The sequence below is a fragment of the Amblyomma maculatum genome, chromosome 7 (genome assembly GCF_055883805.1).
Source record: "Amblyomma maculatum isolate TAMU_Amacu chromosome 7, ASM5588380v1, whole genome shotgun sequence".
NCBI classification, from domain to species: Eukaryota; Metazoa; Arthropoda; class Arachnida; order Ixodida; family Ixodidae; genus Amblyomma; species Amblyomma maculatum.
Window position 1 is genome coordinate 77,287,501 of NC_139350.1, and position 144,179 is coordinate 77,431,679.

The following is a 144,179-nucleotide window of genomic DNA, read 5'->3' on the forward strand; positions in this document are numbered from 1 at the left end:
GAAGGAACTTGTTAGGACCCGTCTCACGTACTGGTTATGATTGAAGGCGTACGGAAAGATAGCAGAGATTGTCTCTGCGAGCGCAATTTCGGCAGTGTCATCGCATGCTCACCATCACCAACAAATATTAACGTATTTCCCTCGTTTTTCATGCATTTCCAACAAGGTTCTTTTTTTGGAAAGCCCTCGGGCCTTAATTCAAAGAGGTGGGACAGCTAACGTTCGGAGAGTATATTCAGCTGTGTGTGCGGCTGCTGTCCAGCTTTTCATAACAATCACATCCCTAATATATCGTACAATCTTGTTAAAACAGTGAGCTATCAGGCGTACATGACATGTTTACGACACGCATGGTTACGACACTGCTAGCCATCTAAAAACAAGATACTTTTCATCACCTTGAGAACCCTACTCTATCGTCTAATGTCTCAGTCAGTCCTTTGAGAAAATAGACAAAGAAATAGGCTAGTGTAGATGGCAATATGCCTTCAGCTTTGGCAAAGCTATAGGTATCTGTGGTACACTTCAAGTTTTAATACTGCAAATAATGGATTCTTATTATATTAATTGATGCAAGCTTGTTCTTCACTGAAAAAAGAGGAATATCTGGCTAATGCTGCACCAGGAGCCAAACATATAACATCCATTCAAAGCAATCAGTTTGAACGATGGCGCCAAATGGAGAATTATGAGCGATGCGGGTCGCTTATGGGAAGTAACGCCATTAAGTATTCGCCGCGAGATCGACCTAGAGGTGGCGCCACCGTCACTCCGGTAGTGTGGATCGGCAGTCGGTGGCGCTCGCAGAAACGCACGCTGCGTAGGTCTGCTTCCGAGTTTACGGCGGGTATGTTGGCGATGAAAACGTGCCTTCTGCAGTATTTTTGCAATATTGCAGAAAAAATTCCGAGGATTTCGCCAATGCAGCAGACGAAGAGCGGATTTTAGGAAAACAGAGCACGCAACCACCAGTCTTCTAGATTTACTTTGCACGTTTCTTTCGCTGTACCGCGCTCACGCGCCTAATGCTTGAGCCTGCCTAATGACAGCTTTGTTTTTCTTATCGACTTTTAAATAGCTTGCACGTGTCTCATGCGAGTGAGACCGGCGAATTTAGTGTCAAGCCCACGCAGATACAAGGTTCGTGCTCTGACCTTCAGTAATTTAGATTGAATCGAGGCAGCCTGGTTCACTATATCGTACTTGACTCGAGGATTAAGCAGGTTAAATGTAGCATTGGCAGCGCACTGCATGGTGAGTTGCTTTAGACGGAATGCACATCAATTTTGGCCCAGACAACCACGCACAAGTATTCCCCAAAAATGAGATCACGCCGACACTATACAGGAAACCTCGCCGCACAGGAAATCTGATTGTTCACGAGTACTGTGCTGAGTGGATTGAGTTTGCCGAGATGCTTTTTGGGGCCACTGTCATAGAATGTGATAGTGTATTAATGCATGCGCCACTAACCGTAAATGATTTCCTGAAACCGAGGAAAGTATAAGGGATTTCTGATGTGTGTGATGTTATTATATAACGGTAAATTAGTACTGTAATTATTTTGTTTTGCAATGGGAATAAATTTCACCCTGTGAGAGAACTTTTACACACTTGACAGAATTTACAATAATCAGCGATTAATTTTCAGTAACGTTAAAGTGCAAGCTACGAATTACTCGCTGCGAATACATCGTTATAAACTGCGCATGTGCACTGTCATGTTCTAGGAAGCAATTTTACAGGCTGAAAATTTCTTTATCACTAATTATTTATCAGTGACTAAATCTTATGCGAAGTAAAATATTAGGGTTGCTTCCAAAACAGTTGCCGGATATAAAACTATTCCGAAAGAAATGGAGGTCATCTTATCATGAGTCTATAAAAATGTATTTATTCCCGAACTAAACACTGATACTTAAGCCCGCATGAAGCTGTTTTACTCCCCTTGTCAGAAATGACGAGGTTTGTCGGAAGACAGCACTTGGACAAAAAGGGATTATAATGATTATAATAGGCTACCAGTAAAGTACATTGATCTAGGTGTATTATGTAATATTCAGGGTAACAGTTCGGTGCAGGGAATATGTTTCCCAAACATTCGAGCATTTCTCTAAAGCAAAATGTGCTCACTAAAACTTTTACGGATGCACAGAAGCCTTCAACAACAAAATAAAAGAAAAGGAATGCATATTGGCCCGGGTTTAACGCATGAAAGCGGCATCGGCTATGACGGATTATTGCAGAGGCTGGTTTCGGTTTGGTGTCGTTTTTTTTTTCATTATTAACACCACATTTACCACGTGGGATTGTTTATTGTGCAGTCAAATCCCACAGCAGAGGAACGCCTTTCGAAATGGTTGTAATTGAATCCCCGTTCTCGAAATCAGCAGTCGAGCGCCCTTACCATTGAGACACCGCGACAGAGGTTTAAAAGCAAAAAAAAAAAAGTAATCACATAATTCTGTCGTGCATACAGACGGTATAGCAGGCATTGAGTGGTCTGTTGTTCAAACTGACTTCTGCTATATGAAGCAGTCTGCGGTGATATGTTTTAGTAGCTGCAGTATTCCAAACAGAAACGGGAATATGCGATTTCTGAGCTTTTGCATTAACTTTGATTGACGGCGGCGACCTGTTTTGCTTTGACACGGCGGTAACAACAGTACCACTTCGTTTGAGACATTGCATGTCAAAGGATCTCAAGCGCCGAAGACCGCGATGGATGATGTCCTTATCCAAGCATGACGTGCTCGATACGGACAAGTATATATTTTTTTAATGAAGCGTGGGGTAATAGACTGTTCATAATTATTTTGCAAGAGGCATATAGGTAAGCAAAAGCACACAGGAACTGCGAAACAAAAAAAAAAAAAAAAACACGCCGCATGCGCGTGCGTAAATCACTGCGGGCTGGCACGCGACGCGAAAACGCATTCACACTGAGTAGGTTTCGCCGCTGAGCCGCAAGGTGGCGACTCTGCTCGATCTCGAGGCCAATATGCTCACGAAAGACTGCACTTCAATTTTCGTGTTGTTTGCGTTTTTGTCAGCCACTTGAGAGAAGGTTCTATATTTCTCATAAGCCTTTTAACACAGAGTAATGGCGGAAAGCATGGCACCCATGATAGCGTCTTCGTCTCGAACTGGCCATGTTCATTAACAACGGCATTCTCATGACTTCGCAGCTTCGACAAACATTTGCCGTGAAGACATATTTTTTATTTCCGTTTGGAGAACGATTATTTCTTCCCCTAACTCCGACTATCGACAGGTGGTAGTGACTTTAGACGTCGCTGAGGCGACCCACTGCTCTCCGAATAGGTTCTGAAGAATTTCCTTCCCCAAATGTGCAGCAAAGACAGTTTTCTCTAAGACGGTCCTACTTAGACCTGTGTGCAGCACAGCCCAGAAGATTAATCAGTGGCGGTTGGGCAATAAATTGCTTTTGAAGCGAAAGCTTCACTGGAGTAGCTGTGGCGCGTTTCGCGTACGCTGCAGTTTGACCTTCATCCGCGTGACTAGCGGCTCGCAGACTGCACGCCGCCCGCTTCTTCTTGTTCTTCGCATTCCTCTTTTCCTGCTGCTCTTGCTGCTGCTTTGCTTCTTCTACATAGCCCACCTGCTTCTTCTTCGCACGTGTGGTGCACAGCGTGGGAAGCACTCAATTCTTCTTCTGCTACTGCTTCGCTTCTTCTTCTCCATAGCATACCTGTTTCTTCTCTTTCACGCACCTGGCAAACTTCACTTGTACCCGTACATATCTCCACAAATATGCAACATTGCGTGACACAATGCTACGCAACCTTCCAGTCCCCTACCTACAATTCCTCTCGACCGCTGTCTTTGCCTGTCTCACTCGCCTCCTGGGACCTCTCCCTTCAAAATGCCCTCGACAACTTTGTGTCGTCTAGACCCGGCTGTGGCGTCCTCGAGGTCCGGAGACATCCATGAAGAGTCGCGCGCTTTCGCTTTGTCTACTTAGGTTTAGCCGTGTTATGCCTTTACTTAAAATACTATTTTTTTTGCTCACTAGCAAATTCAACATGTTGAAATTTATAACTGTCGAATGTTAATTTCCAAGGCAGTAATGCGGGAAATGCATATTACAGAGTTTTTACTTTCTCAGAGTGTATATTTAATATTCCTTTAGAGTTCTAAAATGTTGCCTTTCACAGATTTTTGTTCTTTTTAAGCAATACATTTTTCCGAACTAATAAAAAGAGGATTGAATTAGCTATGCTGTGATGTAGTGGAGCGGAAAAACTTAAACTTGTGGCGAAATATATGTTCACAGCAGCTCTCTTATGTTTAAAAGTTTGAGCCTATTCAGACTTCTACTCGCAAAAGAACACTGTGATGCTTCCCGCTGTATCTGCTGCTAAATAACTGAACTCAGATATTTCCTTGCATGTAACTTTGATGCGGTCCATTCACGGGATAGCATCCATGCCAGACAGGTTTAATGTAATGCAAGAGAGATGCTTTTTCGGCATTGCTGCAACCGAATAATGTTTATTCGGTTAAAACGGTGAAGAGGGAATCAGGCAAAGGCAAAAGTCAGATGTATGCTCTAAGCGATAAGGCGGGCAATATGATCATGAAATATGGACATAATAGTCAGAGTAGCCGAGGAGTTTTATAGTGATCTGTACAGTAGCTGAAGTAGTAAGGACAATAATGAGATTGGCAGTGGTGGAAAGCAGTCAGAAGTTCCGCCTATGCCGAAGTAGGACGTTGAGAAAACTTTTCTAAACTATGAAAAGACGGAAGGTAGCAGGAGAGGATCAGGTAACTGCAGATTTGTGGAAGGAAAGGAGGGCGAAGGGCCCCCCCCCCCCTTCGGGGGCGGGGGGGGGGGGGCGGGTATAGTGCTAGGAACATTGGCTACCCTGTGCACGCAATGCCTGATGACATCGATGGCACCGTGTCACTGAAGAACGCTAACATTATCTTAATTCATAAGAAAGGGGACGCTAAGAACTTCAAAAGTTACAGACCAATTAACCTACTGTCGTTTACGTATAAGGTGTTTACTAAGGTAATTGTTAACAGAATTAGAACACTCTTAGAATTTAATAAACAAAAAGAACAAGGAGCTTTTTGGAAAGACTATTTCACTATCGCTCATATCCATACCATCAACCAGGTGATAAAAAAAAAAAATTTCCGAAATATAACCAGACATTATACATAGCATTAATTGATTACGAAAAAGCATTTGCCTAAGGCGAAATGTTGGCAGTCGTGCTGTCATTGCGAAATCAGGGAGTTGACGAGCTGTATGGGAAAGTACTGGAAGATATCTATAGTGGCTGCACAGCCGCCATAGTTTTGCATAAGTAAAGTGACAAAATTCTCATAAAGAAAGGTGTTAGGCAATGAGACACGATCTCCCCAGTACTGCTCACAGCTTGCTTAAAGAAGTATTCAGAGACTTCAAATGGGAACAGTTAAGGATAAGGGTAAATGAAGTATACCTCAGTAATCTGCTATTCATTTATGACATTGCCTTGCAAAGTAACTCAGGGGCTAAACTACAAAAAATAATTGGTGACCTAAGCAGGAAAAGTAGAAAGGTAGGCTTGAAAATCAATATGCAGAACACAAAGGTAATGTTCAATAGCGTTGCAGGAACAGCAGTTCACAATACATAGCGAAGCACTGGAAGTGGTAGACGAATATGTCTACTTAGGACCAATAGCAACAGCAGATCCAGACCATGAAAGGGAAATAACTAGGAGAATAAGATTGCGATGGAGCGCATTTGGCAAGTATTCGCAGATTATGGCTAGGAGCTTACCTGTATCGCTCAAGACGAAAGTATACAACAGTTGCATTTTACCTGTATTCACCTATGGGGCTGAAACGTGGAGGCTAACGAAAAGGGTTCCACTTAATTTAAGGACAACGCAGAGGGCTGTGGAACGAAAGTGGTAGGTGTAACGTTAAGAGATAGAAAGCGTGCAAAGTGTATTAGAGAAATACCTCGAGTTAATGGCATTCTAGTGGAAATCAAGAAGGAGAAATGGGCATGTACAGCTCATGTAGTGCGAAGAAAGGGTAACCGATGGTCGCTTAGGGTAACAAATTGGATTCCAAGGAAAAAGAAGCGTAGCAGGGGGCGGCAGAAAGTTAGGTGGGCGGATGAGGTTAAGAAGTTTGCAGGGGTTTAGTGGATGCAGCTAGCACAGGACAGTGTTAGTTGGAGCAATATAGGAGAGGCCTTCGCCCTGCAGTGGGTTTAATGCGGTTGCTGCTGCTGTTTCTGCTGCTGATGATGAATGTTTATGCTGATCCTTAGGCAGTTTTGAAACGTTTAGTACGTAAAACTGGATTGTATGTGTATTGATTCCTTACTGTAAACTGCCCACTGCGGCGTTTAAGCGTTTACAGCTTTTGGCTGCTGATCCCGAGGACGCGGAATCGATGTCGGCCGTCGAGGCTGAGTTTCGATGGATGTTAAATAGAAGGGATCGGTATACTCTGCGAAGTAAGAGCCAGTTAAAGAACCCTAGATGGTCAAAATTTCCGGAGTCCTTCACACGCTGTCCTCTCTAGCCGACGTCGCTTTGGGACTTAAATCTCTAAATTACTGAATTTATACAGACTTCTCAACCACTCTGGCTTGAAGGAAGGTTCTTGGATTTCGTGGCATCAGTGCTGTGAATTTCATTTCATTTAGTCTGTCTTGCTGCCACATAGTTTAGTCTGCACAACGGGTGTAACGAGGCATTCTATCTAGGCTGTCTGTACGATTACATTTTGAAATAGATTCCTAGTAGCAACATTATTATGGCTTGTGATATCAATATTCCAGATATAGACTGGAACACTCTGAGTCCGGAAACAGTTGAAAATAACCGCATTTGTGATTCGTTTTTCCCCTTCATTCTTGATCAGCTCCTAACTACACCTAGCCTACCCAATGTGCTACCAGTTCCGTAGTCTTTCCAAGTAATGATTCCAAACAAGCAGTATACCTTTATAGAGGTACCCAATGACCTGCTATTACCCCTAATTCGTCGTATATTCTTTTCCACCCACCGCCTCGCATTCAACATTTACGGCTCGTAAAATGCGTCGTTGCCTTTAACGGAGCAGATGCTGTTATGAGGACTTGTATAACAACTTTTTCAATGTTTGTACCAAAGCAAAATCACACATTAAGAACAGATGGTTGTAATGTAAGTACTTTCGAGAGGTACGGAGATCGATACTCCACCACTTGTGAAAGAAGGCCAGGTCGAGACGGCAAGGCAAGGGATGCCGTGTTTGAATCACCAGGGGTGTCCCAAAACTATCACGGGTAACGAGGAAACACAATGCATGGATTACTCTTGATTGGTATATTTAAAACGCAAAATCAAAAGGCTTCCAAAACAAATATCCAAACTTCTCGGGTATAACTCACGTTGGAATACTGGAAGGAAATCAATATGTTTGAAATACAATGAGCTAAACAGCATTTAAATAACACCACGTTGCGTGACTTCACTAGGAACGCTTGTCAGAAATTTTGGGAAAACATCAGAAACCAGCACTGCTACCACGTATCGTCTGAAACGAAGAGCGAGGGCACGGCAGATACATTTAATAGCCATGTTCCAACATCTACACTTCATGTGAACATTCCGGAGCACTCGTTTATGTCTTTTAACTGAGGCAAAAAGTATTAGGCCTCCCTACAGTTAGTCTTGCTTACTGTCTACCTATTGGTTTCCTAAAATGGTATGCTCAATCAGTCCCAAATATTTACACCTAATTTTTTTGAAATTAGTACATGACAGCCGCCTTCCAAATGAGTGGAAACTAGAGAAAGTTATCTCCGTTCCAAACGCTGGCGACAGCTGGCGACAAAACGTGGCAAACTACCGACCTAGCTCGTGAATCGGTAGCTGCTGCAAAGTATTAGCGCCCATAATTTTAAAGATCATTGCAGGATTTATTTACACGAACCATGCACGTCTCCCAAATCAGGATGGCTTCCACCGCCAGCTTTCGACCATCAAAAAGCTAGTGGAAATTATGCATGACCAAGCTCAGGCTCTCAAAAACCATTCGAAATTGATGTAATCTTTCTTGATCTATCAAAATTATATGATCGGGTGTTTCATGCAAAAGGTATTTCAAAATACCTCACATTTTCAGAAAATAGGCTGATTATGAGCCAGATAAGCTATTATAGAGACAGTCTGAGGCAGTTTGTATAGCTTGGTACCAATACTTCTGATAAAATTGAAGTTCTAGGTGTACGACAGGGCACCGTCTTAGCTACACTTAGCTACACTTTTTTGCTCCTTGTAAACGGCGTAGCAAATTAGGTTAGCATTAAATTCAGCTTTCTGCGGACCAAGATCTGTGTGCTGTAGCAAAATGTCAAGAATATAATGCCATATTAAGCTAAATAGTGACCTGACAGAAAATGTGCACTGGTGTGACACATGGATTACGTGTATTTAAGAAAAAGAAACATTTTTACCTGTGTTACAGAGAGAAAACATTGGTGAGGTCGAACTTTGTATGAACCAGGTCAGGTTATGTTATGTTATGTTAGGATAGGTTGGCCTAGGTGTAATCTAGGTGCTGTAAGCTTCTCTCAGTTGTCCTGGACAGTGCATAAACAAAATCTGCGCAAAACAGCTACGAAAACATTTTTCTTTACAAATAAAGCTCTGAGACAATCCACTTCCGAGATAAACGCCTTGCTTATGTCCGGCTTGTAAGACCTACCTTAGAGTATGAAAGTATTGTATGGTTTCCACACACAAACACAAAACGCAATCTACACACTGGTAGTTTTCAGGGAAAGCTCTACATGTGCGGACATGAGTAAACGAAGCACGCTTATTTGTTCAAATTAAAATCACTCCTTCTGTGCTGGAAAGAAGAAAACAACATTTGTCCAAGTAAAAGAACTTTGATGTCTACTATCGGTTCGCACATACCACGGCCACCGTTTCAATTATGCAACGCGTGGAAAAGTTTGGAAGTAAATAGCGTGCTCCATTTACTTTTGTCCGCACCGGTACATATTTTCTTAAACCGTCACAACCGTTCGGACTCGCCCGCAGAATCTTCAAAGTGGGCAGGTCTTCATACTCTGCATATTAGAGGAGAAATGCAGTGCTTGAAATTTATTTGTTTACTTCTTCAGAACTCATTCTAGGTAAAATTTCAAAAATTATTTAGGTAGAAGAAACACGTGCTAAACCAGAAACATGCACGCAAATATGATAAAGGAATTTTGCTGCAATGATAACTGGTTTTGGCATTCTTATTTTCCGGAGTCAGTGCGCGAGTAGAGGTGGTTACAACACGTATTACCACGCCCAGCCTACATTAAAAAAAAATATTGCGCTCGCTGAAAAAGCAGCTCCCTTTATATGCATTGTTGACACTCTCTCTGCATACGCATTTGTTTGTCCTATTGTAAAAATTTGTCAAACCATACACTTCTTGTCAATACAGGAGTGTATTGACAAAGAGTCAGTACATTCCTGGCAGAATTCAAAATAAAATAAATAAATGCACTTACCAGGAGTGTCAGATGTACTGCAGATATATCGAAATTATTGAGGATGGGTACATTGCAGGGAGCGCAAAGATGCCAAAGTATACAATGTACACAAGCTCGTTGCCCAAGCTGAGAGCTAGCACGAAGGCCTAGGGCAAAAGAATAGGAAGCTCATGTATCAGCGATGTGCTATCAAAGCAATGTATGTTGGATGACGGAAAGGACAGAGGCGAACACTGCATCGGCAGGCGCTTTTCTCGGCCACGTGACAAGGAAATATTATCGCATGGTGTTTACTGAGGCAGGGACATTCTTGACTCAAGCCATGAAAACAGCAATCGTGAAGTTGGCTGTGTCTCGCTGACACGCGGAGAGAATACGAATTGCATTTGCGGCGCTGCGTCGGATGTTGCCGAGATTGCTGATGACGCACGTGACTGGCGAAATACGAGCGCATTGCCCAAAGCAACTACGCGTCCTGCATCAGAGAAAGTAGCCGCGCTATGGGCTTCCCTGGTGCTTTTGAAGTGATTAAAAAATAATCATTTTATTTGCTGAAAGCAAGCGGGGACATAAAAAAGCAGGTCTTGAACCTCTAACTAGAGGAAAAAAAATGAACGCTTTTTTCAAGCATATTGACTCGTAACCTGACTTCTAATAAAATTGTATGACCCAAAACAGAGGTAGTGTTCTGAACTTGTGCGCCTTCGGTTTCTATAATGTGAGAGCGCATTGCGTCCCTATTTTCGGTATAACGTTTCTTTGGTAGCTCACGCGTGAGAGATTCTATATTTTCGCGCTAGCTGTTTTTACTGAAATGCACTAACGTAAAGCAACGCATTTGCCTACACTACACACGTTTTGAGAACGTTCAGTTCCTATCAAATTTAACCAGATGCTTAGCTCACCTGCAAAACTTGAGTTATGTTCTGTAAACGCATTGTGCGAGCCATAAAGTTTTTTTTTTTTTTGCCGAAGTCACTCAAAGATGTGCCAGTTCGATGCTTTTTATACTCCCGCATCGCTTTATTTCCACGATAATTTTGCCATATATTTGGGCTTTGCGTTCAGTTCGAGGCTTCTTTTTTTGTTTTGTTTTTGGTTTCTATGATATGCCTATTCTCTGAAAATCTATTTGGGTCAAAAACTTTTCAATGCCGTCTTTACTCTACCCTATCAGAACATTTCCTATGTGAGTTGAACTCAGGCGAAATGGGAGAAAATATACTTTATTGCATCGTTATTGTGAACCTCCAACTGCGGCATTATTTTTGTTAGAATCTTTTCAATTTCTGTGATGATGCTAGGTTCCTTCTCACCCAGGGAGGTAGAAGTATATAGATAGTTATTCCTTTCCATTAGGAGCAACTAAAGATGAAAAAAATAAAAAGGAATTCATATATGTACAGGACTACGTAGGAATACGAAAACAACTCTCAAGGCAGCACAAGAAAGCCCATCTACAGAACCTCCAAGGTCCGAGGAAATTAATGCTGGCGTTCGGTGCCTCTTCCATTGCAGTGGTCAATTCTCCACGGAGGCTTCCCTGTAGTTTCTGAAAATAATCAAACAAACGAAGGGGTTGTTTCGCAATAAATGCCCCTCAACAAAGATGCAGGTAACTTCGCACGAGAATACGGTGCCATCCTGAAAGCACTTTTCGTCTAATACCCATATTTACGACTGCTTATTACTTCTTTGATATTTTGACTGGAACACATTTAGTGCCTTAAACATCTAACTTTATTTAATCATCGTGCAGGATGTTTTTAAACCTTAGGTTTCTTGTTATATACCTGTAGCTGCATGTATTATTTTATTATAGAGTGGTGTCAGTCTCAAGCATGCAAAATAAATTAGTACCTTATGTAACAAACAGCAGAGAGAATGGCGCATATAATAGTTCCGAAAATGTCGACGTAGACCTCGCTCTGTCCGCAAACATCGTGATCTCGTGTAGGGTTGTGTGGTAGAACAGAAAGCATACATTAATGATCTGGCGATCGTTTTTGCCTTCATTTTCGAAATCGCAGCGGTTCCTGCACGCGCCACTGCTGCCGCTCGGCGTTCTCAACAGAAAACGTCCTTTTTCCATTTCATATATCTATCTATTGTAACTAAGCAGTTGTGATCTTTGTTTCCTTTTGTATCTTTAATGTACATTTTTTACATTTTTATGTCCATGTTTTTTTGTTCATCTAAATTATTTTTTTTTTATTTTGGGCGTTTAGCTCCTTTTCTTTTATCTTAAATTGGATTAAGCCTGGCAAAGCTTTGCTGGTCCGGGCTCCCTCTCTCTTTCTTTTACATTTTTTTTTCGTCATATTCTGAGAGGAATAATAAAAGGGAGCGTACAAACGTCGCCTACCGCGACTTAGATTGGAGGAGTTCTTATTCAGTTTGGTGTACTGATTCTGCGTACTGATGGCGCAATTCATGAAAGATAATACTTGACGAGGTGCTTATTCACGGGCGCAGTTATGTGCCTGACAACGTAGACAAGAAAAACGATTTATTTTAGGAACGCCATTAGACGTTTATTATTTTACACGGCAGCACCTCCTGTTTTGTGCTCCTTATCCAACAGAAACACTCTCCCAATTTTCTAATTACAGACTGGTATTACTTAACGCGTCATTAACTGCGGTAATCCCGCTTAAGTAAAGCACTTCACATTACCACCTTGCGCAGCATCAATTTAAGAAGATGTTCAAGATTAAAAAAAAAAGGAGAAAAAGAGAAGGAATGGGCGGCTTTGTTACTGCGATAAAAGCAGAAACCCCATTTTCCAGAACTCCGTATTCTGATGTAGAAACCATCTATCCACCGCTTATCTCCATCGACCACCACACTTCAAAGAGCTTTCGGCTACCAGCCTCATTGAGCGAAATTGCCACTTTGCGGCGCATCCACTCTGCAGCCGTCTTCAGCCTCCAGAAAGCTCTCACCGACTCACCCCATTCCCAATGCCTTCGCCCACTCACAACCAGCGATCGAACAAAAGGCAATAGCGAAATCAAGTTGACAGTCACAATGAGGTGGTGATCTTAGTAAACGCGGAATTTTAAGAGAAAAATATAAACCAATACACTTCGTGATTTGTCGAATCACACTGGGTGATATCCCGCCAATTTCTTTTTTTATATTTTATTTATTAATTTTATTTATGCCAGTTGCGCCAAATTTCGCAGCTGCTTCTAAAGGCTAGTGAACTGTTACCTGCTTCTTTTCCTCGAGCGTCCACTCAGTTATGGCGAGGACAAAGCTTAGCTTTGTTAGTGCAGCTTCCGGGGTCATATCGGCACCAGGAATCGCGCCTGCCTGAAGCAGCTCCTGAAAATTTGCCACATATAAATTTACTGCATTATGAAGTTCACGAAAACTGCTATTGATGTATTATTATTAGACAGTACTTCTTCGCTCTTGGAAAGAAAATTTTGCTTCATTCAAGACGAGCATGCAGGAAAACCTATATAGGCATCAACAGTATACTAAAAAAAGCCGCAAAATATGTGCTAACTCTGGCTTAGTGATTCTTTGGGTGCGGTGTATCGAGGATAAAACTGTACACAGAGCGGCTGACACAAGTACACATTCTCTGCTGAGTTACTTCAAAAGCATTATTTCGCAATCGCGTCTTAAATGAGCACCGCCATGAAGACAGTCAATGAATTTAGTAGGTGGTTATTTCTCCTCCCTTTTAAAATACTTTCTGGGATGCGTTTTAGTGCTTGTTGCTTGTTGTTTGTTGTCATTAGTACTCTAGACTGTTGCGGATGACCAGAGTCGTGAAATCGTATTTTGTCTGCCGGATATATAACTGTCGCCGGTATTAGAAGGATACTGAATCGCCTTCTATTTCTTTACTATCGTGTCAGGAAAAAGGTACGAACGTGATGGTCATGTCATTGTGAATGTCCGCACTGATTGTGATTGCCTTTCTGAATAGTTGCGGATGGAGCACAGCGGGCTGAGTTTGAAAGTAGTTACGGCCGCGGAGCCTCAAATGTTCCCCTTTTTCCCCCTGCAACAAGCTACAAGCTTACAACAAGCACGCCCACTAACTTTTCAGAAACTTCTAAAACAAAATTCTGGGGGACATGAATGATATATACCCCTTCATTAGAAACTGTGAATGCACTCAGTTATTTTACAAGAAGAGATAGCTTTGTGTCCTGGTGTTGCCGTCTCATTTATTAGGGTTTTAACGTCTCAAAGTGGCTCAATCTATGAAGGACGCCAGGAGAAGTTTCGAACTCCTGGTGTTTTTTTTTTTTTTTTTTTTTTTTTTTTTTAACGTGAACTGACATTGCGCAGAACACGTGCGCCTTGCATGCCGCCTCTATCAATGACTAGCAGCGACGGCCGGGATCGAACTCACTTGCTTGTGGTCAGTAGTTGAACGCCTTTCGCTCGTTCAAATGCGGAAACTTATATTTCGTTGCGACTGCTAGCGTGATGAAAGTGCTGCTTGGGACAGGAACCCACGCTTCCGGTCTCGTACGATGCATTGACGGAGCCATTGGGGCACTGGGAACAACTGAGGATCAAGACGCCGCGAGCACTAGCTCGGCGGATGGCGTTCATGATGTCTTTGCGCGCCAAAGGTGCATTGCCCGCTCCATATGACTGCAGCAAGACGCCTTCAACTGGAGGCGCCCAAGGAAGCGCTGACCTGGACAGCAGTTGCGAAATGTTCATTATTGCACCTGATCTGCGTATGTTCATACCAAACTTGTTGGCATGCAGTGTTTGGTGGGCATATTTACAATAGCCTTTATGTTACCGGCGTGCGGTTTTCTGAGCTAGCTTAAAGAGCCCGTGAATAGGTAGTTGAGATAATATTCTAATGAATGAAATCTATAGAACAGGCCTTTGTGAGTATTCGAGTCAAATTTAAAAGGTTTGAAATGAGTCTATACCTCATAAATAATTTTTAAAAAGTGGTCCTTGAGACCGCTCACAACCAATTATGGCAACGCCTCACCGCGAGCTCCCTCCCCGATGACGTCATCGGGACCTGTTGGGTGCGCCCACTCCCTGGACGCTCCCAAGCGACACGGCCGCTCCGGGGCGTGGTGGGATGCCATCGCGACTTAATTTTTTTCCTTGCGAGTTGGCGCGCGCTGAATTTCAGAGGGACAGCAAAAGCATCATTTTCGATCGCCGATATGTTAGGTGCTAATGAATATGGCTTAAATGTTTTGAGTTGCCGAGAGAACTGATTGAATAGCTATTGCTCGTACGCGTTTTCTAGTTTTAGAAAGCAGTTTTTCATGCGCCACTTATGTGTAATGGGTCTACGAAAGCAGATCACTGATTGTTCTTAATATAGCGCCACGGACGCGGACGATAGAAGGGGACACAAACAAAACACGCACGGGCGCTGACTTGGAACTGACATGTCGAGCGCAGAAGCCCATATTTTTCTAGGCGAGCTACGCATCAACCAAAAACAACAATAGAAACATGAAAAGGAATAGGTGTTAAAAACACCTTATCGTCATTAACGTTTCCCCTGTAGCAGAAAGAAACTTGATTTCTTTGTTGGATAAAAGAGCCGATGGTGTGCTCACGAATGAATCTTTGCTAGACAGAATGCTGAAAGTCTCAATCACCTCTCTTGCCAGCTTATCTGTGTGATGACAGATGACTTCACATTCATCAAATCCCGGATGACAATGGGAAACTTTTCTGCGAAGAGCCGCTAAGTAGTCTTTGACACCATTTGTTTACGTCATTCGTGTGTTCACGCAACCGGTCATTTAGACACCTGCCCGTTTGCCCAATGTAGATTTTGCAACACTTAAAAGGAATTGAATAAACCAGTTTCTTATCACATGGAACGAAACAGTTTCTATGATTCTTATTACAGATAGCTGTTGTTTCTTGCCAAGGATTCCTACAGATAGCTTCAGAGGAGGTATCAAATATTTGCAATCACGTTAACCCTCGGCAAGATACAGCAGCTATTTCTAATAAGAATAATAGAAACCGTTTTATTGAATGTGATATGAAATTGTACTATTCAATTCCTTTAAAGTCAGAATAACAGTGATAGACCGCATGCCGGCGGCTGCCGAAAAAATAACAAATATTTAAAGGTTTTGCGGTACTGTGGCTATTTCCAACTATTTAAGCAGGGGTCTTCATGAACACAGATGTCGTGCACATTGCACACAACCGCTTTGGAATTATTTAGTGACAAGATATTTGACTACAGAAACATGTCACCATGCATCTGTGGGTAATTCATTATATTAATCCACTATCATCTTGATGTTATTTTATTTTCAACGTGTACTTCCGATGCGGCCTAACCACTGTGGAGAATTATAATGATACGTTACTAACAATCTTCCCATCGGCGATGTAAGGCATTGTATGAACAGCACGCAAGGAACGGTTTCACGAAGAAGGGAGTCATAAAGACGGGAAAGGATCTGCTCGTCGATAGTCATCTTACTCGTATGAACACCAGGCAGACGCCCGCAGCGTGGCAAGGCTGGATGTTAATGAAGCTGCAGTAAAGAACCGATGTGCATGAATGCTCAAATCATCAAGGTCTTCAACGTGCCATCAGCAGCTCTTCAAAGCACGAAGGCTTATTCAAGGTACTCTTATGATTTGGTAGTATTTTATATTGCGGGCCTAAATTGTACGAGAAGGTTCAAATCTTTCTGTAGGAGAAGGAATGCACAGAGTTTCTTCTTGACACTAGAAAAATATTCGTGTTGTACAACTACTCTTCAACTGAGGCCAGATTTTATATATAGTTATAGTGGCATAGAAAACAAAAGATGAAGTTGGCTCTGTTCATCGCAGCGCTAAAGTGCACAGCATAGTGGGGGGAGAAAGCACAGTATGGTCGCTCCCGTAGTGCTGTTCTACGCAACTTCGTGCGCTTGCAGGCCGGTACGTGAGATATACGCGCATTTTGCAGCGTTATTGGAATCACATTTTAAATTAGTAGACTTAAGAGGCCTCAGATGCTTGCTCCTACAAATTAATAAAAACTTCATACTTACCACATCGAGCGTGATGCTGGGGAAAAAGCGGAGCAGTCCTAGATTTATACTCAGAGCCGTATGAGGGTAGCATTCTGTTCTTTCGGGATGAGGCAAGACAAGATTCCACTTGACTGAAAAGAATATAATAGTTTACTGCCGCTATACTGCTTCTTACAGCTACGCGTGCACTTAAAATATACCAAGCCAGCAGTGAATAAACATACACGGACGTTCGGCATTTTGAAATACGACTGCCTAAGTTGCCTTATTTTCCTTACTGCACAGAGACTCTGCATTTAAAATGTACTAATTGAAAGCTGCATGTATTATAAAGGCTGTTATGTTTTTAGTAAAATTGTGAAAGTACGGATTTCATTCTCGGGAAAATGGGCACGAAGTGTTTTGTAAAGGTACAAAAACTGCGGGGTATCCCGTTACCTATCTTTCTAATGACGCGAAATGAAAATTCAAGTAAGAAATGTCAGTTCTTAATCCGAAACCAAGCCACCAACGTGAAACTTGTACGAGTCGGACCTTCCTTCATATACAGCATATGCTCAGTCTACATTCCCTTGGTGTGCGTCAACATGCGCAGCGCACGTGCTAATGGTAATTCAGCAGTAAATATTTTTCGCGGTGCTTCAACATCTTTTATTTACGCAGTTCGTAATCATTCCGGGTTAAAGTAATGCCGCTATGTGCTCAAGCAGAAAACTTCAATACTTATCCCGTTTTTCTGATCAAGTACTTCACGGCACCGAAAATAACGGGTGAAATTGTTCTCCTATGCTTCCTCTGAACAGCTTTGCAGCAAAGTGGTCGTTGCTGTATTAGCAGCGATTCCCGGGGCATTGTTTGACGGGATTAGGGCTCATGCAGATAACGAAAAAAAAAAGAGAAAAGGTTACCTAATTTCATGCTTGAAAACGCGGATGCGGAAGGGCCTAATTGCACTCATCCCATGTATGCGCTAAATTGTACAACAGCGTCGCTTGTGCCTTCTAAAACGGAATAAAATGCTAATCGTTATGTTGTACAAACCTGCGGCAGAATAGCTGCACATAAGTTTGCCTACAACACCCGCATGCTCTTGCGTCTGCCACAGTGCGAGTTGTTATGAACGTAAACATAAAAAGATCTCACCTCCAACGTTGATGCCGATGGTCACAAGCGGAGGCATATTGAACGACGCGAAGGCGTTTAGATGTGATATGCTGATTTTTTGCTTACATGGTTGCCTCGAAGTAGCTGGTTGCGAAACATGAGCGTTACCTGAAGAGAAAAAAAAAGAGGCACACTTTTCGCCTTCCTAAGGATGTTAGCACCTGCAAGGAGGGCACTACGACGGCATGGATATGAGAAGATTGGATAGAAATGCAAAAGTCATACAATGAGAAATTATACGTTCGCACATAATGCCTATATGTCTCCAACCTCATATAAATGCAATAATTTTATTGTTAATTTTTATAGATGTGCTACAGGCTTCATTTATAACGGCCTTTGTCCCCCCCCCCCCCCCCCTTGTAACACAGCCGCATATTTGTGAACCACAGTGCACATCATGCTCTTTAACGTTGTTCATTTTGAAAATACTAGTATCCGCTTGTATTCCTGGATTTGTATGCTGTCTCAAAGTTTCACGGCTGGCACTTACTGGGGCAGAAATCAAGAAATGTCTCCTGACTCGCGTTAGCTCTGCATGCTTTAAAAATGCTCATACAATCTGAGTTTTATGGCGGTTCGGGTTTATAATTCGATGACCACCCTGTGGCGATTAAGAGTGCTTCACACCGATTTTGTTTATCATAAGTTCGTTTCTAGCGCAGCAGTTCAAGGCTTTGCTTGTTTATTTTTTTTAACCTTTTAGATCACTTGCATTACCATTATTCTATGAATAAACATGTTCACGGAAACTGCATCAGCAAATTAAAAACCGAAAATACGTGACTCGTGGTAAAAAAGGTCTCAATGATGGTTTACCTGTAGCATTCTGGTAGAAACGCAACAAAAATATTGAACAAGCCTTTTGCTACGTATTGTAAACTCCACATGTCTTCTAACAAGAATAAAGGAATAAATATACATTGAAGATAATTTTCATGAGGTATAATCATGAGAATTTTAATAGTAACTACAATTTTCTTCTCATTGAGAATAATAACTTTAGTGTAGATTGAAAAAGGAAATAATGCGGCAAAAGCCACGTTCCCAATTGAGCTTGCTAACGCAGATGTCCCCCATCCCCGCTCCCCTTTTAAATGATACTCACGAATTCCTACCCGATATTTGGTTAATGCTCTGTGACGCGCCAACTTCAGCCCAATACAAAGAAAGAAAACGTCGGGCGTTAAAATGAGGGCATGGGTCACTAATATGGCACAACAAGCTGCACCAAAATATCATTCGAATCCTTAATAAGTGAAAGCGTGTTGTGTACCTTATGCCTAAAAGCCCCCACCGTAGCCGGGTACCGCAGAATTAATGTGGATTGGATTGGAGAACGTTTTCGCTAAAATACAGATGTGGACGGTCCATTTCAGATGGTAGCGACTTTGGAGGCCCACTCCGTGGCCAAAGCTTGAATTCCCGAGTCGGAGCTAACCAGGACGCTCTCTCATCGCTCCAGAGATGGAATTTGTGCTATATCCTCCTGTGGGGTTCTTCTATATATTGCCACAATATGTGATCATACGTGGCTGTTTCGCCACAGAACCTGCCCTCGTGGTTAAATAAAACCATCCGGATACATTTTTTATAGGAGAGAAATGCTAAGGACGGCCCTCGTTTAAAGTCTCCTCAAGGCGGTCTCCTGTGCTTTATACAACGTTTTGTCAGTTGGTGGAATTATGTGCCTCACCAATTTGTAATGACTTCTGATATCGTGGAAGGATCCCGGGCAAATGCTGGCACCGTTCCAAACGGGCCGTAAAAATACGCACGTGATTTTGTATTAAAATTATGACGCCACCGTTTTTTGTGCAGCGTTCAGGGTGGTGTCATAACATATATATCACTTTCCCCTTAGCGTTCAACCCCGCCGGGGTGGCGCAGTGGTTACGGCGCTCGACTACTGCGCCCAAGGACGCGGGATCGAATCCCGGCCTCGGTGGCCGCTTTTCGGTGGAGACGAAAAGCAAGGCGTCCGTGTGCTGTGCGATGTCAGTGCACGTTAAAGAACCCCAGGTGGTCGAAATTTCCGGAGTCCTCCACTACGGCGTCTCTCATAGTCTGAGTCGCTTTGGGACGTTAAACCCCACAAACCAACCAAACCAACCAACCTTAGCGTTCACCTGTTAATCATAGGCCGGAGTTAGTTTACGATAGGGATTCCTACCGTACACATATGTACCACCAATTGTATGCCATTATTTGTAAGTGCAGGTATCCAGATAGAAGTGAAGCAGATACTGCGCCTTCAATTCACAAAAAATACTTTAAAAAGGGGAATAAAAAAGCATTGTTAAAAGCGCTTTCGCATCTACTTTTAAGGGAAAGCTTGAGAGCCCCGTAATCTTTTATCTCCGTCTATTTTGGCCCACACTGACTGCTCTTTCACAAAGTGAATTACAACTCAGGATACTTACCGCTGGTATATTGTAATTTCCAGCTATTGTCAAAGCGTTGATCAAGTTTTTCCTTCCGTCACTGCGCGGCTCAAAGACGGGTATCTGAATACAGAGACTGAGCAAAGAAAGAGAAGAATTAATACGATATGTGAGTTCTCAACGGAACTCCTACTGTACAGTGGCGAATTGGTGCTAATTGTCCCGGCAGTGGTAAGAAAAGTAGGATCCTCGCGCAAGGACATATTGAATCATATCATATCGCGGTATCTTTTTTGGAATTACGCTTGTCATAGCTGGAGCTTGTAGAAGCTCACTTTATGAGTACACAGCATATTAATGTCATTTGCGTTCAGAGATTTGAATTTACTATAGTTAAGAGCTGCATGGCGCAGTAGCAGGCGGATTTATGCGCTTGTCGTCTAGGTGCAACGTTCAGCTTGGGGCGGAGGGAAATGGTGCTGCTCGCTGGGGAGAAGTGTTGCCACGCGTTCTTCGATAACTCTTAAGAATCACTTCAGGGCTAAATCTTACAGTATGCACTCATACATATTTTAACAAGCTGCCTCACTAATTACATGTTCTAAATAAACAAATTCTCAGACTTTCCGACATTGACGGTAAGAGTTTTTTTAAATGCACCCCGATAAACGTTCTACACAGCTATGATTGCAAAAAAAAGGAAGCCTTCATCAAGAAAACGTGCATTTTTTTGATAATATATGCATTATAGGATATTATCATATATATAGGATAAATATTTGAGCAAGCTGAAAGCTCATAGGATTCCGATTCAAGGTGAGTGATGCTGACAAGGCTTCTTTCTTGTTGTAATTTCTTTTTGTACAAAATCTTCTGCTACAAAACGCGCTGTAACATTCAGTAGTAAATGCTTGCTTGGAGATTCACTGAACTTAACACATAAAAAGCAAACTAAGTGAATGCTGTTGAAAAATCGAGCCGTAAGCCGTCGACTGATTTGCCCTGTAATGCCGCAAACCGCCCCAAGAGAGTTCATAAACAGGGTCTGGCGGCGTTATTGCGAGGATCAATAAGCGTGAATCTAGACTACACGCCAGCAAGCGCATAATGAGGTTCCGCTTAAGATCGTGCCTCATTAACAGAGCGCTGCTTACAAAATAAGCATTCTTGATAGTACTGTCTTTGCCAAAAGCAACCGGACAGCCGAGCCAGCGCGGCCGGCGGAGCAGGCGATGGCCTCTACTCTCGGACTGCTAGCGTAAAGTGACTGACATTAGAGTGTAAGAAAATATGATCGGTTAGCATATGCGACATCCAATTTCGAGCCTTTGGAGCGCTGTGGTACTGAACGAGGGCGCTGTGCATAGCAAAACTCGCTAAAGGCTCCTTGGATGCGCCGTGAATCTGCGCTCTTCGATATAATACCTTTCGCGTTCAACATCAGTATACAGGTTCCGTAGATGCAATGACTTGAAAGATGCTTGATGTTTTCTCATTTGGACTTTTGCCAATCAAATATGGAGTAAGGATCTCGAAACCTCGGTGTCATTTTTCCTGCGATTTCTAGTTTTCGATTGTGATAGTTCACTAAGCTGTAGGAGAGAAAAAACGACGTTGTATTCTACAATGTTTCAAGCGCTCTTATTGGTACATATTGAATAAGTCAAGACCCCCAGTGTTGCATCTGCCATCAGTTACTAAGGCACAGAAGCGCGTAATGGTTTTAACGATTGTAACGTCAAAGTATATGCAAAAAAATTTGGTAAGCAGTGCAACTGCCTCAAAATATTCCGCAATAGTGAATGCGAGGTATAAATCCTCCATAATATTTAATTCCTCAAGAAAGCCTCCCTATTAGGACGGTTGGCTATTAAGAAATTGATTTAGAGCACTAGCTGTGCTGTGTTCATTTGCTGGTTTAGCGTTAATCTTGGGACAAGTACCTGATGCGTTTCACAGATTGCGCCACGTATTCGCGCGCTATAGAGTTATTAGGGCTTATATAGTAACTCTAGGGCGCCATATGTTGTTTCGTCGCGCCCTATGAAGTAAACATCGCCGTGCTCATCATCGTGCACAGGCATGAGAGCACTAAAGGCGATCACACTTTGTGTAAAACTGCAAAGTACTGTCGCGGTGCGCAGTAAGCATCATCGTCTCCATCAAATTCCAACTGTTACAGTGTTCTGAAGCCCTTCTGGAACACCATGTAACTGGAAACCCTCTCGTGGTGTGCATTGAACATTGTGATCTTCACGAATCTCCATCTGCGTCTCTCCTTCCTTTATCCTACCAGGTTAATACGCCATCAATACGCCATCTCGTTAAAGACAGCGACCTTCGCTGTACCACACAAGCTGCCGGGACTACTCAACTACGCGAAGCAAGACAAGCTCGTTGCCGAGATTACCCAAGTCTGGAAGCTAGCCAAGGTCGAAGCGGCGACTGGGGCGGCGGCCGATGGCCACCGCTCGTGAGACTGGGTTGAAGGATAGTTTAACATCTACAATTTTTTCTAGTTGAATCTCCCGCTGAAATTCCACTTTTTCTGCCAGGAATTAAGAAAGAGATCAAAACCTCGAGCCCCGAATGTGCTCTTGCACTGGACTTGAAGGTTGCATTGAACATTTTATTTATCGAATTACAGCTGACACCATTCTGTAAACTTGAACTAAGCTACCAATCAAGTCGGTAGGTATTAGGGAGTGAATACAAAACAAACAACAACCGCAGTTCACGGCCTTCATGCCGCATGTATGTCTTTGAGTTCAATTTGAGAACATATTGCTATCAAGTTCGGAACATGCTGTTTCCGTAAAGAAACGGCAGGAGTTATTGCGAAAACCGGGGACGCGAGTTCGAGGTTTTAGTGTGACATTGTTTCCTTTAGTTCACTCATAAAACAAAAATATAGCCTGCAGGGGGTCATCACAAGAAGATAGTTACAAACGCGAAAAACATTACGAAATTTCTTGCGTTACCAAAATGGCGCGACACAGAGTATGTATCAACAAGGTCACTTGAAAGAGATGGCTATCCGCTTAATTTTTTTTCTCCTCTAGCTTAGCGAAGCGTCGCATCAAACCCAGTCGTGGTCACAATAGAAGAATAGGTACCGTGCAATAAAGCGGAGATTTGGAGACCCTTTTCTACCCCACTTTCCCGACATTACAAACCAGCATAAAAGCCAGCATTTTGTAATTGTTGCAGCCGCGGAAGCTATGTACTGACATAAGACGTGCAAGGTATTCTAACAGAGAGCGCAGCTTCACAGTCCCAGCCAGACAGAAGTGTTAATCAGTTGTGCTATGTGCAGAGCTTTTTCTCTTCTGTAACCCAGCGTTCCGAAGACGCCAAATCGGACGCCGCTCATGATACTTACTAATGGTTTGTCATACCCCGACAGAGAGCGGGGGAGCATGCTTACGTCAGCCAGCTTACATTCTCCTCCGGAAAGCAGGGGCTTGCGACGGCGATCGTAGCGCCGCCGCTCGGCCCCTTGCCTGCACCACCAGCCGGGGAGGGCGGGGGAGTCACTCCGTTACTTTTGACTAAGACAGTATGACAGGAATTCCAAAGTCAGTAAAGAATGTGCAGCCGATGATAGCGCGCCTCCTGAAATATCTATAACTACCCTTCTGAGTGTCCCAGGAGCCTCTCAAGATGCTCTTTTCTACCTGTGACCACATGCTTAGCACCTTAACGCCAGTGGGGAACTCAGCTTAGTGAGGGCATTATATTATACCCGCGTCTCCGTTTTTGAAAATATGTCAGTGGAAGCTAACATAAACAAAGAAAAAAAAAACAAGCATAGAAGCAAACAATAAATTTCCAAAAACAACAAACCAATAAAAAAATACGCGGGAAAATTTGTAGGTACTGAACCTATGCAGGTAATAAAAACTTAATTCTTGAGAAAACACAATCGATACACAAATACTGGCCCGAGCATTGTGCATCACTAGGCATATGCTTCAGATTCAAAGTTACACCTGTGACCCGGTGATGACAACAGACTTTCCCAGGCAATCGAGCAGGAAGGACAGCGCCGACGACGTGTACACCATTGTGTCCGTGCCGTGGAGCACGACGAGGCCGTTGTAAGTTGCGTAATAGGCCTTCAGAAAACCAAGGACATGAATTACTAGGCGCACCGGTTAAAACAAAATATAAAGAACTGCTGACATTAAGAGGGTTAATGGCGTGCAAACAGTACTCCGAAAACATCCTCTTTCATATTTCGCAGCTTTATGGGTAGGCCGAGGGGAAGGCGCGAGAGCTCGGTACGCAATGCATACCGACTGATAGGAAAAAGCCCTTTCAATAAGGCAGTATTCACGCGTGCGGCGCAACTTCTCCTTAAAGGCCTACTTTACCCAAATTTTCAAGGCATCAAAAAAGCTACGTTTGTATAGTATACATGTAGAGCATGCTACCATAAAAATATAACCTTTCAGGCCCTAGAAGTTGCGGCGCAAGCGGGACGCAAAAATCAGCATTTTTAGAACCGAAACTGGAAAAACAGGCGCTATTACCACTCACCGGAAGTGACGCTTGTTTGAGACAGGAAAAGTGTGCGTCGTCTGCTGGGGCAGCTGTTGCAAAGCGCTGACTGCAAAGCGCTGACAGCGGTTTCGCGTGATACTTTTTGCTTTTATACGACTATAATATGTAAACGAACACGCGATGCCGCCTGTGAACACCTACATTCGGGTAAAATACCTGTGGTCTATGTACGACAGGTTTGAAAGCATTTCACAGTGGCCAAAGTGCTCGCACTACACGTGTCACGCAGCTATATTCGCCTTAAAGTATTTAATTGGAGCTTATGCGGAATTCGGATCACATTTAATGAATCAAGCATAATCCAGTATAACCCAAGAGCAAATAGCCGATTGCTTCAAGTCATTTCTACAGACAGACACGGGTATTGCATGGCAAATCCGAGCAGGGGTAAAAAACGCGAGGTGATTGAGTGACAGTACGGTGCATCCAGGCCGATTACATAAGAGGAATAGATGTCCTTTGTAAAGTGAACGAAGATAGCAGGAAAGTTTTACGTCTTTCAAAATCAGAATCTCCTCTTTGTTCCATGAGCATGAAATGACGCTGGTGCCGTTGATGGGAAGGTATCGTACTTCGGAGCATCATGCCGCTGTATAGAAATAACGTAGTTTAGTAGGTACGGTACACAAAAACGTGTCATATATGAAGCGCGTTTATTAACACACTTACCAGGACCACTTGAAGCCCGTGTACTCAACCGATGGGAATGTTTTCCTTAACAGTGTTACGACACAGCTGGGCCTAGCCGACCATACGCCCACCACGCAAACTGTCGGTACGCAGTGTACCTGTATCGACTGAGAAATAACGCATAGTCAAAATTACATTGTGTGCATTTGGAAATAATCACTGAAATAGCTAACGCATTCACTTCAACGACGTCGTGAAAGCGCGGGTGGTAATGTTGTAGTTTCTTGTACTCGACCTCGAGAATGAATGGCGTGAGGCAGTATGTCACGAATTCGGCGTTTTCTGTGACGCAAGTCTGGCCATTCATTATCTTTAACAGGACCTGCTGATCTTCGCGGCAACACACACATTCCGCGCAGGTTGGCATTACTATGCATCGGACGCAGCTGCACCTGCGATAAGAGCGTGCACGTGCATTTCCAACGAAGCAGTCCAACACACGCATGCGTGAATACGTACCACGCCGTGCTCATAATCCTGTCTAAATTAGGGGGGCTTGGAGCCGAAGGCGGGTGCTGTGAACTGCTGTTGCGCTCGGCGGAATCGCTTCTCGGCTCGAATTGATAGGGAACGACCCCATATCTGGTCTCTTCATCCGAAGCACTTCGCCAGATTCGCGATCGGAGCTAATATCCGACATGTTTGCTTGTACAATGAAGCATATGTCACGTATGTGGTAGGTTGTCATTGTTATGTACCCCAAAAGCAGAAAGGGAAAACATGCGTTTCAGTTTCGTTTTCGCTGATAAAACTAATTGCCTAGCTTTGTCATGGCAAAAGTAATATCTAGTGCCATGAATCTTCGCCAAACAAGTTAAGATTTTTTCTCATCATTCGCGGAACGAACCGCCCGACGAGGCACTAAACACGGCTGGCCGGTGGGCAGATGAACTGATCTAAATTCTTCCTTGTATAAGCTACTATGCTTTATTAAAAAAAATACCAGTGACCCTGAAACAGTGGCTATCCAAACAAAATGAACAATATGTAATATTGAAAAATAAAATCTGTCATAGGGTACAATAGCAGACGCGCCAATGTAGAGAAGTGCAACATCAGGTGCTAATGAGAAACTAGAGATGCCATTTTCCAGAACGTGGAAACAACTACAGATAACAGCCTTTATTAGAACAAACAATGGACACACAAGACGTATAAATCGGTAGAAGAAACAATTGAGTTTGTACAGCTAACAAAAGTGGTGTAGCAGTAAGACCAACATAATAAAATGTGAACAAAACTACAAGCTCAGATAGGTGCTGGAAATCGAGGGGTCGAGATGCACTGTGACAAACAATGGACACACAAGACGTATAAATCGGTAGAAGAAACAATTGAGTTTGTACAGCTAACAAAAGTAGTGTAGCAGTAAGACCAACATAATAAAATGTGAACAAAACTACAAGCTCAGATAGGTGCTGGAAATCGAGGGGTCGAGATGCACTGTGACACTAAAGTGACCAGGAATGTGTCAGTAAACAATTTTTTTTAAATTATTTTTTTCCATGTGTCACTTGATGATACATCACTAAATGTGTCATGGCCATTGTGGCCATTTCATGGACAGTGGCAGAAAAGCTATTCCTTGTAAAGAACTATACAAGTTTTAGCGAGGTTTCTGTCAAGCACCAAACGTCAGTCAGTGCTTTCACGCGCCGCGGCCACATATACAGCTACAGTGTCCTATCCATATCGCACTAAATCGTCTTTTTTGAAGTAAGTTCATACAACTTACCATCACATGTTGACACTGCAGGGTTACTGCAAACATCGAAACAGATATCTGGGTTCCTTTCAGGCGCTGCAATGATTGCCGAAGACGAGCCCACGCTCGCAGTAGCAGACGCCGCTAAGGCGTTATTCACGATCCACAAAAATTAATACAAAACGATAAAGGCTGCTGTGGTGCAACACTGTAATATCAACTGTAAAGAAGCATAATCACCTCCATACGACGGCGCTTCTCGAAGGCTGGCCGAAGGTTCTCGCTGCGTTTGCAGTGTGCGAAAACTGAAGGCAACGCATCGGGCTTCAAAAGTCGTTTCAGCTGATTGCACGGCAAACTTGCGGCGATGTCGGCGTCATGCACAAAGTCCTCTGCTTTGAAGTGCGCCGAACAAAGAACGCTTGTCTTTCTCGGCTCCCATCGGTCCAACACCACCTAGACTACACATTCTCAATATTTGCCACGCGGGAGGATGGACGCGTCCGCGGGCAAAGTTAAGTATGACTGTTTTGGAGTCGCTAAGTATGTAAGCCGCATCTGTTTGGGCGATTGCTAAGGCTATAGCCACTTCCTCTGCTTCTTCCGAGTTATAGGGAGGGTCTATGAAGTGAGTGAGTGGGGGGGGGGGGGGGGCGAAACAGACGAAGGCTGATTTCCGGAACCGAGTGCGTGTTGGAGCAACCAACACCGACGCATTTTGTTGGCATGGCGCCAAAAATTCAGATATTGACGCCACAGTAGCCAAGTCAGCATTCGCAGCGAGACTACCGAGACGCAGCAGCGCAAAAGCAAATAGCACGCGAAGATAGCAAAGCGGAAGGGCCGCTCGCGCACGGCTAGCGGCAGTTGTAGCGGAGCCGCGGAGCGGCGGAGCGTCTCAAATGTACGCAATTTCTGGTTTGATGCTTAGTTGCTTAGCACGCCGTTAGATGGCTGCGTCGTCTGCTACCAAACCTTTTAACCGCGTGTAACTATAGGACCAAACGCTTTACAGCCTTAAAAACGCAGATTAATAATGTTGGTTACATTGCCCATGCATTGGGAGCATAGTTAACCGGCGAGGATTTTCGGTCAAGGCCTAGCACACGTCAGAGGCCCCTCAACGAAGCAGCTTCCGGTTTCGCTTCGCCGGCCGCTTTCCCTGCTGGCCAGGGTGACGACTCAACCGGCAGGCAATGGGCAGGCATGAACACTCCCCGTTTCGGCGCCCGCCGTTGCTTGGGTGCAGCGCGCCTCTCGGCGAGCTATTCGAATTCGCAAGAGTTGCCATGCTCGGTGTTCTGGCCTGTGCGTATGAGAATAAAACAAACAAACAAAAACAATTCTTCGCAGGGAGAGAGCAGGTAACAATGCCTAGCCACGACCTTCGCACATGACCCTACCTGGTTTCCTTGCGGTTGACGTTCATTCCCCGTCCCCCTCATTTTTTGCGCGCTCTTTCACGGAACTTGATGTGTTCTTTACATTGTATCCCTGAGTGGAAAAGAAACCTTAGCTGTCAGAAAACACTTGCACTGCAAACTTCACCTTTCCTTTCGAGCTGCGGCAGGAAACAGTGACGCCTCTCTTGGCGACCGTCCGCTCTTACTGCTGTTCTTGTGAACTGAGAGTGTGGAAGCAGAGGACACGTTTGGTCATCTGGAGACCTTTTCCGCCCCCTCTACACATTCATCCGCGCCACAATCACCCGTGCGACTACATCTTTATGCGCGGTTCTTAGAGAAAAAAAAAAAGGAAAATTGGGGGAAACTCAAGCTCTGACTTTAAGGCTATCGTCACGTTGACGGTGACAGTGCCGTAGCAACAAATGAGTAGACGGGCGTAGCACTGAAATGAACTATTTACAAGGCTTACTTGCGCCAACAAAATAATTAATCAAGTCGGTCGCGACAACAGCAACTATCGGGCTCCACAGTCCGCGAACTATACGAATGCCCCTACGCACTGTAGCGCTCATTTTAAAATCAACGAAGAAATCTGGACACATTGACCAAAGGAAACTAGAACAATCTCGAACAATGTAGACGTAGTCGGTCTTGGCTGTAGCACTTGAATACAAATTTCTACGCATCTAGCTTGACAAAGCCGCCTCACGGCGGCGATAAATGTGAACCAACGAAGGACACAAACTCTTCACGGCATTTTAGATCGTTCGATGCGCTACGAGCAAAGTGAAAAGGCCGCATGCCAGAATCTTTTAGCAGCAACAATTAAAAATTACAACGCATGGTTCGCGGCAGTATAACGCCTCAGCGTTAATATGGCTCCTGTCGCTTCATTTGGGCATCCTCAATCCCGTATATGTACTTTGCTACTCACTCAATTACTACTCCCTTAATAGGGAACTAAAGCATCGCAGCATGGCGCTGCGGACGCCAGTGCACTGCGCCCTCTCTGAGTGGCTGCACATAACTGACTGAGCAGGTCGAGCAGCTCTCATTGTGACTGATGTGGTCTGCACCATCTGCACGCGAAAGAAATTTCCTTTGCATGCATGCGCGTGGTTTTTCGCTCGTCCTGTGACGATGTTGTGAAAGAAACTTCCTTATTGCGCTCTCGTGCTTTAGAGGGCTTTAGAGAACGGAGCTTGTACGCCCCCTTTTAGCCGTTTAAACTGCGCGGACACAGTGCAACTGCACATGTGCAAAGTTTATCGCGGCTAGTGACATGTGCTAGACGCGGCAGTGAGACTTGTAAGAGCGGCAAGATGGAAGAAGCAAGAGATTTCTGCTGTACCTAATGAGGCCCGGTCACGCTGTCCGTGAGTGCCGCGAGGCATCCCGATGTACATGGATGGCGGATCGGATAAAGACGGAAGCGGTGCCTCCAGAGCTGGCTTCTATGCGTGAGTTGTGCCCACGCAGGAAGCAGCCTTTTATTGTAATAGCAATACTACTCCAGGTTTCGCCTCGTCGAGTAGCACCGGCCGTAGCTACCGTAGAATAATAATAATAATAATAATAATAATAATAATAATAATAATAATAATAATAATAATAATAATAATAAGAAGAAGAAGAAGAAGAAGAAGAAGAAGAAGAAGAAGAAGAAGAAGAAGAAGAAGAAGAAGAAGAAGAAGAAGAAGAAGAAGAAGAAGATGAACAAAAAGAGGCCTCCGCCGTTGCTATAGCAATTCAACTAGGGTTAACCAGGGTTAAACCCCAACTAATTTTTTCTATAGCTCACAGCCCTTTTGTCGTTTTACATCGCGTTATCCGCACCCGCTATGTTTTGTACACTGTGCTAAAGCATTGACCCCCTATTTGGCTCCTTTTAGAATGAAAGCACTGTCCTGTCGTTAGCCTCAGCCGCATCATTAGGGTCGCAGCCGCTGTACTGTTGTACTGTTGCCAATCGAATTTAAGGCGAAAACCTTTCTAGGCTCGTGATGACTTTCATGTCCGTCCGATGGATGTGTCCTCCGGGTGTGTCCGCAGCATTATATTAAAGAAGAAATCTGTACCCGTCGGGAATCGGACCACTATCCTTCCGACTTCCAGCCGAGTGCGCTAACCACTACTCTACTCCAGGTTCGAGAGAAACCGATCGTAATTCTCTTTGTCTACCGTGGGGATTATACTGGCGACGACAATGGCGATGCAGTTCGTAATAATGATAGGGAGGGTAATGGCGACGATAACGACGACTGCAGTTAGTGATTGTAATACAATGATTTTAGTAGTAATGACAATGACGCTGCAATTAGATCAAGGTGATAGTATCAGCAGTGATCATAATAGTAAGGATGAAAATAACGACGGAGTTAGTGAAAATAGTCTCATCAAGTGGTTACTCCATTTCCACTCTGAAACAGACATAAGCGCGGTTTTGTAATTATTTTTGTTGACACAGAATAAATCCGAATTTTTACACGAACTGCGGAGTTGTGACTCGTCGGGCGAGACCATGGAATGCGGACCCGTGTTTTCTAGAATGCGGGCTCTTAAAGAAATCGATATTTATTTATTTATTTGTTTCAGAAATACTGCCAGCCTACATAGAAGGCCTTAAGCAGGAGTGGGATTACATGCATTGATAAAGAATAAAAAACGCAGCAGAAAAGAAAAACCAGCTTAACAAGAAGAAAACCTAAAAAATGAAAAAATCATCTCGGTGTCGACCTGCCACCAAAAAACGGATTAAAATACTCACACATCAATAGGCTGTTCGTAAAGTGAAATTGACCACCAGAAAAAAAAAAGTTAAAAGAAAAAAAAAAAGATACATTAAATGCAGACATATGAAACCACATGCGCAAGGAAATGGTGAGAGCAATACAGGAGCAAAATACCCGAACAGATAAACAACGGCAAATCACAGGTACGAGAAACGCCAACAGTAATAAAGAAGCACTACACGTGAACATATCAAGAACAATTTTTCAATTTTTATAACAGAGACTCGACGGTCGGGCATTCTGCAATATCAGCAGGAAGTGCGTTCCACTCGCTGACTGTTCTAGGGAAGAAAGAATTTTTAAACACGTTGGTTTTGCAGGTGTATTCTTTCAATAGTTTTAGAATGATTTGCACGCGTATTGCGCCGAATAACAGGTCGCGATCATCGCCTCACGATGAGCGCGCTCAGTGGCGGCACCAGGCGGAGCGAACAATGCCGTTGCGGCATTAATATCCGGTCAGCGTTCCTTTTACATCGTACGATTTAGGGGAAAGTAGAACGATACTGCAGACGCATTGTGACCCGTGCGTAGGTCGCAAATATCACTGTATGTTGCTAATTTATTTATCTACAGGTTTAGGCACCAAGGTTTTCCCCACTCTTCCCCACCCTTTCCCGTCATCACCCTCCCTCACTTTTTTACTTTTCTGCCTCTCTGCACTACCCCACTACTAAAGCTCGGACGCCGAATGTTTCTGCACAGGCATTCGAAGGTGTTGATTGATAGTGTAGCTAAAAGTGCTTTCGTTACCAGCGCAGCGCGTAACCCGAACGGTCCCATCCCCCGAAGCGGCGGCAGCGGGCGACGCGCTTGCCAACGGGAGAAGGCTTGCGCCGTTGAGTCCGTGCTGCCGATCTGTGTTACCTGAAAGAACTCTATCTGATCACTACTATGGTGTCAACAATACTATGCCCGATGCTCTGAACCAGTTGAGGAATACGCGCTTCATCTGAAAAAGAGGCCGCGTTATATATAGAATGCGTCTTGGCTTCCGTTGCGCGCATATATGCTTCCATTCAACTTCAAATTTAGTTGCTATCAAAACGCACCCACTAGAGTAGAAGTAACGAAATATCCGCAAGCGGGGCGTTACATACTCGATTAAATCGAAAAATGATCATTCAGTTCAGCTGAATTTTTATGTAACAGTTATTTCTGCGTTTCATCTACCTACCTGCAGCCTCCTTTACCGCTTCCCTTTCCACGTTTTGATGCATATGAAACGGTTCGCTTTGTAATTATTGTTTACTTGTTTTGATGCTGGCTTGTTTTTCATTTTAATGTATAACACAAGAGCAACGTGCACGGCGCCAGAGCAGGTAATACGTGCAACAGACAGCAATCGTTCTGGCTGCAGCATTTTTGTCTGGCAAATACATTATTCATTTCGCAATAAAACCGAAAACAAACTGCATGCATGAGAAACTGCGGTAGCCTTCACCGTTCCTGACGTAATTCCGTCATTTTTTTCTTCTTCAGCGGGTGACATGGCGGCTAGTGCGCAGTTTCTGTAGCGTTTACGCCAAGTGAATTTTCGGCAGTTCACTGTTAGAAGTGGCCGTCGAAGGTTCCACCGCGGGCTTTGCGTTCTTTTTCTCAGCAAGGCGATGCTCGACGTCCCTCGAAAGGTGAGATACCTTATGTATTGACACCAGTTGTGTGGCAAATTTTAGACCACGTGCTCTGCAGAAAGCATGCATGTCATTGTGCTGATTTTGAGGTTCAGGTAATTAGAAGCGTTACAGACTGCCGGGGCTCGCCGTTGAGGGCGGCTGCAACACGAACGTAGAGGGAGGGGGCCAGCACTCAAGAAAAAAACATGGACAAATGTTTTTATTTATGGCGTTATTGTTATGAATAAATAAATGTTACAGATTACTAGTGCGTACTGTTTAGGACCTGAGTGTTGTTCTACCAAATTTAAAATTTGCGAAGTTAGATGTAAAAGGGAATGCGTTTGGTAGACTTGGCAATGTAGTCTAATTAGGTGTGATAGACATTTCGTAAGGCTAACGTTTGAAAACAGTGGTTCATCTGGCTTCTGTGCATTTTTTAACGCGGTCCAGATTTGACCTATAGCTTATACAATATGCTACTTCCGTCAGAAAGCTGTTAGCATAGCAGCTGGCACCACGTGTGGAAACTAATTCATGGCTCCGTAAAAAAATCGTATCATGGTAATTCTTGGTTCTGGCCATTGATGTTGATTTGTTTGATTCGTGATAATGGTTGAATGAAATATAATTGCGTTTAATAGATTCTATGACGATTCGAATAAATACAAAAATTAGTAAGAGCGGGTTCAAATGTGTAAAATGTTTGAAATGAAAAGTCAGTGCTTGATGATGCTAATTAAGAAAGTATAGAGTGTGTATTTGAGAACTTAATTGTTTTAAATAATTGAAAAAGCAAACAATGCGAGTGTCGCTGCTCTGAATTGAAGGGCAATGTTTTCTAACTGGAAGTATTGGTGTATAAAAAGAGAAAACATAACAATCAAAATTAAGAAGTGAAAAATATTGGCATTGTGAGAAACTCTGTCATACCTTTAACGGTAGAGATAAGGTGTCCCCCTAATTCTTTTTCTTAGTTGCGCTTCACAATGACTACTAACACTTATTCTCTCCATAGGTAATCTCATGCTGCTTAGGCTTCAAAAATTTACCTTCCCTTCTCAAGTGTTTCGGGACTTTCGTTTTTGGCCCCATTGACGTCTGTGTTTATGATGGCATATTATATGGATGCCTGCAGCGCGAACAATCCCATGGGAACTTGCAGCATTGACCTTGTAGCAACTGGATAATATTCGGGAGCTTTATAGAATCAAGCGTGCTTGTTCTGGCTGCAGTTTGTTTATGTTGAAGTTTTCTTTTTCTTCATCTTGCATAAACCAGGGCAACACATATGAGAACTATGCCCTAAATAACCTTGTCATTTTTGCTAGTTGGCTATCAGCCTAGACTAATTGCAAACCACTTTGAGTAGTATGTTAAGCATTGCTGTTCTTCAAAATCCTGCATTAAATGAATGACATCAACTGGCCGCTCCCCTCCCCACCGCGCCCTCCAGGGAAAAAACCTTTCAACTTGTAGAGGGCTGCTGAGTTGCCTAATAAAAGTGCCGCCTGTCCTCGAGCATGGCCGATACCACCGCAGTTAAAGCTCTGAGTGAGTAGACACGGAAAGGCGGAAGAAAAAATTGCGTGCGATGTTCAGAAACAGCGTGAAATCCGGATGGCGTTATAAGGTACACGCATTACACGTTTAAATATTTGGCGGGGGCCCAGTGGATTCAGCCTAAGCACAGTAGTGATTTAAGTGGAGGGATATGAGACAGCCCTTTTTCTTGCAGTCGGTATAGTTCGGCTGACGGAAATTATGATGTTGACAATTACACACCTCCTTTTTGAGCACCACTGGCGTTAAGTGAAACGTCGAACATGATGATTTAATCGCTGCGGCGAACATAGAGAAATATTAGCTCGAAAAGAAGAGACACAGACGCTATTCATTAACAATCACAGGCGGCGACTGCGGCGCTCTCGAAGAGAAAATCACCTCATGCTGCTTCTCGCGTTTAGTCTGAAACTCAGGGTACGTGTTTTGCTGCACGCGTTCTGTGCTTGCCTCATCTATGCCGTGACTCGTAAAACTGCTTGGTGAGCCAAGGCTGCCTTGTGAAATCTGCGGGACTTTTGTAACGTTTGTGGATTTGGGTTTTCAATAATTTGGTAGATAAGGCTATATGGCCTGTGCAGGTGAAATTTACAGCAAGCGGACATCACACGCGGATAGAATTTCAGGGTTGAATCATTCGCTAAAATTAACTAATTGATCTCATTTTTGAGCGTGTTGTAGGCAATATACTACCACGTAATTGAACCTCATCAGCGTGAACATTGAGCACAGTTTGATAATTTTATTATTCGGCAATGTGAGCCTTCGACATGTCGAACGTCAAACATACGCATTCGAAACTCTGATGAAAATTATTTTCTTCTCGCATTGAAGCGTGAAAATGGCGTCGCTTGCATTTTATACTTCTTGAATAGATACGAGATGTATTTATTTCTTTCAGTAGGAGAAGTTTTTCTATTTTCTTTCATTTAATACCACTTTTTCATTTTATTTTTTTTCCATATTTGTTTATCTCCTGAGGCAATAACAACGTTACTAAAAAAAGAAAAGTTACCATTTGTTCGGCGTTGATAACGCGCAGGAACACCATTTTAGAAATTTTAGGTGTCCGAAAGCCATGTCAAAGAGTCTTGAAATGCGTTCTGGAGGTTCGATTTTTATGATCGTCCGCACTTTCGATAAAAAATATTGAAAACTGTTCTCATCTTCGATGTTGACAAGTTTCAATATCAAAATAAATATTGCATCACCTCTTAAGATTTAATGCAAAGAGTTGATCAGTGATATTAGGTATGAATTACCGCCTAATCATTATTCGGTATATCGAAAATATACCCACCCATCATGGCATCCAAGTGGTTAGAGCTCTCGGCAGCTTAACCCAAAGACGTGGATTCAATCTGGGCCTCATTGGCCGCTTTTGGATGAAGGAGGCCGTATACTGTGCGTCGTCACTGAACGTTGAGTAACCCCAGGTGGTCTAAGTTTCTGGAGCCTCCACTACTACGGCGTCAGTCATATCCCCATTCGCTTTGAGGCGTCGAACCTTATACAGAAAAGCTAACATATTGTCGTCCTCGATCCATTTGCTACCTGCATAGGCTACACCCAGAATTTCTATCTGGTTTTAAAAGGACATTTGTAAACGTTGAAAATTTTCATCCGGCATACTCCTCGAGAGGTGCCGGAGGCTTCAGAATTTAGCATTATATCAATATTTCATTGAAATACCAATATAAGGATGTAAATTTCGGATTTTGCAACACTTTTAGGGATCACGATCCTGGGGACAGGCATATATATTTCTGAGTTGCTTAATGCTATTAAAAACGAATGGGTAATGGGGAGTATATCTGGGGGTATATATCAGCCCTGATAACGCAACCCGAAGGCCAAGACCACCACCCTCGGCCACATTTCGGCCATAATGCCAATGATCGACATGCATAGATGACCGCACTTCGACGACATCTTATTGAGGTATACTGTAGGGAGTAGCTTCCTGTATGTGTGGGGAGTAGCTTCCTGAGTGCAGTATGTTCTTGTGTGCTGAACATAGTTGGCGTTCGACGCAAATATACGATCTTCGCCACTTTCCCGCTACAACCTCCTCCCCGCGCAGTGCCCTGTGGCGGCCCGAATACCACAAGTAAAACTGTGTAAAATGTAATTTTCCGATGTACATGAAGGGATGGTCTCCGAGTAAACACTGCCACGCTGCTTACGTCAGAGGGGAGATCACTTTGTTTCTTTTTACAACTGCAGCCTTGACTCTGCGAGTTACTGCGTCGCCACTGAATCACCGCTGTTTCGCATAGGTAATCTGTTTTTACGAATATTCCCAGAAGTAGCGAATAATAATGCATTCAATTCGCTTTTTTGTTATTCAAGTCCTGTTCGAGTCTGTTTATAGCAAAACTATACGTGGTCGATTTGTGGGCCTTCATTATCATGGTTTGTTCTTCAGAAGCATGATAGGTCCTGTGAGAGAAAGGTGAAATATATGAGGAGGCTGTTAAGGAGTCCAGGCACTTTCATTTACGAGATACAAATAACGCGAATAGATGTGGCAAGAAAACAAGTTTCAGAATCACCTTTCTAATGTACCGCATTTCTGGACGGTCTGATAAGACTTCATCATATTTCACTGCTTTGAGAATAGCCACAACAGCCTACCTTTTGGTAAACTCGGAACGTTGTGGTTGTTCGTAAAATGTTACCAGTTCCTTGTTACTGCGCTGATAGTAGAGGGCACGACTCAATACCTATTCCATGGGAATTGGTGTAGTCGCTCCTTCTACAGAAAAAAGGAAACATTTTTACCATTTTAAAGAATCCGAAGAGAGAAGCTTTTTACAGACTGAGATTCTAATCGACTAACCTGGGAGGCACTTGCGAAAATTTCAAATGTGACAAGATTAGGCACGAAGAACTTTTCAGTCAAATATAGGTAAATGAAATACGCTGGCGTTCCTGAGTTTTTGTATCGTGTTTGAGTCTAGTCGGCTAATGCATAGGCCTATGCTATACTGCCGTCAGTGTACTCAATGAGAGAGAGAGAAAAAAGAATGTTGTTCAAGTCGTCTGCCCTTACGGAGTGTTTGAAGTGCGGACTCTGAAGGGAGCATTTAGGCTAACTACAGAAATGCTCTTCGTTACTCATCGCCCCGCATTATTTACAGCGAGCGCACTTCTATAGCCTAGCATAATAGACTCCGTCCTCCTAACCCGACGTTGTTATGGCAAGAACCAAGCTTAGCTGTAGACAGCCATGCCTCCAGCAGGTTGGCATGGGACGTGACAAGTTCGTGCGCTGTCTGGTCGTCGGGTTGCATCACTTCCAGAGAACGCATGGCATGGCCGAGCTGGCATGTGCTATCAACTCGGTCTTCGATTTTAATATACGAGAGTGAGATAGGAATTCAGCTTTTCAATTCACTTCAATCACGAGTTAGATACACAGCCGCTAAGCCACGCAGACACTTTAATACAGCCTGAGTGAAGTGGGACCTATGTGTCATTCATAAAATACGGTATCGCGCGGCTGTTTACTAATGTGTATGTGTAGATCACGGTGCTGAAGATTAAAAGGCGCTCAAACGAAAAGATTAGTGATCAAGCGAAGTAAGAAATTGCATGTACTTGAACGGGTATCAGCAACGGGAACGGAAAGCGGGAGCCACTAATGCTGTTGCGTATTTCACGCTCTTAAAGGCAGAGCTAAAGTGTCCATCAAAGCTGAGCGCCAGTGCACTTCTGACATAGCACAATGAATTTCGCCAAGTTCTCGCAATTGATGAACATAATCGAGTGGTGCTGTGACAACAATCAATACTATACCCCCGCTATAAGAGCTTTATACTATCATTTCTTATGTGTGACAATGACTGTCATTTATAAAGCTCCCAGTCAAAGTAAATTTGGCCTGATTGACAATAATTAATTGAGTAAGAATAACAGATTGAAAATGTAGTGTCAGAATGTACCTGAACGCACAATCGCGTAATTCATCGTCATCATCATCATTATCATCATCAGCCTGACTATACCCACTGCCGGGCGAAGACCTCTCCCCTTTTCTTCCAATTAACCTGCTCATGTGCTAGCTGCATCCACTTGACACCTGCGAACTTCTTAACCTCATCCACCCACCTAATTTTATGTCGCCCCCTGCTACGCTTACCTTCACTTGGAATCCAATTGGTCACTCTTAAAGACCATTGTTTATACTCTATTCGAACTACATGTCCTGCCCATGCCCATTTCTTATTCTCAATTTAGACTAGAATATCCATAACTTCAGTTATTTCTCTGACCCACTCTGCACGCTTCCTATCTCTTAGCGTTGCCCCTACCATTATCCGTTCCATGGCACTCTGCGTTGTCCTCAAGGTAAGTAGAACCCTCTTCGTTAACCTTCATGTTTCAGCCCCATAGGTCAGTACCGGTAAGATGCAACTGGTATACACTTTCCTCTTGAGTAATACCGGTAAGCTGCTAGTCATAATCTGCGAGTGCTTGCCAAATGCGCTCCATCCCAATCTTATTCTCCTAGTTATTTCTCTTTCGTGGTCCGAATCTGCGGCCACTTCCTGTCTTAAGTAGGAATATTCGTCTACCCCTTCCAACGCTTCGCTGCCTATTTTAAACTGTTATTCAATTTTACCAGCATTACTTTAGTCTTCTGCATATTAATCTTTAGGCCTACCGTTCTGCTTCTCCTGTCTAGATCAGTTATCATTAGTTGCAGTTGCAACCCTGAGTTCTTAAATAGGCAATGTCATCAGTGAATCGCAGATTACTGAGATATTCTTCATCGACCCTGATGCCTAACTGCTCCCATTCCACGCCTTTGAATTGACTCTCTAAGCAAGCTGTAAATAGCCCTGGGGAGATCGTGTCTCCTTGCCTATCACCTTTCTTAATTGGAATTTTGTTACTTTCTTTATGCAGAACTATGGTTGCTATGCAGCCACTGTAGATATCTTCCAGTACTTTCACATATGGCTCACCTACACCCTGAGCTCACAATGCCTTCCTGACCGCTGAGGTTTCAATCGAATCAAACGCTTTCTTGTAGTCAATGAATGCTATGTATAGGGCCTGGCTATATCCCGAGCACTTTTCTATTACCTTGTTTACAGCGTGGATATTATCGATGGTAGAGTACCCTTTCCGAAATCCTGCTTGATCGTTTGGTTGATTAAAGTCTAAGGTTGCCGATTCTAGTAGCGATTACCTCAGTAAACACATTATCCCTAACAGACAGAAAGCTGATTGGTCTGTAATTTTTCAAGCGTTCTTCCATGATTATGGTACTTTCGATGTCATCAGGCATTGCGTATAGAGGGTGGCCAGTTTTTCTAGCCCGATCTCCCCGTCCTTCAACAAATCTATAATTACATGATCCTCTTCAGCTGCTTTCCCCCTTTTCAGAGCTTCTAGGTCTTTCTTAACCTCGCCCTTCGTTTGGTGGAACGTCTTACTGCTCTTCATCACAGCTAATTTCATACTTGCATTAGCGAGGCGCGTCTCAAAACGCAATTATCCGTCATGTTGTTGGCATGCCTCCCAAGATATCGACCACCGTTTCCCTCTCGTAACTACATCTGTGCTGCGAATCACGCTGCAAAAAGCTATCCGATATGCTCATCACGTATACGTTCGCCGACGGCACGACGCTGACGGCAAACTCCTGCGCCAGTAGCGCTTTTCTGATTTTGTTTCGTACAGCGCTAGCCACAAGGCACTGTATCTTGTCACTCGCAAACCGCACAGGGTTAAAATAAAGAAATACATGCGCATGAAGAGGTCCGTGAAGTTTGTGCGCGTTCAGGTAATTACAGTGTGTACTGAAATAAAAACATCAGCAGAAGAGCATAATACAAAATAACTCGATATGCATTCGACGTTTTCTTTTTTTCCTACCCGCGGACTTGCGCAGTTGCTTAAGTTTGAGTTCACGTTTTCGTTCAGACACGGCAGCTGCGCGGGAAGACATCTTCGTCTCTGCCTTGCAGGTTCGTCATGCTTTCGCCTTTGAAATACGTTCTTTATTTCTGCACAGAAGGTGCGATGAAGATAGTGACGCAGATTTTGTAGGTGGTTGGCGCGATCGTTATGGATTGTGATATTGATGTGTGCTTAAGAGTTCGCTGCTTTGACAATTATAATGCCTGTCCTATTATACTAGAGCCAGCCCGCAGAGCATGCAACCTCAATCTTTTCTTGAAAAGGGGGAAAAGCACGCATTGGCGTTAGGTCGTCTTAGACATGACCGAAAAATGCGTATTTCTGTCATCAAATGTTTGCCAGACCTTGAGGCGATTGTCTAGAGTGGCAAGAGCCGGGTTGGCGTCTTGCGTTGCCCAAGGTGCGCCGCGGAAACGATACTGAAAAATGCCCGCTAGGTGCCTACGGGTTAGTAAAAATTCCCGCTTGTGCATCCGAATCCATACTGTCGTGTGGACCCCAACTTTCAGTTGTATTACGGCACGGATTACAACAAATGTAAGGCGCTGAAAATGCTTTAAGCGTTCTCAGATGTAAAAAACGATATAAATAACCCAATGTCAGGCATTATGCGACGTGCAGCAATGAGAGGCGAAGTCTCAGTGTGCTGCCAACCGACAGGTGTGTGTTGCGAAGTGGAGCTCTATGAAAGCTTTATATGCGACTAGGCTGAGGCGCGCAACACACGAGGCGGCATCAAGCATATAGGAAGCGTAATTGACAACTATGCGGTGTAGTCCTACCGATAGGCATCTTGCATGGGGCGTGTTCCCTGCATGCATGCCTCTGAACTTTTAAGTTGCTGCTACGCTGGGTTTTCTTTCCGCGCCCCGTTGAGCTGATCAGTCATGCTAGTAATTTTGGAAAATATAGAGTCCACAAACTGCAAAAATCACACAGTAGTAGTTGAGACTCTAGCAACTACAACAAGGTTGGAATTACGTTGGAATATATATATAAATAAATATATATATATATATATATATATATATATATATATATATATATATATATATATATATATATATATATATATATATATATATATAGACATGGATTGCTTGTTACTAATGGGCCAGAGTTAAATTCAAACAGGGTGTCACACAACTTTCCCGATTATCTATTTTATTCCTGTTTTATTTTATTTTATTATATATATATTATATATATATATATATATATATATATATATATATATATATATATATATATATATATATATATATATATTATTATTATATATATATATATATTATATATATATATTGTATTATATATATATTATATATATTATATTTATTATATATATTATATATATATATTATATTATATTATTTTATTATTCTATTTTATTATATATATAGAACGCAGTGACAGCTCCAAAGCACGATGCATTTCATGACTGAATCGCCTTTGGCAGCTGCTTAGTAGTTAGAATTATGCACCAACTGCCGTCTATTGCTGTTTCCTTTTGAAAGTGAATTGCTCCTTTGAATGCTCGAGACGGAAAAAGTTTTCAGTGAACTCAATAGTTTGTTGTCCCCACCTATAGTTGCTTGACGCGCAAATTTTTCTCGCGCATACCGAAAATACTTGCATATAAGAGACAGTTTCCCTCGTAATCACGGATAAACACTCGTACGTAGCTGTCTGTATTCTACATATTTCGGCTACGGGATGACAGAGTAGCCAGCATAGCGCGAACGGCGTTCCTCTCGAATCAGCGCACCAATATTTCCCGTGCTAATCACAATGTAGTCGGTTTTCGTGCGGGCATGAAATACAACAATATAGTTGAACAATGGAATGATTAACTTGTTCGTGGCACCCCACGAGTAAAAGCGGCAGTAGCGAAGGTGACGATATTTCGTGTCGGAGAGGTACACGACAAGATCAAGATCGCATGCTTTAAACATTGTGTCAGAAAGCACGCGCAGCGCTTCGTTTTTCGAAGTTAAGCTGCTTCCGGCTCTCAATAATGTCTGTAATTCACGACGAGTCTTTTAGCGCTCAGGAAGACGCAGAAAAAAGTGCGAGTCGGCGTAGAAAGCCTGCAAGACAAGCCCTGCAGCTTAGGCAGATCAGCAGTTGCTCTACCTGGTCAGCTTTATGGGCCGCCACGTGGCGGAGCTAGCGCGTTCGAAACTGCAGCGTAGGACTCTTATATAACTCAGCTTGCCATTTGCTTAAACAACAACAAAATAGGCAGGGTCTTTGTGCGGAGCTCCAGACGTGGTTTCTCTCGTATACGTGGAAGTCCGCTTCAACCCGCATTTTAGTGAACAAAGGCGATTCCTCATTTCGCTCGCTAAACATCCTACTCCGAATATTGGCATTCGACGTTCTGAAGTCCATCCCAATTATCCCCTGAAAATACAATATTTTCGCGTTTCTAAGAACTGCCCTCCCCTTCTCATTTTCACTCACAAAAATACCTCATTTACTATTTTTTATCTAACTATCCCTTGCCTTGCCCATAAGAATGACTATACAGAATTGCTAGGAATATTTTAAATATCTGTCGCTGCAACTGCGTTTAAGCGAACGTGGTATGCAAATGCCCTGTACTGCGGCAAAAGGTGCCTTTTTTTCTGCATTTTCTGCATTAGCATTGACGATTACATATCTTTAATGTAAACGGAAATTTCAGTGTGCCGCCTTCTGATTAAGAATTCTTGACAATGAGTGCGCAGTCATCTTTTTGTAAGTCGCGTTCTTATCATAAATGTATAACTTCAAAAAATCGCGTATCATGAATGTGTAACTTCAAAAATGTGCAGAGAAGAATGCGAATATCCTTCGTGCGATTACAGTACTGCTTACTCTCACGAGTTTTCATCTCCTTTTGTGATGCACAGTTCTCAGAGCGTAAATTTGAATCCATGTGTGCCTTACGGCAAGAAGATCTCTATTAGACGTGTTTAATAAAAATATCGGCAAGGACTTGCGAAATTCTTAGAGCGTATTGCTTGCTTTTACGATATATTAATATGACACCCTTTCAAAACTCTTCTACGAGTTTGACATATTGATAATATGACACCCGTTCACAACTCTTGTACCAGTTCTGGGGTTCTGGCCCTACAGTCAACGCAACGTGCATAACTGGTAATAAATAAATAAATAAATAAATATATATATATATATATATATATATATATATATATATATATATATATATATATATATATATATATATATATATATATATATATATCTGCTAGGCTCTCGATTGAGAGCGGCAGTATTGTTAAATAAAAAATATATATCCCCGCCGGGGTGGCGCAGTGGTTACGGCGCTCGACTACTGTTCCCAAGGACGCGGGATCGAATCCCGGCCTCGGCGGCAGCTTTTCGACGGAGGCGAAAAGCAAGGCGCCCGTGTGCTGTGCGATGTCAGTGCACGTTAAAGAACCCCAGGTGGTCGAAATTTCCGGAGTCCTTCACTACGGCGTCTCTCAAAGCCTGAGTTGCTTTGGGACGTTAAACCCCACAAAGCAACCAACCAACCATATATATATATATATATATATATATATATATATATATAAGTGACAGACTTTAATGCTTTGATTTATTTATTCCTTATTATTTATTAATTACCTCCGTCATCATTACTTGTATTACAAGTGGAGGAATGAATTCACTGAGTTTTGAGGGTGCATATGAAAATTAACCAAAGAAGGTGCAGTTTGGGTGACACTTTATCGGAGGGTATGACGCGATACCGTTAGTCTCCATTCTGCGGGTTCACTTGTGGATCCTATTTCGCATACATTAAGTTTGGCACTCGCTTAACCATAAACCTCTTCATTTGTGCACCTATTATCTCGCACGTACTAATACGCAGTCGTAAGCTATATAAATATGTAAAGGACCACACGGCATGGATGCCTATACTCGAGCCAAGCTGCACGAACGTTCCGGGGTGAATAGGAGGGGTGTGCCTTATCCTCAGCCCCGAGTTATCCATGTTTTGATTACCATCGCACCTCTCATCTCAAAGAAGACCGAGTTGGCAGCTCCTGCCTCTTTATGTGGTCTCATGACGTCGCAAAACCTGCCGAGCAATCAGTACCTGGCTATATCGCCTGCCAACTGTCACCTTTACGCACGGGATTTTTCTCTCATAATCACGACAAACTCGGGCTTTGTGCAGAACTGGGCATGAAAAACGCCATCGGTACACGTGTTGCTAAAATAAGTACTCTAAAAAAGGAAAAATGCGCGGCTTGACATAATTCAAACAAAGCCGTGCAATATAGCATGACACTGCTGGATTGATACAAGGGGAATTTGAAAACAGCCCCTTTAAAATGCAAGACCCCTGACTTTTAAACCGTGGCTCGTTCTCTATAATACGTGTGTGGATAGCCCCGTTTACTCGTCGCGACTTATATACCTGTTTTTCAATGAGAAATATCGTGGAAGCACTTGAGGCAAATGCGTATTTGATGATCCTCCAGTAGAGTCAACCAAGTACTGGTTTACTACTGGGCATGCGATATACGCACGTTTCTGTGGTAATTACTGAACGAGCTGGCTTGCGTTACAGTTTTTCCGGAATACTTATGTTTTTTTTTTGAGTACCGATGCCGAGAGGCTCGTTTACTTATTGCACATATGTCAACTGTAATTTCATTTCCAGGTAAATTCGGAAACAGAGAATTAATGGTTATTTATTTTAAAATTTTAAGTACCTTGAGCAAGAAAATTTGGCCATCACTCTCAATCAAACTCAGTTGCTTCAAGTTCGTATACTAATTGGTAGAATCCGCCCTGTCCTTTACAAAACTGTAGCTTCCAAGTGCTATACACTCCATCATTTCATCGTGCTGAAATTGTTTAGTTACTTAGTCACAGAAGCAACCGTTAGTGTAAGGTTTTAGTCCAACGAAGCACAATTTCATGATGTTTAACCGGGTCTTCAAATAGTGTGTTCCTCAACGTTTGACCTTTGAGTGCCTGCTCATTTGGAAGGCGCTGCCAACCCGGCGTTCGCAATGAGTTAGGGGTGAGATCGGAATGAAGTGTGTTGTCGGGTTATTTGGTTCTGCATATTTAAGAAGAAAGTAGCGCGTGTGGTGTCATGTGTGTTTGCTTTCGTCCTCGTCTAAGGGTTAGCGCTAATTTCTTCTTAAATATCGGAATGAAGCTTTACAGCCTTACACAGCTGCACATGCTGCCCCTTGGTTAGGAAGGCGTGTTTGTATGGCTCGGGTATATACCCCTATGTCGCTCCTAGTATCTTGTGGAGCATACATCATGGTTAGCAGGCCTCTGGTCGGTTGTTTCTCGGATGTCACGAAACCACATGTAATGGCCGTATTGGCAGATGAGGTCAGCTAGGGCATTACGTTTGGGATGGGAGGGATACGCAAGCACATTTGTGCGACTTGGTCCTAGCGGGGAATACTCACAAGAAACATTGCGCACAAGGGAAGCAAATGGAAGACTGATACCGCACAGCACAATATATTCTCACTGCCTTTCTAACCATCCAATTGTAAATTATTTTCTGATTTTTTGCGCAATCCATATTTTTAACTAGGATTTCTATTTTACTTTTCCTAAAATCAAAGTCAAAGGAATCAAATAAAGCATTTGGGCGACGCTTATGCACCGCCGTTAAGGGTATGACGCTACAGCGTTGATGACTCCAGCCCTCGCGGATCCAGGTCGCTGGCGTACGGGCTCTTTGCGATGCTTTAATTATGAATACCTCCCTCGATTTTAATGCGATAAAGGCCCCGTTCACCGAAAATTCGCCGTTCGGTGGCTTTGTGAGCAAAAAAGCACGCGCATGGCAAACGGTAGCAGCTAACATGGCCGAGCACTAACTTGACGTAGGAGCTGCCAACTCGGGCGTCTACTTTCGTATGGCAGCACAATGAGCCTGCAAGGATCGTTGCATTCACATTAACCCTAGGCCACGCAGACCCGTTCATACGGCTTGGTTAGAGTGGGATTTTATACGTGTGCTGTAGCCTACGCTCTCGCGTCAGAAAGGCAGACCTTAAGCGTACCCCATAATAGTAAAAATGAGAGCGCATATCATGTTCCGCAGTGTACATGCGGTTCATCAGTACGGGATGCGCCCGCGATCTCGCTTGCGCTCGATTCAGGATCGTCTGTTGATGCCTAATGAGTTTAGGGTGCGGTTATGGCAGTCTGCACCTTTCCTCTCGGTACATCCGGGTAAACTCCCGAAAGCTGATGACCGGGTGCGGTAGCTCTTCCGGCTCGTGCTCAACCCGGATGGACATTTCTCGGGTATGGTAGTCGGCAATGGTGTCCCTGCTACTTGCAAGGGAGGCAGGACCCACACGAGCTCAATGGCTCTTCTAGGAGGTTTTTACTTGAATAGAATGGCTCTGGCCGCGTAGGAAATTACCCCCCTACGGAAGCTTCCGTAAGCTGTCGGTGACCATAGCGTCCGCGCTCGGCTGTGTGAGTGTGAGGGCCACGGCTGCTTCTTCGGCAACTACGTGGTCTGTTGTCTTCATGAACGCACTGACGATCAGCCTGAATTTTGACGTAACCACCACCACTGCACGGTCACTGTGTTTTCGGAGCAAGGCGTCCGCGTAGAGGACCCTGGAGTTCTCTTCCAGCTTCCGGGATATGTTTTAGGCCCGCGCGGTGCGCCTCTCGTCGTTCTTGCCCGGCGTCATATTCCAGGGAAGGGGTCTAGTCTGAATGGTCATCTTCCAGTCTTCCGAAAGGGCCGCCTTGATGGGTACTGGCTCGATCTGCCATCCCATTTTGCGTAGGATGGCTCGTCCGTGTTCCGTGTGGTCTAGCCGGATTCTCTGATTAGAGGAGTGGGCTTCAGTCAGTTTCTCCAACCTGTTGTGGGCGCCCATGTTTAGCAGTCTTTGCGTGGACGAGTATATGGGCATGACCAGTGCTTGCTTCGTTGCCTTACGAAGCATCGTGTTTAGGGTGTCCCTATTAGCCTTCGTCAGCCGGAGATACGGGGCAGAATAGGTAACCCGCTATTCACGACGGACGTGCGTACCATGCGCATGGCATCGTCCTCTTTAAGACCTCGGTTTCTGTTAGATACTCTCCGAATATCACAAAGTATCTGTTCGGTTGTACTCTTGATCTTTGTGACGGTGGCATGGGCCTTCCCGTCGTTCTGAAGTAGTAGACCGAAAATCCTAATCTGCTTGATGGTTGTTCAGTCGATGGTGACGATCATGTTCGGCGCCAGCTCTTTCTTGGATTTTCCCGGTTGGATCATAAGCAGCTCTGATTTCTGGGGAGCGGAGCTCAGTCCGCACGACTTTGCGTACTCGTGCACGGTTGTTGCCGCCCTTTGCAAGGCTTCGTCCATCCAGGCATCACACCCGGCTTGAGCCGTCTACACCGTAATATCGTCGCTGTAGAACACGTGGTCCATGCCTTCGATTTGCGTGAGTAGATCGGGCAGGGGCAGGATTGCCAGATTGAAGAGCAGGGGCGACAAGACCGATCCCTGTGGAGTTTCTTTATCCCCGAGCTCGACAGGGTTCGACTTCTCTCTTACCCTGATGGTCGCTGGTCGGTTTGATCGAAAATTGTTCATGCAGCTGAATGTCCTTCGGCCACACCTGGCCATATTCAGATTCTGCAACACGCACGCCTGGGACACGCTATAAAACGTTCCCTTCAGGTCGAAGGCGAGTATCCCGCGCGGCGCGTGCCTTGTAGCTGGCTTGACAACCATTTCGTGAAGTTGGATCATTCCGTCCTGGGTGCTGAGATGCTGCCTGAGGCCGTACATCGTCCCCGGCATCTGATCCGTTTTATCGAGGTGCTTCTGCAGCCGGCAAAGGATCATGCGCTCCATCACCTTTCTCACGCAAGAGGTGAGGGAGATGGGCGCATGCTGTCTATCGTGAGGGTCTTGCCGGGCTTTTGGAATGAAACAGACCTCGGCGTCCTTCCATCCCTTCAGCAGCTGAGCTCTCCCAGGCTTCGTTCATGTCGCGGGCCGCTTTACTTCTCATGTTATCGAGTTGTTTGTAAGTTATGGCGTTCTTGTACTTCTCTTGTTACTTTCATTTATCGCTGTCCACAGTTCTATCATGGTAAACAGCCGGACCAATTCTTCGTTGTCCGGTCCTTCGTACCTCTCGGGCACCGAGTACTGGCCCTTCTCTGTGTTTAGGTACCTCGCCCTCAGGTCTTCCAGGAGCTTGCGGCCGTCTCCCTAGTACGTGTTTAATACCTTGGAGAGGTTGCGATTGGTACCAGTTTTGCTGCTCGCAGGTTGATCAGATGCCTCAAGAGACACCACGTTTTCCGCGTCGAGAACTTGCCCTGCAGGTCGTCGCAGGCCTTCAGCCAATATCCCTACATAGTTTGGCCGCGTGCTAGGACGCTAGACTGCTATGCGCCTTTCGAGCTTTCTAATGTGTCTCTGACGTTTCCACCGCCGCTTTAATGGGTACCGGGCCGTCCGCATGTGGGTCAGTCTGGCGTCCGCGTACGGTGTCTGCGACGTCGCTGCGATTTTTTGGCTAAATTTTTGGAGGGCCTTCTGGTCCTTGGCCCATTAGCTGTAGACCTGTTGTGTTTCAGCTTGTCCCGAGTCTTTCTGGGATGCCTTTTCTTGTTCTTGGGTGAACTTTCTCATCTTGTCCCAATCTGTGATCCGCGCCGTCCCTAGCACAGCAAGATATCAGGTGCCTCGGATCGTGATGCCAATCACGCTGTGGTCCGACCCCCAGGTCCACTTCTTCGCTTCTCGAGGAGATGTCTAGCGTGCCCGATAACTACGAGTGGTCTGACATGGTGTCCCTCGGGGCATTGTTGCCTCTCTCGGTGGTTACGTCCCGCTCGTTCAGGAGGGTCATCTCGTAATCCTGCGTTGTTTTGGCCAATGCTTTTTCTCTCTTGGACTGGAACTTATAGCCCCACGTTGCGTGAGGGGCGTTAAAGTCGCCGAGGATCAGAAGCGGCCTGGTCCCCGCCAACCATTTCGCCTGGCTCACGATATGGTCAAATTCGTGCTGCCGTTGTGACGTCCTGCAGTACGCACTCATTGCCCGAGTTCAAAAGTATAAAAGAAGCCACAAACCAAGACACAAGTATCGCTGTGCTTCCTACTTAAAAGAACAACCTCCGAAAATATAGGTATGCTTTTTTAAGCACATTTCGAACAGCTTTTCGCGCCCGCACCACTACATTTTCTTCATCATTCTTTCCCCGGACTGCCAACGACTGGAACGGCCTTCCCCGAGAACTTGCTGCTATCACATGTCCACCTTTATTTCTTGAACGAATCACACGTGTACTTGCGCAGTGAAAATCTTGTATTTGTATAACTTACTTACACATGTATGTTACCTATTCTGTTCTTCATTTCTGTGCTCCCCACCCTTTATGTAATACCCTCTAATGAGGGTCTTTAAGGTATTAAAGTGAAGTGAAGTGAAGCTACTTCCGCCTGGTTTTCCTGATATAACTTCCAAACGCTTTCGCAATAAATCACCAATAATTAGGGGTGGGGGGACGCAAGAGTAGATGCGAAGCGCCTTTAACACCATCCTTTTATTGTATGAATGCTTTTACACGTTTTATAATTATAATTGGTTCACAGGAAGGAAAGGTGCAGTATTTCACACTTTTTCTGTGAACACCCCACCCCCGCCCTAAGGGAGGAGAGGAAGGTGGGAGTGAAAAAGGAAAGAAAAACGTGCCGCAATGCAGGGGCTTCGGAGTAATTTCGAACGCCTGGGATCTTTAACGTGCACCGATATCGAACATCACACGGACTCCTCTCCGTTTCACCTCCATCGAAACGCAGGTGCTGGCGGTCGGGTTGGATTCTGGGTACTTCGACACAGTATTTGGAAACCTTAACCACCGCGGCGGGGCCTATACTTCTTGTATAAGTTGGGTTTTGGAGAAATGAAAGCCCAGTCTCACTTCTCAGTGGACACCTACACTTGTCAGAGGGGCTAATGGCGTCAGTTGGAATCCCTTTCCCAATGTATCCATAAAACTTTAGAAAATCGATGCTAAAAGGGAAGCGAAATGGTGTGAAACCCCCCTGAACACTACACAAAGTATGGTTACATCATACTTTTGATATGAAATGACGTGCGAATCTCCTTCGACATCGTTTTCTCAATTTAAATGACTGTGACGGTGATGATGATGGCTTTTTGGCCGAACGACCTGTATATGCTTTGTGTAAAGACGTCTTCTTCGTTAGTGCCATTTCCGGCATCTAGCAGTGCGGGGCGTTCAGTGGCAATGCTCAGCACTTCTTCACACGGTTAGCAAGAAGCCGCTTTCTTTCAAGCGACTAAATCTAGTTAAGGGCCGAAGAAAAGTACTGGAGTGTAGTTACAGTGAGAGCTATTAGCAAAAAATGACCGACGGCATCCTGTGACTTTGGAAACATACCGATGATGTGACGATCAACGAGAGGCACCGACATTTGGATTGGTAAAACGTTTATTCGGGGCCTGCAGTAGAACGCGCGCTCGCGCGCGCGCGCTCCGGGCGGGGTCTACGTCGTCCTCTGGGCACCGGCCGCGCGGCCTGGGTCCCCGCTCGCCGTGGCCGGCTCGCTGGTTCCCTGCCGGGCCAGCGCCTTGATGACCTGCTGGACGGCCCAGAGTTGCTCCTCTTGATTGTCGCTCCCTGCGGCTGCTTCCAGTCGCGGCGGGATCCTCCTAGACTTAGCTTGTTCCTGGTACTGGGTACAATTCCACAGCATGTGTGCGAAGCCGGCAGTCTCCTTTCGGCAGACACTGCATTTGTCTGTCGGGTGCGTCTCGGGATACATTCTATGCATCAGCAACGGACTGGGGAGTGAGCCCGTCTGTAGCTGTCTGAATAAAACGGCTTGCTCTCGACTGAGCCCCGAGCAAGGGGGTGGAAGAGTTCTGCGAGCTAGGCGGAACACCTTCGTTATTTCGTTGTAGTCCGTCATTCTGTCTTTGGTGCTGAACCACAGCGGCCAGTCGACCGAGGCGCGGTCCGCTAGCGCGCGCGCCTCGGCGTGTGCCGTCTCGTTGTGGTTGGCGTTGCGGTCTGACGCCCCGCCCGCGTGCGCCGGGAACCACTTGATTCTCACTTGTCTGCTGCCATTGTCGTTTTTGGTTGTCTGCAGTATGCGCACAGCTTCTTTCGCTATCCTGCCTTTGGCGTAATTTCTCACCGCCTGCCTCGAGTCGCATAGCACTGTGTGGCAGTCGCGGTCGGCGATGGCCAGGGCGATGGCCACCTCCTCCGCTTGCTCTGCCTTGGTGCATCTCGTGCTGGCGGTCTTGCGAACGGTGCCGGTCGCGTCGACGACGACCGTCGTGAACCCGTGTATCTTGGCATACTCAGCCGCGTCAACGTAGCGTGCGTGTGTGTCGGCCGCGTGCTGGTCTATCAGCGCCTTGACTCTCGCTGCTCTCCTCCCTTTGTTATACTCCGGGTGCATGTTCTTCGGTACCGAGTCCACTCTGATGTTGCGCCTGATCTCATCGGGGACGGAGAGCTGCGTCTGCTCCCTGCCTTGATATCCAATTCCCAGGTTGTCCAGGATTTTCTGGCCGGCCTTGGTCGTAGACAGTCTTTCGAGCTGTGCGGCACGTTGGGCCCCCGCTATCTCCTCCAGTGTGTTGTGCACCCCTAGCTGCAGGAGTCGTTTGGTGCTCGTTGTTTCGAACAGTCCCAGTGCCGTCTTGTAGGCTCTGCGGATGAGTATATCTATCTTGTTTCTCTCGCTGCTGTGGATTTGAAATCCGTTTTGAGTCGCCGGACGATGTTCTAAGTTGAGTCTAAATCTTTCCGTGCTCTTAGTTGTGCGACAAGCCGACTATCAGAAGGGTGCATGAAGTTTACTCTCGTAATTTTGTGACAGACGCACGTGGAAAGATTTCAGAGTTCTTGTTGCGCTGACAGGCGGCTGCCGAAGACTGTCGAAACTAACGCCTTTGTTTGGTCTTTTCATAAGGTATAGGTCCCAAAGCGACTCAGGCAAAGCGGAATACTCTGTTGGAGGGCTGTGGAAATAGTACTTTAAACGAGGTCAGATTGCTCTCATTTCGCTTCTGCTATGACCTCAAGGGAAGGGCTGTCTTCGTGGGACTTCTATGCTGAAGTTCGGGCTTCTTTGTCCAAAGCTTCCACGTAAATCTTATTTGCCTCCGTAGTTGTCTCAATCACAGGACAAAGGTCCACTGTTGTCTTTTTAGCTGCTAGGATGGCCTTGTATTTGTGCCCTAGTGGCCTCAGGGTACTATCCAAAAATATAAGGATGACGGTCAATTTATCAGAATAGAGTTTTTTCCTTTATTTTTTTATTTCTACAGAAAGGGGCAGCCGAGGCGAAAGGTTGAAAAACCTGACGAGGCCTCGGCACTCAAGCAAAGTTTGACAGACCAGTGAAATAATACATTATCAATCTAGGCATATAAACCTAACACAAATAAAAAACGCATATGCCGCAAAAAGATTGTGACACACGTGAAACCACAGCAGCAAAAGAAGTACACAATAAAAACAAAATAAACAGTATTACAGACATATAAAATAGAATAATAATTTGCCATCCAGTCATAAGCTGCTAACATAGGCGATTGATTTATTTGCTCCAACCAAGAAAATTCAACCAAAGTGTTAAGATCAACATACAAAAATCTGAAATGTTAGATTGGAGAAAATTCAATATTGTTTGCAATTAGGTATGCTTTAATGTTACCTTTGAACGTGTTACTTCTAACAGAGAAGTCAACAATAAGATTGAGCCTGTTAAGAACAGTGGGAACTTGGTAGGTTAGTGTTTGTTCGAACATCAGGGGTACGTTTCTTGTGGGTTCGAAGTTCATATCTCACTAGGCTATGATCTGGTATTGATGCATGTAGCCTGTGCTCATGGATGTGTTTTAACAAGTGTAAATAATAAATAGGTTGGCTTTTAGCATATCGTGCTTGATGAATAACGGTACAGTAGGCAAATGTTGTGGCCTACCATAATACCCTTCAATCGCTCTTAAAACCCTCTTTTGAACGACCATTAATCTCTTAAGGTTTCTGTAGGTTGTGGTACCTCAAATGAGGATGCAATATGTGAGCCGCGAATAGAACAACGCATAGTATATTGAACGCTTGACACAAACCGGTACTAAACTAGGGATCTTGTACAGGCAACCGGCAACTTTGCTGATGTCATCAACCAGTTTGGAAACATGAGCGTTCCATGAAAGATTTTTATTAAACCAAACACCGAGGAATTTATGGTTATTGACTAGTTTAAGTTGTGTTTGTTCATATCTTACATTTAAGAGGTAGTTATCGACAGTATTTATTTGTCGGAATATAGTATAATTCGTTTTAGAAAGATTTAGGCTAAGTCAATTAGCCTGTAGCCAGATATGCAGATTTTCAAGGTAAGAATTTACCATATCTTCTAGAGCAGGCAAGGAACGGGCTGTAAAGAATGCATTAGTGTCGTCTGCATACATGACTATGTCAGGTGATTCAAGTATCCGAGAGATGTCATTAATGTAGATTATGAACATAAGTGGTCCTAATATAGATCCCTGAGGGACACCCTGTTTAATAACTTGTTTGTCAGAACAGATACCATTCACTACCACGTACTGCGATCTATTACTTAAAGGGCCACTGTCCAGGGAAGGCCCTTTTAAGCAAAGGAGCCCAGTGTTTCGATCAGGTACCGGAGATAGTCTGTGCAAAATTCTACAGTGACACGCTCGCCGCAAAGCATCGAAAATATAATTCAAAGCTCTCTCATGCTCTCCTCTGGGAAGCCAGCTTCCCCGTTTCCTGCGCTGGCCCGACGGGCCACAGCAGTGACGTACATACCGCGAACGATGTCCATTGGTCCGTCTCGCTGACTGACGGGAGAAGGATGGGTGCCTACCGCTCGCAGCGCGCTTTTCCCTCGCCACGACCAGACTGAATCCAGGGGCGCGCGCCCCCTCGACCGTTGTTTTTTTCGCGCTCGCGGAGAGCCACGCCCCACCTCCCGCCAAACGCGGAGGAGGAAGGGGAATTTGTATTGCGGAGGCTAGACGACCTCGGGCAGGAGAGTGAAAAGCCTTTGCGAGGGAACGGAAGGAGAGAGGCATGATAGAATCGGGTGATTGCGGTGCCTGTAACTGCGTTATTAGTTACTCTTTTCAAAAACATTTTGCGGCCTTGCGTTCTAGGGGCGAAGTCTCACATTCACCGGGGAAGAAAATATTTTCGACCGGAGGGTGGACAGTGGGCCTTTAAATACCACCTCAGCAAACTAGAAGCTATGCCTCTTACGCCCTAGTCAGACAGCTTTCGCAAGAGAATATCATGCTGAACGCAATCAAACGCTTTGCGAAAGTCTAAGAACAGCCCAAGAGTGTATCTACGGTGCTCAATGTTTTCAATGATCCTATCTTTTACGGTTAATAATGCTTGTTCTGCACATTTACCTTTTATAAACATATATTGAGAGAGGTATATAACGTTGTGCTTAGAAAAAAAAATGCTTCTAGCCTACTGTTAATTGCTCTTTCAAATACTTTAGATATTACCGGAAGAACAGAGATTGGTCGATAGTTGGAAATTTCACTTTTATTTCCACCTTTATACACCGGGCATAGACGGGCTACCTTAAGGCCATTTGGGAATACACCACTCTGTAATATTAGAGTAATGATATACACTAAAATATCACACACTGCGGTCGACACATGTTTTAATGGAATGGGTTTTATTTCATCATACCCAGCAGACACGTTATTTTTTTTGCTTTTAATCATGCTGTCGACTTCATGTGCGGTGACAGGCTTTAGTAAAATAGAGTTAGGTAAAGGGCAGACTGGATCACTCTAGACATGACTACTCCCCAGCGCATTGTTTCGTGGGTTTCCGACATTAATAAAGAAATTATTCATTGCATTTATCATTTCAAAGCCAGATAGCGTACCACTGGCGGTTAAGATTTCATTTATTTCAACAGCATTCCTGTTATGCATTACCTGGTTGATCTCTCGCCATAACTTTGTTCCATCACTATATATCTGGAAAAATTTGTTTATATAATACTCACTTTTCGCATGCCTCATTTTAGCATTCAGACTATTTCTAAACTTCCTAAATTCTTTGAAGAGGAGAACATCGCGTGTTTGCAGAAAAATTTTGGTACATCTTGTTTTTGCGTTGGATGTCTTTATAAAGCGTTTTGTTCATCCAGGGTTTCCTATACTTTTTTGGGTTGCGAGTCGAAACTCGAATGGGGAAAGCCTCGTTATAACACTGCAAGAACTTGTTAGAAATGCGGAGTATGCCACATTAGCGTCGTCTATCTCATAAATGCTATCCCAATTAGTACTTTCAATAAAGGACCTGTATGTGCATAGCTTTTCATCATTAATATTTCGGAACTCATATTTAGGTCTGTTATAGGCTTTTTTCTTGCGTCCAATAGAAATGAAATAAAAAAAATGGGTAAATGGTCACATATATCGGCAGAGAGTACGCCAGATGCAGTGTCAGGAGATTTCTCATTTGTAACATAGATATCCAGTAGTGTAGACGTAGTAGGTGTTATCCTAGTGGGGAGAGTTATGTTATTGAAACAAGCATGTGAGGAGATTAGACTAAAAAATTCACGAGAGTGTAGATCGTCAGACACTAAGTCTATGTTGATGTCGCCCATCAAGACAAGTGGGAGATTTGTGGAACTGACCTATAAAAGAAAGCTCTCAAGGAAATGTAAGAACTGCATCCTATTGCCCGCAGGAGGCCTATATATACCAGCAATGATAACGTGTGGTAAGGCAACGGTCAAACATTCAACACTCGGTGCCAGAGTGGTAAATTCATCAACAACAGAGTGGGGATAAACATCCCTTACATACACAGCAAGGTCATCTCCTCTGTGATTTGGCCTAAAAAGGCCGTTATACTTATGATCAACCAAACGTAAATGATCTTCATGCGACGTAGCCCAAGTTTCAGTCAAAATAACAGCATCAAAATTCCCATTTAAAGAGGAGAAAAATGTTCAAGTTGGTCGCCCTTATTATTCACGCTACGTACATTTAGGTGAATAGTAGAGAATCTTTTCTCCGCTGCAGTGAAATTGGCATTGAAACATGCGGTATTGTAGTAGGCGCAAAGTTGTAAAACTAAATAAGATTCACTAACTATGCTAAAACCATCTAGGTAAATGCTTTTTCAAGCTAGTACCATGACTTCAGTAATTTCAGCATACAGATGCAAAGATCATTCATGAGCGAGTCACCGATCTTTGTTTGGGTAAACAAGTTTCAGGTCAACTCGAGGGCAGCTTCAATTTTTCGAGGACATAAAGGTGTTTAGGGCCCTTATTTAGGTTAGAGTAGAGCGATGAGATCAGATTAAGAGTTCTTTTGAGCTCCTTCCATGACACTGCAGCACGAATCTAAAAAGCTGGAGAACGTGACCGCTGAAGTGGCTTTAATTTATTACACCCACTGCAACGGCTGCGTTTCTGCTTCGATGAAGCCTGTATCCCTCATGCCGATGAGTTGGGTTCACAGCCCTATAGAATGAACAAAGATCCATATTGGCTTAGCCGATTCTAGTTGTACTCACATCACGTTCGAGATATACCGGGTCAAAGGAGAAATTGATGCTTGAAAGATAACTTCGACAGTGAAGAACGCGTTCGTTGTTTGGCCATTGACATCAAGATGGCAGATGCAGTGAGTAGGAATTTCTCATCCATTGAAGTTGGTGCACTCGTCATCCATATAAAGGTTTTGAACCTTTAGAAGAGGTGATTTTTACAACGTCATCTCATATGCTCTCGACCAGTCAGATGAACTCCGCAAAAAAAAAGAGCATTTGCGGGTCTTTCCCTGAACCACCGCTATATTTTATTCACAATGGAAAACGCAATAAACAAAGATATCCAGTCTACAGTACTGGCTACAGATACACTTCCATCTTAAAAATAAACTATGATGTTGCAGTCATGTTCTTCTTCGTTAAGTTAGCTTGATTGTCACCAGTTTCTGAACCTCATTCATGATCTTTTAAATGGTCTGTGGGTAGCTGAAAGAAAGGCGTCGAGCTTCGCGGCCTTTTCACCAAGCTCACAAGCATAAGACTTACTGACCGGCTGGATGATTCATGTACCACTTGTTTTTTCATCATCAAGGAGCTTCCGTTATTATATGCTGTTTTGTCGATTTCGCATCAGCAGCCGTTTCAGCAACCACGGTGAATGAGAATCTCGTGACGGTGCATGCCATTTCGAGTAACTGGGCTCTTCGTTCGTCGGGTTCGGGTTTTCTGGGGGAAACCAAGGCCCTCAGAAACCGAAGTGCAAGCTTCCCAGAGTTTTTCACTTCGATCTTGCATCTATGCTTTCAGAAGAAGATCTGGATAGGTTGCGGGGCCTTATTTCTAGCATAATCATTGGCAATATAATATTTAGGGCGCTTGACTATTGAATGTTCATCTTTTCGTTACCGTTGACCTAAAGATTTTTCTTAACGTGCCTACTTCATGGGATCACCTATTTCACATTCTCTTGTTGCCTTATCCAGAACTGGTTTTCTGTGTATTTAATTTTTTTCTATGTACTGAAATGTTACAGAGAATAAATAAATAGAAAATGTGTTACCTAAAGTTTCTAATAATATAAATAAATGCTTCAATAAGCGTATCTTAGATAGGATAGGATAGGATAGGAAATACGTTAGTTTCTCTAGGAGGGTCTTGTGCTAGTAGCAGAAGAGGTCCATCTTCCGTCTTCTCATAGGGTCGGTGCCCCTATTCCAGGGCTCCGCTGAGCTTCGCTGCTCGCTGGGCGTGCTGGATTAGACCTAGTTGACAACCCAAATCGCCGCTGGAGAGACGGCTCTCCCACTGTTCCGCACTCGGGTCTTTACAAAAGCTATCGTTATTTCTACATTGCCACGTGATGTGGTGTAAGGAAGGTTTGCTACCACACCATGGGCAGGTCTTCCGATATTGTGACGGGTAAATTTTGCTTAGGATATGCAGGTTAGGGAATGTTCCTGTCTGCAGTCTTCGCCAGTAAACTGCCTCTTGTTGTTTTAGATCCCGATGAGGCGGCGGATAGCGGATTCGTACCCCCTTATAGTAGTTCAGAATGTCTGAGTACGTAGGGCCGACTCGCTCGGGTAGATCGTCCGACTGGGAGGAAGCTCGGCTTGTGTACCCTCGAGCTACCTGATCGGCGCGTTCGTTCCCCGCTATGTCGGTGTGTCCTGGCACCCAGTAGATGTTGTGTTTGACTTTTGATGGGGTCGCGCTCTGGAGGAGCCTGAGCGCGGCACGACCTATGCGGCCGTTCATGTAATTACTGCACGCTTCTCTCGAATCTGTAAGAATGGTAAGGACGTCTTGCTTCGATACCCGGCTATCACCGCAAGAGAAACGGCCAGCTCCTCCCCTTCGGTTACCGCGCATTCCCTGACTGAGGCGCTAGCTAGTTCCTTTAGGTTAGAATACATAGCTACCGCCACTGCGCTATTATGTGAGCTTCCTGTATACGGAGCCGCGTCCGTGTATACCGTTGTGGATCTTGTAGCTAAATTTAGTGGTACATACTTCGCCCGGGCTGCTCTACGGGCTGCTCCGGAGTCCTCCACTACGGCGTCTCTCATAACCTGAGTCGCTTTGGGACGTTAAACCCCACAAACCAACCAACCAGCAATAAGCTCATACTAATCTCATACAAATCTCATATAATCTCTTACTAGACTCATTCATCATATGATAAATATATGAGAATTAAGGAGATTTGTATGAGTTTAGTATGAGAAATCTGTACGAGGTTATTGTGACTCATATGGTGTTTTTCACTAGGGATGCCAGCATATTTTTGGTAGAAGTGATTGAGCAGTTTATTGCCTAACAAGCGGCGTACAGGTAGTTTTTTTTCTTGGCAGCAACAAACTTATGAGTGGTTCGGCACTAAAATGCAGCCACAATCGCAGTTGCTCACTGAAAACACTGGTGTTTCTCAGGCTGCGACAGACGCTTTCACTTTGACTGGGGGATGTCAAGGGGCATACACGAAGATTTTTTTTTTCTGTTCTGTAGAGGCAGCTAATATCAGCGTCGCGCTGCGGTGATGCAACGGTTAATATGCTCAACTGCTATACCCAAGGCTGCAGAATTGAATACTGGAAGCGGTGGCCGCTTTTCGCTGGAGGCGAAAAGCAAGGCGTCCGTGGGCTGTGCAACGTCAGCGCACATTAAAAACCTCAGGTTGTTTAATTTTCCGGTATCCTTCACTGCGGCATTGCTCATAAGCGGAGTTTTTTGGGAGGTTAAATCCCATAAGCCATATGCTAAACGAGTCTATGGAACAGAACAACGGGACCGGATAAGCGAACGACACTTGGCTCATTGCGCCCTTAGTGTAGACGATGGCTAACCTCTTAAATCTTCAAAGAGCTCGGCCGTCAAGAAAACTATCTTTTTTGCCCATAGTGCCCCTATAGTCTCCCCGCGGAAGGAAAAACAAAAAAGAGCGCTGAAAACCGTTGAGCAAAAGGCAGTCAAGCTTTTGAAAAAGCGTGACGAATTCTGATCTGCTGCAATGAGTTACAGCATGCGATGAGATTTGACACAGCCAAGCTGCATTTAATGATACCCGGCGCTCAGCCAGTTGATGGGAGAGGACGCAAAATGCATGACCGGCTGAAAAGGTGCTTCAGTCGAGCGATAGTGTACGATGCATGGCTGCCCGCATGAGACACTGCCTGAAGGTTCAGAGTTGTCAAGGGGGCCGACAAATGGACCGCGAAGGTAATGCGAAGCGCATCAACACCCAATATTGTTGGCACAACGTCGGCGTCAAGCTGCGTAAACAACTCCGAAGGTCTGCGAAAAATGTATGAAGCATAGGTGTGTCTGGAAAGAACAAGCAGCAAAGCTGGGAAGGGAGTGCAAATCAAAATGATTGGACCGGTGACTTTGAGGAGGAAACACCGAGTGGGTTTTTTATTGGCTCTATGGTGCAGGTGGGCGAGGGCACTCAAAGCTATATATCTGGCTGGGAAATCGTTCTGCACGGACCTCTCCTTGTAATACGGAGAAACATAAGCAGTCTGTGAGATCCCGAAAGGTGAAGGCAGCGAGAGCGGCTCGCCCCGTGAGTTCCTTGTTTAGCAAGAAAATAACCGGAAAATAGGGTAGTCATTCGAAGGTTGGTAGAACTTTGTGTTCGGGTAATCGTTAAGTAACTCAACCCGCGAGACGGATGTCTTTTTTTGGACTCGGAGACGCTGAGCTCGCTCAAGCTTCAGAGCTGACGACAATTTCGTCGCTCCGGCCTTCAGCATTCGTAACGCCAACAATTGAGCGACTTCCCGGAGCCACGAGGGAGCGTCAACGCTCCCAAGATGGTGAGCAAATCATCGCTTCCTTTCTTGGAGAGAGTTAGGAATAATATTCTTGTTCATATGGTCATTTGTGGTGTCGAGTCATAATTTGTTCAACTGACCTGAGTGCCAGCTTAAGTCCCAAGATTTTTTATACAGTTTTACTCGAGGGGAAAACGTTTTGTCCTAGTCAGCGCTGGAGGCGGGAGTATGAAGCTAGCTAATCACATCAGGCAGCATGTTGTGGTTGGATGCGTCGATCTCCAACCCGTCTTGATGGCTCACGGCCAGGGATAGTAGGAGCGTTGGGTGAGTGATTGTGTGGATTTCGGTGTGCAGTGGTTTTTGGTTTTACCAAAACAGCTCGTAAGACCATATTTTTCAGTTGCACGGCCCGGACGAGGTGATTGCGTGACTGATTATAAAGGGAAAACAGCAGATCAAGAAAGGAGACAGGAGGAAGGCGGTGTGCTAATTGGTCCGAACTCAGTGACATCACGACTGAGGTCTCCTTTTACCGTACTATTTCATTATATAGATGGACAGATGGCAGACCGCGCAAGGCTACGCAACATAAGAATGAAAGAGAAAACATGGCCTCGGGTAGGCTACGCCTACCCGTTGCCCACACCCACCCCACAGCCCTGTCTACACGTCGACTTAATATGAGCATCTCGCCTCACAAGAGCTGCCACTAAAATCTGCATTACCTAAAAGACAGTCCTGCAGTATGTGCCCAATTTATATTTTAGCGATGACGCTATTTCTGTGAAGCGTACGGGTACTTACCAACTCATTACTGGTTGTTGAGGTCGGTGGTCCAAGGATTCCGATACGGCATTCCAACAAACCAAGGATGCAATTCTAATGTTGCCAACAAGCAATTACAGTGGCGGTAAAAGCACCCGGAAGGCCGATGCAGCTAGACAAGGTGAATGCGGCTAAGTATTGCTGCCGCCGAATCGCTGTGTATTAAGACGGAGTGTGGGAGAATGAGAGAGGCGTCCAGTGCTGTGATGCGTTTGTTGCCATTACTTCTCGGCTGTCCGCTCCTGCGAAGCTCCTAACCAAGGCCAAGATTGTTGTACCACTGACGGTGAATTTATCATACCTTTTTATTTACCATTTTTATAAAACATAAAATTAAAAAAAAATAAATGGCGATAGCTGCGAGTTTCCGTACTCGTTTCCCACGAGAAATTTCTATGTTTGAATACGGTCCGCTCCAACGGTTTTTCATTTCGATTGCTCTATTGCTTTGCTAGTGCTAAGGCTCTCAGACGCACAAGGGTTAAACGATTTTTCTAGGTTCGGAATCTTCGTATTAGTGCTTTTGCAGTAATAGCTCTGTCTGGTACAAGGATGAATGAGAGGACGCCAGAAACGCTATTTCAGTTTATTAAAGGCGACAAGATTGCGAAATAGACGAGGTCTTTCTGAGTCCCAAAAGAGTGCGCGATTGAGCGTATTTAAGAAATTAAACGGTACAGAGCCCCGCTGTTCCGGGTTGTTTGGAGGCTTATCAGTCGGCGATTTTTAGTACAATGTCCCCCAGCCTAAACAAAAGGAACACCACGTGAGATGTTTTGAATCGACTGCTACATACTACTTGTCCAAAAAGAAAGACGAAAATGCAAGAAAACCACTTAAGAGCGCATAAAAAGGTACAAGAAAGCAAACATATGCCGATATATATATATATATATATATATATATATATATATATATATATATATATATATTGTAATGGTACCGGGCTGATCTAGGTGGAGGCGCATGCAACAAAATTAACCTGTCTTTAAATGGTGTAGTCACATCGACTTTTGTGGATACTGGTGCAACTGTTTCAGTAATGAATTTAGGATTTAAACAGTTGATAATGCGCAAAGTTATGTTTCAGTGTGTCCCTACATTAACATTCTGTGGAGTTAGCGGTTAATCGTTGCAGCTTTTGGGAGTGTGTAGTGAAGAAGTCGAACTGGGCGGACCAGTTTTTCAAGCGGAATTTATTGTTATTGCCCGTTCCACCGATGATGTGATTTTAGGCTTGGACCTGCAGTTTACTGTCGAAGTGGGCGGTTTATTTTCAACAGAATCTTGTGCCTAATCTCCTAAAAAGTTCGTGCGATGCGGAAGCTGTATTCAGCGTCTCCGAAGACACAGTCGTATCATCGTGAACTTCAGTGTGCGTCCCAGTTCGCCCATCGCCTCATAATGATGACACCTTTGAAGCCCCAGTACCGCCTATTTCTTTGGCGTGTGTTAAGACGAATGTGCTTCTACCTCATTGTTTGATATCTGTGGTAAACGGCCGTGCGTGATTGTGGACAATCAACTGCTCCCCTGAGATTGCGGTTCTACTAGCTGGATTAAAGTTTGCCTTCTGTGGTCATGATATGCCCACCGCTGTGGCATCGTTCGGAGTCACTTCAACCGAACATCTTCCGTCTTCGTCACCAGAATCGACAATTGCTAGCAGGGTGAATGCCAGTCTGAGTAGTACTGAACGCTAAGCCCTGGTGGACCTCCTACTGCAATACTCACCTGTTTTTACTTCACCCAGCACTCTGGGCCTGCTTCTATTCCTGATTCTTGAATTCGTCACATGATCGACACCGGTGTTTACCACCCGCTCCTCCAGAAACCTTATAGAGTATCAGCATCCGAGTGCAAGGGCACAGGATCCTCAATGAACAAGTCCGAGAAATGCTCCACAAGGGGTTATTCAGGAATCTTGCAGTCCATGGGCGGCTCCTGAAAATCTGGTGCGCAAGAAGGGTCGTACGTGGTGGTTCTGCGTGCATTATCGACGTCTAAACGCCATCAATAAGAAAGACGTGTATCCCCTCCCTCGCATAGACGACGCCCTAGATTGTCTTTCTGCTGCATCGGACTTTTCTTGCGGTGATTTTAAGATACATTTACTGGCAGATTCCTGTGCACACTGATGATAAGAAAACAAACGGCATTTGTCACGCGAAAAACCTTTTTTTAAATTCAATGTTGTGCCCTTCCGACTTTTCAACGCGCCTGCAACTTTTGAATGATTTATGTACACGCTGCTTCGGTGTTTAAAATTGGATATTTGTATGTGTTACCTAGATGATGTAGTTATTTTTGGAAAGGCTTTCAGCGAACACAACGAACGCCTAGCTGTTGTCCTAGACTGTTTGCGTCACGCCGGCCTTATTTTTAATTCCAAGAAGTGCCGGTTTGGAGAGCGACAGGCAGTGGTGCTCGGGCATCTTCTTGACGAACATGGTGTGAGATTTGATTCCCAGAAAATGAAGGCTGTCGAATCGTTTAAGCCACCCCAGATTGTCAGAATGTTCGCAGTTTCCCAGGGTTATGTTCTTATTTTCGTTGTTTTGTACACCAATTTGCTGATATTGTCTCCCCGCTGACGAGTCTGTTAAGAAAAAGTGCTTCTTTCGAATGGAACTCCGAATGTGAAGCCTCCTTTCGTCAGCTGAAGTTTCTGTTGACATCGCATCCTGTTCTACGCCACTTCGATCCTGCAGCGCCGACAGACATTCTCAGAGATGTGAGTGGCGTTGACGTTGGGGCTATTTTGATTCAGCGCTGCAATGAGCAAGAACATGTTATTTCATAAGCACACTGTACTTTAAGCAAGTGCAAGCGGAACTGCACGATTACTGAGGAGGAATATCTAGCAGTGGTCTTCGGCATCCGGCGGTATCGGTCGTACTTACACAGCCACCCATTCAGAATTGTAACCGATCATCACTATTTCTACTGGCTTGTCAACCTTCGGGATCCCAATGGTCGTCTCGCGCTATGGGCCCTTCGCCTCCAGGAGTGTGCCTTCAAGATGGTGTATAAGAGCGACCGATGCCACGCCGATGCAGACTGTCTATTACGTCTTCCCCTAGACCCCTCTGAGTGCAACACCGACAAAATCGATGATTGCATTTCGGTTGTGGTTGCAGAGTTTCCGGACCTTCAAGTATTTAAATCGGAACAGCAAAAGATCCGGACATCACGCCTCTCTGCAACGCCCCGTAGACCGGTCCAGGTACCGGCCGTTTTTCTATGCGCTGGTATCCTGTGGGAGAAAAATATTCTTCAGTGGGCCCGCGTTGACTACTTGTAGTTACCCAAAGCTTCTGTTCATCTGTTTTCCGTGTATCGCAAGACGATCCCACGTCCGGTCATCTCGGATCGGCTGGGACGCTCCGCCGCGCCCAACTTTTATTAGCCTAAAATTCGATCGACCAATGAGAGATATATGTGGCCAGTTGCACACCAATGTCAGCACCACAAACACCTTACAGTTGCTCTCGCTGGGCTGTTGCGCTCTGTGCCACTTCCCAGTGGGCCATTTGAGCAAGTCGGCATCGATCTACTGGATTCATTTCCAAAGTCTTGCTTTGGCAACCGCTGGATTGTCGCTTGCGCCAATTATCTTACTCGTTTCTGCGAAACGGCGTCTATCCCATCAGCTGCAGCCCACCAAGTCTCGCTCTTTCTGCTCCGCTCAGTTATTTTACGCCATGGACCACCGCTAGTTCTAATAAGTGACCGTGGGCGTCAGTTCATGGCGTGTTGTCGAGGCGCTGTACGTCTATGTGCAACGAAGTTTCGCCGCTCCACACCCTATCACACGTAAACGAACGACTTGATGGAGTGCATAAACAGGACGTTGACAAATAAGGTTTCAATGTACGTGGCTCCGGATCACAGTAACTGGTACACCTTTCTGCTTTTTGTCACGTATGCCTTTAATACAGCGACTCATGATACTATGGGCTATGATCCTTTATTTCATCATAAAGCATCGCGAAACACAGGACAGAAAAAAACAGGAGACGACACAAGCGCTTCCTAACAACCGAATTTTTATTCATAGAAAGGTGTAGTTATATAGGAACCAAACACAGAACCAAATAGGAACGAAACCAAACCAAAATATGTGTTTAGTTCCTATATAACTATACCTTTCTATGAATAAAAATTCAGTTGTTAGAAAGCGCTTGTGTCGTCCCCTGTTCTTTCGTCCTGTGTTTCGCGCTGCTTTAAGATGAATCGAATCCAACTCGCCCAGTTTTCTCTACTTGTGTCCTTTAATTCTTCTCTACGCCCGGCCACCACGCTACACCCTGGGCACCATACTGCCGTTTTCCCTAACCAAAGAACCCTGCATCGCTGATACCCTGTGTGCCTCGCAGAAGAAGCTCGGCGACTGGCGCGCCTGCGGACCATTGCTTCACAAGAGCGCTTCAAAGAACGCTGCGATAAGCGCCGTGGGGCATGTTACCTACGCTCCGGGCGATGCTGTCTGGATTTGATGATCGCTATGAAGGCGTGGCCTTCACCAGAAACTGTTGGCTCACTTCGATGGATCTCACGTAATTATTAACCGCATCAGTGATGTGACCTACAAGATTGCACGCCGCACTGCGACAGGTCCTCGTTCGCCAAAAAAAAAAAAAAACAGAACTTTCCTACGTTGCGCGCTTGAAACCCTGCCATACTCATGAGACCTCGTAACTCCCCCGGCGCAATTAGGCTGCGCACAGGTAAATGAAATGGTAACGGGCCGCAAAGAAGATGAAGATGCGCTAGGAAAGAAAGAAAAAAGGAAATAGTGCGCGCTGAGCCAGACGACGGACTGCTGACACAGTGTCCCCGACGTCCCGTGTTCCACGAAGACTTGTAATATATATATATATATATATATATATATATATATATATATATATATATATATATATATATATGTAACCTAGTAACTACAAGAAAAATTAGGATTTGAACCTCTGTCATAGGGGTTCAGACGTACAGCGCTAACCAATTGCTCCACAGCAGCTGTTGATTACAATTATTGAGTAAAACGTTTCTATATTTACACAAAATATTTAACACTGAGTGAAAAAAAAAAACTACAAAACCGCGTCAAAATTACTGATAAATGTTCGATAGTTCTGTCGTAATGTCCGACTTTTGTTTAGTTATGTAGTACATTTAGGTTGTAACTACACGAAACTCTGTCTGATGTTACTAAAGAAAATTCTGTTTTCCGAACAAGTTGCCGTTCAAAAAACGGCACAAAATTTCTGTTGTGATAAAACGTTTTGCGTAGTTTTTTGGACGCGTAAGCTTCAGGAAACGCCACCATGCATATTTCAAAATAAGCAACAGGGCCTTAGCACCAGAAGTGAGGTAATGCTGACCACGCCACCAAGATGGATTCCATTCCGGCTTAAACTATTTCTGTTGATACAATTAGGAGATTTCGTGAAACGATAATATTCGTAATGCCGGTCCATCGTTTCAGACTTCCATAAGCTACGCGGCTGAAGGAACTATGTTTGGTGCTGTGTTCCTACCCGTTCTGACAAATTCTTTTTTATCGCCCGGTGGCGCAGTTTACGTTTTTCTATGCACAGTTTTTAGACGAGTCTTACGTGTTGGGCTGGCAGGTAATTTACAACCCATGGGATTACTGTATTACTACCAGCTGTGACACCTTGATAGTGGAAGAAAAGAGAATGCACTTAGCAATGGCTGAGATCACGCCTTAACTGTCTTCTATGCGTACTGAATTGCATCGCATCTGTTGTGTGGTAACTTCGAACTGCTTTTCTAATAGCCTCTGCAGAATCACTGAGAGTCCTTGTGACAACATGCGCACAATGCCTTGAATTCTGGTTGCCTTCCAGCTGAGAGCAGTGCTAAGGAAAGACAGGCCTAAGGGAAGAAAGGTGGTGTCTAATGTTGCATTTGTTCAATTTTGCTGAATTTATGCAATGCGACCTAGTGCTTAGCTGTCTAAAAGGAAACTAATTTAAACAAAAAACTAAACCAATGTCGTAATAATAAGGCGAACATTCGTAGCTATTTTTTAATCATACGCGGGGGTATTCAGTTTATTGGAAATACTTTTGCTCGGCTATTTATTTAGCGTAAACTGGAAAAAATACAAATATAGGCAGCGGTCGAGCCGACTGCTCAGAACACAAAAGAGTTCGGTTGAACGAACATGGTTTTTCTTTGAGAGTATAAGAAATACGCGTATTTAGAGAACGCGAAATATTTTGCTGCCCGATAATCATTGCAAAAGCCCCAATAACGGAAAGGGCATGAACCCATATATTTAACTTACTGATTAATCAATTAGCATATGCTTAACCTTCTTTGCATTTGCGAAAACTAAGCTTCACTGTAGGAAACACTAGCCTGTACATGTTTGAGAACTAATTAGGCACAATACATAAGATGTTCTACAACAAAGATATGTAGTTCATACCGGCGTTGCCAATTCTGCGAATATTTTTTTGTGCATATGGATGCTGTTGTGTGTTGTGTGTTGTGTTTTGTGGCACATAGGCAGCTAAGGCCATCATGCGCCAAACTCGGGGTTAGCGTATCTGTTTGTTGAAAGGAAGCGAGCGATTATTTTAATATACTAGAGTAGGTTTAGGATGTAGGCATCTTTTAAGAAATCAATGAGAGAAGACGTTTTAACCAGTGAATTTTCTCCTAAGAGTAAGCTAGGATGTAGGGGAATGTAGTTGTCATAGAACTGTGGGAAATGCTTTTTTCTAAGTTGATCGAGTTTTATACAGGATATTAGGATGTGGTTTATGGTGACCACCTCTCCGCAGTGTTCGCAAATGGGTTTGTCTTTCTTTGCTAGGATGAAGTTATGAGTCAAGTGGGTGTGTCCGATACGAAGACGGCATAAGATTACTTCAATAAAACGTTCTTGATGGCTGCATGATTTCCATTCTTTTATAACTGGTTTTACTAGGTGTAGCTTGTTATTAACTTGGATGCATTTTGACTTGGAAATTATTTTCTACGCTGCAGCTTCCTACACAGAACAGTCCAACATGGACGATCAGCCGCAGCTGAGACCACCGTTGGCAGTTGTTGCCGGAGGACAAGAGGATTCCCTTGTGGCGCACTTCTACCATGATCGCGTCCTATTCATCACTGGAGGAACCGGGTTCGTTGGAAAGGTCGGTATATTTGTCCTAATTGCCAAACCCACGCATTCAGCAATGTTTATAGCTGTCGCAACACTTCAGTAATGCTTAATTCAGTTAATGCACAGTTGTTGCAGCTTCCGAACTTGCTGCCTAGTAGGATATCTGATGGGGGCAATGAAATCGGCATATTAAGGCAAAATTCCGCAGTAAAATGTAGTCTGTCAAAAGCCAGAGACGTTGCTTCTGAGCCATACAGCATGGCTCGTAATTCATTCTCAGTGCTCCACATTTCCTGAAGGTATGATGTTTTGTCCTACCGGCCGTTTGCAAGGGAAAGCACTTCCGTGAGTGCTAAAGAAGCGCCACTGCACAGCTTAGAAGAAGACCTCTCGGGCTGTACAATTGTGACAAAGACTGCACATTTAGAAGATGGGGCAGGTGCAAAGTATTTAGACCGCCTTCGAAGCGATATCAATAAGGTTCCTGCTCAGCGGCAAAAATGGCACCGATAGTGTCGAGAAACCTACGTCTTGCCTACCCTGGAATTTTCTGCGCTTCACGTATCCGGAAAGGCAGGGCAGATGTATAATATAGTATTTTCTGTCGAACACGACATTTTCATACAGCTTCCATTCGAACATGTTCCAGTCATATTTTTACCGCTTTTTGTCTTGGGAAGGCACTTCGTTATTTAGCCGTCTGGATACTCCAGTGTACCGTAAGACTGAAATAGGTATTCTTTCCTGGCTGGAGGAAAGCGAACTTCGTCATAACCTCAGCTTTTTTTATATTCCACTGGACACAAATGTTCTCTTGTGTCTCAGGTGCTGGTTGAAAAACTGCTTCGGTCTTGTCCTGGATTGAAACGACTCTATCTCCTCGTACGAAGAAAACGCGGCGAAGAACCGGCGGCGAGGCTTCAGACGATGCTAAACTCTGAGGTAAATGTTGCCATCAGGCTCCTTCCTGTCTGAAAACATAATTTGCAAAGGGGGCCTTCGCTGTTAACGTGTTAATCACTGAACGTTTTTTAAGTGACCTGATATTCACCTTGGAAGATTGGCAACATCTTAAGAATGAGATTTAGAAGAGCGTTAGCCCAAACATCTTTTCGGCACTGTGGAATTGGCCACAATACTAGCAGAAGTGTTGTTGTACTTTGTAACGTCATGCGGCGTGCCGCACTGTCTGCAGCCGACTCTAGCTTCACGTTAATGCTATTTCTCAGGGCATGGCTATGTCTGCGTACTATGAAGGTACTGCAGCTAATTACATGTTACGAGGAAAATAGCACGGTAATGCCTTTATGAAGCGGCTGTCGCAGTCAAGAAACAAATTTCTTGGCAGATAATACAGTGAGCCAGCATGGCAGAGCATATTCTGAAGGATTGATCTGTTAGAGCAGAAAAGAAAACATTGTGCTGCCGTGCTATACATGTACGTTGGTTTGAAAAATGGAGCCTTTTGGGATACAATGTATGGTTTCTTGATATGTTGCGGTGCCGGAACTACCACGAATGCTCTGACCTGCTAGATTATATTGTGGTCTGTTTTCTACAATCTTCATTGCAAGAGATTCGGCATTAAGGGGTCCCCTTTGAGCATTTGCATTTAAAGTTTCGATTTTTCCGGCCTATTGCTGTTTCAGGCATCAATGCAGGGTCTTCCTGAAAAAGGTTTTATCTGGGCTGTCCTGTTTAAAATGAAATGAGGAATTACACTAGCGAAAATGAATGACGCAGAAACGCATAATCAAACTAGTGAATGTCCCATATGAATGTTTTTTATCCTTTTTTCTCCGTGGTGCATACTGCGTTTTCTCTCAGCTTTTTACACGTTTGAATGGCAACAGGAGAGGGAGGGGTGGCTGGTCCTGGCCCTACGGCACTGTGAATGATAGGCACCCGCCGTTTGCGCCGGGGATTAGCCTGCCACCGAAATTTTATCTGTTGTAGGCCGTTATTGCACCCGCCACCGCTTCGGTGGTGGATGACGGCTGTTGCGAAGCGCGAATTTCTCTCTCCATTTTCTTTTTTTGCTTTCTTTCTTCTCTATTATCTCCTCTGTCCGCACGAGGCAGCGGAGGTGGCTTAGCTACAGAGTAAGTAGCAAGCCCGTTCATTTTCGTTTCCTCTTTCTTACATTCGCAACAACAATAACACCAACAGCGCGGCAGCTTTTACGATCTCAGGCTATAAAAGATGCACACTAAGTGATGTATCTCTGACAAAAAATGAAATAAAATGATTTCAATTGTGTTGCATATTTAAACATGAACATATATGTAACGATGAATCAAAAGGAAGTATCAATATTCAGCAAAAGATGAATAAATTAAGTTAGTAAATCTGTTCACATCGCTTTCACAATTCCCGCTAACGTCTTCATTTTAGAACGCAGAAACGCGTTACTGTAACAAAAAAAAGGTCAGTTTGGTGTTGATTGTGCCTCTGATTCTATAAATTTTTGCATATTGTTTTTATGATGGTAATATTTTCGTTATATGTGTCTGGAGGGAGGTGCCTCTGGGATCACTTGTAATCTGTCAGCATTTTGGAGAGATTGTGGATACTCATATGGTGTAGGAGTTCGTGCCAAACCTTGTTAGTGTTTCCTTCCTTAAGTGCTTTAACATTTTAACAAATTCTCATTTCTCCAGATGTTTGACCGCGTGAAGCAAGAGCAACCTGCTGCCCTTAAAAAAGTCATGGCGGTTGCAGGGGACCTGGCTATGCCGAACTTGGGACTCAGTGATGCAGACCAAACAGCTTTAGTCGAAGAGGTGTCCATTGTCTTTCATTCGGCTGCCACGGTCAGGTTTCGTGAGCCTCTTAAGTGAGTCGCAAAACATTTTGGGTACACCTTGTACTCTTCGAAGCTGTGCAGACATGTAGGGGCCTGCTGCAGAAAAAGGGGCACAGGTGTCTCTTGGAGCACAGCTCTGAGGTGGCCATTCCTGTATTGAGAGGTGTCGTCGCTGAAGTCGGCGTAACCAGTGGGCAGCTAAAGGGCGGTTCTTGGCCCGGGGACCCCATGTGAAAGTTTCCATTCGTGCAAGGTCTGTCAATCTAACAGCCTGCCATGGTCACCTGCTACGAAGACATTTCCTCCAGTTTGATGAACAGACTGTTGGGATCCTGAGGGACTCCTTAAACCTGTGGCATCCTACACTTTTAAGACAAAGCTTAGTGTACAGGGGATAGGGTGCCCTGAATGGCCGCATTATTGCAAGTAGCAAAGGCGAGCTTGGGGCACAAGATTCTGCTCAGCCTCGGGGACCTTCCGTGGTCATATTTCTGCCACTTGCCAGCCGCTGTAGACGGCAAGAGAGCGAAGCGTCACCTGGCATGACTAGCAGGCGGCAAAGTGGAGAGTTGGAAATCCCTGCCCCACATATTGAGGAGAGGAAACTGTGTCCTAGACTAAAGGTAGCGGCCGAACCTGTCATCGCGAACCCGCTGTACAAAGATTTTCGTCATTACTTTAATATTTTTGTCGTTGATAAGATGCACAGTCACTTATGTGAACGTTGATTTAGTGATTCAACATAAACAACGAGCATGCACAAGTCGCCTAAGAGTGCAGTTCCTGGCCAAGTTCTAAGGGTTGAAATGAATATATTTTTCAGAAGGGCGGTTGCACTCAATGTCCTTGGTACTCGATGCGTTCTGGAATTGTGTAGGAAGATGCCAAAACTTTGTGTAAGTTATTAACCCTTTTGTACCAATAATGAATGCTCGGCAGGCTACTATTAAGATTGTGAGAAAAATATGCAGTATGATGCCCCATTTTGATACTTGTTAACTGTTCTGGTTATTGCGTGTTTCTTGTTTTATTTGTATTCAGTTCCTCATTTAGGTGCTTGTTAGTGTATCTCCATGCTCGAAATTTTACCATCCCCCTATGTAATACCCTCGTGCCGAGTGTCTTTAGCGGTTTCTTGACATAAAAAATATAACAAAACGCTGCTGTTATGCTGGTCTACCTGTTACGACCCAACAGAACATTCTTGAAATGTAGGCGACAGAACATAATTGAATGTGCATAACTCTGTGCATAAGAAAATAAATAAATAAATGAAGGACCAGAGCCATTGAAATCCTTTGTGCTATGAAATCATCGAAAAGCTAATTATGTATCACACAGGCTCCTTGTGAAATTTGTCAGTGGTAGATGATAAATCACAATGAACTGTTGTCAACAGAGTACAAGGAACGTTTTTTGAATATGCCTGCTGCTATGTCTGCAGCTTCAGGATCAGTCTTTGCCTTTGCCCATACTATACTGAAAAATTGAAGCTTTTAAAATCTTAAAATGTTATCAGAGTTTTATATTATTCTTTATAAACCTGCATAACTCTCACGCTGAGTTAAAAGAAGATGTCTTTTTTTTTTTTGTTATAATGCAGGTCGTCACAAAATTCACTCAGGGTACTTGGTTTGGACAGTGCCCTCAAATCTAGGGCATCCTGGATTTCAGCGCCCACACTTTCTTCCCAGCGAGAACGTTTATGACGCTTTTTATTGTGTGTGCTTTCATCGTCGTGTTTCGCCATTTAATAGCAAGTTTTCGTGCGCCAACACAAGCTAAATGATGCTGAAGCGTATGGCTATTTTATTCGCTTTCTATGCAGAGACTAGAGAATTCAGCCTTTCCTGTTCAATGCCTAAACAGTTTAGAGAAAATACACCTCCACGTCCCTTATGCGAGTAAAGAGTCTTATTTTACTTGACAAGACAAGTATCTTTAACCAGTGATAATTGTTTTGTTTGAGTAAAATACACAGTCAGACCAGCTTAGACAGCGAGACTGCTAACACAGAGAATGCACACAGAACATAATTCTAAACGCGCATAACGTAGACTCAAATGCAGGTTCACAGAAAGCGACAGTCCTTGCAGTGAGTTATTCTTGCGCTTAATCGTTTTACTTATGGCATCTTTGCCGCGTTCTTTCTCGTATAGGCTGTGGTTCACGTATCAACAGCATTTTCAAACTGGAATAAGAACGAAGTCCACGAAATCATATACCCCTCACCTGTAGACGCCCAGAAAATCATCGAAGCAACCCAGTGAGTATCGTCGTACTAATGTTTTATACTTTTTTGCGGAATTGTAGTCGGTATGAGCTTACATGGTTTATAACCCAAATAAGTTGGTATTAGCTAGATCAAGATATTAGATAAGTGGGGCTGTTCACTCTAAAACCACCAAGCGTGAAGAATGGTCAGTAATCGGAGGTCCATTTTCTTTTTGATACAGGTGCGTCGACGAGAAGACAGCTGAAACAATGCGTGGATTCTCAGTTGGGCAGCCAAATAACTATCTTCTAACCAAGGCAGTGGCTGAATCACTAATCGTAGACGAGCGAGGACAACTTCCGGTAACCATAGTTCGGCCGTCAATTGTCACGGCCTCTTGGAAAGAGCCCTTTCCGGTGAGGCTTCAGCATGATCTTCGCGTACTAGTACTGAGTCACAAGGATAAGGGGCTCTAGGACACCTTATGAGCGGGCTAGTTTCCTTGTCGAACCATCATTGTATTGCAGATGTGGCTCCAGCAAGAGTAAAGTGTTGTCGAATGTGTTTGAAAGTGCGTTTATGAGCAGCTGGCAGCACGCTTAATTTCATTCACTTATAATATGAAAAAAGCTTGAAATGACTATCACACCTTTCACAGTTAATTCTCTTTCTTAAGGGTTGGATTGACAACTACAATGGCTGTACCGGTATCATGACATCCGTGAGTATTGGTCAACGGTGTCATCCTTTTTAAAACCCTGACGCTCTTATCTTTAAGTATGCATTAACTATCGTTCTTTTTATTGCGAATGCCGCGAATCGCATGGTATTGAAAGTAACCTTTTTTTTTTAATCTTGTAAAACATACGCAGGTGGGTTTGGGTCTGCTACCTTCGATGGTGATGAAAAAGAGATGCATAGCTGACCTCATTCCTGTGGACATTGTGGCAAATGTACTCATATGCGTTGCCTGGCACACCGTCGCGACAAGGTAATAATTACACTTAACATTCACTGAATCAATTTTTGAGAAGTTCTCAATGTGCCCACGACGCGTAATTCTGCTCTCTCAATTCTGGAGTACTTCAATTTCCGGTTCCATTTCCCGACTCCCTTAGCAACTTGTTATACGGCAGTTTTGACACGAATGTATTTGAAAAGGAACCTAAAATGCATATGTAGAAGAGACTGCAAATGATTTTGTACGCTAGTAATTCACGAGGGCGTCTCTCATAGCCTCAGTCGCTTTGGGACGTTAAACTCCACAAAAGAAAACAAACAATTCATGAGAGAAAATGCTAACTGAAGTTGTTTTAGAACGAGGATTTGAAGCACTGCCTCAAGCGCATTAATTACAGCGAAGTAATCATCTACACGCATTATTTACAAACACTAGGAAAGAGCAGTCAAAGTTAATATTATAGAACTGTGGTGTCGCCATACCCAGAACAATTTCTTTACATTGCGAAGGAGTGTACATTTTTTGTATATTGCTAGTTTACAGACGTTCGGCATTGGATAATCGAAGCCAGGCGCTACAAAAAAAAACACGTTTTGATGTCCCGGAGGCCCTACTACTGAAACTAATACTGAACAATTAATACATGGCATTTAGCACACGCTTAACTAGATAGCTACAAAGCCTGATGAAGGTGCAGTCGTTCAGAAGCAACGTTAGCAATTACAGACCGGTCTGAAGAAATAGGAAACAATTCTAATGCTTAAATGCATACTTAAACCGACCGCAGAGATCTCCAGTTTAACCATTCACTGCATTCTTCGGTATTATTCACAGGCATAGAAGGGAAGGTGAAAATAGGGTTTTGAATAAGGAAAATACGGCACTTAGATACACAAAAAAAGGCGCACACTTAAGCTCCGCCTTTTAGGGTTGACACGGGCGCAGTAGCTGTCAACGCATACAATAGCGTAAACAGCTACTGCACGCGGCTCTTCTTGCACATCGTCTTTCGCGTAAATAGATGCTTTTTTGCAACTCAATTAGTCCCTAATCTCTTAATTTGTGCCTCTATTATCTCACACATACTTTTCAGCACAGAGTCATTAGCTACTACGTTATATGCAACTAAATCTCCTCAATGAAATAAGAGTCGTGAGATCTCTCTCCTCATCTCGTTTTTGGACCGTGGAGAAGCTAGATGACGCATTCCGGAGAATCAGCGCTGTGTTTCGCTCGAGCTTTTGAGCTCGTATTTTGTCATCTGTTAGGTTAATTTATGACTGACTACCGAGATATCAAGATTTATTGTCGATACACTTGAACGCTTTCGCTATTAGCTTGAGCAATATTTTCTGCTTGACTAGTTGGTGTGTTTCCTTGCTTGGAGGACTCAGTTCACAAGAAATACGCAGCAGAAGAATAAGAAAGAGCTGAACTAGCAACGTTGTTGCGTAAAAGAAGGACTAGTATTTAAGTAGTGCCCTGTCAGGCAGCATGACAGCAGCAATCGCAAATGAGAAACAACAAGAATATCCGAAATAAAGGCAGGGTAAACATTTCTGTTGAGGTGAAGCGAGGTATAAAAACGCGCGTGTCTAAAGAAGGGAAACACAAGATACAGATCATGGCAAAAGTATGAAAACCTAAGACATCCGAAAAACAATCACGTAGCATTTTCGAGAATTCAAACCTGTACGTAGAGAAGGTAGATAAAAAGACATACAAACAAGGCTGAAAAGCCGCAAGGAAGGGAAGTTAACGATTCTAGGAATAATGTCGCTACAGACATTAATTTAGGAACTCTATGTTTCGGGATGCGCGCTGGCAGCCATGCTGGGCAGGTGAATTTAGATTTGGTTTGGTTTATGGCGTTTAACGTCCCAAAACGACTCAGGTTATGAAAGACGCCTTAGTCGACGGCTCCGGAAATATCAACCACCTGGCGTTCTTTAACGTGCACTGACATTGCACAGCACACACATGCCTTGCTTTGCGCTTTCATCGAAAAGCGGCCGCCGCTGCCGGGATTCGATCCCGCATCCTTGGGCAGAGAATTCGAGGGGACGATTTTGTGCCGGCTGCGCTGGGCGGTGCCCGGGCGGCTAGCATACGAGAGAGAGATGATATGGTAACTGCAAACGTGTTCGGCCATTTTAACATGGACTTGAAGGACCACGGCATTTCATGCGACGTTCTCTTCGGAATCAAGGGCAGCGCAGTTGCGCGTTTTGGTTGGTCGGCGACCTTGTCATCACTACGTGACAACATAATATGGCTCTTTTTCTGGCTTTCACTGTTTGCCCTAGGGCGTGTGACAGCGCATCTCGTCACGCCATTTACAACAGTAGATGCTCGCTTCATATTGCGCTCCGTAATTCGGATTTGCAAAATGTATTGAATCTGTCAACCAATCGCCTCACCTTATTTTACGGTGCACTTCGAGGGCAGTCTCGGGCGTGATCGCAAGATCCCAGCTCCCAGTACGCAGTCAGGCAAGCGCATTCATGCCCATACATCGTGAGCGTGTGAAGGAAGGAAGGAAAAACCTTATTTAGCCCTATATTATTTTGGCGGTTTTTGGGACTTCTTCAGAGATGTCCGCTTGTTTCATCCACAAGAGTCTTCTCTGTCGACATCGTCCACTTGTACACAATGGTCGGTTGCCCCCAGTCCAGGGCTCCGCTGGCTACTGCCGCCCGTTGAGCTCGCTGCACCAAACCTTGCTCGTCTTCGCAGTGGTCGCTGGACATTACAGTCTCCCATTGCTCATCACTCGTGTTTCGAAATTTGGGGACCACGCCTATATTTTGACAGGCCCATGTGATGTGATATAGTGTGGGTTTTTCATCGCACCACGGACATCTGTCCGCGTATATGGTAGGGTGCATTTTGTTTAGTATGTCTAGGGTTGGGTGTGAACCCGTCTGTAATTGTCTCCAAATGACAGCTTCCTCTCTCTTGAGAGAACTGTGCGGTGGGGAATATCGCATTATTCTGCCTCTATAGTTTTCTAGTATGGCTGAGTGTGCCTTGGGTGGTACAAAAAGCTCCGCGGACTCGTTGGATGCTCGGAAAGTAGTGTATGCTCGAGCTATCCTGTCGGCCTCTTGGTTCCCTGCCACCCCCATGTGCCCCGGTACCCACATAATTTTGTGTCTGGTCTTGTTTTCTTCGTCGTTTTTAATTATGTCGCTCGCTTCGACATCCCGGTGCTATAGCCCTCTGCCACCGCTAGAGCAACGGCTACTTCCTCGGCCTCTGCTGCTGTGCAATGTTGCATAGAGGCGCTGGTCACTTCGTGTAGAGACGAATCGACCACCGTGGTCACTGCAATTTTGTTGTGTCCTCCTCTCGAGGACGCGTCTGCATACATGGTCGTGTCTTGAGGAGCGTATGTTTTACGAGTGAATTCGGCCCTTGTTTCTATTCTACCTTGGTGGAGGTTAGGGCCCATGTTTCTCGGGATTGGAGCTACATTGAGGGACTTGCGAAGTTCTTCGGGGATCGTTTCCGTTCTCGCTATTTCTCGCATCTTCTCGTGGTATCCGAGTCTGTGTAAGAGCGCTCTTCCAGTCGTTGTCTGCAGCAGCCTGAGTTTTTGCGACCCAAGCTGCGCTTCACGGAGCTCTTCGAAGGTGTTTTGCAATCCAAGGACCATGAGTTTTTCTGTCGACGTGTTGCGCGGTAGTCGAAGCGCTGTCTTATACGCTTTACGTAGCAGGACATCCGCTTGTTGTATTTCGCTCTTGTTGAGGCAGTGGTACGGTAGGCTGTACATAATCCGGCTCACAACCAGGTTTCTAAGTAGTTTTAGTGTGTCCTCTTCGCGCATGCCATGCCGCCTGTTGGTGATGTGGGTGATCATGCGTTGAATATGATAAAAGTGTGACTACTGCGTTGGTTGGCTTGAGCCCACATACCCAATATTCTTATTGTTGTCTTTTACGGGATGGGCATTCCTTCCAGGTAGATGTTGAGTTTCAGGTCCTCACTGGTTGGGACGATCCGGTTTTGTTTGCCTTTCGACACTCGAAGCTACTCCGATTTCTCGGTCCAGCATGCGAGTCCTCTTTCTCCGTGATATTTCCGTGCACAGGAGGCCGCTTCCTGTAGTTTTTCTTCTTCCTCCCCGAGGGAACCGATGTTCGTCCAGACTGTTATGCCGTCTGCATACATGGCGTGCCTGACGCCTTCAATTTTCTCTAGTTCTCGTGCTAGACCTATCATAGCTATATTGAAGAGGATAGGTGAGATGACTGACCCTTGGGGTGTTCCTTTGTTTGGCGCGTGAATTTTGGTCGATCGAAGGTCTTTAATGCCGATGGTGGCAGTTCTCTCTGACAGGAAGGTTTTGACGTACCAGTGGATTCTGCGTCCGCAGTCCAGGTCGTCTAGGCCTGTAATACCCTCTTTACACGGGCAGAGTTAACCACAGTTAGCGTAACTGCGGTTACGCGAAACTGTGGTTAGCCCATTTACACGACAGACCAAACCACAGTTACACCCCTAACCGTGGTTATCGCAAACCGAGTTTGGCGACCTCGGTTTGCGTCGTTAACCGAGGTTATGGCGGCGTCTGTTGACGGAGGCTGCTCGTCGGCACTCGAGTGCGCGAAGCGTACGAGCGTGTCCGCTTCAGTACTCGTTTGCCCTTATTGAATAGCCGGTGTCTACTGTGCCGCCCGGCGTCTTCAGTTACGGCCTACAGCCAAGCGTCTGCGTACTGAAGCCCCGTCCTGTGTTTGCAGTATCGTTTGTGCGGCTTGGTGCGGAGCATGGAACGTCAAAAAATGCGCGGTCTTAGCTTTATAATGAAAGTGCACAAGCTCGCAACGCTTGCAGTGCGGGATGCTGCGAGCAGGCTAAGGTAGGTTACACTTACCGCGACGGTGAAGCGAGCGAGCGCGGCGAACTACGGGTGCGTAACCCCCTAGTCGTCGATAGGCCTAAATTATTTCTCTTCGAAGCCGCGGCGATATAATGAAAGTGCTCAAGTTCGCAACGCTTGCAGTACGGGATGCTGCGAGCAGGCTAAGGTACGTTACACTTACCGCGGTGGTGAAGCGAGCGAGCGCGGCGAACTACGGCGGGGTGCGTAACCCCTTAGTCGTCAATAGGCCTAAATTATTTCTCTTCGAAGCCGCGGCGATTGGCGCTTTGGAACTGATCAACGCTGTCGAAATGGTGTACTCATGAAACATCCTTATTATGAATCCTATTCTGCCGCCGTAAAATAACGATATGATAAACTTTGGCGATACATCAATCGCAGAGCTAGTATAAGCAGAACGGTGAGCCGCAATGTACCGGCGGCAGCTAGCTGTCTTGAATAGAAACTTGATAGCATCGCGGTTGTCGGTCTTGCCAACAATTCGCCGCTGGTCAATGATCAGGAGTGATTCAATTCTGATGTTCGGCTCAGTATTCCAGATGCCAATAAATTTAGCACGCTTTGTTTCTGACGTCGGCGCTAGTGAACCGCCGTGTCGTTCGCGTACGGTCTGCGGGAGGAGGGGCCAACGCGGCGGTGTTTACGATGGTCGATGAGGTGCTGCCATCGTGCGGGGCTTCACCGCGTTGTTGACGCCTTGCTGGACGGCACTCTGGAAACTAGATTATAAATAAAATATTTGTAAATGCTGCTTCGTTCCGCAGATCACCGCATCGCTTCGGTTGTACTTTATGGGCAATGGCGGCCGTAATTGAGAATTGCGGCGAGCTGTGTAAGCACAGCTAACCGCGATTGGCGGTTAACCGTGGTTAAGTTCGGTAACCTCGGTTAAGCGTAACCTCGGTTAAGCCGGCCGTGTAAAGAGGGTATAAGGATCGCTTCGTGACTGACGTTATGAAATGCTGCTTTGATGTCGAGGGCCATTATGACATTTTCACCCGTTCGGGGTACGTTGCAGAGCACATATTCTTGTATTTGGAGGAGCGTGTCCTGAGTCGAGAGTTTTGCTCTGAAGCCGAACATGGTATGGGGTACACGGTCATTATCTTCCATGTAATTGTGCAGTCTGAGCATCACCACCCGCTCGTAAAGCTTGCCAAGGCACGACATGAGCGAGATGGGCCTGAGATTTTCAATTTGGAGCTTTTGCCATATTTAGGAATCATAATTACTTCGGAGTGTTTCCAGTCTTCGGGAACTGTCTTCGCCTCCGAGTGTTTGTTTAGAAAGCTTACGAGCTTTTGTATGAGGTTGTCACTCAGGTTGCGGATCAGGGCGTTGTCGATTCTGTCCGCACCTGCTGCCGTGTTTCTGGTCGTATTTCCTATGTCCGCGTAAACTATCTCCCACAGTTATTGGGTGGTCGAGTCTCTCATTTTCGGCTCCGTGATAGGTTTCTTGGTATCGTGAGGAGTTGTGATCACCGAAACATTTTTTTTTTTCGTGCCTTCTCTAAAAGGTCAGTGACCGAACCCTCGAAGGAGTGGAGGAATCTGTGGATGCTTTTATTGTTTTTTGATTTGTTTTTGGTCGAATCGATTAGTGCTCTTAGGGGATTCCAGGTTCTGGCCGTACCCAAGATTCCCTTAAGTGAGTCGCTGAATTGTTCCCAATTTTGCTTCGCGAGTTGCGCTGCATACTCTTCACCTTTCGCCGTAACTTCTGGTATCTTTAGTTTTAGTTTCCTGTTGAGTTTTTGCTTCCGCCATCTTTTGGTGAGACTGCGTCTGGCTTCCCACAGTCTCAGAAGGTGCCCGTCTACTTCGGGTGTTGTTTTTGTTCGCCTTACACTTTGTGTGCATTTGTCTCGCGTTTCTGTCAACATGCCGCTCCACTCTTCCATTGATTGGATGCCGCCTTCAGATTTTTTGCAAGCCCCGCGAATCGCGTTCCAGTCCGTGAGTTTTGCTTGTCCGATCCGGCGTCTTACTTTGTCCAATGCTATTCGCGTCCGGATGTTAAAGCGATCGCTGCCTAGGTTTTCCATCATGTTTTCCCACTATGACTCCCTGCTCCTCCTAACAAATGTGAGGTCCAGGAAAGTGTCCGTGCTCACATTATTACCGATTCTCGTGTGGTCGCGGGATCTGTGATTAGACTGCAGCCAAAATATTTGGCTGCCTCCGCTAATGTTTTTCCCTTGATATCTTGTTTCCGGTATCCGCAACCCGTGTCCATGGCGTTGAAATCTCCTACGATAATGAGGGCATTTTCTTTGGCCATTGCGCGCTCCGTGGAAGAGTTCGAAGAATTTGGCTTTTCTTTGTCTTGGCGGCCTGTACACGTTCAGTACGAATGTGCTCCCTCCCTTTCGCTTTTTCGGAATGATTTCGACAAGCGCGTGCTCGATGTCTGTGTCGGCGATGGTATCGTGCCTGATGGCGGTGATGGCTTTGCTGACTAGAACGGCTACTTTACCTCCGTTTTGGCTCTCGCAGACATCGTACCCCTGTAAAGTGGGCTTGTTACTGTCTCTTGGAGCGCAATCACATCGGGGGGTGTAAGCTGTGTGTTTATATATTGTTTCATGAGGCCCTGCTTTTTGCGGTAGCCTCTGCAGTTCCATTGCCAAATTTCTAAGTATTCTTGTTCTTGCTGACGCGCCTTGGTCATGTTTACGTGTTACCGCTGTTGCCTCGTTCGACAGTGGACGCCATTAACGCTGGACGGTTGTACACTCTTTCCCTAATGTTTGTCTTTGTTTTCGAAAAGCCCTTTTGATTTCTGAGATCGGCCCCTGAAATTGTGCTTGCATCTGTTGCATTTGAGATTGGATTTGCCGCATCATATCCTGCATCATCTGTTGCATTCGTGTTTCAAGTTCTGCATTGTTGGATGGTTGTGGTTGTTGTTTTGAAATAGCTCTAGTGATTTCGAGCTCCCGCTGTTTTGCCTTCAGTGTTTTTGTTAGTTGCTCGACCTTTTGTCGAGCTCATTTTGTTTGAGTAGAGCGAGTTCATCTCGCGTCTGAGCGCATCGCTGCTCGCGTCTTTAGCTTCTTTGCCATGAATATTTTTGTTGTTTGTATTGTTTGTGTTACTACTGTTTTTTTACCGAGTGCGGATCAATGGTAGATGCCCAGCTTACCTTGTTGCCGCCTTTCTGGGAAAGTTTTTTCTTCTTTTCTTCTTTGTTCCCCTCCTGTGAACCGACCGGCGACCAAGGCGGGAAGGAATTGGACCTTGATCGGCTCCTCGAAGTCTCTCCCTCTGAGATAAACCATCGCTTGCGGGGTCGCCCCCGTTGGCCACTGCGCCCTATTTCTCCGCTGTACTTTGGCCTTGCTTTTTTCAATCTCTCCGGGCAGCGTCCGAGCACTCTTTGGATTCGGTGCGATGTGCCTCACCGCATATTAGGCACTTGAGCTCGCACACATGGTCTTTGGTCGGATTTGCATCTGCGCATAGTCCGCACACAATAATGTCCGGTGTGGGACACACGTCGGAGCGAATTCCTTGCAGGAAACAGACGTAGCACACCTGCCTCGTGGGGCGGTACTGGTAGTATGGTAGTTCACTTCCGTAGTAGATATATTATGAATTTCGGCAAGATCGGCCTGCCGAACGTGATCACCGCTGTCTTGGATTTTCCAAGCATCCTTGACTGGAGATTAGTCACTCCTTGAGTTGTGACTCGTAGGTGTGCTTTGAGCTCTTCGGGAGACGTACCTGGGTCAACGCCGTGTATTACGCCGCGAAGGACATCCTCAGGAGCTACCACGTAAGCGTTTACCTCGTACGCCTTTCCGGCGAATTTCAGACGGATAATGCGCCGCACCAGATTAGCCGTTTCTTCATGCGGAGTGCTAACGATAATGATGTTAGATCCTTTACGAATCCTTACAAGTATGTACTTGTCCTTGCATTGTTGGCCTCACGCCGTGACAACGGCGCACGCTACTTGGTGCGTAGTGAGTGATTTCATCATGAGTCCTTTCTTGGCTCGAAACATTATTTTGATGTCGTTTTTGGGGAGTGGCGGCAGTCTTCGCCTAGGCCTCCTCTGCTCCCCCTGTCCAGTCTTGTTGCACCCGGTCGCATTACCCAGTGATATTCCATCGTGAGGTTGGGCGTCCGGGCCGGTTTCCGTCCCTTTCCGTTGTCCTCGTCTTTGAAGTTTTTTCTGGCGCTTGGATTGAACAAGCTCCCAAATGGCATCGTTTTTGTACCCGACTGGCTCCGACGAGGAATCTGACGGGATTCCGTCTTCACTTCCTGACTCAGTGTCTCTAAAGTCGTCTTCATCCAACCCTTGGAATTCGTCAAGGGGGACATTTGGTGGTGGTTGTAGCGACACACCTGAGGCTTGGGTGGGCCCCGCCATATGGTCTCTGTTTGAAGAGGCGTCGGTGCTAGGCGCTACCGTCGTCGATAGGCCTAGCCTCCCATGCTCTCCCGATGTCGAGCTAAGCGTCCCGTCAGGGTTAGCGGGCTGGCGCTCGCTTTACAACTTTCAAGTCCGGTAAAGATCCGAAAAATAGTCCTACCGCTTGAACTATGGCATCCAGGGGATCCAGCTCTTAATGTTGTGCAGTTCCGAATAACATCCGGTGGCGAGAAAGCGTTGCTACGGTGAAATCAGTCAAAATTTGCGGAGCCGAAGTGACGCGCGTCCGCTTACTTCAACCGCCATGAAAGCAACCTGAGCGTGCGAAGCGCGATACTACCGTGTGGTCTTTCATTTTAAGGGCAAAGCCTTTACGCTCTCATCGTCGTCAGCAGGGGCTGTCGGCAGAGGCTGTCGGCAAAGGGTGTCTCGCTTTCGAGAACTTTAGCGTTCTAATTAATAAGCCTTGTCTCCCCCGGGTATAAAGCCTCCATCCCTTGGATCCCCAGCCAAGCGCTTTACCAACTGCGCCACGCCCCGGATCGTGAAACGTTCTCGATAATTCCCCTCGTCTACTGTGAGGATAGCGGGATTCCGCGAGTGAGAGATACTGGGCCTTCCCTTCCCTGTAAACGAATCATAGAATGCAGGCGAACTTTTATTCGTTCAATGAAATGCTGGTGTGTTTGACAAGGGGCACGAGATGTACCGTCACGACAGGTCATGACGTCACCAGACGACTCATGCATATACGAAGCTCACCCCGCCGGGCGTCCGTTGTGTTGTTGTTGTGGCTGTAGGAAGACTTGTTGTTGCGGCTGTAGGAAGAAGGAAAAGAAAATGCACGGGCGTGCTCCTGGCTCTGTAGCTGAGCCACCTCCGCTCTTGTGGCTGTGGGAAGAAGGAAAAGAAAATACTCGGGACTACTCCTGGCTATGTAACTGAGCCACCTGCGCTGCCTCGTGTGGACAGAGAAAGTAGAGAAGAAAGAAAAAGAAGACGGAGAGAAAGACGCACGCCGCCGCAGCCATCGTCTACCACCTAAGTGGTGGCGGGTGCAATGACGGCCTACAACAGATAAAAATTCGGGGGCATTGACTACCGTCCCAGCCCCGTAGGGCCAGGAACAGCCACCCTTCAGCCCACCACCTCCGCTGCCTCGTGCGGACAGAAGATCCTCGGAGGTGGGCAGGAGAGAAAGTGGAGATGAAAGAAAAAGAAGAGGGAGAGAAAACCGTGCGCCGCAATAGCCGTCGTCCACCACCTAAGAGGTGGGGGGTACAACGACGGCCTACACCAGACAAAAAAATCGGTGGCTGGCTAGCCCCCGCCGCAAGCGATGTTGACCGACCAGGCCCAGCCCCGTAGGGCCAGGAACAGCCACCTCCTCCACACTGGAGAAATTCGAAAGCATCCGATCTATACTCCGTTTCATACATCAAGTGCAACACTACCAAAGCTACAGCTCTTTTTGCGCTCCCCGCATCCGCGATGAAAAATAGTGCCTGCTTTTGAGGAGAGAAAATAATAGTTGCTTTGTCTGCAAGCTTAATACATTTTACATTTGCCATCAACTTCATAAAAAGCACCTTTTTTAGGTTTAAAGGGTCGGATTGGGTGAATTTGTATGTTTTTTTATGTCGTTTTTGTTCGTGCCGCGTTTTCGCTGCCTCGCAACCTTGCCAGCTGTGCCACTAGATGGCGCTGGCTGTGCCCTCCGCGCTGCGCATCTCTTTTTGAGAAAATGGTTCGTTGGTGTGCATTTTTTCTATAAGATCCGCTCTGCGAAGATGTCTAGGCATGCGAAGCAAGTTATTGCAAACGTGTATGCTCCGAATAGAGCCCGTTTCCGCAGGAACCACTCGGCTACAGAACGAGCGCGTAGTGATACACCTCCTGTTTTTTTCTTACGGACTACTTGCGTACCTTTCACTGCGTTTCACCTGATGTATGAAACGGAGTATAAATGTCTGTACGGCGCCTTTCATTTGCCGCTTTCTCTAACGACGCACCACACAGCAAACAGAAGCAGACCCAGATGTCTAGGAGGCGTTAGTACAGCAGGCATCAGCGGCGTTTGAAATTAAATTACAGGATACAAAAGGCGCAGTATCCGCCACAATTCTCCCCGGACACATGTACCGCGCCGTAAAGGAAGAGATGAAGGTGGGAGTGAAAGAAGAGCGGGAGATAGAGGTGCCGTAGCTGCGTGCTACGATGCAATGCTCTATAGTGGCTTAAAGAATGATTGGTTCACAGGAAAGGCAAGCCGCAATATCCGTCACACTTGTTTCTGTGGACATGTACCTAACCGCGCCGTAAGGGAAGGGAAGAAGGCGAGAGTGAAAGCAGAAAGGGAGAAGGGGGTGCCGCAGTGAAAGGCTCCGGAGTAATTTCGACCACCGGAGGAACTTTAACATCGCACAGCAAATGGACGCCTCTTTGTTTCGCCTCCAGCGAAACGCAGCCGCCGCGGTCGGGATCATACAGGGTACTCCAACACACTAGTCGGGCGTCTTATCACTGCACCAGCGCGGCGGGGCATAATGGCTTTTGCCTCATCGCACTTTAGTGGTCCAAAATGCCCTCTGGAATTTTTTTCTGTACAGTGGAAAGTCAGACAGGCTTGGATAAATGCTAAGAAATATTTGACATGTACCAAATACACTCATTGTTGTTGTTGTTGTGGCTGTAGGAAGAAGGAAAATAAAATGCACGGGCTTGCTACTGGCTCTGTAGCTAAGCCACCTCCGCTTCCTCGTGCGGACAGAAGAGATAAAGTAGAGAAGAAAAAAAAGGGAGAAAGACGCGCGCCGCAAAAGCCGTCGTTCACCACCTAAGCGGTGGCGGGTGCAATGACGGCCTACAACAGATAAAAATTCGGTGGCTGGCTAGCCCCCGCCGCAAGCGGCGTTTACCTACTGTCCCAGCCCCGTAGCGCCAGGAACAGCCACCCTTTACCACCTCCCGCCCTGCACTCATAGTTGTTGTTGCCGCTGTAGGAAGAAGGAAAAGAAAATGCACGCGCTTGCTACTAGCTTTGTAGCTGAGCAATCGGATTGATTGATTTATAGGAAGGGAAAGGCGCGGTAACTGTCTCACTTGTTTTCTGTGGACGCCTCAACCGAGCCGTAAGGTAAGGAAGGAAGGTAGGAGGGAAAGTGGACAGAGAGGAAGAGGAGCCGCATTGGAGGGCTACTGAGTAATTTCGACCACCTGGGGATCTTTAACGTGCGCTGACATCGCACAGCACACGGACGCCTCTTCGTTTCGCCTCCATCGAAACGCAGCCGCCGAGGTCGGGTTCGAGCCCGGGTACTCCGGCACAGTAGTCGGGCGTCTTACCACTGCACCACCCCGGCGGGGCGCTGAGTACCCGGGTTCGAACCCGACCTCGGCGGCTGCGTTTCGATGGAGGCGAAACGAGGAGGCGTCCGTGTGATGTGCGATGTCAGCACACGTTAAAGATCCCCAGGTGGTCGATATTACTCAGTAGCCCTCCAATACGGCTCCTATTCCCCTCTCTTCTACTTTCACTTCCACCTTCCTCAATTTCCTTACGGCGCGGTTGAGGTGTCCACAAAAACAAGTGAGACAGTTACCGTGCCTTTGCCTTCCTATTGATCAATCACAGAAACAAGTGTTAGAGATACTGTGCATTTGCCTTCATTTGAACCAATTACTATTATTATTATTATTGTTATTATTTCCAGTGTGGGTCATCACACGCCAACACGCTAAGCCGGATTGAGACGCCTTTCATTAAAGAGCTCGTTCTCTACAGAGAAGTCGTAGCATAGAGATCTGATAAGCTGCTTGCATGCCGCCGCATTTCATAATATCGTGTTACGGACGAGCAACGAAGAAGAAGCGGGCAGTGGCGAGGGCAGGAGCGCTCGTGCTAGGCCCGCTGACATATTCATTAAACATCATCTCAAAGTCATCCAACATCTTCTCCCTGTTCTCTGTTCTCCTGTTTTCATCGGCTTGCCGCCACGTAACAATAGAATGATTCACATCAACTGCATGCTTTTAAATTTTTATTAACGGTACAGATGATTTCGTGCGAAATGCATTCAACCTAGTGATGTATGCGTGGCGAGGTTATGCGTGGCGAGGTTATGCGTGCAATAGGATGGGCGGCATATTACATGCAGTTGAAGGGTGAAATTCCTTCTGCCTACAGTTCACGCGATGAAATTCATGAAAGTCAAAAATGGCCAAGCCACAGCCGAGTTTTTGCACACTGGGGTACGGTATTTGACGCAATTTACCGAGGTCAGTTAGCCTGGAGGTGCCCTAAGCAGAGACCGATGTAGTGCGTTGCCCCGTCGAGGTGCCTTGAAGCTTCAAACACACGGCATCGGCTCAATCATCACGATCCGCCTTTCCTCGTACACGAAGATGGCACGCGCGGCTAGCGTGGGTGCTCTGAATCCGTAGTGTCGGAAAGTGCGCCAAATATCTGCTCTAACAGATGCCTCTTGTGAGGGACCAGACCTGAGTCAATCACAATTGTGCGATCATAATATACATGTTGTCGAAGAGCACTATGTGTCGGTTATAGAAAAAAAAGCGAGCGAAATTTTCAGATGTGTGGTCGCCCTCGATAAATTCGGTTCGTTTCTTTTGCATCCAAAAGCCCGTTTCTGAGTACGCGTGCCTTGAAACGAAGCGCTGCCACACGCAATCAGTCGATGAACAGCGTAATCGACGTAACATAGGTGAGAGCAGTTTGTTGCGGCTTCCCAACATTGCACCGTGCCACTGTGGTTATATCACCATCCACAGTGAATGTAGTCCGACCAGCTGGCGGGTTTTGGTGGCCGCCACCATGTGACCACGGTGACATTTGTTATCAAAGTGACTTTCTGGCAGCAAGCGGGCTGTCTGAGAAAGGTATACATTGGAGGCCAACTCATGACGCTCCTGCCGCCTCCGTGGGTGACGACGAATTTTCGGCTTGGCGGGAAGCTCACGCTACGGCGATATACTGCTTACAAGGAGGAGTCGATGTTAAGCCAGAGGTATCACGCGTGGAAATAAGGAAATGGCGATGAATAGAATGAAATCCTATCGAAATGCGTGCGTTCAACGAGACAGTGGAACTTATACACTGGCTTCTATGACCACAGATGCGACCAAAACGATGTGCAGTACGTAGCGCTGCGTCATTAACAGCGGCTGTGGTGGCGACGAAGGAGCAGCAACTAAAAGTTACAGCCGGTTCATCGCCTGAACAAGATGTCTTATGTTTGTCCCATGCCTACCGTCCTGTTTGGTTGCACCCACTATATTAACCCTGCCTACCAGGAATATGATGGAACTCAATATCGCAAGTGCGACAAGGGCCAATATCCCGCTATCTTAGAGGAGCCAAAACAAACCCACTATATGCCCGAAGCTGGCCCTTAACGCCACACCTCCCGGCTCGTAATGCGAACAAGCTTTCATTGTTTAATGTTCTTACCGGTAAGCTTGCATCTATTACCCTTTAGCAGATAATTTCCTACTGAATAGCTTTTAATATGATTTTAAAATACGGTACACAGTGGTAGTCATTAGTGAACTCCCCTTCTGCCTCGATAATAAATTCTTTTTCGGTCCCAGTAAAGCTTGTCAAAAGTGGTGGAGCATGGCTTGAACCTATTTACATGAGTGAACGCTCCGTTAAGGACTGATTTGCATGTACAGCAAGGTTTTATACGATTTTGAGGATTCGAACTAGAGGGACGCCCAAGCTTCACCTTAAAAGTAGACGTGATTGCGTCTTTGATCATAAACCTGTTTCAAACTTGACTCGGAGATGGATGGTAAAAGGGAAGCAAAATGGTGACACCACCCTGTTTCAAACTTGACTCGGAGATGGATGGTAAAAGGGAAGCAAAATGATGACACCACCTTGTTTCAAGCTTGACTCGGAGATGGATGGTAGAAGGGAAGCAAAATGATGACACCACCCTGTTTCAAACTTGACTCGGAGATGGATGGTAAAAGGGAAGCAAAATGGTGACGCCACCCTGGATGCTGCACAAAGATCGGTTGCGCGACAGTTTTTATAAGTAATCACGGGCGTATTTCTTTCAACACGTTTATCTCGATTCTTGCTTGAGGTGATGACAATGGCGACAGTGAGACGTTTTGACCAAAGGTTCTGTATACTATACCGCGTCAAAATAACCAGCATGGTGGGCATCTACCATCCTTTATTTACGTATTCAAGACATTGGACTTTTAGACAAACTTAAAGTTCACCTTGAATGTTACCCTTCGGCATTTTTCACGCTGTGAACTCTATAAGCACATTTATCGGACTATGTATTTCATCATTTCATTTTGGTGTAATTACTCAGTGACATCCAGCCAAGCGCAGCCATACGACTACAAAGGAAAGCCATACATCTCTATCAGAAACTTCGTAGTTAAAGAAAAAATTCGTCCTGATCCGGGAATCGAACCCGGAACCACCGGGCACTTTCCGGTGCAATCGCTCCACCGACTGAGCTAAACAGGACTGTTAGCAGATCAGATGGTAGGGCGAGAGCGAATTGACCTATAACTCGAAGTGGGAATGGTGTTGATCAAATATTTAGGGGAATCCCCCAAGGTGGAGCAGATTTCTAATAAGGGAGTAGTTACTCATTGTCATCCACCCAAGCGCAGCCATATGGTTGCAAAGGAAAGCTATACAGATTTGTCAGAAACTTCCTAGTTAAGTTTTTTTTAGGGAGTGATTACTTCCTCATTATAAATCTACTCCACCTGGGGGTTCCCCCTAAATATTTCTTCAACACCATTCCCATTTCGAGTTACAGATCAATTCGCTCTCGCCCTACTGTCTGATCTGCTGGCAGTCCTGGTTAGCTCAGTCGGTAGAGCTACTGCCCCACGAAAGGCGGTGGTGCCGGGTTCGATTCCCGGATCAGGAGAAACTTTTCTTTAACTACGAAGTTTCTGAGAAAGCTGTATAGGTTTCCTTTGTAGCCGTATGGCAGCGCTTGGCTATCATTTGATTTTATACCATTACTCCATTTGACCATCATTTCATTTTATACCATTAGTCCACGATGCACCTTAGAACTCATTTAATGGCCGCACTTTATCTTCCCCTCCATTTCGTTTAATCTCCTCATGATTCCTTCTCAATCTTTTCCTCCCCAATTCCCCTTCCTACACAGAGTAGCATGTCAGCGAAATTTAAACACCTGCTAAAATCTCTGTTCTACATTAAAGGGTCTCTCTCTTTTTCTCTCATTACAGAAGCGACGCTCCTATCACAAAACCACTCTTTGTAGGACTGCACTTTTAAAAGAACACAATCTCGCGTCTTTGACATAAATAAGGAGGAGCAAGGGCAAATATGGGTACAGCAGGGATTAGTCCAGCCTAATAAAAGTACGATGAGTATAAAGGCGTGGGAGTTGTCTGAGGTCACTTCTTGTTTCTTAGGAAGAAGGCGAAATAGCAATATAAAAAAATGCTATCTAAACATTTCAGGTAGTGACTGTTTTTAACACACTGAAGTGAAAAGAAAACCACCAAAGAAGACAAACCACCAAAACCACCAAAGAAGAGCATCTGCGTTCATCCTTTAGCGTACATGTGTGCAATTCTGCGTATTTTTGTCTCTTAGCACGACTATGAAACAGGCCATTCATTCAAGGGCCTGCATTCTATAATCTTTCGCAATCCTACATTTTTCCTTATTTGCGTCCATCAGTGCGGGACACGATACAAAACTGGCGGCAGACACTGTTTGACCGAACGCACGATGCAGCGCCTAACAATAACAGAGGGAGCAAACAATGAATATATTACTCTTTACAAGGTACAAATACTGTCACGACACACATATTATTTTTTTGCACAACCGTCCCATATAACAAAAAATGAACCGCCATATTTTCTTGTGTTTGATGGCGCTCACAGGTTCACGTTTTTATTTCTGTTAGGCGAAATAGTCTCGGCCCTTATTTATTGTGACAACGTGACAAAGTGCCATTTCTTGTCTCGTGCTGGTTTAGCACGGCTTTTCTAGTATGAACAACCAACTATACCACTAGAAACATAGTTCAAGTAATTTACAGCAAGTAGCTAGTCGTCAAATGCATTAATAAATAAATAAATCTTGACTAATGCCGATTCTGTTCAAGGTGAAGCAATTTTATGTCATCCGTTCAGGCATGCTTGCCTGCTTGGCAGCGAACCATCTAAGGAAATTCAACAGTGACCTATGCGAGTGACAGTAGGATCTTGGTAGCTGTTCTTCCTCTCCAAGGGATTCTTTTTTGCCGCATTCAAATTTGTGCTTAGGCTTTTTGCTCTGAACAGTGAACTTGTGCACTTAAAACCACAAATGCATTTGTGCAGGCCACAACACGTCAGGGTGTACAACTGCACAAGCAGCAACTTCGATCCTCGCACATGGGGTGAACTGTTTAGTGAAATGCAGAGGGCCACCAAAAAGCACCCGCTGCCCAATCCAATGTCTTACCCCCATTTTCGGATGACCGACTGCGTGCTGTACCACAACCTGCTGCTGTTATTCCTGCGGTACCTGCCTGCGCGCACAGCGGACATTGTCTTGAAGCTTAGAGGCCGACAACCAAGGTTGGTTCTGTACTTCCTTAACCGATTGCGAAAAGCGTTTCGAAGCACAAAGCGGTACATTGACGCATGGGCTGCCATTTAATTATGAAGTTTGTGTTTTTCCAGTGTTGCTCTAATTAGGCTTTTAGGTTTGAAGTTTAGAATGGAGAGCGATTAATGAGAGCATGCGTCAACACTCTGCTTTATTTTTTATGAGGGCATGGAAGGTATTTCTGTTTAGTCATATGAAGGGAAAAAAAGTTCCAACCAATAGTCCCTAATACATTATCACCCTGTCATCTCAATCTCGCCTGTGAGCTAGAAATATTGGAGTATATTAAAAAGAGGGAAACAGAGAAACCGTGCGTCTCATTATGGTTCGAAGCACCACGGCGGCTGAGCAGTTGAGGTGGCTTTGATCCCAGCCGTTGCGACCTCATTTTGTTCGAGGGAAAACTGGACGCTCCCGTGTACTGTGCGATGTCAGTGCACGTAAAACAATCCCAAATGATTTATATTGTCCGGAACCCTCCACTACTGCGCTTTAGGATGTTAAACACCATAATATAAAATAAACCAAACAAAAACCTACCATAAATGGTCTAACGCAACAAAAAATCAAATGGACAAGCGCGACTTCTTCAGAACACAACAGTACGTATACGTCTGCACGCTTGGCAACAGAAGAGGCAAAATAGCGAAAATTAATGACCACTGGACATGTGATTTCAACTGACTGGTGTATATTCACAATGATTAGAAAGTATTGGACTATAGATGCAATTGAATGATTTTTAGATGAGGTGGTCTTGAGGGGTCGGAAGATTTAACCCGCAACCGCCTCCAGGGGCCCTGAATCTAGAATGGGATCGTGCCGAAGGTCGGAGATAGGGAAACAAGTGGTGCATGCAATATCCCGTTATTTACTGCTCTTCAAAGGGGATTGGTGAAGGTGAGCGGCTCATCGCGTACGTCAGGCGGTCTCATTCGCCAGGGACCCTGCCATCACCCAGGACGTGATGAACTTGATGGCAGGCTGGCACTGTGTGACGCAGGAGCCCGAGCCAGAAGCTTTCATCCGGTAACTTTTAGGTTCCACTCGGCTTCATCACGGGAGTCTCCACGCGGGCGTCGTCGCCGATGTACTATAACCCGGAGATTAACGTCTTACCTCCGCCTTTTCTTGAGTTCGAATATCCCACGGGACCAGTAAGGAATTCCTCCTTCGTCTTGGTCCACCCAGCGCCTTCTCTCCCGCCAGTTACAATGGTGCCCGTAGCTGCTGTCCCCGCGGAAGTCGCCGGTGCACCTGCGGAAGTCGCGCTTTTTCCTCAAGCGGCTAGCTCATCAAAGTTGGTTTGCCGCTGCCCCTTTCCTGGGAAGCGGCCCCACTTGGGAAGCCGCATCCCTTTGTTGACGGCCGCCGGCTCTTCGTGGACTAAGGAGAGCGTAGAGCGGGCTTGCCGGCCTGTAGCGACGCGCACCTTTATCCCCCGACAACTGCTGAGGCCGCAGCGAGCTGGTTAATGAGCGGACCTTTGAACCGGGCACTTCACGTCGGCTCGAAGGTCTCGACCAAGGGAACCAAAGGTGGTGGGCAGAAGTAAAAGATACAGCCCGTTTCCCGTCAACCACCATCGGGTCGTCACATTCGAAATGAATTATTATTGCGAAAGCAATACTACTCTAGGTTTCGAGCCTTCAGCGTAGCGTGGCCGGTAGCCACGTCTTACCCACGTGACGCTGTGACGTCACATCCCGCGTGACACAAGGGTGAGAGCTAGGCTAATAACTCAAGCGGTCGGCCGGAGCTGCCAACTTGGGTCTCTCGTTTCTCACGGGACGGTTATGTCCGAATCAGCCTGCTAGGACCCTGGCATTCACGTTACCCCTATAGGCCACTAAGGCAGGTTCATACGGCTTGGTTAAAGCGGGGCTTTATATGTGCGCTGAGGAAGAAGAAAAAGAGGAGAAGAACGCTCGGTCACCCCTAAACCCTGCAAAGGGTTAGGAAAAGCGAACGAGAGGCTGCTGCTGCGCCTCTTCACTAACACAATGCTGGTCCCGGCAATACTTAAACATTTTGACTCACAATACACTGGACAGTGTCAGTACTGTGGGGAGGTGACTGACATCTACAACATGGTACGGGCCTGCCAACAAAACCCATCCCTTCCCCCATCCCTAACCCTTCCCGGGAGGACTGGGAGGCAACCCTGCTCGGCTGCTGCGACCTACAGGCCCAAAAGGCCTTAACGCGGCGTGCGCGGGCGGCGGCAACCGCCAATGGGGTCCCTGACTAGGGTCTCCACCCAGTATTATAAGGTCGAAGCCCTTAAGGCTCCGCGTCAAACCTCTTAATATGACATAAACGATTTCCCGACCACCACCACCACCACCCGCAGCTAATGCTTTCGCTCAATACATGGTTCAGCAACGTTAAACCCTTGTAATTTTTTATCGTCATTTGCGTGAATGACATCAGTTCGTCACTTCAGCATCAATCGCACATACCACTCGCAATTTTTTTCTCGACACACTCAACACACCGGCAAAGGGGAAAACAGCATAGTTTCAAATTTTTCTTCCTTGTCTCACTTCTTTCAAAGCAATATGCGGATCTTACTGTCCGATCAGTTATAATGCGGCATTGGGGCGGTATGCTAAGGACACAGATGACGAACAGGGAGGTGGTGTACTACAGTGTCATGCGCCGTTATCTTTAAAAACCACTTTCTAAATTTGAGGTGTTGCTATGACTTGACATTTTAGCCCATAGGCTGCAGTAAAAGGCAAGTGTGCACTTGATATTTCGCTTTTCCTTCTTTGCAGGTTCGTAGCACTTTACAAGAAGGTTCGCAAAGGCGTCGAGACAGTGCAGTTCTTTACGACGAACAGCTGGCTTTTCCGGTCAAGCAATGTTGCTGGACTGATGCAGGACCTTTCTGCAAAAGATAACCAGGTGCACTTATACCTCCATAGAATAGCAGGAATAAAGGCGGACAGCAAAGATAACTATAATCACAACTGGCCTAATGACGGATAATACCCAGCGATTTAACTACTGTTCATAGCGATAACCTCCAGCGGTTACGTTATTCGGCAGTTCGCACTGCGCAGTGGCTTATAGTTGACTTCTTCATGCTCAGATGCATGCTTTCAGAAAAAATAGAAACAGTGGCGCACGAATTAGCATACTAGATTCCACCTTCGGCGACAGCATGAAGCTTGAAGTTAAATTCAGGTATGGCTGCGCGCTCAGGTTTCATGGCTCGGTTACCATTCTGAAGTGGGTGGCCCAAAAGTAATTCAGAAACCCGCATAACGGTATTTCCGATATCCCACCATGTATATGTAATTATTGTTTAGTACTAATTTGCTCGCGTCAGATGTGGACCAAAATTTAGACGTTAAGGGAATGTAGTCGGTACGAAATTATTAAAACAAAAAATACACAGAACAAAATACTAACAATCACCAAACGGACATTGATCATTAAGTTAGTGGTCCATGCTTTTGGAAATCAAGAATTCGGTAATAATAAATAAATATACCTCTGAACGCTCGCCGTCCACGTTTCAGTTTAAGGATAACGGAGACGTGTGTTCTGAATACATAGAAGGAAGTGATGAAAAAAGGCATGAACTGACAGTTGACAAGCAGGCTTGTTAACAAGTCGCACTCCGAAAATTCGCCCGCCTTAGGAACGTGACAAAAAAAAAATGGAGGGGAAAGGCATCTAAAACGTACATTCTCAAGCATACGTTCAACCAGCGCACATTTTTTCGCGTTTGCGATTAGTGCTTCTATATGTACTTGCGTTGAAATGAAAGGACTCCGCCAACACTGTTAGGCGGCGCGTTCGGATGGCTGTCAGCTCCTGGTGATGTTCTGGGTCACATAAAGGTAAAACTTGCGACGCCACTCACACCATAAATCAACCATTGACAGCCTCTGGGTAAAATAAGCAATACAGAAATTTTACCACTTAAAAGGCGCATGGTTCAAATAATTGACAGCAGCAAAGCAGTACTCAAGTGATCAATTTGTTCAAACGGTGTTGCACACTTCAAGCCCAAGTATGATCGGTTTACCATAGTGACACTCTCAATCATCTCTAAGGTTAAACATATTGCGGGTACACATCACTCTGAATCCTACCGCTAATTTACATAAATTACCCTCAACAAAAGTTTGTCACTTCGTGATTCACTGATCACGTTTCTGGTTGCTTATTTGCAAAATTCATCATCATCATCATCAACTGAGTGATGTGCCCTTCATTAAAAAGCACTCTCTAAAAGGATTAAAATGGCTCAGGTGCTGCAGCAGCCGTGGCTATGGAACCTCAGAAAGGTTTTTGAAGCCTGTCGCCCCACGCTCCTCTGAGCCACTTTCGATTAAGTTTTCCCCTTTACTTCCACTGTTCTCTGCATTAGGAATAAGGTATCAATTGTTTAATTTTGTAGGTTTCTAATAACATGGGCGGACCTCTGAACGAAACGTCGGTATATATATATATATATATATATTGTTGTAGAAGACCTTGCACAGGGCGATACGTCGTCAACAGTCAATAAAATGTTCTGCGATCAGTCGTGAGACATGTCAGCACACGTACGAGCGTCGAAGCGAGCTTTGTTGTCGTTTTCTTTCCTGCCCGTCACGCGCGTTGAACATGCTTGTCGTCGTTCTCTTCAGCAATAGGCGTTGAACGTATCACCCAATACCTGTTTTACAATAGATATATATATATATATATATATATATATATATATATATATATATATATATATATATATATATATATGTATTGTCACGTAGTGGTGACAACACCGTTAGCGACAAATGAGGGTGCTTTAAATTCACTTGAATAAACTATTTGAGCTGGTTTGCGCCCGCAAATGAACTAAATAATCGGCAGCGGCGATAGCAACAAGCGGGCTCGGCAGTCGCCGATCTACAAATGCCCACCGCACCCGCCAGCGCTCAAATTAAATGCGGTGAAGGGACAACTATGTAAAACCGGAGGCGGTGACTAGTATAACCTGGAACATTGTAGAAACATATGCAAGTAGCCGGAATCTAGATGCATCTTGCAGCGCTGGCGTAGCGGTAGAACATCCGCCTCGCATGCAAGAGGACCGGGGTTCAAATGCCGGTGCCGCGCAATTCTCCACCGGAGGAAAAAAAAAAGTCCGCGTGTCGATGGAATTGCATAAACAGGTTTGGGGTGCGACCTGATGCCGGTGAACACCTCCGGCAACGCACTCCCTCACCAGAACAGGAGTTGGCCACCCTGGTGCAGTAATTGGCCACAACCTCCTATGATAAGCTCCATAAAACCCCGGCCCTCAGTCACCAGCAGATGCGGAACAACTGACCACGGCGGTGGTCAGACCTGTGACGCAGCAGGGGGTGCTAAGAAAGCCTGGCTCCGCTGGACAGGCCGCCATTGGAAACTGACCCTAGCAACGTTTAATGCTAGAACCCTAGCTAGTGAAGCTAGTTTAGCAGTGCTGTTAGAGGAACAGGTATGAAATGGGATGTCATAGGGCTTAGTGAGGTTAGGAGGCCGAATGAGGCATATACTGTACTGAAGGATGGACATGTACTGTGTTATCGAGGCTTACCAGAGAGGCGACAACTAGGACTAGGTTTCCTTGTCAATAAGTATATAGCGGGTAATATAGATGAATTCTATAGTATTAATGAGAGGGTAGCAGTCATCGTAATTAGGCCTAATAAGCGGTATAAACTAAAGGTTGTACAGGCTTATGCACCTACATGTAGTTATGATGACCAGGCAGTTGAAAGCTTCTACGAAGTTGTAGAATCGGCAATGCGAAAAGTAAAGACGCAGATACTGTACTAATGAGCGACTTCAATGCCAAGGTAGGAAGAAAGCAGGCAGGAGACTAGGCAGTAGGTGACTATGGCATTAGTTCTAGGAATAGCAGGGGGGAGTTAGTAATTGAGTTTGCAGAGCGCAATAACGTATGAATCATGAATACCTTCTTCAGCAAACGGAAGAACCGGAAATGGACATGGAAAAGTCCTAACGGAGAGACTAAAAATGAAATCGACTTCATAATGTGTTCAGCCCCCGCCATTGTGCAGGATGTAGAGGTAATCGGGAAAGTGCAATGCAGTGACCACAGGATGGTGAGGTCCCGAATTAGCCTAAATCTGAAGAAGCCTGAATTAGCCTAAATCTGTTGCATTCCGCAACAGATTAGTAAGAAAGAAACCCATCAACGAATTAGCGGTGAGGGGGAGGGCAGAAGAGTTCAGAATCTCGCTACAGAATAGGTATTCAGCTATAACTGAGGATGGCGACATTACCCTAGAGGCAAGGAACAATAATTTCAGAGGTATCATTACTGAGTTCGCGGTAGAAGTAGGCGGTAGGATAGTTAGAGAGGATACCGGTAAGCTGTCTAAGGAGATGAAAGATTTGATTAAAAAACGCTAGAGTATGAAAGCTTCCAATCCAACAGACCAGATCGAATTGGCCGAGATATCAAAGCTAATCAATAAGCACAAGGTAGCCGATATAAGGAAGTATAACATGGAGAAAATTGAGCATGCTGTAAAGAACGGGGGAAGCCTTAAAGCGGTAAAGAAGAAATTGGGCATAGGCAAAAACCAGATGTATGCGATAAGGGACAAGGCGGGCAACGCCATCACTAATATGGAAAAGATAGTCAAAGTAGCCGAGGAGTTCTATACAGATCTCTACAGTAGCCAAAGTAGTCAGGACCGTAATGAGATTGGCGGTAGGGAAAAACAGTCAGACGTTCCACCAGTGACGAAGGACAAGGTCAAGAAAGCACTAGAAACTATGAAAAGGGAGAAATCGGCTGGAGAGGATCAGGTAACTACTGATTTGCTGAAGGATGGGGGGGATATCGTGCTAGAAAAACTGGCCACCCTGTATACGCAGTGCCTGGTGTCATCGACGGTACCGGAACCATGGAAGAATGCAAACATTATCCTCATTCAAAAGAAAGGGGACTCTAAGGACCTTAAAAATTACAGACCAATCAGCTTACTGCCTGTTACGTATATGGTATTTACTAAGGTAATCGCTATTAGAATCAGGACAACCTCAGACTGCAATCAAGCAAAGGATCAAGAAGCTTTTCGGAAACGGTACTCTACTATCGATCATATCCACACCATCAATCAGGTGATAGAAAAATGCTCGGAATATAACCAGCCCTTATACATAGCATTCATTGATTACGAAAAAGCATTTGACTCTGTTGAAACCTCGGCGGTGATGCAGGCATTGCGAAATCAGGGGGTAGACGAGCCGTACGTGAAAGTGCTGGAATATATATATAGTGGCTGCACAGCAACCATAGTTCTGCATAAGGAAAGTAACAAAATTCCCATAAAGAAAGGTGTTAGGCAAGGAGATACAATCTCCCCAGTATTATTCACAGCTTGCTTAGAGGAGGTATTCAGAGACTTGGAATGGGAGCAGTTAGGGATAAGGGTAGATGAAGAATACCTCAGTAATCTGCGATTTGCTGATGACATTGCCTTGCTAAGCAACTCGGGGGATGAACTGAAAATAATGATTGATGACCTAGACAGAAAAAGTAGAAAGGTAGGCTTGAAAATCAATATGCAGAAGACTAAGGTAATGTTCAACAGCCTCGGGAAGGAAGAGCAGTTTACATTAGGTAGCGAAATACTGGAAGTAGTAGGCGAATATGTCTACTTAGGACAGGTAGTAACCGCAGTTGCGGACCATGAAAAGGAAATAACAAGAATAATACGATTGGGAAGGAGTGCATTTGGCAAGCACTCGCAGATTATCACAAGCAGCTTACCGGTATCGCTCAAGAGGAAAGTATACAACAGTTGCATCTTGCCTGTACTCACTTATGGGGCTGAAACGTGGAGGCTAACCAAGAGAGTTCTACTTAAGTTGAGGACAACCCAGAGGGCTATGGAACGAAAAATGGTAGGGGTAACATTAAGAGATAGAAACCGTGCAGAGTTGGTCAGAGAAATAACTCAAGTTACCGACATTCCAGTGGAAATTAAGAAGAAATGGACATGGGCAGGACATATAGCGCGAAGAGAGGATAACCGATGGTCGCTGAGGGTAACAAATTGGATTCCAAGGGAAGGAAAGCGTAGCAGGGGGCGGCAGAAAGTTAGGTGGGCGGATGAGATTAAGAAGTTCACAGGGGTCAAGAGGATGCAGATAGCACAGAACAGGGTTAAGTGGAGAAATATGGGAGAGGCCTTCGCCCTGCAGTGGGTATAATCAGGCTGGTGATGATGAGATGCATCTTGACGCATCATGCGCGACATAGAAGTTGATAAAGCTGCGTCTAAGGACAACGAGTGCGAAAAAAAAAACACAGAATTATCCCGTCCGCTAGAATTACTGTTATAAGGCCGCATGCCGGCGGCTGTCGAAAAAGAACAAATAAATATTTGACTGCTTCGCGGCATCACTCCCTGCTTAAAAGGGCATCTGCTCGATGCTTACAAAAATAAACACAGAAAGGCAAACTAACATATGAGAAATTATATCAACTAGACTGTTTAGCACGCGTAATAAGGCTTCAGGTGCACAGCATGGACGATGCGCGCCACTGGGATGTAGTTATGACGCCGTGGATGACTTCGTAGGCAAGTTGTTCAATGCGCCGAATAACTTTGCATGGGCCAAAGTACCGCCGGATGAGCTTTTTACTCAGTCCGTGACAGCGTATCGGCACCCAACCCAAACTTGGTCTCCCGGCATGTACTGCGCATCGCGCCGTCGCAATTTGTATCATCGGGCTTTGGTTCGGTCTTTAATTCGCATCCTGGCGAGTCGTCGGGCTTAGTCCGCACGCTGGAGGTAGGCTGCGACGTCAAGATTATTTTCGTCGGTTTGACTTCTTTCTGGCATGCTCTCTCCTCTAAGCCTGTAAGGAGTTAGAATCCTGGTGTGGATGAAACCAGTAGCGGGTTATAGCTTTCTGTGAACACCAATAAAAAAAACTATAGACTCAATCTATGATGGAAACACCGCAGCTAGTTGTTTTTTGAGATGATCTCTAACTAAGGTTTGGCACTTGGTTTTCAAATATAGTAAATAAATTCTGGCTAATTAATCGGTAAAAATGACTCAACTTTGGTGGGCAATAAAAATGCCAGGACCAGGCGACTCTGAACAGCTTTAATTTGTCGTCACTGTACTAAATAACTCCGTATCACTTAAATGTAGCTGCGACACCTGAAATGCATGTGGCGAATTGCGTCAAGCATATCCGTTCACCCGTTCACGCTGATTGGCCCAAAGCACGTGTTTGTCGGTGGTAGGTTTGACGCGACGAAAGAAATCGTGTGTTGCGTGTGGATCATATACGGTGTGCGCACTGACAGACAGAGATCAGCGTGTACAGGTGTAGCCACGCTTTTGAAAGAGGAGAGTTCGTGTGAGCCATGGCATGTTGCTTTAGCCGCGCCCTCGCAGTAGTCAATAAGCACTGTGCCGCAATGAGCAGGCAGCAACTGCTGTACAGCAGTGTGGCGTAATACGCAGACCTTGTTACTCGTTTTGAAGGCCGTTGATGTCAATGACAGGCTGATCCTAAGCTTGTGGTGAGTTTGTATTTAGCCATTAATGCCCCCACACTGTATCTAGCTGCCGTAAAATAACAATGAAAAGAAAACAAAAACAAGCACGATATGCAGGCAGTGTAACAGCAGCTATTAAGGTATTTATTAGTAAGGCATCGGCGGGGTTGTGGTTTGCATTGTGGGTATTTGTATGCGTAGGGGGAAAAGGTAGTGCAAAGGAACCACCAGTGGAAATGGGGCATCGCACACTTAAGGTCTAAAATATTCGGTAAAAATACGATAAAAATCGAGCACGTTAGGTGGGCCCATGAGTACTCACTTTCGTTCCTAATATCATCCATTTTTGCAGATAAGATTATTAAAACATTACGAATTGGTAATGCGACAGGCCGAGTGTACATTGGCAATGCGGGGAAATAAGATCGGTAACTTCAGATTTGCAACGTAACTTATTCGAACATTGAAGACTTGTTGTGCTATACTGGCAACTGGATGTGTTTGCTACCGGCTGGGGTATCCACACTAGCGCTTTTTTTTCAGAAGGCCGAGGAAATTTCACCGTGCCATATTCCCCGGGCTCATTCGAAAACTTGTAGTGTGCGACGTGTACATTAGTGTGCGCGCCACTTTAAGTTGATAACATTAAAAGTCGAGATTGGTAATTGCAGCAATAGCCTCTGTTGCATCTAGAGATTCCTTGAGCTGAGGTATAGAAATTGAGACCACTGAGCATAGACAGCAGCGAGATTTATTCTGAGGGCGCCAAGGATTTGTCCAAAGATATCGGACATGACTATATGTGCCGGCCGGTGAAGCACCACCGTCGTTCTTCGATATGTAGACTGCCTCGATAGTGACACTGAGTCGATATGCAAGCGTAATTATTTTACATGCTGCCACTGATAACTAAGCATCAGTGGTTAAGTAGCTTAAAACTGATGTTCAGAACTTTATCAATGAGAAAAGTGAGGGCACGATTGTAATCGCACTGTAATAGCTATCCCAAAGGACTGTCAATAAAAGCATCGATTAATATAGAAATGAACAACAAACCCTCGTCTAATCAGTGCAATAATCAAATGCCTGAAATGTTCTCCGCAAAATGGTCTAAATAAGTGGGAAGAAGGCATTCTTGCACTGTATAGCCGTATTTATATGCAGGCCTTGTGTAACAAGGAATGCGCCGGTTTCGTGTCTATTTTACTTGCAGCTCTGCCTTCTGAGATTTCATGCACGCTAAATGAGTGTTTTGATCTATTAACGCAGGTATTTTACATCAACGTCGGAAAAATGGATTGGGTCTCATACGCTGACAACTACATGCAAGGTATTCGCAAGTACCTTCTCAAGGAGCCCCAAGATACAGAATTACCACAGACACGGAAGCAGTTAAGGCGGTATGAAGAGGCATGAACTTCGCCTGGTTTCATCTCACACAACTCGAAATAAAGAAGATGAAAGGACTTCAGGCCAGTAATGGACTAGATGAGCAAATATATCAAATATTTATGCAGTGCACTTCATAGTGCCGGCATTCACAAAAATATTTTTACTTTGTGAATAAAAAATCACAGGGTGAGCATGCCCTTATCGTCTAGCATATTCAGCCGGTACGCTACTGAGAATATGAAGGTGTCATTTGGCCCTTATATGCCCAAACTAAAAAAAAATGAAAAAGAAAAACAAACTATTTTCCTAAATGCAAAATTACGAAAGCCATGCCAGAATGAATAAAATTTTTTGCTTACTTTTAAAGAAATCAATAAGTGACCTCCTAAGCCGTGCTACAGCCTGCATATATGAACACTGGGCACATCGCTAATATGCGAGAATGTGAAATAGTTTGAAAGACTTCCCTAGGAATCCCATTTCGCAGTTCTTGCGCGGAGGGCAGTTTTTGCGGGGTTATTGGCGCGTCCGTTAGCTTATCTTGGGAGGATGACAGTGCGGACAGCGCGGTCAAAATGACCAACATTTTTAGCGTGACGATTTACGATTTGGTGTTGCATTTTATTAGTGCATTTTTGACAGAAGCGGCAAAACGATAAGTGAAAAAAAAAGAAGGAATGTAATTTACTTCCCATTGTTGTGTTTTTGTTCTTAGCAATGTCTAGATTCACTCGTTAAACATCTCCCATGTTGGCGTTCTACTTTGTATCAAACAGCTGCCTGAATGCATTTTTCCCGTTTCTTGAGTCGTTTTTCTATCTGTCCGCCAGCATTTGGAAGAACAGTGATACCCCCTTTGACGTTACAACGCCATAAATTCATATTCTACATCGACTCCGTTATAAAAGGCTCCTTGTTTTTTACTTTTGAGATCCTTTTGCGTTGGTAACTGACAGTTCTCAATTCTTGATATACACCTTTAATGTACACTTCACGGCAACAACTGACTATAGCCGCGGAAGCGTCAAACTGACGAACATTTGTCGAAAATATAACACAAAAAGCATAGTCAATTTTTATCGCGAGTCTACTGACCATGTTTATCACCACGGCTCCTACCAAGCCGAGAGCGCTCTTGCTGGCAGCGTTAGAGCCAAACATTTAATGCTAAAGTTGTATCATTCGGCAGAGGTAGCCCCGCTGCGTGCAAACACATCATATTATACAGTCAAATCAGATTGAATTTCTTTTATAAAATTGCTTACACCCGTGTTTGAAAAGCAGCCTTACCTTGGTGAATTGGTCATCATGAGGCGGGTAATCATTATCCGCAACATGCAAAATCGTGAATATATTGCTACAAAGCGCTTAAACATCATAGAATTCACAATGAGCTTACAGTGACTGTATTCAGAAACTTCCCAAAACATTCGTCATTCTGGCACTCGCACGTAACTATTAAGAAGCACACCAGAGCAGCACTTCATTTCTCGTTTAGCGACTTCTTGCATTTATTGTTGCGAAAGGAACACTACGCCTAGTTTCGCCTCGTAGCGTAGCCGGTGGCCGGTGGGCACGAATGGCCTTGAACGGCCATTGCCTAGCAACTGTTTCAGCCGAGCTCCGCCAGATGGTGACGCTCCCGTTGAGCTCCCGCCACCCATCTGCCGTCAGCTATGAGGACCAAGCAGAAACGAGTGTACATCAACGCCGCCGGGCGGCGCTTCTTGCCTTACAGGCGAAAAACACAGAAGGTAAAAATTGGATAAATTAGATGGAAAATAAACAGTGTGGAATTATACCGAAAGTGGGAAAGGCAGATCAGGAAGGAAGCTTTCTTTAATAACTCAAGAGACAGTGCCCTACTTTTTGAAGCTAGATCAGGGTGCCTTAGAACACGCAGCTACAAAAAGAAAGTTAACAATGAAGATGACGCATGAGCTGTATGTGGTAACTCCAGTGAAACAATTGACCATAATATACTCGAATGTAATGGTATTCATCCGGAAGTCGATACAGGCGCAGTCACCCTTCCTGAAGCTCTGGGGTTTAGAGATACCAGGGGCCAGGTGAATAAACCGGCGATGGAAGCTAGCAAAAAACGACTGGAAGATTGGCGGCTTAAAAGCAGAAAAGTGGCATAAAGTTAGTAATGCAGAAACAAAAATTCAATAAATAGAATGATGGTATAGTTAACCAATCTAAAACAATAATTAAGATATAGGAAGAAAAATGAGCATGATAGCTACTGCTACCACACAGTTTCAAAGGGTACGCTCCTATATTCCGTCCATCCATCCGTTTTGCCTTGTTTTATTCTTTTCGTAAAAAAACAAGAGAAAAATTGCCAAGGTTGTTTTGCAAAAATTGCAAAACAATGCCAAGGTAGGGAAAAAGCAGGCAGGAGACCAGGCAGTAAGTGACTATGGCACTGGTTCTAGGAATAGCAGAGGGGAGGTGCTAGTTGAGTTTGCAGAGCACAATAACTTAAGAATCATGAATACCTTCTTCAACAAACGGAAGAACCGGAAATGGACATGGAAAAGACCTAACGGGGAGACTAAAAATGAAATTGACTTCATACTGTGTTCAACCCCCGCTATTATGAAAGATGTAGAGGTAATCGGGAAAGTGCGATGCAGTGACCACAGGATGGTGAGGTCCCGAATTAGCCTAAATCTGAAGAAGGAACGCAACAGATTAGTAAGAAAGAAACCCATCAACGAATTAGCGGTGAGGAGAAGGGCAGAAGAATTCAGGATCTCGCTACAAAATAGGTATTCAGCTCTAACCGAGGATGGCGATATTATCCTAGAAGCAATGAACAATACTTTCAGAGATATCATTACTGAATGCGCTGTAGAAGTAGGCGGTATGATAGGTAGAGAGGATACCGGTAAGCTTTCTAAGGAGACGAAAGATTTGATTCATCATCATCAGCCTGACTATACCCACTGCAGAACGAAGGCCTCTCCTATATCGCTCCACTTAACCCTATTCTATGCGAGCTGCATCCACTTGACCTCTGCGAACTTCTTAACCTCATCCACCCACCTACCTTTCTGCCACCCCCTGCTACGCTTTCCTTCCCTTCGAATCCAGTTTGTTACCCTAAGCGACCATCGGTTATCCTCTCTTCGCACTGCATGTCCTGCCCATGCCCATTTCTTCTTCTTAGTTTCCACTAGAATGTCGGTAACTTGAGTTATTTTTCTGACCCACTCTGCACGCTTCCTATCTCTTAATGTTACCCCTACCATTTTTCGTTCCATAGCCCTCTGGGTTGTCCTCAACTTAAGTAGAACTCTCTTGGTTAGCCTCCACGTTCCAGCGCCATAGGTGAGTACAGGTAAGATAAACTGTTATATACTTTCCTCTTTAGCGATACCGGTAAGCTGCTAGTCATAATCTGCGAGTGCTCGCCAAATGCGCTCCATCCCAATCTTATTCTTCTTGTTATTTCCTTTTCATGGTCCGAATCTGCGGTTACTACATGTCCTAAGTAGACATATTCGCCTACTACTTCCAGTACTTCGCTACCTAATATAAACTGCTGTTCCTTCCCGAGGCTGTTGAACATTACCTTAGTCTTCTGCATTTGATTTTCAAGCCTACCTTTTTACTTTTCCTGTCTAGGTCAGCAATCATTATTTGCAGTTCATCCCCCGAGTTGCTTAGCAAGGCAATGTCATCAGCAAATCGCAGATTACTGAGGTATTCTCCATCTACCCTTATTTCTAACTGCTCCCATTCCAAGTCTCTGAATACTTCCTCTAAGCAAGCTGTGCATAGTAATGGGGAGATTGTATCTCCTTGAATAACACCTTTCTTTATTGGACTTTTGTTACTTTCTTTATGCAGAACTATGGTTGCTGTGCAGCCACTATATATATATTCCAGCACTTTCACGTACGGCTCGTCTATCCCCTGATTTCGCAATGTCAGCATCACCGCCGAGGTTTCAACTGAGTCAAATGCTTTTTCGTAATCAATGAATGCTATGTATAAGGGCTGGTTATATTCCGAGCATTTTTCTATCACCTGATTGATGGTATGGATATAATCGATATTAGAGTACCGTTTCCGAAACCCTGCTTGATCCTTTGCTTGATTGAAGTCTAAGGTTGTCCTGATTCTATTAGCGATTACCTTAGTAAATACCTTATACGTAACAGACCGTAAGCTGATTGGTCTGTAATTTTTAAGGCCCTGTCTCCCTTTCTTATGAATGAGGATAATGTTTGCATTCTTCCATGGTTCCGGTACCATCGATGACACCAGGCATTGCGTATACAGGGTAGCCAGTTTTTCTAACACGATATCCTCCCCGTCCTTCAGCAAATCTGCCGTTATCTGATCCTCTCCAGCTGATTTCCCCTTTCCATAGTTTCTAAGGCTTTCTTGACCTCGTCCTTCGTAACTGGTGGAACGTCTGACTGTTTTTCCCTACCGCCAATCTCATTACGGTCTTGACTATTTTGGCTACTGTAGAGATCTGTATAGAACTCCTCGGCTACTTTGAAGATTTTATTTAGAAACGCCAGAGTATGAAAGCTTCCAATACAACAGACCAGATAGAATTAGCCGAGATATCAAAGCAAATCGATAGGCCGATATAAGGAATTATAACATGAAAAAAATTCAGCATGCTTTAAAGAACGGGGGAAGCCTTAAAGCAGTAAAGAAGAAAGCGGGCATAGGTAAAAAACAGACGTATGCGATAAGCTACAAGGCGGGCAACGTCATCACGAAGACAAGGTAGTTGAAGTAGCCGAGGAGTTCTATGCAGGTATCTACAGTAGCCAAAGTAGTCAGGACTGTAATGAGATTGGCGGTAGGGAAAAACAGTCAGACGTTCCACCAGTGACGAAGGACGAGGTCAAGAAAGCATTAGAAACTATGAAAAGGGGGAAATCAGCTGGAGAGGATCAGATAACTACAGATTTGTTAAAGGACTTGGGGATATCATGGTAAAAAAACTGGCCACCCTGTATACACAGCGCCTGGTGTCATCTACGGTACCGGAACCATGGAAGAATGCAAACATTATCCTCATTCATAAGAAAGGGGACTCTAAGGACCTTAAAAATTACAAACCAATCAGCTTACTGTCTGTTACATATAAAGTTTTTACTAAGGTAATCGCTAATAGAATCAGGACCACGTTAGACTGGCAAGTTTTCTGAAACAATACTCTACTATCGATCATATCCATACCATCAACTAGGTGATAGAAAGATGCTCGGAATATAACCAGCCCTTATAGATAGCATTCATTGATTACGAAAACGCATTTGACTCAGTTGAAACTCTGGCGGTGATGCAGGCATTGCGAAATTAGGTGGTAGATGAGCCGTCTTTGAATGTTCTGGAGGATATATGTAGCGGCTTCACAGCACCCATAGTTCTGCATAAAGAAAGTAACAAAATTCCCATAAAGAAAGGTGTTAGGCAAGGAGACACCATCTCCCCAGTACTATTCACAGCTTGCTTAGAGGAAGTATTCAGAGACTTACAATGAGAGCAGTTATTGCTAAGGGTAGATGGAGAATACCTCAGTAATCTGCTATTTGCTGATCACATTACCTTGCTAAGTAACTCAAGTGATGAACTGCAAATAATGATTGAAGTAGAAAGGTAGGCTTAAAAATCAATATGCAGAAGACTAAGATAATGTTCAACGGCCTCGGGACGGAACAGCAGTTTACGTTAGGTAGCGAAACACTGGAAGTAGTAGGCGAATATGTCTACTTAGTGCAGGTAGTAACGCAGATCCGGACCATGAAAAGGAAATACCAAGAAGAATAAGATTGGAATGGAGCGCATTTGGCAAGCACGCGCAGATAATGACCAGCAGCTTACCGGTATCGCTCAAGAGGACAGTATACAACAATTGCATCTTACCTGTACTCACCTATGGGGCGGAAACGTACAGGCAAACCAAAAGGATTCTACTTAAGTTGAGGACAACCCAGAGGGCTATGGAACGACAAATGGTAGGGGTAACATTAAGAGATAGGAAGCGTGCAGAGTGGGTCAGAGAAATAACTCAAGTTACCAAAATTCTAGTGGAAATTAAGAAAAAGAAATGGGCATGGGCAGGACATGTAGTCCAAAGAGAGGATAATCGATGGTCGCTGAGGGTAACAAACTGGGTTTCAATGGAAGGAAAGCGTAGCAGAGGGCGGCAAAAAGTTAGGCGGGCGGATGAGATTAAGAAGTTCGCAGGGGTCAAGTGGATGCAGCTAGCACAGAACAGGGTTAATTGGAAAAATATGGGAGAGGCCTTCGCCCTGCAGTGGGTATAGTCTGGCTGATGATGATGATAATGATGATGATTGCGAAAGCAATATTTCGATTGCCAAAGCGAGACCTCTGGTGGCCGCAGCTACGCCATACAGGTGAAGAGGCGTCTTCTCATCAAAAAAAAATCTGTCTCCACCGGGAATCCAACCTCCCTCCCTCGCATCCTCAGATCTCCAGCCGAGGGATTTAACCAGCTGAGCCACGCTTTTTTTTTTTTATTTCCGAAGTGCACACGAACAACAAATGGTCACACCTAATAAAACACTTCAGCTGCCCTTGAGCTAACGCGTGTGAGGTTAAACTTTCTTAAATTTTACCAAGTCATCCAGAACTTCTGCCCACTGTTGTGGGTCAGGGAGCGCACAGATACATTCCCGTAGATAAACAGCACTTTCAACAAAATTTTCACGCACACTGCGAATGTTAATCTCTTCATGCCTTACTTGCATTCGTGTTTTCCAGAAGCTGTGGAGGCCTAGAAGCATTAAAAATTATAGGGTACGTCTTCGTTCTCCGCTGGTAAAAACCGGATACCATAAGGGTTTAGTGGCAGTTCTTTTAATTGTTCTTTGTAGCACGTCCCAATAAAATACTGCATCCCAGCAGTCTAAGAATATGTGTTCGATTGTCTCTGGCTTCTTGCAAAGCTGGCAGTTTGTCGTCCAAGGGACATAGAGTCGTTCTTCGTGAAGCCAGGTTTTGACGGGTAGAGTGTTAGAGTGCAACTTAAAAAAGAACGTTTTGGCGGACGGTCTAACTGGCATCCTCTTCACTCGTTTTAAAATATCCTGCCCTGGGCCTCCACGGTAAAGCTCCCGATACAAAGGTGCTGGCAGCATGATTTCAACTAGGTCCTTATACAGCTTTTTCTTGCCAACAGTGTACAAATATTCAGGGAAAAAAAGCACTTCTAACAACTTGTAAGAAAGAACTACCTCGCGCAAATATCTTGTGACAGCACCACACACGTTTTCACATGAGGAGACAACAAATCCGGGTAACAGCCTTTGCAGCCGCACTTGTATAACTGTTCTTAAGAAGGTGTCATTTTGGTCGCGAAGAAAAAAAAAGCGCGATACCACTTGGCGCAGAAATAAATGAATCAATCCGACTCCTCCGCTTTTTAAAGAAAGAAATAAAATCGTTCGCCTCGTCTTTTCCCAGGTAGACGTCCAAAGAATAACCGCAAACACACAATGAATTTTTTGAATAGCAGTTCGTGACGCACATAGAACATTCATTACATACCATATCTTTGAAATCAAAAACACATTGCAGATGAAAGCGCGTGAAAAGATTGACAGTTGCCTTCCTTGCCATGCTTCCGCTTTCTCTAGCACTCTATTTGTTTCTTCCTTCCAGTGTAAGCTAGGACCGCGATAACATTGTAGGGGCACACCCAGATACTGCGTTGGCAAGGACGACCATTGCAATCGGGAGAAAGAAGCCGGTTCTGCATGCCATAGAAATCCGGAGCATTTTCCCAGTTAACCCGACATCCAGTCTGGTCACAAAACTTTTCGACAATGTGAACCACTTCACAAATGTTCTCTCTGTTTGTACAAAATACTGCAATGTCGTCCACGTATGCAAGTAACTTCACATGTGCAGACTTCAGCTTGAAACCCCAGATGCATTCATTATTGAGAATGGCCAAGCATAATGGCTGGAGATAGGCTGCAAAAAGCAGAGGAGCGAGTGGGCATCCTTGCCTCACCGAAGAACGCACTGCGAGACTGTCAATGAGATCCCCATTCACTATAATACTCGTCGAGCAATTAGCGTATTGATCCGGTTATTGATCTGGCGAATCAGGATGTGAGGCTGAAGCTCCACTGGTTGCTTCACAACGTTCCTGATGAAGATGTGCGAGGGCCTTCGCGCCGTACGGAAATGTTTCCGAAGTGGGCAGGGAGTGCTGGCGCGTGCATAGCATATCTGATAAGGGTTCGACTACCAGGATTGTCACCTTGAAGCTCAAAGCTGGGGTCAAACTGGGCGACTTGCCGCACCAGCTTAACGTCGGTGGTGAGTTGGCGCGCGTCGTAGTACCTGGAAGGCCTCCGTTATGTCTCCGGTGTCTAAATACCGGCCACATTGGCCGAGAAAAGGCTCCGCGTTGTGGTGCATGCCGTGGTTTTGGCCACGAAGAAGGACAGTGTTCTCGCAGCTACGCGAGCATCGCTGGTCCTGGGAATAGCGAAGATTCTTCCGAGCATCTGATGGATAAGGCGGAGCCGGAAGAGGCAGTCAAAACAACCGGGCAACTGACAAGAAATGATGGTCCTGTGTTGACACCTTTGAAAAAGCAGAGGACGTCCATGGCCGCTGCGGCAGCTGATTCTGCACCAGTAGAGAATGGTTCTCAACTGGACGCAAGTAACAGCGCGGAGGACGCCAGAGAACCTGTGCTCGAAAGCCAAGGCAGCGCGGAGTCTCTCAACACCGACGTTATGGACTTCAACGAAGGAGTAAGAGGCCTACCCGTTGGGAAGCGGCCCCATGATGAGAGCATCCGTGAGCATCTGCAGCCTGGTGATGGCAGTGACGAGCCGCCATCGAAAGCACCGGGGGTTCGACGTTCGACGTTGAAGCCTCGGCCGTACGTTTCGTCCGAGACGCAGCAGGCGGGGAACCCGCCTCCGTAGTTTGGACGTGACCTGATGCATGTGAGTGCAGGCTGTGCGTCAGCCGTGATAGCCTGTTTTCGGCTGTGGCTCTTTGGCTGTGTTTATGGAAGGCGGCAAGTGCGGTTTTCAGGCACGCATCAGTATGCCTTCAGACATCCCGTTGGAAGGCCGGATACGAGTGCGTAGGCTTCGGAACCTCGGACAAGCAGAGCCATATATGGACGATTGAGGTACGCATCACATGGATCGGTCGCCTTTTTCCCTAGACGCATGGCAATTAAGCTAGATGTCTCATGTAAGAGGGCTTGGAGCCCGAAGGCGGCAATGCCAGTTGAATCGCCTGCTGCTAGATAATGAAATAGACTTACTAGCCGTGCAAGAGTCGAAGATAGGATCTCAGGACCATGCAGACCGCATGGTGTCAGTTTTCCATGCAAACTTTATGTGTGCGTTTGTCACTCTGTGGGGGCATCAGACGGATGCCTTCTTTTCATTCGCAATACTTTGGGTATAAGCTTACACTGCGTATTTGCATGCGAAAGTGGCCGACTCTTGGTTGTTGACTTTTCGTTCTCAAATTTATGTTGGCGTTCTGTTTGTATGTACGCCCCCAATGTTGAAAGTGATCGTCACAACTTCTTTTATTCAGTCCAGCCGTACTTAAAACGTGACAAAATTTCACTTGTATTGGGTGATTTTACCTGTGAGTGTGCTGCTACTGATCGAGTGAAAATTAGATCAGTGAAATACAAGAGCGCTGAACTGTTGAATGTATTTGTGCATGACTGTTGCTTGGAAGGCATTGGAAATGTGTTTTCTTCTGGAACCCGTCCGGAATACACGCACTTTCAACGCGATAGTCATGCGAGACTAGACAGGCTGTATGTATTTATTGATCGCGTTCCAATTTGTACCGACTATATTGTAAAACCTATTTCGTTTAGTGACCATTGCCTCGTTAGTGCGACTTTTGGAATGAAGGTTAAGAAATCTGTTTTCAAGTGGCATCTATGGAAACTGAACGAGAAAAGTTTGGAGGATGAAGAGTTTGTTAAGGCAATCACGAACAATTTGGAATGTTTGCTTAACGGGCATAAAGAAAGCCATGCAGATAAGTGGGAAAGATTTAAAGAGCAGGTGAAGTTAAAAACAATAGAAAGGAGCAGTGTTATTCGGTACAAACAGAAAGAAACAGAAAAGGAACTTCATGGACAACTTGAGTGCCTGTTGTGCGTAGAAAGCTGTGCGCCAGGAAAGTTCACTTAGCAAATAAGAGATGTGAAATCTCATTTAGAAAGAATCGACGCTGAGAAGTACAGAGCCGCGGTTATACGCGCAAGAAGCGATAAACTGTGGGCTGGCGAGGCGCCGACAAAGCGAGTGCTATCAGATGAAAAAAGGTACGCTTGCCAGAAGGAAATCAGGCAAATAAGACATGAAGAGCAGATTACGAATGATGCTAAAGATATAAATGTGCGATTATGAAACATGTTGCTGAGCTTCTAAGTAATACGCGCGAACACAGTGAAGGGTTTCCAATAGAATTTTTACGGTAATGCCAACGCTCGAAGATCGTGTGAAAGAGCCTTGAAATGCCTATTACAATGCAAGAGATCGAAAAAGCCATAGATGACCTCCCATGTGGGAAAGCCCCTGGACCAGATGGGCTGAGCGCCTCCTTTTACGAAGCATTTAAAAACTGTTTCCAGCCTTACGTTGAAAGTGACAACAGAAGCCTACGAACGCAAACAAGTGCCATTATCATTTACTACGTCACACATCGTACTTATTCCAAAAAGTGATGGTCCAGAGAAACACTTGTTGGTGAAGTCCTATAGGCCCATAAGCCTGACAAATGTTGATTACAAAATCTTTATGAAGGCTTTAGCGAAAAAATTGCAGAGTGTAATAGCCAAATTAGTCGGACTGCTCCAAATGTGCGGCATACGAGGTCGCAGCATTGCCACAAATATACATGTGGCACGAACCGTACTGGAATGTGTAGACACGCTTGGAAGTCAGGTTGCCATGATTCACCTGGATTTATAAAAAGCGTTCGATCGCGTATACCACCTGAGCCACGCCTGGGACTGTTTTCTTTCTGGCTTCGTATTTATTACATGTGGTTATATACAGAACGGGTTATGTACACAGACTATTTACGAAGCACTCAGCCGTTGCTGAGCTGCACAACAGAAAACACAACTAAACTAAATAAACTAAAATCAGGCGAAGATAAACACCGTGTCACTAGCGAAAACTAGTCAGGTTGAAAGTCATTTTCTTCATAAATGTCCTTCAATTGCAACATCATTCTGCTAAAATGGAGTCTAGGTCGAACAAGAGGTTCAGCGCTTCGATCCAACATGCGTGCCTTGCACAAGCTATGAAGTCCAATCAGGAAACACATGTCATATGGTTCGTAATTAGATTGCGTAACAGCAAGATACCGCACACTGTATGAATTTAGAACAAAGTCTTTTTTTTACAATTCTTTGCAGTGCGTCCCAAAAGTGAATTGCGCCCTTACAGTCAATTAAACAGTGCTCAATTGTTTCAGGCACACACACAGACGGCAGTTCACAGAAGATAAAAAAAAAACATTTTTCCTGTGGAGCCATGTGTTAACAGGTAGAGCTTCGGCATGTAATTTAATGAAAAATGTTTTCGTGCAAGGAGAAATCTGCATTTTGCACACCCTCTTTAGCACAACTTGACCCTTAAGACCACGGTATGAAGAACGATACAGTGGTGGCGGAAAAAGCATTGCCTTCAATTCCTTGTATACAGAGTATATGTACTCATTCGAGAACCGTGCTGTCAAAACCGCACCGCAGCATAAACTTCCTGCATAAATCCTATCAACTGTGGGCGGTCAGTAAAATGTGAAGAAACCATTAAGTTTGGAAGTAAATTCATAAAATTAAATTGCAGAAATGCTCTAATAATCGGGTGTGAACAAACACTAAAAAAGAAACAGGCAACTAACTGCCTCACATACAAGTTGTGGGCGATTCCTCTGCCCGAGGGATACGCAAGACAAACACACAGCGGGCCGTGTAAGAAACATCTTTATCACACTCCAGAAAGTCCATGGCGCTGCGGAAGATCAGCGGGGTCGTCGTCTGGGAGGGCAGGCAGCGAGTAGCCAGCGGATCGTCTAGGAGTGAAGAGAGCGAGGCGATAGCGTGCGCTTTCCTTTATAGCCCCCGCGCGGGACTGGTTATCCCAAAATAAGCGGGGAGAGGGAAGGGATAAAGCGGCGGCGCATCGGTAGCTCCTGGAAAAGGTCTTCCTTTAAAGGTGGCTGGCGCGGTCCCCACATCTACCCGCCCCCCCCCCCCCCCCCCCGCAGCGTCCGAGCCGGGGTCCGGCAACAGCCGTGTCATGCCATGTCTGAGCCCGGGTCGGCGTGCAATATGGAGGCTTTTCGCCTGGCTCTAGCGAGATGCCATCTCATCTGGTTCGTATGACGGGAAAGAAGCAGAAGGCATGGCGGGACTGTTCCGGCTGGTCCCTCTCCTACAGCGACCACATCTTCGGGGTCACAACGCAGCTGCGCTCAGCCGCGGATACGCCTGGCAGCGGCACTGAGCTGCTACTCCACATCGCTGTCGACCCCTTTTCACGTGGCGCCGTGCTGGATGCACCGGGACCCCTTTGCAGCACGCGTTCCCGCTCCAGGCACACCTGGCTTCCTGAGGCCCGTACTCCAGGCCTGGGCAGCAGGCGCTAAAGCCAGCCTCTTTGAAGGCGGCCAGCATGGCCGCGCTGGTCACGATGATGGGCCACAAACCACTACAAACTAGAGGGGTGCCCCCTGTTTAAGTGGCCCCACCTTGAACCTTGCGCTGGGTGCGGTTTGCCGCCCCAGCAACGGTGTTCCTCTGGCTGCTGCAAAATCATATCAGAATGCATTCTAAAAGAAGCAAAGACGTTAGACAAAGTAGTGCACTACCTTGGTCTTAGGTTATAGCGTCGGTTGCGAACCGGGTTGCTACCTGCACGCCTTACTTTGGGGGAGATCGCTGCATCACCTTGAGCTCTCCCCGCTCCGCAGTTATCGTCCTTGCAAAGGTGGTAAGCTTTCAAGTCTGCGACGTGCACCGGATTAGCGGTTTCACCGCTCGCCAACAATCGCAGCTGGTAGGTGAGTGGCGTAGTCCGTGCCGTAACTTCGAACGGTCCAACCCACTTGTGCGCTAGAGACGCGGCGAACCCACGCGCTGCGTTCCTAAGCGGGTTCGTTCTTTTCAGTACCAAGTCGCCCGTGTTGAATGCGACGTGACGACGACCTTTGTTGTACTCATCCGCTTGCTCCATGCTCGCGCCATCGAGGTTTTCACGAGCCACGCGCTGCGCTGCCTCAAGGCGCTCGCGGAGCTTTGCCGCGTACTGCGTAAGCGGAGGGGGCGCGAGCCCCGCCTCGTCAAGTAAGGCGTTCTCTAGCGAAAAAGCGACCTCTTTCCCAAAATTCAAGTAAGCAGGTGTCATACCCACCGACCTGTTCACGGTTGTTCTAGTGGCGAACGCCAGTTCGGACAGCCGTGCGTCCCAATCTCTGTGCTGCTCGGTTCACGCGACCAGCATGCTCTTAACATTCCGATTCACTCTCTCTGTTATGTTGCTCTGAGCGTGGTAGGGACTCATTTTCTTGTGGCGGATTTGAAGCGCCCGACAGGAATCAACAAAGACTTTGCTTGTGAAAGGCAGCGAGCAGCCAGCGAGTCGTCTAGGAGCGAAGAGAGCGAGGCGGAGGCGTGCGCCTTCCTTTATAGCTCCCGCGCGGGACCGGTTATCCTAAAATGAGCGGGGAGAGGAAGGAATAAGCGGCGGCGCATCGGTAGCCGCGGGAAAAGCGCTCCCTTTAAAGGTGGCTGGCGCGGTCCCCACATAGTGCACCAAGCCGAGCCCCCCGGCACTAACAGGTCTGGATAGGTTATCACGTCGAATCGGTTCAAAATTTGAGGACCAAATAAACGTCGTGAATATTGGGTGAAAACGCTGTATGTAATGTCTAGCCCAGTGGAGGACTTGGAGCATGTATTAAATTTTTGTCGTCAGAAACAAGTTGCAGGCCTGAGTCCGATCGAAGATTGAAGGTCGCTGGAGGATATATGTATTAGCATAGCGCTGGACGACTGGAACTCGCTCTTTCCAGTAATTTGCACTTAACGTAATTGCATGCAGTGGAACGCCGAGATATTTAGGCGGCACATATGACCATTGCACTTCTGCATATAAGGGCGGTGTTGAACCCCACGAGCCAAACCAAAGGCAGGAACTCTTGGAATGATTCATCTGAGCATCAGAAACAATACCAAAGTGTTCTATGCTGGATATAACGTTTTCTATGCTTGGTTTGTCAGCGCAGAAAAACGCAAGATCAACCGCATATGCAAGCACGTTAACCTCATTTCCAAGGAGAGAGAGAAGCCATGGATAGTACTATTGTGTAAAATACTCAGACAAAGGGGCTCCAAGTGAAGAGCAAAAAACAGCGCAGACATCGGACAGCCTTGCTTCACAGAAGAGTTGATTGGTACTGGGCTTGATAGGTGGCCATTTACAATCAGGCGAGTCGAACAATTGATATAGCAAAGTTTGCACCCCCTTCAGTGCTACAGAACCAACATTCGCTCGCTCCAGAAGAGAAAACAGGAATTATTGACGAACTCGATCAAATGCTTTTGCGAGGTCGACCTGAAGTAAAACAACCTGATCATGAGAGCAGGAGCACGATTTGAGGATTGTGCGAGCAATGTGTACATTACTTTGAATGGCATGGCGCCTCAAGCCGCACGTCTGTTGAGGGCTAATGAGAACCGACATTACGAACTGGCGATTTGATAAAATTTTGTCGAAAATCTTGTAATCCATATTTGCAAGTGCGATTGGTCTATAGCCTTCCACTGAGCGTAATTTTCTTTCATTAGTGCTCTTTGGAATTAAGACTGTGTGACATTTTGTAAAAAACTCGGGAAGGGCCTTTACATCAAAACTCATCACGAAGACATCTAGAAGGATAGCAGCTAGGACAGTTTTAAAAACTTTGTAAAATTCAGAGGAAATGCCATCAAGACCAGGCGTTTTTGAGAGAGGTAATTGATCATTTGCCGCTTGTGTCGCCTGCTGCGTGAAAGAGCTATTAATTACAGAACAATCATCTTCTGATAAAGGAGTCACCAGGGATGTTAAATGCGAGTTGTCAAAATTTCTCCCAGGAGGATTGGCACTAAACAACATCGAGTAATAATCCACGAATGCGGACGTAACCTCATTCGTACTCGTAACCAATGTGCCATTACGCATTAATCCCGGAATCAACTTTGCAGTCTCATGATGACGCTCATCAAGCAAAATTTGCCACGTGGGGCGTTCGCAGTGGAAAACACGCTTCACACGAGATCGAATTAAGGCACCCTTGTATCGTTCCGCATCATGCCATTGTAATTCCCTTCTGACGCTTGCATTTTCGTTCGTATGTGCGCCAGGGGGCTAACATTCTAGTTCGTACAGGTTGCACAATCTTTTGTTAAGTGCCTGCCCCTGATGTTTCTTATAGAAAGATTTAATTTGGCCAGTTCAATTGCTATGGCACGTACTTCCTGCTTGAACATTTCGCAAGCAGCAAATAAAGGTAGACTTCCGGAAAAACATGATTGGAGTTGTGAGCGCACACGAATGATAAATTCTTGGTTATTTATCAGCGACGAGTTTAATTTGCAAACTTCCCACTGCGGCCTAAACGTTGAATGGTCATTGCCACCAAGCCGGGCCCCCACCATGGAATGATCAGAAAACGAAACCGATATAGTTTCGCATACATGCCCGCGCAAAACTTATGTACAGGATCATAAATCCGTTCTAAACGAGCGTGAGAATGCCCCTGAATGTGGGTGAATGATCTAGAAGCATGGCAGGACACTCCTGTATCAACTAGTCCTGTGTCTTCTGTAACACGTAACAAAAGTTCACCGCTTCTGTCACTGCGTGCGTCTAGACTAGAGCGATCTATGGGGTTGCAAACGCAGTTGAAGTCGCCCATTAGCACAATATGTCGGTCACAGTCCAGTAAGCTGGCTATGTGTTCAAGGAAACTTATGCTCTGAGTCACAGCATTAAAAGCGTAAACGTTAATTATCTGCCATGGCTTCCTAAATATCAACCTGAATTCGGCGTCGATATTATAAGTTAGGCCCGAACAAGACCGTGCCTTTCGCAGAAACAGAAAACAACCTGCCGACAAGCCCACAGCATGCGCGACAATGACATTAAAGTCTGTCAAAAAGGGCTGTAGCGCCCTCTCGATCTCCTCCTCGCTCTCTGCCTTCGTCTCTTGGACTGCCACAATATCTAGGTGCCTTCTGTGCAAAAGATAGCGAAGTTGCATCTGTATCTGGCGAGACCTAAAACCCCGTACATTGAGAGCTGCAAGCACTATCTCTTCGAAGACCGCCATGATGACAGCCCAAGGTTTTGCCTGCAATTTCATTTGCCTGTTGGAAGACGGCGAAGCCGCCTCCGAACCACCGCCAGGCATTCTTGACAGCGAACGCCGGCACTTCCCTTTGTGCTTCGACGCTCGACCGCGACGGCGACGCTTGTTGCCGATCGTCCTCTTCCCTGGATTCAGAGGCGCATGATGGACAGGATTTCAAGACTGGCTCGTTCGCAGCAGTAAGCCCGTCAGAAACTAGAACCGGGCACTGGTCTGGACGTTGCTGCACAGCAACACAGCAATTTTGGCCGCAGGAGTCAAAATATCTTTGGAACCACTCGCTGGGTGTTCAGGAACGAGTAGTGGCTCGTCGGCGGTTGGCGCCTTGTCAGAAGCTTGACACGACATGTCCAAGGCCTGTTCACATTATTCTCGGACGCAAGAGCAGTATTTTCTTCCTTATAAGCCTGTGGAGTGGCACTTGAAGACTCAGCCGCAGCGGTGGCAGGAAGGTCGCCAGACACATCAGTTATCTAAGAGGCATCCATGATGTGCTCCCGTAATGCGTCGTCAGGAGGTCGGACTCGACGCCGGAGCTTGTCCACGTATGTAACCACACACTTCTCCCCTGTGTGGCCGAAACGTCGGCAGTCTTCTTAACGTGGCGCACGTCAGTGCCGTCGAATGTGTCCTACACGGTTGCAGTGGAGGCAGAGAGGTGGTCGGCCAGGTATCAGAACAAGGCTCTGCACTCCACACACAGTTAGCTGATGTGGAACGTCCCCAACGTTAACCCTTTCGACCAGAGTCAAATTCAAATCCCGGCTGAGCTTCTTCATCTGTTCCATATAGGCAACGTTCCAGTTTTCCCTCGAAATCGAGGTGACTTTGCCATACGCTTGTAGAGCCTCACGTATAAAAGAGTCATCCAAGCGTTCAGGGAGCCACAGAACCATCACCTTTACCTCTTTCGGTTCCGGATCCACAACCACACAGCGATGGTTCTTAGCTAATAAATCTCCACATGAGACTAGTTTTCCTTTAGACTGCACCAATTTCCTTGTGACCATCGAGACATGCGACGTTTGAAATTGACCAATAGAGCTTATTTCTTCCAAATCCGCCACGTTCCGAAGGGCGTCTCTGAAGTCTTGGGCACGGTAGGGGCGGCTGGCGAGCTCATCATGCAAAAAACAGAGTCGACGATAAGCTTACCAGTTGGGAAACGGAGGACAACACGGTAATCATTACTGCTTGCATTAACCTGAGCAGTACCTCGGCCAGAGGCCGATTGAACCTTTGTAGTGGAGAGCATTGTGAAACGCTACCACACGATATGGCGTCTTCGTTGTTCTCCAGCCACACCTGGGATGCGCTATTCATAGTCCCAGGCGTGGATGCGCTATTCACAGTCACGCCTGGGACTGTGAATAGCGCATTTTAATTCTAATTCTCCTACTCTAAGCGTGAGAATGATAATAGTCATGATGATAGCCTAGTCAGTGGCGTATTTCGGGCGAGTCTGTACTGAGCGGGAATTCTCACTCGGGCCTGTCCTTTCATGTGAGAGGGTGACATTAGAATCACCCTGACATATGACATTTGAATTCACGTCACCCATATGCCACGGCAGCAGCTTCCAACTCGGGTCGCTTCTTTAATATTAGAGAGTGAAATCAGAATCGACCTGCCAGAACCGTTTGCATTCTCGTTACCCTACGACACACAGGCTTGGTTGAAGCGTGACTTGATATGTGGGCTGGTAGCTTATGTTCTCGCGTCATACCCTTAAAGGATGAGATTAAGTGTCTTAAGTAATGTAGCACCTTACACTGATAGGACATGAAAGGAAAATAATGTAGCAAGCAAACGAAGCTTCCGCCGTTGCTTTTGCAATTCGGCTAGGGTTAACAAGAGCTAAACCACAGCCAACTGCTTTTTACTTTGGTCCGCTTAAACATTCGTTTGAAGCATGATCAAGAAGAATGATAATTGCTTCGTAAAAGACCCCAATACTTTTGCTAGAGAATCAGTCTATCTGAAAAAGTTTGACCCTCAGCTCCTTTTTCAGTTGCCGGTGCATTAAATGCTTTCTTGATGTACCCTCGTCCTCCCTGCGCTCATTAGGGGCTCCATGAAAGTCGACAAATTCGGCACGTAGTGCGCTCCCAGATGCGATAGAGTCAAGTGCGTGACCCGGCACTTGTGCATCACATAAACTGATGGCGCATATCACCAACATCCTATCGTCAGCTAACCAATCTCTTGGTTTCTTAAGACGGCACTTGTGCCACGCACCACAAGAAGTAAAACTTCTCGCATTCAAGTCACTAATGCGAACAAAACTAGAATATACATCCCCTATCTGGAGTCCAAACCAAATCTATCTGATAATGTCACATCATCCCTACAGAATCGAGCCGCTAGATTAATTTATTCCTGCTATTCATACAATGAAAGTATTTCATCTTTAAAACCTAAGTCTGGTCTAACAAATCTTGCATGTCGTCGTCGAATCGCTAGTATGTGTTTGTTCCGTAAGTTTCGTTCCAGCTCACTTCGAATTCCGCCCTACATCAACCCTCCGGTACGCATTTCACCCCGCATTGGTCATCCCCTGCAAGTTGCGCGTCCACAATCCCATACTACAACTTTTGCGGCATCGTACTTTCCACGCTCAGCCGTAGACTGGAATGGCCTTCCACACGACATTGCTGGAATCACCGGCCTATCCACAATTTGTAATTGTATAACTGCCATATTTAACCAATAAAATGTTTATTTTGTATATAATCTTAATACGGGTACCCACCCGTTATGTTTATTTTGTATATAATCTTCATGCATGTGCCCACCCCTTATGTAATACCCCGAAGTGGGGGTCTTTAAGGTAATAAAGGGATGTGATGAAATAGGTAATTGCTGCCTGCGGCTGCCTATAAAAACGTGTAAAACGAATAAACGCTCTTCATTGTCCTCCATCGACCACTGCTGTTTCTTCGAGCACGGAAGCAGTGTTGCTGACGGCAGAGCTGCCGAATGTTACTACATTTACTGGCGACGAGGATGGGATCAGCGCGGCTTGCCATTTTCTTCTACGATTTCTGCTGATGACCACGACTGTCTAGCCGCTGCTGCATTGGCGAAGGTGAAAAAATTGATTTCTTTGCCGAAAAGAGTGATAGCTGCGAATCCCACTTGGAATGACTTCAGCTCTACATTCAGGCAAATGATGTGGATGATGAGCTGTATTTTTGACGTTTGGAGGACATCGAGTGTATGAAGTATTGAAGAATCTGCTTCTACCCTCCCCATAAGCGTAGTGTCACCAGGTTGACCTTTAGAATCGCGTATGACCTGCAGTATCTTGGGCGGCTCAGATTTAACTCAAGAAAAGTTGAACAGGAGACTCCAGATGAATATATTGTTCAGCTCAACTATCTGGACTGAAGTGGCTAGTTAGGAAAATTTCTCGACGAAGCGCTTAGAGACAGTCAATTCGCCGAGCGACGCTGCGTCGACGCTCAGCGTGAATTGTTTTCAGCTGAAACGCTCACAATCAAAGGGGCCTATAAAATCTCTAAATCATGAACGCTACCTATACTTTACCAGTGAAGGTAGAACAGCGCCAAGGTATGTTACACTGGAAGCCAGGACCAGAATTTGATGTTCTGGAGCAAGCTATCGAAGCAAGACGGAGCGCGTAAGACGCGAAAAAAGCTTCACGGTCGAGATTTACCTGCATAACAAATACAAGTGCCAAACCTGAAGCGAGAAATGGCATTTGAGAACAATGTGCAGGCCTCATACGGGCAAAACAAAAGCATTGAATGCGATCGTAACCCCAGGAGACAAGTCAGACGAAGATCAAGAACTATACGCCAAGAGTGGAATTAGCCGGTCCACTTGATGCATATTGAGGCACAATTTCAACAGCGCAAAACAGGGCCAAGAGACACGGACACAGGCTCACGGGTGCAAGTAAATCTGCATAGTATGTCACTATTGAGATGAAATGATATCTCGTAAGAATGCAAATAGACACAAGGGCTTCAGTCACCGTCGTGCCGAAGTCAGGTTTTCAGCGCGTTTTCATACTTCACAGTCAAGAAAGGGACTGTTCCTTTAAAGGCCCACTGTCCACCCTCCGGTCGATTTTTTTTCCGCATTGTCTGTGAGGCTTCGTCCCCACAATGCAAGGCCGCAAAAAGTTTTGAAAAGAGTAATCAATAGCGGTTTTACAGCCACCGCAACCAACCAATTTTGCGCTTCCCTCTCCTTCCGTTCCCTCTCAGAGGTTTTTCACTCTCCTGGCCGGTCTCTAGCCTCCGTAAGCCAAATTCCCCTTCCTCCTCCGAGTTTGGCGGGAGGTGGGGTGTCTTGTGGAGAACGTCATTCGCGTACGTCAAGAACGTGAACTGGAGACGAGCGGGAAGCAGTGCGTGTGCGGTAGGTTGCGCGAAAGAAGGAAAGGCTGTAGAAACGGAGCAGCACAAAGAACGGACCGGGAGCAGGGGGGGTGGTGATAGCGAAACTTTCCGCGTGCGCGAAAACGAAGCGGGCCAGGGAAAAGCGTGCAGCAGTGAGCGGTGGACACAATTAGTGGTGTACGCCCATCCTTCTCCTGTCAGTCAGCGAGACGGACCAATGGACGTCGTTTTCGACCAATACGTCCTAGCTGCGGCTCGACGGCCAGCGCAGAGAACGGGGAAGCTGGCTTCCCGAAGGAGAGCATGAGAGAGCTTTGATTTGTATTTTTGTTGCTTTGTGGCGCGCGTGTCACTGTAGCATTTTGCACAGACGGTCTCCGGTACACGATAGAAGCACTGAGCTCCTTTGCTTAAAACGTCTTACCCTGGACAGGGGCCCTTTAAGAACACACATGCACGCGCGCGCGCGCAAACACACACACACACACACACATACAAGTATGAGTTTGGGTTTAGTTTGATTTAGACAGAATTCTCTGGGTGAAGAGGGCTAAAGCTGACACGCGTGGTCACCTGACTGGGCCCTAGACACCCTGCATTCATACAAAGTTTGGAACACAGCAAGAACACAGCAAGAACACAGCAAGAAAACAGCAAGAGATTTCATATCGCAATGTATATATAGAGAAAAAAACACCTTTACAGATAAAATGATAAAAACGGATGCGTTCACTTGACAGACCGAAAAGACATTCCAGAAGAACGTGATCTTCCAAATAACGTATAATATGCGAACATTGCATTGCTTACACACACCCAGCTTGTTCAAACTCATTCACGCGGCATTCACTCAATAAAATGACTAAAGAAGAAAGTCTGCCTGTTTACGGAAAGCAGGCAGAGAGGAACAGGTTTCCATGAGATCAATCAGGTCAGGATAGAGGTTCAGTAGATTAGGAATTTGCCAACTGAATAATTTGTCTACCATAATTCATCCGGCAGTTGTTCTTGATAAAGATGGTTTTCCTAAATTCGTAATTTGGCTCATGTTTTGTATATTTGAAGATGAATAGTGCTGGATTGCTTCTAAAATCTGAAAAAGCAACCTCTGACAATCACAGCTTAAATAATAATTCAATGTCCAGAATTCGATTTGGCCTAAAATGTGGAGATGTTGAGTCACGTCGAGATAGAGTTTCAATAAAGCGGACACCTTTTTTTCCGTAATAAATAGAGGCTTTCCATATTTGTCCTCGAAGTGCTACCCCATACAAGCCGGCAGTAATGTAGCAGGCAGTGCTGAAATAGAGCTGATGCCGCAGATAACGAGGCAACAGTAAACGGAACCGATTAAGCATACCAATGCATTGCGCAACACTGGGTTTAATGAAGCGAACGTGAGAAGACCAACTCAAGTTTTCCTGAAGCTCAACGTCTAAAAATTTGATTTCTGAAACCCGTTCTAGTGGTTGCGACTGAAATATCAATTCATTACTAATATGAAGAGCCCTGGTAACTGGAGTAAAAACAATGTACTATGTTTTGTCAACATTTAATGCTAGCTCATTTGCAACAAGCCAATCAGCTAAATTCCCCAGCCATAAATTTACATGTGGAATTAAGGAGTCTAAGTTTTCTGCTGAAAACAAAATACACTTGTATCGTCGGCGTAAAGGATAATAGGAGGAGTTTCTGGTAGAGGTACAATGTCGTTAATGTACAGAAGAATCTAGGTAGGTCCTAAAATTGACCCTTGGGGAACCCCAAATTTAATCAACTCAGACTCGGAGGTGAAATCATTACCAACAACATATTGAGAGCGGCATGAAAGGTAATTCTGCAATAATTTAAGTGGAACCTCTCGTATTCAATAATATGGCAATTTGTTAAGAAGTGTATCATGTTTAATTGAATCGAAAGCTTTACTGAAATCTACAAAAACGCCTAATGTGTACACAAGATTTTCTCTGTTTTGATAAGCTTTCCCTCGATACTAAGCAAAGCAGATTCAGTCGATTTATTTTTTTTTTAACCCGTATTGGCTAGAAGAGATTAACTCATGTTTATTAAGGTAGTTAGTGATTCTAGTATTAACCACTATCTCTAATACTTTGGAAAACAACGGGAGAACTGATATAGGTCGATAATTACTGATGATATTTGCAGCACCGCTCTTAAACAAAACAGCCACTCTTGCTATCTTCATTTTGTCGGGGAAAACACCTGTTGTCAAGATTATATTTGTCGGATGGCATAGTAGATTAACTGTTAAGTCAGCAGTTACTTTAATTGGTGCTACCTTAAGGCCATCAAAATCACAAGAACAGCTGTTTTTGAGGCCAAATATTATGTCATTAACCTCTGAAGGAGTTACGGGATATAGGAAAAGGCTATGTTGTTCATTAGTTTCTACGTATTGTCCAATATTTCTGGACGTTGTTGCACGAAACGCTCCAGGTGCCAAAAAACGTCTGTTAAACTCATTAGCAAGAGCTTTACCACTAAGATCAGTTCCTCCAATTGACATCTGAGTTGGTATGTTTTTCTCCGGTTTCTGTAGAAGGTCTTTTACTGCATGTCAGGTTATTTCAGGGTCAAAATGAGCATCCGAGAGCTTCTGAGCATAATAGTCAATTCTAGACTTCTTTATATCTGCACCTAACTTATTTAAAATTTTTCTATACTCTTTCAGGGCTGACAAATCTTTCAATTTTATAAACTAGCTAAAAAGTTTCGTGCATTGATTCGCCTAAGCAGGTCTCGCGTGACCCAAGGCTTCCTTCCTTTTCTACATTTGGCTGTTGCTACAACTGGGAAAGCACATTCATACAACTTTATTATTTTGTCCAAGGATCTGTCATATGAAGTATTAGGATCTTGCTCGCATATTAATTCGCTCCAGTCTATAGAGGAAACGAGTAGATGAAAATATACAATTTTGCTCTTGCTTATAATCCAGAAATCATGTGGTGGTGGTGGATCGGTACATTCGACGATCTGTTTATATGACCTTTGAATGAAGGAGAAAGTTGATAGGTGATCACTGACGTCAATCAGGACTACTGCTGCCAATGTACCGTGAGCATCAGTTTGTTATACAAACAGTGATATGTTATGTATGTATGTATGTATGTATGTATGTATGTATGTATGTATGTATGTATGTATGTATGTATGTATGTATGTATGTATGTATGTATGTATGTATGTATGTATGTATGTATGTATGTATGTATGTATGTATGTATATATGTATGTATGTATGTATGTATGTATGTATGTATGTATGTATGTATGTATGTATGTATGTATGTATGTATGTATGTATGTATGTATGTATGTGATGTATGTGATGTACTCCGCCGCCGACGAAGTGAACAGTGCAGGAGCGAAAGGGAAGACGACAATGAAGAGAGAATAAACCTGGGCGTTCGGGAGAACGGCCGCGTCCCTGCTTGTTCTCCGTCACAATGGCGCAGTCGACCACCTTCGGGCCCGACCCGCTCCTCCTTCGAAGCGTCCGGGCAGTCACACGACTGGCTCACTCTGAAGTCCCAAGACATCTTCCCTCTCCTGGCCTCTTTTCACGGCGCTGTGGCGGAGATGGCGGGGGTGAGAGAATGGCTCCTCCTGCCTCCTCCTCTCTCATCTCGGCGGACAGCAGCTTCATCCAGAGAGACGACGCCGCGACGCGTAGCGCGCGGATGCTGCTAGGACACCGAGGAAGGACATTGGGCTTTCCCAATAAACAGCTTGGCCCGCTGGCTATGTTTGTCTCGGTGTGACATTCTTCACGGCCACGGGTGCGGTCAGAGCTAGCGGTGTGGCCTCGGTTCTCAGAGTGGAGCCGGAGCCCCGTGAGAACCGCCACGAATGGCGCCCAACGTGGGGCCTCACTGGCAGTCCAATTGGGGAGGCTAGCTCACGAAGAATGGTGGAATTCTACGCAGTAAGTCGTCCGTAGTCGTCTGGGCGATCCTTGCAGGTATGCGAAGCCTAGCCCGGTGGCATGGGTTTCCAACCGCTATTGCGATACACCTAGAGTGAAATCGCAGGTGTGGTCTGCCGAACGAGTCATTCTCAAGAGATCCTGAGCTACTCGTCAAACTACTGCCAGTTGCCTACACTACCCCCTTACACCCGCTCGGGAAAGCCGGCCCGTTGGTCCAGCTCACGTTAAGTGTCCATTCGCCTACCTCAACCCAGAACCGCCGATGCGGTAGGTCCGTTTTGCCCCTTGGCTCAAAACCGCGCTGTCTGTAGGGCGGAGAATGCAGGTGATAGCGCTGCCGAAGCACGCCGAGCACAGGTTCAAAATTCACCGGCTCAGGAGAGTCGAGAGCCAAGTTGACTGAAGCGGCGTCGCATGGATATGCGGTGAGGTCACTCGCATTCGGCAGGTCAGTTCACGAGCATCCAAATGCCGTTTGGAAAGGGAGCGCGAATTATAGTCGCCTGTGCGATGTCACCAGAAGCCATGGTACACCAAATTTTGCGGAAGGAGGTCGCATAGGGGAGCGCCCTTTTGTGGAAACCTCCAGTGCACGGGCATTTCGTAAGAGTGGGGATGCCCACTTGAGATTGCGTTCAGCAGTTAAGAGCTGTCAGGGGTTAGTAGGAAGGCTCATTTATTTGTTTTGTGTCGCAAGAGGGTCGCAAGTCTTATTGAAGAGACAGAACCCCGCGACAGTTCAGGCCAAATTGCGCTGTGAAGCCACTTGTACTGTGGTTCGCGTTAACTCAAGTGTAGCTGGTATTGCTACGAGTGAGTTGGAGACTTCCTCCTAGTCTATAATTAAGCTTTGCTACAACACGTGCAAGGCAATGACGCCTCAGATGAGTGAAGAAAAGCCGTTATTCGCAAAGGAGCGAGTGCCGAGATCGGAATATAAGCCGCTCTAGGGTGAATATGCGAAATCACATAACTACCGGAATGTGCACTGGCATGCCATTTCGTTAGCTCTGCGCATGAACGCGAAGGTCGAGACCAATGTCGACGACCACGCAAAGCGATTGCGCGAGATTATGGCCAATGCCAATAAGAAGGCGAACCGCAGCCGCGGTAAGAACATTGCAAGTCCGATGGCTAGCTTTGCTTACGCACTCAGCGACGTGACCACGAGATCGCGACGAGTCGTGCGCCCTGATGTGTGGGACCGTTAGAGGTTGCTGATATCGTTTCGCTGCTGCAAGCTGAACGGCCTGAGGTAGGGCGGAATCGGCGGACCCATGCCAACAGTACTTGCTTTGAAAGTAACTGTATAAGCGCCCCTGCATGCCCATAACAGCGCGTAGCCAAACGATCCGGAGAGCGGTCTCTACGAGCACCGCTGCAAAACCCGATTACAGCGCAGTCGCTGCGACAACGGGAAAAATGCCGCGCAAGTGCAATCACTCAAGCAGCGACTCTGGAGAACCCACAGCCAGCGAAATCGCTGAAGGATTGTCAAATGCTACGCATGTGAGATCACTCGCACAGCTACTCCGTGGGCATTGCTACAACACCCACAGTCAACGCGATCGCTGAAAGAAGGGGGAGTGCTCCGAGCGTGAGGTCACGCACGCAGAGCAGCGCCGGCGGCGTCGGCTGCCTGTGCAGCTTGAGCTGACGACGGACCAGAAGCGCGAGTTCATATAAGGGAAGGCAGTCTTTTCCGCGATGTTACAGTGTGGAAGGAAGGTGAAATCGCCTAATGTCAACCGCAAGCCCAGGAGAGGTCTCCTGTGAAGTTATCCGGCACAGGCTTCGCACTAACGGAGCATCGCCGGCTTGTGTATTGACCCGGCCGCTCGATGGAAGCTCACTGGGTGCTGCTAAAGTCCCTTGGTGCTGCCTGCTGCGTCGCGCCGCCGTCAATGGGCAAGCGCGTCCTTGGGGAGTTTACAGTTGCGCCCGCTATTTCTGCTGAGGGCGCCACTGTTCGGGGACACGTCGCCGCCGGGGTCGCCGGCTCTGAGAGCGTGGTTTGCTTCCTTTCTGGGCGCATTCGCCTCGCGTCTGCGTGGTAAACGCAAACGTTTTTGTGTGCGCGTGTGCAAGCACGTTAACGTTGAGACTGGATGCGTTTGTTGTTTAAGGCGAAAGCCGTTCTAGGCTCATGAAGCGAAAATCTATGCGCAGAATGCGCCTGTTATCTGTGCGTCGCATCTGTGCACTGGTGTGCCAGTCGCAAAAGCGGACGTGCAAGGAGGGAGATTAAGAATGAAAATGATTGATGGTAATACGTAATCAATAAAATTTATAAAGAGACATTGATAGAGGTAATGACTAATGCCAATGACTAATAATGGTTAATAATGACTAAAATGATTTGTAATGACCAGTATATCAAACTATGATATGTAATGACCGCAATTGATTAGAAATGAGTAAAAGTGCTTAGCGATGTGTGGTAATGACTATAATAGCTAGGCATGACTCATCATTACAGTTAATGATTGCGAAATGACCAATATGTGAAACGACGACATGTAATGACCACTGCTGATTCTAAATGAGTAACCTGCTTAGTTATGAGTGATAAGGGCTGCAATGACTACGCAGGCAGACTTATCATGACTGAGAAACGACGAATATATCAAACGACGACTTGAAATGACGAACTGTGGCAAACGATGAGAGGCAAATGATAGGAGAAGGGTGAGCTTTGGCCGTCCTCCGCTTAAGAGACATCTAAGAGACCCTCTAATTTTATCTGCTGAGCTCGCTTCAGGCAAAGACAGCAGCGTGGAGGGGAAATGCACTCGCTTCCTCTGAAATGAAAGCGGCGCTGAGGTTAAAAAGTCCAGATGCTGAAGCATAATGTCCTATCATCTGCCATTGAATTTGCTACAAGGGACAGCAGATTGGCCTTATTGGGGATTAATTATCGGTTAACCGTGCAAACAACGTGACGGGAACACAGGAGAAGAAGACGGCACAACCGCGCTAGTTGTGGCATCCTCTTTTCCTGTGTTCCCGTCACGTTGTTTAACCTATTTAGTTACCAGGGAGCTGGCCAGTGAACTAGATTTTTAATGATGGGTTGTGAAGCAGATGAACAAGATGAGGTAGCACCAGGAGCTTTTCTCGCGGGTTATGTTGCGAGGACATATCAGAAAAAGTTACGAAGGTTTTTTTTATATAAGCATGCAATTTGTTTTAAATTTTGCCGCGCTAGTAAAGGTGCCTGAGCATACAACATTCGTTTATACTGTTGAGACTGTTTGAGCCGATGCGATACAATGAAAAGCCATGTTCCACAGAAAATCCGGCGCCTGGTCTGACGGCAGAAAGTCGGAAAAAAACCTTTCTGGTAAGAGGCACTTTAGTTGGTGATATGGCCAAACACCTTTGGCGCAATGAGAACACATGACATGTTCAATGTGGCAGGAGCTGCCAAACCAGAGAGAGTCGATAAGATGTAAGGGTAAAATGGGAATTATTGAAAGCGGGACCCTCAGATCCCAAGTCAGGCACACTATACTCCTATAGGGCACGTTTTACAGCTTCGGTAAAGAGGTGCTTTATATACTTATGTGTAGGGTGCTATTTTATATAATGCGGTGGCTTAAGGCTGCATTCTAATAATACGCGACAGAGGCAGCAATTACGGGATACGGTGAATAAGCAAGTAGCAAAGTGCGGGCACTCTAACGAGGCTCCTCAAGGAGACGTAAGAACTCCAAGTTTTGTTTATCACTACCAGTTTGTTACTTAATTTATGCGATATTTGGTAATGGTTTTGAGGCGACATGTCAGTCGAGCAAGAGCCTGTTGCAGGAAATATGAGTCAACTGGACCAGTTACAGGTTAATGAAAACCAAGGACAGTGGAGGCTTGAATGTACCCTGCAAAGGAAATAATCAAGCTTTGTCAGCTTACGAGCACCTTCATTAACAGGATGATGAAGTCTGAAGAGGTCCGGCGAAGTAGCAAGCTGTGTAAACTTGGTTTCGTCATTGTTTTCTCAGTGTACACAGTACCAGCAGCTAATCTATAAAAACAATGATCGTGCCCATGCTAAGGCGCTATGCAAGATATCGTTAAGTTGCTGCCCCCACTGATAGCGAGCTGAGCTGGAATTGTCAACTCAACAGTGGAGCAATGTTTATGGCTATGGCATAAACCTCCCTCAAGAAAGGTTTTCCGTCTGCGATTGGTAATTTTCTTCCTTCTTTTGTGTGGCCATTAAATAAGCGTACTCGGCTGCTCGCTGAATCTCGGCTGCAGTTGCGCTCTGACGCGTGAACATTCTTGTGATCGCAGCTAAGAGTTTCACAACAGCAACACTCGATGCGCGTTCTTCCATTGAAAATTACAAACCGGCAAAATTTTATGGGTTTGCGAGCAGCCAATAAAAATAGTAATAAAACCTTTCGGTGCATATACGTAGCACCTTGAGGCAGACCGACTCTATTAAGCACGCTTACTTTGTCCGGTCATGCAAAAGGCGGGAAGCCATGACGGATAGCGTTCTGGCGTACAAATTTTAAGGTCTCCAATTGAATCAAGGATCCCAGGTTATCATCTAGATTTAACCTAATAAACATCTTCATATTTCCACCGTAACATTTGTCACAATGAGATAGAAAGGTTGGTTACATGTCGCATTTTCACAGAGGTTGCTCATAGTAGGACATTTTTTATTGGATAGCGCGGGCAGCTTAGAACAGGTTGACATTAATTTGTGTACAATAAAAGCTGCATGCAGGAATGAGTAAATGGTATGAAAATGACACACGGAATTCACGACATAGTTAAGTGGTTATGCATTAGGCTACCATGGCAGCTGAACAGCTTCGAATTGTTCACAGCTTGGTCACATTTTAATGTGACGAACAACTGTATCCGAATGTAACATCACGGTAATGCGTGCTCTCCAATCGAGTGGCCTTGAACCACCGTCACTATAAGTTTCTCGGGGTACACTCCAGTATACATCCTTGCCGAGCAAGCGCTAAGTGCTGACATGGTCACACTAGATATGACAGTATATACTAATTCTTGTTGCCAAATTGTGTGAAGCGGAGCTCTTATGTCCTTAAAATAAAAGGCTTCTACCACGCCGACGCCTCCCTCAAAGCGCAGCCAGGTGCAGCTCTCCGCGCGCGGCTGTCCCCGAACGGTGGCGCCGCGGCGGTGGCGACTGGAAGTAGGCGCCTCCCGCCGGTTTCGGGCGACGTAGCAGGCCGCACCTAGTGCGCTTCCATCGAGCGGCCGTGTCAATACACAAGCCGGCGATGCTCCGTTAGTGCGAAGCCTGTACTGAGCATTTTCAAACGGACTGAGCTCGCCGACTGGCCTTATTTACGACGCCGGCACTCCGGGCGCACGTACGGGCCACGCCGTTTGCGCTCAGATGGCGAGAGCGGCGAAGGTGATGTTTAGACGGCGCGCCCTGTGGCTGCGCCAATGTGGCTGCGCGAAATTGTTCTTGGAGCAGCTCGCATTTCAGCTCGACCCAATAACAAACGGGAGGACGAAGAGGTACCAGTGCACTCTTACCTCTCCCGATGCCGTCTGGGATTTCCCGGACTCGAGTACGCTGGTTCAACCCTGGTTGGAGAAGAACCCTGAAGAACCCGGCCCGTGTAGGTACGCAGGCCGGAGTGGTTCCTGTACGCGGAGGGACAGATCCTGCTGCCCTGATTTACGACCTGCGGGGAGTCGGCGAGGTCACGGTCGTAGGCGATCAGCGCTCTGCTGGCGTGCCGGCGGCCTGTGACCGGATGGCGGGCCAGTGGACTTCGCCCCCTCTTCATCCCCCTGACGGCAGCGGCGGGGATTTGTGCGGCCTGCACGCGGAGCCAGCCCGACGCGAGGGCGGCCGTCCCTGCTTTGGCCGCCTGTCCTGCGGCATGGACCCGCTGAGGGATCAGCCGTGCAGCTTCAAAGGAGAAAACGGCGCCCAGGTGAAGGTCACGATTAAGGGAGGAAGGGTGTGGGAATTCAACATTTCCCTCGCCAGCACGACACAGCGAACACCCATTCTTTCTCTCGGGGAGACCTCATCTTCCCCCTCCTGGCCTCCTTTCCCCTGCGCTGTGGCGGAGATCGCGGGGGTGAGTAAACGGCCCCATCCTCCCCCTCCCCTCTCATCTCGGCGGACAGCAGCTTCACCCAGAGAGACGACGCCGCGACACCGTAGCGCGCGGATGTTGTTATGACACCGACGAAGAACATTGGGCATTCCCAATAAACAGCTTGGCCCGCTGGCTATGTTTGCCTCGGTGTGACGTTGTTCATGGCCACGGGAGCGGTGAGAGCTAGCAGTGTGGCCTCGGTTTTTAGAGCGGAGCCGGAGCCCCGTGAGAACCCCCACAGCATGATGATCGCTGATGCACTCTATCACTTGCGTACTAATACTTTCGGGATATGTTGTAAGAACTAAATATAAGATAGCATCTGCGGGCGTTGGATTGAGAACAGTCTGTGTCAGTTGAAACAGTGATAATAAGTTAATTAAGGTTTTACTTTAATTCGTGAGGCGTTCGTCTAATGTCGGAGTATCTTGCCACAGCAAATGAGGAAAGTTGAAATCACCGGTTAACAAAATGGGTTCATTTGCATACTGGCATTGCACATGTGATAATACGTCACACAGTTCGTCAGCGAAGTTCAGAGAATAATCAGGAGGTCTGTAACAGGCACCAATCAAGATCGTAGTGGCTGGCAGGTAACAGGCAACAAATAAAATTACCAATGAGCTATCAATTTCAATAACTTTTGTGCTGATGTTTTTCCGTACGCCAATCATGGCCCCTCACCACCAAATTAAAATCTGGCAGTGGAACAGCAGAGGTTTCCACTCTAAGAGAGAGAACCTGCAGGCACACATTCAAAAAATTGAAAACGCACCCGATGTAGTCACGATGCAAGAGGCAAGCAGCATTGTAAAAGTAACCGGCGATGCTGCGTATACCCCGCTAGAATTACAAGGAGGCCATAAACCTAGGTCGTTCACGGCTACGTTAGTGCAGAGAAACTTTTCAGCAATGCAACACGAACTCAAAAACACGAGTGAAGTCTATGTAATGATTGAACTAACCCAAAACACAAAAAGAGAAAACAATCTCTTTATTCTGAATAAGTACAACTCGCCCAAAAACCGAGGGGCAGGGCTGGCATACCTTTTACGGAAAGCCATAAGACTAGCTGACAGGAAAGGTCTAATAATCACTGGGGACTTCAATGCCCCGCATCCGGCTTGGAGATATAGGATGACCTCTCCCAAAGGAAACAAACTATGGATGGAACTTCAACACTTAAGACTAACAATACTGAACAACCCACAAGACCCCACAAGGATAAACAACAGCATCAGTGTAGACACGTCCCCAGACTTGACGTTGGGCAGAGACCTAGAGGACGAGAAGTGGTCAAACACAGGACACACTTTAGGTAGTGATTACTATATCATAGAGATTGAAATAGATACCAGACCGCTGAAGGAGATGCTGCACAAAAAGAAGCTAACAGACTGGGATACTTTTAGAAAAGTCAGGGACAGAACAGCTCCGAGGGAGATCGCGAATCTAAATCAATGGGTTGATCGCCTCAGAAATGATGTGAACACACACATTAGAGAGATCCCAACTGCCGGAAATTATATTGCAGATTCGAGGTTGGCCCACATGTGAGAAGCCTACGAGAGCCTTACGAAACGATGGAAAAAGCAGAGGCGCGCAATAGATGGCTAAAGAAGAGAATATCTACAGTTGGAACGTAAGATAAAAGAATACGCGAACGAACTTAGAGTCAACACTGGGGACAGATTTGCGATGAATTGAATGGGAAGCTTGGGTGTAAAAACACGGGGCAACTTTTTCGCCTCTTTCTACATCCAGGACAAACTAAGACTGGCTTTCAAGGACAGGTGAGTGAGTGAGTGAACTTCCTTATTAACTGCTCGGGGATCTTTTTCTTCGCCTCTTCAACCGAGGCTGACGAGCGGTTGGCGCCCCCAGTCCAGGGCACCACTGGCTTTCGCCAGTTTGCGAGCTCTTGTGACCAGGTAGAGCTGAGCCTCCGTGTCAGAGCTGGCCCGCAAAGCCACCCACTGTCTTTCATTTGGGTTTTCAATTTTTTGTAGTTGATGTGAGCTGCATTCCCATGTTATGTGGTCAGGGTAAGGGTCTTCCCGCACCACGGGCACTCGTCTCTGTGAATGTCGTGGGATGCATCATGTGTAATATGTGTAAATTAATGAAGGTGCCCGACTGTAGCCGCCTCAGATCTATGGCCTCCTCGTTGCTGAGCTTTTTATGCGGCTCCGGATATACTTTCCGCGAGCCTCTGTAGTGTTGTAGTATTGTGGTGTAGTCAGGGTCAAGCGGAATCAGGTCCTCTGTCGCGAGACTGTTGGGCGCACAGTAGGTTGCATGTCCTCGGGCTAACATGTCTGCGTACAAATTCCCCGTGATCCCTGCATGCCCCGGAATCCACACTAGTGTTTGAGTGTATTGTTTTGTTGGCTCGCTTGTGGAATTGTGGAAGATTTATGAATAAATGTTTTCAAGGACAGGTGAAAAGATTTATTCATAAATACCAGGGCACGGCTGAAGATCTCATAGAGGAACTGAAGAACGGATACCTTAACACGGGCAAAGGGGGTTCATCTGCACCATATCGAGGACCAGAGAACACACAGCTAGATAGGGACTTATCAATAGCGGAGGTATGGAGAGCAATGAGTCAGCGAAGAACCACATCAGCAGCGGGAGTAGATGGGGTCAGCAATAAAATGCTGAGAAACCTAGATTTATTATCAGTCACGGCACTCCCAGACTTTCATAATGGAGTATGGAAACAAGGTAGAATGCTTTCACAGTGGAAACATGCTAAAGTGGTCTTCATTCCCATGCCTGGGAAGAAACTTGAAGTAGGAAACCTGAGGCCGATATCGCTAACATCGTGCCTAGGGAATCTGATGAAGCATGTAATACTAAACAGACTTCAGGAGTATGCAAATGAAAGGCAGGTATTTTCCGAAACAATGCTAAGTTTCAGAAGCAAGCTGTCCACGCAGGATGTAATGATTCAACTCAAAGCAGACATAATTGACGCGCCCAATAAAGGGAGCACAAAAACTGTACTTGGCCTTGATCTACAGAAAGCCTTTGACAATGTCAAACACGGAGCCATATAAAATATACTGGAGGAAATTGCCCGTGGCAAGAAGATTTACGACTACGTTAGGGAATTTCTAACCGAAATAACAGCAGAAATAGGCCTTGGAGACATCAGGTCTGAAACAATTGGGCTAGGAGACAGGGGCACCCCAAAAGGCTCAGTTCTTTCCCCTCTCTTCTTTTACCTAGCGTTAACGAACCTTCCACCTTTACTGAAAACTGTGAAAGGGATGAAACATACGCTATATGCTGATGATGTCACGTTATGGACATGCACAGGCAACGATAGGGAAATAGAAAAATGTATTCAACTGGCAATCGACATTGTTGAAGAATATGCGGAATGGGCAGGGCTGAAATGCTTACCAAGCGAATCGAAACTTCTGGTAATCTGAGGAACAAAAAAACGCAATATCAACGCTGAAGACATTTTGGTGGAATGAAATGGCACACCGATAGCCAGAGTGGACGAAATCAGGGTCTTGGGACTGATAATCCAAGACAATGGAAAGAGCACAGAAATAATAAATCGACCTAAGTCAACAATTAACATGACAACTAGGTTGATAAGGCGAATAGCCAACAAAAGACGCGGGGTCAAAGAGAAAGATTTGTGCCGAATTGTTCAGGCTTTTGTGATAAGCAGATTAGTGTACACCATCCCCTACCTCAAGCTAGGGGGGGGGGGGGCAGAAAAGAACAAAATTGAAACAATCATGAGGCAGGCATATAAAGCAGCACTGGGGCTACCCCACTGCACCCCTACGGAAATACTTCTTAAACTCGGGGTCTACAATAACACGATGGAACTATGCGAGGCACATATAATAACAAGTCAAACTGCCGACTGAAGTAAGGAACGCACTCACTATTAAACCGCTACCAAAAAACATGCACCCTGCTTTTCATGAAGGCAGAATAAAAGCAAGAGCAAAGGCCTTTGAGGCCAAGTTAGAAGGCTCTGAATACACTGTTTATGTAGACGCGGCGGAATACAAAGGAGGCAACTCTTTTGCTATCGTGGGCGTGAACGACTCGGGTAAGACATTAATGGCAGGTTCAATAAAAACCAACTACTCAGGGACGGCGGAGGAGGCGGCTGTCGCCATGGCGATGGTCAGCACCAAAGCGGTTACCATAATTAGCGACTCCAAATCTGCTATGAACAATTTTGCGAGGGGCATGAGCTCCAAAGAGACAGAGGGAATTTTAAGATATTAAGACTGGAACCAAAAAGAGGTGGAATTGATATGGGTGCTGGCACACTCGGGGAACAAAGGAAACGAGTTGGCTCACAGTATAGCTTGAGGTTATGTCAGCCGAGCATTGAGCCAGGTTGATTCCCCCAATTTCTCGAGAGATGCACTGATCTCATTTCATGACTACACTAATCACTTTAAACTAGAAAGGCGGATATATCCTCCACCAGACAAGAAACTAGACAAAAAGCAGGAAGTAATCTGGCGACGGCTCCAGACACGTGCCTTCTTCAGCCCATATAAATTAGCGTACATGTACCAAGCACAATACAATCCAAATTGTAAACACTGCGGCCAAATAGCCGCAAACGATCATATATTATGGAGCTGCAGAAAAGCGCAGCCACCAGCGGACCTACTACCAGTCCCCTCTTTAGAGCGGTGCGAGGCTATTCTGGCCAGCTCAGACCCGTTGACGCAAGTTCGGGCTAGTGAGTGGGCTCAACAGGTCGCCGAGAGCAACGGATTTGAGGCCATCTAAGTGTAGCGCCAACAAATCGCTCATTGCTGACAATAGATGTTTTCCAATCCGAATGGTGACCTGACGGTAGCTGGACATAAAGCGGCTTTTCGAAAAAGGTGGATAGCACAGCCAGTGCTAACCGTAACTGATACTTTGAGACTGCGAACTTTGTCCTCAGAGATGGAGATTACCGGCTGCGCCGGCACCTCTTCGTCAGTGCTAGAGCTACTTTGGAAATCTGTCGATTCCTTCTGTTAACGACCAAGTCCTTAAACGTTTTAATTCCTGCATTTAAACGCTGCTGATAGGTGAACGTGAGAGGTCATCGGCGCTTATGAACAGCAATGCTAGTTTCCGCTCCCATTTTGCCCCAACCCACTGCGAATTGCCGTTCTTGTTCTTCATCTGAAACTCGCGCAGCCTTTCAGTGCGTAGCTGATGCCGAGTGTTCGACCGCAAGTATGTCATGAAACACTAATACCGCAACGCCACAACATATTTCACTCTCCTCACTCCAACCCGAGGCTTCCGAATCACGACATGCACCGCAGAATATCCTGCAGGAGCACCATGGTTTTTATACTTGGCGCCAATATATAGTTGCAGACGACAGCGCGCTTTTTTCTGTCACTTTACTCCTCTTTTTCTTCAGAATGCGTAAACTGATTGTGTGCGTACGTAGTCTGACACCGTCCTACTGCACACGTCACGCGCACGTCAAAATTTGAACAAAATGGCGAATTGTTGAGAATAGGGCCCCTGAAAGCAAAGTTCTTTCATACCGGAAGTGCGCATCAGGTGACTCAAAAGCGTTCAGTTTGCGTTCACTTTCTGTGATACCGGCGCAGTAGTGTTGGCAGTTCATAAATAGAAAGCCAGGATCAGGAATATGGAAAGCTGCTAAAACCCGCAATATTCAGTATTTCTTCACAAATTTTTGCACATTAGAATACTTTACTTCTTTGTAAGCAATACACTAACATATTTAGTGTTTTGGAAGGCAACTCTTTTTTTCTTTCGACTAGGATCTGCAGACTACAACAATTTCAATTCGCAAGAATATCCCACCTACTTTCTCTCGGCTTAAATTAAATTTAATGACGCATTTTTTCACCGGAGTAAAAACTGCTCCATGCAGTCACTGTCACTCGCAAAAAGAGGCCGTCTGCTTCATCTTATTATGCTACCTATTCTGCGGAATTTACCCGCTCATGCAGCTGGTTGTAGGCAGGATAGGAGAACTGCTGCCAGCGTACACATACATATCGGGTCAATTTTTCGAATACGTTGTCGAGCAGTGAGTAGTTTGGCCACGTCAGTAAAAGTGGTGCAGCGGCGGATGACGCATTACGGACGACTGAAAACTCTCTGGCGACAGGGGAAGTGTGGTGACGCTAGTGTGAGCGAGGATCGTTTAAATCGAGCTCTTCCTTGCACAGAAATATTGCCTAAACTAACAACCTGTTAATATTGCCTTGCAGCTTGGCCGTCTACTCAGGTGTAGCTTTTGGCTACGTGTGACGTATTATGCCTCCTCTTTACGCTTGTCTTGCCCTCTAATAACCACATTGATACCGTCGAAGATTCTTCAGCCGCTATCCATAGTATTCGGCATTTTCTAAATTTCAAAGCTTTAGCGCTGGACATTTTTGACATACTTGAGAAATTGTTCGAAACAATCTGCGTATTCTTTATCGTCCGAATATACAACCCGCTCAGGCCTTGACGGATGAAGCAAGTGGCCACGCAACAGCTCCCCTCCCATTGTAATGACCCCTTCATTTTCAAAGATGACACTCCTCTTAGACAAAGAAAACATTCAGCCCTCCACGCAAGCACTTCTCCCATCGCTTGGCAATGACCTTCCTGGTGACCTTGTGCACTGGGAGGAGCTCTTGCTTCGAATGTTGCGCCTTCGTGTCACCCTCGGCGCAGCGGTAAACCTGTTGGCGGGGAAAGGAGGAGGTGGTGAAGGGTGGCAATTCCTGGTCCTACGGGGCTGGGACGGTAGGTCAACGCCGCTCGCGGCGGGGGCTAGCCAGCCACCGACTTTTATCTGTTGTAGGCCGTCATTGCACCCGCCACTGCTTCGGTGGTGGACGACGGCTGTTCTTGCGGCGCGCGTCTTTTTCTCCCTCTTCTTTTTCCTTTTTTCTCTATTTTCTCTTCTGTCCGCACGAGGCAGCGTAGGTGGCTCAGCTACAGAGCCAGTAGCAGGCCCGTGCATTTTCATTTCCTTCTTCCTACAGCAACAACAAACTTGCTGTGGCTGGTAAAACACCACGTTTCATTCGACGAAACCTGCCGCTTCGGTCCTGCAGCTGTCTTCAAGGTAGACGCCACACATCTTCTCTGAACGTGTGCCTCTTCGCATGCCCTCCGGCTGAAACACCTGTTCCGATTCGGACCATGCATACCCTCGACGACCGCCGGATGCGGAGGCCTGTATATTAGGAACTTATCACCGGCCTTTACAAGCTTTCTTTAGGTAATATCAGAGCGAGCACTCTATTCCGTAAGGCCTTTCAAGATCATAGATTGTGACAATTTGACCTTGAAGCCAGGAACTTTCAGGGTGGTTTCATGTCTTAGTAGGCGGCTTAAATTTGCGTCGATCCGTTACCCCAATGACCTTTGAACTTTGAGCTTGTTTTTTAGCCTGGCATGACGCTCCTAGGCTGCATGTCTTGTACGTCATCGGTCAAGTAATAATTGCAGGGGTTCGTTTCGAAACCGACAAGAAACACGCGGCCGCTACTGCTATTTTGCTAGCTAGAGACTCCCTGTTGGGTCACTGCGAGAGGTAGGTGTCGGCAGTCATGCTGACCCTTCCGAAGAAAGCTTCTCCGAGCAGTGCTACCACTCAACGTCCATTCCATTCTTCCCGTGTCGGACTCGCATCCCGATTAGGCCACATCTTGTTGACGTGTTGACTCTTTTTTTCGACGCGATGCCGCGCACGGAAAGCGAATGGGGAAATCGCCATCGACTAGGGTAGCAGCAGGCGCGGTCGTTTTTCGCTCCGGGGTATCCGGCTGCGGCCGGGGGACAATAGTGTGTTGTGAACGCACGCGCATCTTGTATGCTTGCAGTAGACCATGGTCCGAAAGAAGTCCGGAGCCCGCCTCTGATTCGGGAGGGGGGGAGGGGGGGTCTGGTTTGGCACGTTTCTCTGTCACCCCCAGCCAGCGCGGGGGCGACACGCGTTCAGCCTTCAACGTGCGACCTGTGGCGTCGAGATGTGCTCTGCAGATCCCTATTGCCCACTCGTTTTGTGTCGCGCGCGCTTTGATCCTTCGATCAGCAGTGCCTCCTGCGAGCGTCCTTAGCACGGCCGCATACGCGTGCGTAGCTTTTCCCTTGTATGCGCGGCGCCGCGGCCCAACGGCCCCGCTTTCGGGTGCAGGGGCTGAGTTAGAGGTTGTAAAGATGTGTGTGGCTAGTCCATGGTTTTTAATGCGGCGTAACACGTCTGCTTACAACTTGTGCTCTAGACTCTTCCGGAGCGGAAGCGCAGGCGCGCTGGGCATGCTGAGTGCGCCCTTAGCTTGTTCTGGCCCTAATCCGCGGTGTGTGGATGAGGTACCACACACCGTCTAACAGTACTAGACTTCAAAATTAACTCCCACACCACGTACGTAGTTGGTCATTGTACCATACACGTCATAAGGATTATTATTATGAGAGGCGTAGCCAAACAGAACTCCAGCTCTGTATCTATGTTTAGGAGGGTTAAAGCGGCATAATTTTTCTAAAGAACCATTTCCTGCTGCAATGAACGCTATCGAGATAAAGACGAACGCGAAGACATGTGAAGTGATATCAAATGCGGCCATATTATTCAGCTTCTGTTCCTCGCTGACAAAGCTAGATTTTCAGTAGATTGGGGCCTGTAACGCTACAGACGTGTAAGAACGAGTCAGTGCTTTTTGTCTGCGTGGACTACTGTAAATCATCTCTGCGCTTTGTTCTACCCAAAATGAGCCGTAAACGCCTTCGCCGCATTAGCTAGAGGGCACCTCAAAACTTCCAACTACACCCAGCGCATGATATTATCGAGTTGTATACTCTGAATACAATGGCTCATTGCTCTCTAAATCTTGGCATAAAGGGCGACATGAGGCTTTAACTATTCGTGGTCTTCATTCCGGCTGCAGAAACACAGATGAAAGGTTCAGCAGCAGTTAACGAGAGAGGTTAGGTGACTCATGAACAGTTTTAAACAAATGTACATTTTATATTAACCGGTAGACATTTCCCATGTACTGGAGCGGTGCAATGGGGAAGCAGGGCCAATAATTCTCCTACGCCATAAATTTCTCCTGAGAGAGTCCGAACTTCGCTTACCCGAGTACCCCAAATATGGTTGAGATGCTGCGCTGGCGCGATATGATTTGTTTGCATTGCTCACAATATGTTCATGTGGTCGAGTGGGCACGGGCTAGATCGGTTCTGAGTGCAGAACGCTCACTACCGAAATGGCAGGGTCCTCAAGTAAAGACAGATATTATTAATGAGTGCAAACTGAGTACTATGCGCATTCTGTATCTGGCTGATACGACCCAGCTTGTCTTTCGGCTGTGGCACCTACGACCAGCCATTCCAGTATAAAGGAAAAGAGAAACTGGTGAAGCTTTTCTGTCTTAATGACATTTTTAAGGCAGGTCCACAAGAGAGGCAAATGGACAATCCTCCAGACATCAAAAAGCGGACCAGACAGTAGAGATAAGACACATGGGAATCATAAAGCGTATTTACGCTGTATATTTATGACGGTGCTAGAGCACATCAAGAAAGCTTCGTCTCTACAAGGATCGACGAGTCAGTTTGCACGTGCAAATGCTGTTGCTGTTTCACAAAGCATTTTTTTAAAATCTGTTGTCCTTACCTAAGCTGAAGAAAACTACTGGGAAAAGAGAAGCGGTGTGCGAGTCTTTTGTTTTTACAGGTAATTACTCCTTTCTATTGTTATTCATGTTCGTAAGTGAGCCCGATAACGGGTAAAATGCGCATAA

The 144,179-nt window shown here is 45.6% G+C and overlaps 1 protein-coding gene, 1 non-coding gene and 2 pseudogenes across 2 annotated transcripts; 2 read left to right on the forward strand and 2 right to left on the reverse strand.

Moving 5' to 3' along the window:
- Positions 1-10,875: 10,875 nt before the first annotated feature.
- LOC146183684 (L-asparaginase-like) lies at positions 10,876-25,638 on the reverse strand (annotated as a pseudogene).
- A 21,377-nt stretch (positions 25,639-47,015) lies between these two features.
- On the reverse strand, positions 47,016-48,223 carry LOC146183685 (uncharacterized; annotated as a pseudogene).
- Positions 48,224-60,613: 12,390 nt separating this feature from the next.
- Positions 60,614-103,546, forward strand: LOC146183686 (fatty acyl-CoA reductase 1-like). Its single transcript, XM_084608399.1, has 12 exons — positions 60,614-60,758; positions 68,568-68,719; positions 69,514-69,630; positions 71,349-71,524; positions 72,318-72,390; positions 73,654-73,760; positions 73,951-74,125; positions 74,386-74,430; positions 74,582-74,700; positions 92,318-92,557; positions 95,369-95,498; positions 103,400-103,546. The coding sequence occupies exons 1-12, from the start codon at positions 60,614-60,616 to the stop codon at positions 103,544-103,546; spliced, it is 1,626 nt and encodes a 541-aa protein (XP_084464525.1).
- On the forward strand, positions 90,802-90,876 carry TRNAR-ACG (transfer RNA arginine (anticodon ACG)). Its single transcript has one exon. It is a non-coding gene; the product is annotated as a tRNA-Arg (tRNA).
- Positions 103,547-144,179: the final 40,633 nt, after the last annotated feature.

Coding starts and splice junctions, on each gene's coding strand:
- LOC146183686 (XM_084608399.1), top strand. CDS start 60,614: ATGTCTTTTTTTGGACTCGGAGACGCTGAGCTCGCTCAAGCTTCAGAG. Junction 71,525..72,317: donor AGGTTTCGTGAGCCTCTTAA/GTGAGTCGCAAA, acceptor TATATTTTTCAG/AAGGGCGGTTGCACTCAATG. Junction 74,126..74,385: donor CTTGGAAAGAGCCCTTTCCG/GTGAGGCTTCAG, acceptor CTCTTTCTTAAG/GGTTGGATTGACAACTACAA.